The sequence below is a fragment of the Hirundo rustica genome, chromosome 6 (genome assembly GCF_015227805.2).
Source record: "Hirundo rustica isolate bHirRus1 chromosome 6, bHirRus1.pri.v3, whole genome shotgun sequence".
Taxonomy (NCBI): domain Eukaryota; kingdom Metazoa; phylum Chordata; class Aves; order Passeriformes; family Hirundinidae; genus Hirundo; species Hirundo rustica.
The window spans coordinates 2730338-2872908 of record NC_053455.1 but is presented as its reverse complement, the minus strand read 5'-3'; the positions used below and the strand labels follow the sequence as shown (position 1 = coordinate 2872908).

At 48.5% G+C, this 142571-nt stretch overlaps 1 protein-coding gene across 3 annotated transcripts; it reads left to right on the top strand.

The window, feature by feature from the left end:
• Positions 1-74232: 74232 nt before the first annotated feature.
• Positions 74233-142133, top strand: DDHD1 (DDHD domain containing 1). Of its 3 annotated transcripts, XM_040067550.2 has the most exons (13): positions 74233-74944; positions 89706-89879; positions 94464-94565; positions 102024-102152; positions 103844-103991; positions 115447-115553; positions 115865-115971; positions 128042-128304; positions 129635-129710; positions 134670-134819; positions 136602-136854; positions 139223-139402; positions 141575-142133. In XM_040067550.2, the coding sequence occupies exons 1-13, from the start codon at positions 74257-74259 to the stop codon at positions 141754-141756; spliced, it is 2559 nt and encodes an 852-aa protein (XP_039923484.1). In that variant the 5' UTR covers positions 74233-74256; the 3' UTR covers positions 141757-142133. The 3 variants fall into 3 exon arrangements, with proteins under 3 accessions (XP_039923484.1, XP_039923485.1, XP_039923486.1); XM_040067551.2 differs by lacking the exon at positions 94464-94565; XM_040067552.2 differs by lacking the exons at positions 89706-89879; positions 94464-94565.
• Positions 142134-142571: the final 438 nt, after the last annotated feature.

Here is a 142571-nt window from a genome sequence, read left to right as displayed (position 1 = left end):
ACAGAAATTTGCATTTTCCAGCAAATGAGTCTTATTTTGTGATTGTTTGTGTTTGCTTGTTTTTGTTCTAATGCATTTAGTTTTCCGTCTAGCCCATAACCCTATTCCATCTAGTCTAGACTGAATTTCCCACTGCCTTGTGATTTGATTAAGTTGAGCTAATTCTCATCAGATGATTTGAAAACAACCCGATCCAGCTTCTTCAGATACCTTGGCAAGCTGATCTCTACCTACTTGCAACTGCCTGGGATCACTTCTGATAATTCAGATCATCTGTGATGACTTTAGGGACTGATCCAAATTCTGCTAAACCAGCACAGAGGTTTGCCCTGGTCTAATAGGCTTTGGACCAGCCTCCAGCCTCTCCGAAACAGCAGGTCATATATCTGACTGAAGGTAAAACGTCTGGCTAAGTGCCTACAAAATGCATTGTAATACAAGCTGGGGATAATCAGAAGACAAATTTTGTGTATGTGCAAAATATTAGTGCCCTTAATGATAAAACGCTCGTGCTTGACATAATTTTTGGAAGAGGCTTGGAAACGGCAGGCTCGAGCTGCTTTCCACATGGGAATACCTCGCAGGCAGTAAAGAGCAGATGGAAAAGATCAGCATGAAGGGAATGAAGTGCTCTTCATGCTGCAAACCCCAGGATCCATGGATGTGAGCTACTGACACTTTGTTATGAATTGTTTGCCCTAAACAGGCATCCTCCCATCCCTGGAAAAGCTTTCCTGACAGGGACAGGCCATGTTGAACTTGTTTAAGGAATATCTCTGGGCAATCTGCTGGTTCTCCCTCAGGGGATTCTTCATTCCCTTTGCTCTCTGAAAACCAGAGATCCCTGTGGTCCCTTCTCCTGCAGCAGGACACAGCTGATGTCTCTGGGACATCATTCTCTCACCACCTCTGGCAAGATCATGAGCAAGAACCTGAGCACACAGGGAGAGGAATGGTTTTTGTGTCTCCACAGACTGCCCAGCTCTGTCACACCTTGGAAACTCACATCTGGTGATGCTGCAGTGCAGTCTGCACTTTCCTGAGCTGCAGGACTGGAGCCACCAAGTAATTCAATCAAGGGAGCTTTAGGACAGAAGGTAATCATAGTGGAATTCAGAAAAGGTCTGTCCACACCGAGGCACTCAGTTCATGGTTTTGGCAGAGCCCTTTGTATCAGCAGCAATGCCTAATCCCTAAACAGATGGGCTGAAAAATCACTTTGTGATATGGATGGGCTGTGAGGAGAAGCATATTCCTAAAGCAAGGCCCTGGATGTTCATTCAGAGTTTTTCCAGAGGGCTGCCTTGTCTGGGGCCCAGCTGAGCCAGGAAATGGGACTGTCTCCCTGTTCCTGAAGTGCACATCCCTGAAAAGCTGTCACAAAATGCTCCAGCTCTCTCTTGCCCCAGGAGGAGGTAGCAGACAGTAGGTGATTGCCTTACCTGTGGTGTCATCCCATAGACACGGCATGTTTTGGCAGTGGCTGTGCTTCTGCACCAGGGTTTTGCCCATTCTTTGCTCTCCCGAGGTTTGGTTTCCTTTTTTCATGCACCGAACCAGATGTGTTAAAGCGACCTGTTCGATGCAGCAGTTTACACTTGGTGGCACCGCAGGTGTCTGTCCAGTCTAATTTTATGGCACATTCCAGCAGCCCCTTGAATTTTTCTAATTCAACAATTTAAAAAAAAAAAAAAAAAAAAAAAAAAAGTCATTGCCAATAGGAGCTTTTGCTATAATTATTATTGCTTTTGATAGCAATGCCAATTCCAAAATCTTCAGTCCAGTATCTCTAAACACCCAAAGCTGTGGTTGCTAAATTTCCCTTTCTTTCCCTCATGATCTTATTTTAGTCTTTTATTTACTGCGTTCCCAGCTATTTACTGTGCAAAGTGCAGCAAAAAAACCCCCAAACCCTCAAAAATTTAGGGAAGCCAAAAAAGTCTATTTCTGCTCTACCAAGGAAAGACAAGGTTCTGAAGGATGTGGTGCCTCACCTTGAGTTGCTCCAGGGCTTGAGAGCAAAACATCTCTGAAATTCTGCATCCTTCATCGACAAAGTCCTTTCCCTTGGACCAGTCCTGGAGTGAGCTCATCCCTGAGGAATGCAACATCCTTCTTAGAGGCACAGTATGGATAAGTGGCTGGGAACAGATGCTTGGTAAAACAAGGAGACCAGGGAGTTCTCAGCAAAGCTGGAACAGATGTTGTTCCACAGTGACATTGTTGTCCCCTGGAGTCTATTTACTGATGCCTCAAAAAAAAAAGAATTCTGATTTTTGCACAGATTTTTATATTTTCCTGCAGCTTCTTATCCAACTTTGCAACTCTTCCTGATCATCCAGGCATCTCCACACACTCCTCCATATTGGATTGTGCATTTCACCTGCAGTGTCACATCTCTTGCTGGAATTTGCCATCGTGGTGGTCCCACAGAAAATATGACAAAACTCTCAAGGAGTAACTGCTCTGTCCGGCAGGGTTGTGTCATTCCATGTCCTGTTTAATGTTGTGCAGGTGCCTGAATGTCCAAATACTCTTTGAGCTCTGTCCTGAGCTGTGGCCACTTCCCTGTGGAGCCTGCTCTAGTGCCCAACCACCAGCTGGGGAAACAGACTTTGCCAAATATTTCATATTTTCCTAATATCAACTAATATCAGCTAACCCCTCCCCCCCAACACAACTGTAGGCACCCTGGTTCAAATGATTTTGGGTAGTTTTGGGCCAAAATGCTTTTTTTTTTTTTTTTTTTTTTTTTTTGGCAAGGAATCAGGACGCTGAGGCTTTGTGTGTTTTTGTCATGGTCAGATTGCTTCACAACTCTGCCCATCCAGGGAAGGTGAGCTTCACATGCCAGCAAAGAGAAACATCCTGCTGGTAAAAGTCTGGCAAATGTTGGTACATCCCAGCCCTCCCACCTGTCTGGGAGCGCAGGAGATCCGAGTGGAGTCTTCCCCCTGGAGGGAACACAGGCAACAAACACCAAATCACGTCCTCTGCAAGGACACACAGAGCAGGTGCTGTTGCTTCAGGAGGGATCACAAAAGATTGATGAGGTAGATCAGCAAAGCCTGAGCCCAGGGTGACCTTATCAATAACCAAACTCACTGCCTGCAGACTCTGATCACCACCTCCCCTTCTGCTGTGGTGTTTCGCAGGCAAAGCCTGGGAAAGCCTGGTGCTGGAGAGGACACATGGGAATACTCAAACCTTCAAGGTTTGTGTAGGGACAAAATGAGGGACAATGACTTCAAACTGCCAGAGGGCAGGGTTAGATGGGATATTGGGAAGGGATCCTTACCTGTGAGACCCTGGCATAGGGCGCCTAGAGAAGCTGTGGCTGCCCCTGGATCCCTGGAAGTGTTCCAGGCCAGGTTGGACATTGGGGTTGGAGCAGCCTGGGACAGTGGAAGGTGTTCCTGCCATAGCAAGGGGTGGAACAAGGTGGGCTTTAAGATCCCTTCCAACCCAACCCATTCAATTCATCTCCCGTCAGTGGCTCATATTGCAGCTCTCCTCGCTGGCTGAAGATCTTTTGGAGATCCCACCTGGACCCTCAGCTGGCTGGCAGCTTTTCCAGAACTTTCTCTTCCTGGCATCAGGCAAGCGATTTGAATTTTGCCAGATTTCTGATTTCTAGAATAAGAATCCTGCTGTTTTAAGGAGATGTTTTCCAGCAGTTAAGGTGTGTAAGGTACTCCTGTTAGGATTGTGGGTCGGGAGAGTATCTTGGCTCAAGGAAGAGAAACATCCTCAGCTTTTGGAGTGTCACTGGTGTGAATACACACAGTAAAGCAAAAGGGTCAGCAAAACCCACATGAAAAACAACCAGTAAATACTGGAGAGCAGCAGGTACTTGTGCAGAAGCAGAAACCAATCCAGAGGCAAGCAGACAGCTCAAATTCACGAGCCGAGATAAAGGCAACGCAGAGCTTGACCTGCCTTGATCACAGCCCAAGGAAGACTTTTATCAGATGTGTTTAAACAAATCCCTTCAGCGATTCCTGACTTGTGTCAAGGGAAAAATATATTTTGTCCCTGAAAGAAAACTCTCACAGTTCCTTCTAAACTCACCAGTAAATCAAGACAAGCCGGAGATCTCAACTTGGCAGTCGCTGGCCTTCGTTCTCCTTGCTCAGCTGAAAGGGGGTCTCAGCTCTTGGGAAGCCAGTGCTTGTGCGAAGCAGCAGGACCAGCTCTGCACAAGGCCCATGCAGTGCAGGGGCATTTTGGGGAGCAGACTGGCACTGCCCGAGGTCCCAGAGCAGGTGGCATGGCCAGGAGCTTCTCTCCCCACGCTGCCGGAGGTCTCACTGACTCCAGCAGGGAGCACACCAGCCTGGGACTAACCTTGCTCAGCAGCAGATTTCAATGTATTTTAAGATAAAATCAGTCCCCAGACAGACTGTGACTCTCTCAGACACTGGCAGGGAGCCAGACCAGTTCCAGATCAAGCTCTGTGACAGAAGAGAAGTTCTCTCAACTCAAGGAGCCCAAAAGATCAGTCAAGACCCAAAATACAAACTCAGACTCTTACTCCTTGTCTTCCACTGTGGAGACTCATTCAGTGGAGTGCCAAGAATCTGGAAGGAAAGGGAATCATCTTTGCAGATGCAGAATTTCTCCAGGCAGCAGAACTGGTGGCTACAAAGAGATTTTCAGATAAGGTCACAAGATCCGAATGGTCTGACTCACCTCTGGCCTGGATCAGGAACAGTGTGGAAACAGAACCAGGGTAGTGACTGTCCCCCTGCCCTGGGCACTGACGAGGAACCTTGAATAATGGGGTCATTTCTGGGGTCCTCACTGCAAGAAAAAAATTACAGAATCATAAAATGTTTTTTGAGGAGCTGAAGCATGTCCAGGAAAGGGAATGGAGCTGGGGAAGGGTCTGGAGCACCAGGAGGGGCTGAGGGAGCTGGGAAAGGGGATGAGCCTGGAGAAAAGGAGGCTCAGGGGGGAAGAACCCTGTGGCTCTGCACAAGTCCCTGACAGGAGGGGACAGCCGGGGGGATCGGGCTGTGCTCCCAGGGAACAGGGACAGGACAAGGGGAAACAGCCTCAGGTTGTGCCAGGGGAGGGTCAGGATGGACATCAGGAAGAATTTCTTCACTGAGAGGGTCATCAAGCACTGGAATGGGCTGTCAAGAGAGATGTAGGAGTCACCACTCCTGGAGGTCCAAGGAATGACTGGCAGTGGCACTCAGTGCTCTGGGCTGGTGACAAGGTGGAGATTGTCCACAAGTTCTACTCTGTGATCTTGGAGGCTTTTCCCAACCTCAGCAATTCTGTGATTCCAGGAAATAATCCCCCCTGAAACCCAGAAGGGGAAGAGCAGCAGCACAACCCTGCCTTGTGTCAGCACAAAGCCCCCACCACGGTCACAACCCCGCGCCCTGACCTCCCGTGGGGCCACATCCATCCCACCCCTGCCCCTCAGAGGATGTCACCACTGACACTGACACTCTACCCCTCAGGCAGGATTTCACCTTCCCAAGATTATCCCAGACTCCCGTTTGGCCACCCCACAGCTCCCATCCCCTGCTAGGTACGTTCATCCTGTGTGATTTTTCAGAGGTCAGGTGCTGCACTCCGGCAAACTCCCGCAGCCTCTGTCTGGAGTTCACAGCTATAAATAGGGGCTTTCATAAGGCAGTGCCTGCACAAGTCCTGGCACAAACAGCGTGGAGCACTCTGAATGAGCAGGGTTTGATGGGAAGAGCCTGCTGCCCGCCTGGCTTGGCAAACCCCACCGCCCTGTTTGGGATTAAACACTCAGATATCCAGCAGAACGAGCTGTTAGCCTGGCTGAGGCCATTCCAGCTTATTTCATAAGTGACTTAGACAGATGTTTAAAGGATTTATGTAAGGTTGGCTGAAGTCAAACACAGGTGTAAGAGATGAAAGGGGAATGGGAAAAATGCACTGTGATGATCATTTTTCCATTTCGCTATTTTTTTTTCCCCTGGCTGTTGATTCTAGTGCCCTTTCCATGCAATGTCTGTGCTGTGAGTCACTGAGAAAAAAAAAAAAAAAAAAAAAAAGAAAACTATTTTTATTTACTACCAGTAAGGAATGAGGTTTTACACAAAGCTGTGCTGTAGCTGTGCTCTCTTCTCCTGTTTCAGCTCTCCAGTTTATTTTTGCTCTACTTCAGCTGCTTTCTGCTCACAAGATGTGCTGAGCAGACATTGCCACTCTGAGGAAGGGGAGAAAATTAAAGATGTGAAAATTCACTGCAGCCTGCTCATTATTTGCCTTTCCCAGCATGTAACACAAGAGTCTCATGCCTGCCTGTGCCAGCCTGGCCTCTGGATACTTCCAGTGGTTATGGAATAAGCCTTCACATCTTCTTGTGTGGTTCTGGAGCTCGCCAAGGTGGGTCAGCAACAAAGGAGCTGCGCTGTGGTTCTTTAAGACCCTTCACACATCTCTTCCAGACTTCCCCAGAGCACTGCACAAGGATTTTGTCCATGGGGTGAAAGTCCCACCTCGCACCAGGTTTTCTGTCCCAACCCAGCTTGGCACCCACCAAGAGAAGCTCTAGTGCAGAGGGATGGAGAGGGAAGAGTGTCTGTAGCCCTGGGGTGGACTGGAGTGGGTGTCCTGGAGCATCCCTCTCCAAGGAAATCCCTACACCTGACCGAGCAGGGACTGTGGGACAAACAGCCCATCCCACTGCTTTTCCAAACAATGTGGAGTATCTCATGCCATCCTAATGGTCTTTCTGTTGATTCTAAAAGTTGTCTTGGGATCAGGCCTTGAAATAGCACCCACAAATCTCCCACAGGCATCTGTGATCCCATCCAGAAAACAATTCCTCCCTCCCAGCTGTCCAGGTGCAGAGTCAGTGTTCCTTAGCATGGTCTGGACACACCTTAGGCTCAGTTCAGCTCTGGAGCCCTGAAGTGGTGATGGCTATTTCCAGGGGATATTTTGGTGTCTTGATGGTGATTTGATCTATCAAACGGCACCTGGAAAGAAAAGGCAAATCCCTGGGGGCTGAGCCATCATCCTGAGTTAGCTGGGAGCATCCAAAGGATGGATGGCTGAGGGACAGTGTCTGCCTTTTCTAAGCCCCATTTATGTGTCTCCCCTTTGCATTTTGTACTCTCACCTCTACAGAAAAAACCCATTCTGAGGTGGTGCAAAGCTCAAGGAGGTGCAAAGCCCAAGGAGGAAGACGGAGAAGACTTTGGTCCCAGAAATGCTGACAAGAGAAGCGAGGGGCGAAGAGAGCACAGCTCGTGGGGAAATCCACAGGAATCATTCCCCCTCATTAATTACAGAGCCCCAAAGCAACAGGTAAAGGAAGAGCATCCCCATCCTGCCCCTGGCAGGGAGGGCTGGAGGCACCGGCTCAGGCAGCCGGGGAAGGTCATCGGCGGAGGCGGCGGCAGCGCCAGGAGCTGAGCTCACATCTCCCGGCTCCCCAGCCAGTCCCCGACCCACAGGGCCATTTTTTCCTCTCCGTTCTGCCTCATTAGCACCAGTAAGCACTTCTGTCATCAGGGACACGCACACTCTGGTGGGGAGTGTAACAGAAATGCCTATTAATAAATGAAATAATACTTTCCAGTTTTCAAGGCTCTCGGTGGCGGCCGCTCAGCAGCCCTGGCTGAGTCAGGCTCTTTTATTTACACCCTCAGCCCTGCCAAACCTGTTGTTTGCCACGGCCTGGGCTTGTCCAGGGACATACCCGGCTGCTGAAGGATTGCCTGGAGCTAGCCACGCAGGCAGCCCCAGATGGGGATCTGGGAGCCAGCGATGCCGGTGGTGCAGCAGGAATGGATGGAAGAGCAGGCGGCAGGGAAGGGGCCCTGGGCTGGGCTGTTCCAACGGGAGGACAGGGGCAGCTCCATAACAAATGTTTTGTGTTAGCCCTGAGAGCCTCCAGCCCCATGGTGGGGATCCATGTGCCGGCGCGGAGCTGGGGCTGGGGCAGAGTTATTGCTCCATTCTCCTCACAACAATGTCACACCACGGGACGTGTTTTATGGGGACATTAATCCACACAGCAATGGCCTGACTGAGCCTCACCACCCGAGGTGTGTATTAGCTGCCTCTACAACATAGACTCCAGTGGGTTTTATTGCTGTTCCAGCATAAATCCTGGGGTTTAGAGCCTTTTAAAACTCTCCTGTTAAGCTCTACTCTTCCAGGTCCCAATCCAGATAATGGTGGAAAAGCCCCAAACCTCCTCACCCTTATCCTGTCTCTCAGTTGATGCCCAAGTCAGCTCAGGCTTTGCAGACATCAGAGCTGTTCTCCTGTATTTCCTGGAAGAAAACAAGGATAACAAAGGGATTTGGTATGTTCCTCCTTCTCTTCTATTCATGCTATAACTATCGAGACTCAGTGCAATGAGTTTATCGTGTTGGCCAGGACACCCATCACTGCAACCAAGACCTCTCTTCAACCATCACCTTTTGTATCTCTGAGAGTCATCTGGGAGCTGCTCCCCCTGTCTCTCCAGTCCTTGCCGAATCTACTACTACAAGAAGGATTGCCAGGGAAGGGAAGTGCTCTGCTCTTAGGAGGTATTGATATTGTCAAGACAGAAAGAAAAAAAAACAAAAGGAAAAAGCCCAAAGCAAATGTTCTGGCTGGTGAAACAGAGCTGGAAATCATCAGGAGCTGTCACCTGGCCTGTGTGCCATCTGTGGTGCCACCTGTGGCATCACCGTGCCCCAGGGCCACTCTGCTATTACACAGGGGCCGAGCTACAGCTCTGCTTTTTTAGCTGCAACTGCAGAAGTCCTCTTGGGAATGGCCTCCCCAACCTGTTCCATTTCCCTTTTCACCAAGCTCCCTCCATCCACTGCCCTAGGATCAGGTAGACCCCCATGCTTGCCATCAGTGTCCTTGTTCTTTCCCACCCATCTCCTTTGGGAAGGTGGCACACTGTGGCCGTAGGGGGTTGGTTTTCAGCTGCCTCACGCTCTTCCCGTGCTTATCCCACCCAGCTGGATCCATCCTCCCCTTTCTGGAGGAAGAACCCAAAGCATTCCTCACACCAGAGACCTCCTCAAAAAGAATTAATTTCCTTGCCAAGGACCTGATTGCGTTTTCTCATTAAGGCTGCACGTCTTGACCCAGCTGCCACCCTTGAAAAGGCCTCACTTGGCATCCAACAGGAATGTCAGAAATTCAGATGCCTAATGAAAGCAGGGAAAGGTTTGTCACTAACCATGCCAGTGGCTAAGTTCCCTGTCCCTCTACACTCCAGGGAATGCCAGGCCACAGGATGCTGCCCTCTTCCTGCAGTGATGGGGTGAAAATGGCACCAGCCATGGGATAATTTGTAGAAAGGGAGAAGAGACTTGGTGTTAGGAAGGTGATCTCGGAGAATTTGTGTCCAAGGAAAGGTTGGACAGGGCTTGGAGCAATCTAGGATAGTGGAAGATGTCCCTGCCTGTGGCAGGATTTGGAACAAGATGAGCTTCAAGGTAGCTTCCAATCCAACCATTCTGTGATTCTATGATCTGACCGTTCTGCCTTGGACTTCCCAGATGAGCAGGACAGACTTTTGGGATCCTGCCATCGTCCCAAACAGAGACGGTGACAGTTGGCCATTGAGTCATCTCTGACAAACACTGGCATTAATTCTTGGCAATTCTCTGTCACACTGAAGGAAACCTTTAAGGAACAAAATGGTCACCCATTAAACAAATATCCTGGAGATCCTGACAGCAGTGGCTTCTGCCTTGGACCGGAATCACTCTTATCCCAATATTCACCTTTAGGCTGGTGGTTACTCCGCTCAGAGAGGCCAGATCAAATTGCCAGGAAACCACAAATTTTAGGACAGTCTGTTTTTCATGTTTGTGAGAACTCCACAGCCCCATGCTAAATCTCTCCTGGGCAGTGTCCACTGGGACATTATGGTTTTCTTCCCAGGACTTTCCATCCTGGGTGATGGATTCAGTGATCACATGTGGGGTCTGCAGGAGAGTGGATTTTGGGGAGGTGACCAGCCCGTGTGAGGGGTTATGTTTTGTGCCACCAGCCACAATACTGGTCACCTCTGCTAAAGTGGTGGAAAGAGATCCCAAAAAGGGACATTTTGTAGTAGGAACAAGAGGCAAGACAAGCTCACCAGTCCCAGCTTGCGTGGCTGACCAAGAACAGAATTCCCACTGGCATTTTATTTGAGATACATCCTACGTTAATGCAAACACTTTTTCTCCACACAAACACACTGGATTTCTAAAATTCAGTCCATGAGGAGCTCTCCTGAACATGGAAACTGGACTCAACCAAATCACGCCTCTCTGCTGTCCCTGTCAGGTTTAGGAGATGCTGTTTGAGGATCTTGTGGCACAGAGGGAATGTGAAACACATCTGATGCCTGAAAGCTCTGTCAGGATTTCCTCCAGAGGCCAGTAAGCCTGGCTCTGTATTTAACTCTTATTTAACAATACTCCTGTGGAGAGGAGCAGCACAGATCTTTTCCCATCCATTCTTGGAGGAGGTGGAACTGCCAGCGTCATGGAGAGATGTCCCACCAGCTTATGAGCACAGGCTGCAGAGGGAACCTCAGCACAATAGTATTCCAAGAATGAGAACATTTCTCCCACTGCTGCCCCTTGGGATGTGGAGGAGTCACCATACAAAGCGCAATTCTTTTCTGGCTGGGGAAAAAAAAAAAAAAAAATCCTGAGCAACTGCAAGACAATAGCTGGGCCCCATTGTCTCTCCTCGATTTCAGGAGACATGTGTGGGAGATGTGTGAGGCTTCCCTTGCTGCACACTGAACTGGCAGTGTCACAGAGAGCTGGATTCTCCTCTGCTTTGCATCCAGGGATGATGCTGGAAGCTGGAATCTCACTTCAGCCATGAACAATCCGTGACGGTCAGCTTGCTGTAATGCTGGGTGCTTATCTGCTTTGGTTATCAGAGTGACAGAATTTTTCTCCCTCATGGAAAAGTCATTGACAAAGGAGAAAGGAAATGAAGCTGCTCTTGATGGTGAGGCTTTGCCTGCTTAACGGTGGGTTTGGCAGCTCTGGATTTGATGGACTCAATCTCAGAGGTCTTTTCCAACCTTAACAATTTTATAATTCTATCCTTCCCACCTCAGTCTCGGTCACTGGCCTTGCACAATGACCACAAGATGACACTGTCCTGGCATCCAGATAGTCCCAGATGAGCCATTCCAGCTGGTTGCATACTTGCATCCCTCTCCCAAACGGCCACACCATGCACGTTGCCCTTCAGCTTTTTGCCAAGTTTGCTCCATACAAGCCAGAGAAACTGAAGAGAAAAATAGCTCCCAAGGGCTTCATCCTGCTCTGCAAGTGTGTCTTTGGTTTCTAAAGTAAAGAAAACCTCCAAGAAGCAGGATAAAGTGAGGAGAGTTACTTCCAGATTCTGGACAAAAAGAAATTTTAGGCCTTGAGGTACAATAAAAGCTGTTCCAGGATGTTTAACAAGGAGCAGACTTGTAGAAGACCACCAGCACCAGGGATGTGGGACTGAGAGCTGCGTTATCCATGCAGGAATCTCTCCCAGCTGATCTCTTCAGTGTTCAGTGAGGAGGACATCACAGTTCTTTTGGTCTCCTTGGATAAAACCTTCTCCAGGCCTTGGACAAAACCTTCTCCAGGCCTTGGACGGTGGAAGAAACAAGGATGAAGCTGAATTAGGAAGAAACAAGGATGAAGCTGAATTAGGCAGAGTTCTAACGTTCTGCTTTAGGGGAGGAGTCCCACCTTGACCCTCACAGAGCAAAGGGAGTCACACCAGTGACCTCCTGACCCCACCAGAGAGTGGGGAAAGGAAGGTCTCCCAAGAGCTGTTTTTTTGGAGCATGCTCAGCTCTGATAGTGCTGGGCTCTAATGAGACATTCAGTGTAGCAGAACCTAAATCTTTGCCAGAGACAGAAGAAGACTTTCCTAAATCCCAAAGATTTTCCAGCACAGCCCAAACCCAAGGCCATCCCAACACATCATCAAAGATCTTTGGTGCAAGAATTACCAAGAAGGGGTGGAATCACTCTTGCTCTACTATTGACCTCTTCTCAGACCCTGGCTTGGCATCAGGGAGTTGAGTCAGGGGATATTTAGTTTCAGGACTGGTTCTGACTGAAGTTCAAGCTCAAACCACTCTAATCAGAGTCCAGCATCCTTTAAAGCCCAGGTTTGGATGGGCTGTGGTTCCAAATAAAAAGTCCCAGCTTCATGTTGTGCTTGCTGTGGAATGTGGCTGCTCACGCAGCACACAGGATCCATGGGATGTAGAGGCGGATTTGTGGGCCACTTGTCTGTGAAGGAAGGACTGTGCAGTTTTTGTTTAGTCTGGTTATAAATGTCATACGTTATATATCCTTCACCATTTCCTCGTAAGACCACTTCGCTAATGGATATCTGCACCAGGAAACTTCTGTGGCTAGACAGCCAAAATTTTACCTTCTTCACTTTCAGCCCTTCCTTATAACACTGTAATTCCTCAGGATTTATGTCATTCCAATATTTGTTTCATTCTCCCCCAGTTGCTGCTCGCCAAGCCAGTGATATTTCATTTATTTTAATCTTTCTTCCAGAAATTCCATTTTTCCAAGCAGAACCTTGGTGCTGTTTTTTGTTGGTTTTTTTTAATTCCCCTGATGTTCATCTCATTTGCCAAGGGAAGGCTAAGGCACTACTGCATTATATTCCAAGTGAAAATTATTTTATTAGTGCAGTGCAGCAGGCTAAGAGAAGAACTTGTCTTAACCAGAGCTAAACATCACCTCGCCTTTTAACTTCGGTAACTGCGACATAAGAACTGAAACTGCTGGATCTGGTTAGTTTCTAAAAAAAAAAAAGAAAAAGAAAGAAAAAATAATTAAATTGAGAGATTTGGGGTTTTTTTGGCCTTAGAAACTGTTCATATATAAGCACCGGCAGTGTCATGTAACGCAGACAAATCTATTTTTTTGTGGAATAACCAGAAGGTCTTTTTTTCAGGAACACGCAGATCAGTTACATGCATTCTCTACTCCACTACTGCCATTTATACTTTTGTGTATAAGGAACTGAAACTCTGAGTTGTGCTGCCCTGCGTGGAGGGGAACACTTGGCCGAATAAACCTGACAAACTGTTACATCAGACCCGCAACAGGCAATTACTAATTATTGAGGGAAATTGCTTCATACATCAGTCGATACATCATGTTGTAATTATTTTAACATTAAAGGGGGAAAGATCAGTTTGGATAGGTGTGCAGCCGTATTAATAAATTATTTTTGGGTGCTTCCTGCTCCATTTGCATTAGCCTTTCCCCAGGGGATAAGATTCCCCTTTGAATTCTGCTGAAACGTTGTCCAACACACCTATGCTTGCAAAGTATTTGACTGGTGAAAGGGAAGGATGAAGTCAAGAACCGGTTATGCTTTTTAGCAGTTTTCAAAATCACTCATAACATTTTAAAAAATTACTAACAGAATCTGAAGAAACAGTTTCTCTCTTTATGGAGAGTAAATCTCTCCAAAAAACTGTGATTTTCTTTGCATGGTCAATTCTGCTCACTGGAAACTGAGTTTTCTGCAAGATAAAATTCTTTTCTGGAAGCAGCACATTGATCCTGTGACAGAGTTGGGGAAATAACAAAAGAGATAAAACAACATCATGTAGATCTCTTTTAAGACACAAAAATATATATTTTAGCACTTCTTTGAAACAGGTTTTGCTTTTTTTTTTGAGCAACTCTACAATCCACTTTTCTTTTTTTGTCACAAAGAGAGAATAGTCAGGGAAACTCATGTTTTAAGAAGTTGGATCTGAATTCCTGGATGGATTCTCCTCAGAAAAAAACGTACTGACAAGGAAGGACATTAATGACCTTTATACAGCGATAAAATGGACTAAATGACTTTATCCTTTCTTTTGTAAAATAGGATGTGACTTTGGGGCTCACACTTGGGAACAGTGTAACTCCACCAAGATGAATTCCCCTGTTAAGGGGGAAGACCTGAAATTCCACAGCAGGCAAAGGAGATTCCTTGCCAGGGAGGTTCCTGGTTTGTGGCATCTTGGTGCAGCACGACCGGGCTCCAGGTGTGACAAGGGATGTCAGAGTTTCCCCTGGGGGTGGCTCAGGGTGGGCAACGCCTGCACAGCTCCCCAGCTCTGCTTTCCACGTCTGCCCAGAGCCGTGTGTCTGATTTTCCATCTCTTCCACCCTTGGGAATGCAGCCATTTATCCTCCTGCTGCAGGAGGCTCCTCGGCCCTGCCCTCCTGGAGAAGGAGCCCTACACACAGCCCCAGCTCCACACGCTCCCCCTGGCCCCTCATCCCACACCACAATTTCTCCATCATCTTCCTGCCCCTCCCTTCAGCTCCGTTCCCCTTTCATCTCTCGTTTCTCCTCCCTCATGGACTACCTTTGACTTTCAAATGCTCATATTCCAGTCCCTCCTCCTCTGGTGGAAACTTTAACAAATGCACCAACATCTGCTACAGTTAGTCATCACACTTAATGTACAGGATATTCCAGCTGGCTTCACTCTCCTTTTATTATGTATTGGAAAGAGGTTTCATCTGTGCTCCTCTGGCTTGGCCAGACACACACCCAGACTCACCTCCACGTGGTGTGGACACAGCTGGGGTACCATGGGGTGTCCCTTGGCCACCTGCCCACGGTTTCCCCCAGTCCAGCACCCCACCCGCTCCCCTGTTGCCCACAGTGGGACGTGTTTGGGTGGTAAGGTCCTTCTTCGAGGAGATGTGATGAAGGCAGCCTGAGCTGGAGCAGTGGTAGAGAGAGACAGACTGCTCAAGCAGTTCCTGATGGCTGGAGATGGCACCAACCTGCATGGCAAGAGCTCCTGGCTTGGAGGTGGGTATGGAAGCTTGTGGCAACTGCAGGCTTTCTAGGCAAATCACTAAAAGTTCACATTAGCAGGAAATCAGAATTTTTCCAAATCTGAGGGCAGAACAACCACCCTCCATCCCTGACCCAGGGAAGGTGCTCCATGTTTTCACAAAAGAGACCCAAAATGGAAGAAATCCCAGTCCAAAGGCCTCATCCCATGGAAAAAATAAACAAGAATTACCTCAGACACCACCACAGGGACTTTATGCACAGCAGACTGAGAACACAAAAGCTGCACAACTGCATTGTTGGGAGGTGGCGTTGCCTGGAGCATCAGGCAGGTGAGGGCAGCTGGAGAGGAGAACAAATAAATATCATCAACTAAAAAAACAAAACAAAACAAAAAACACCCCAACAAATTATGAAATTTCTGGTGTTTGGGTTAAAAAAAAAAAAAAACAACATATGCTCCCCTTTTTCTTCCAGCAAGTGTTCACCTGTTTTCTTACTGCACCGTGGTTAAGCACTGGCAGCCGTGGAATGCTGCGTGAATTTTATTCAGAAAAATACATTACGAAAGGAAGTTGCCCCCAAGATAAGAGCAGAAAGCAAAAATTAAAACACGAGAAGGCACTGAGGATCTAAAGACCTCAAGGTGCACGTCCTGACGTGGGGGCCTGGCTGGAGAAAGAGCAACTGCAGAGCGTTTGAATGACGTTGGTCCCATCAGGTGTGCGCCGAAGAAAAACACAACAGCAACACACTGAGGCCACGAACACCCCAAAACGGGGCTTGCAGCTGACTTCACACATGATTTCTGTCCTTGGGAGTTTCCAGCTAATTCCCTTTGCGAGACGAGCGGTTTATTTGCTTTCCTAGATAAATATGGACCCACGTCATGCACTTGTTCCCCCGACAACACTTTACAAAAGGAGCATTTTTCTCGAGTGTTTGATCGTCCTCAGAAAAGAAATAGCAGATGGTTAACACAGTTGTCGGCTCTCTCTAATTGTAGGTGAAATCCCCAGGTCAGGAGGATTTCCAGCTGCTAATGGATTTTCCTCATTTTGGTGTGAAATCAGTAAGCATAGAAACTGTGCTGCCAAACTCCGCTCTATGTTTTGGTTTGGGGTCTCTAAATGTTATCCTAGCTTAAGAAATGCTGTGTTTTTCAGTAAATTTGATGGCAAATCTGTATATTCCTGCTAAAAAAACCCACATTTTTTCAGTCATATTTCCTTTCACTGCCCAAGAATTTCTCATCTCCTTCAGAGACCAGCAGGTTATATATTCTTTCCTGTGAGGGCAGTGAGGCCCTGGTACAGGGTGCCCAGCTGTGGCTGCCCCTGGATCCCTGGAAGTGTCCAAGGCCAGGCTGGATGAGGCTTGGAGCCGCCTGGAATAGTGGAAGTTGTCCCTGTCATGGCAGGGTTGGGACTGGATGGGCTTTAAGGTCCTTTCCAACACAAACCACCATGGGATTCCACGATAAAAATCTAGGACAAGGGTGATGTAAAAGCAGCAGTCCTCAGTTACCAGATACAATCCAACCTGCTGAAAACGAGCCAGCAAGAGACAAACTCGTAGAATTGTTAAGGTTGGAAAAGACCTTTATGATAATCAAGTCCAGCCATCAGCGCAGCACCACCCCCATGCTGACAATTAAACCATGTCCTCAAGTGCCACATCCACATGTGTTTTGAACACTTCCAAGGACAGTGACTGCAACACTGCCCGGTATGTTTAAATGTTTTACAACCCTTTCCATGACAATTTTTTTCCTAATAGCCAGTCTAAACTTCCCCTGGCACAACTTAAGGCCATTTTCCCTTGTCGTGTCCCCTGTTCCCTGGGAGCAGAACCTGACCATCCTTGCTGTTCCCTCCAGTCAGGGAGTTGTGCAGAGCCAGAAGAGCCCCCCTGAGCCTCCTTTTCTCTGGGCTAAAACAGGTGGTGGTGTCCCTGTGAGGTCTGGGCTCACATCCTGGACTGTGCTGGGATTTGGGGTGCGATGGAGGGGTACAAAGGAGGAGTTTCTTGGCTGAACTCAGACTGACGTGCAGAACAGAGCTGGAAGAAATCCCATTTCTTTATTCCAGAAGACTGGGACTGTGGGACAACCAAATGATGGAGCTTATCTATGTGATCGATGAGAAAGGAATCCAAGTGGAATCCATTTAAGGTTGAGCTTGGTGCTTCCCATTTGAAATATTGACAATAAGTGGAGGAGTCATTCCATTTAGAGAGAGTGACATCATCACAAATGGAGCTTGGGATGTGCTCCATAAATTTCTCTGCTCGCTCCAGGTGACAGACATTGTCTTCTAGGAAATGGAGGGTGTTCAGGGAAGCCGTAAATAACTCCTGCACTGCTATAACCACAAAGTCTGACATGACAAAATATACTAGAGTCCAGAGAAAAATCGTTGGGAAATGGCTGATTTACCCATGAAGAATTCTAGATACTTCTTCAAAAGAGTAAAAAGTGTTTGAAACACATCATGGCAAAGAAGATCTTCCAACACATTGAAATTCAAAAGTGAGAATAATTTCCATGTGGCTAAAAAGATATGGGAAAATAAAGAGAATTCCACCAGAAGAAAGATTTATCTGTTCCTGAACTCATCTGTACTATGAACATTGTCTGACACTTGAAATTTGGTAAATGTTTGGCAATCACCCAGTTTATTTTGGAAAATTCTGGATATTCTTAATTCAAGTGTGCTGTAGTAGTGCCTCAGGTGTCATGATGTGCTGCTCTTCATTTCCTGCTTTAATTTGGCGCTGGAATATGCAAATAAATGCAAGGAGAGTTTTATTTTTACTTCATAGCACACTTGAAAACAGGTTGCTGACTTAATGCTGTGTAGTCAAAATGCCTCTATTTTTTAAAAATAATCTTCATATGCTTAGTCTATATCACTACCTAAAGTCTGGTACATAGTAGAACAAAACACAAGAACAGAAAGATTTTCAGTTTCTTAAAAAAAATAGGAACGTATGACAAGTGTTGATGTGAATCTGCCACTACGCAGGTTGAATGTAGCCTTGCTCCTCTCCAAAAAGAAACATTAAATCTCACATACAAGGAAACCTTGCTTATTTAAAAGTGAAAAAACCAAAAAACTGCAAAACTTAACACCGTAGAACTAATTTCTTCTTTTAGCTAAAACAACCCAGTGAGGCCTGGGAGAGTGACAAACCCAACGCAGGTTTGGACCAGATGACCTCTGAAAGTGCTTCCCAAGCCAAACCATCCAATTCCGGGTTTGGAGGGGCAGCGGAACGGGCTGGGTCATTTGGTGGTGTAAATCAGCTGCTGATCTGCACCAGCTCCTGCATCCTCCCTGCACTGCCATTGTCTGCACGGACACGCTGTAATTTAAACCAGCATGTAACTGTAATTAAAAAAATACACAAATGACAGAATTTGACTCAAACCCCACCATCCTTCATGGTTTACATTTCCTACAGAGGGAGTTAACTGGTAAGATGTACATGTTTATTGGTTTCCTTCATTGTGCTTTTACAAGTATTTTTCTCTTTGATGATCTAAACCATATGTCGAGGTACTTTGGAGGATTATTTTATCAGTTTCTCTGCAGTATGAGAGAAATACCAGGGCAGAGCCCATAGGTTTGCACACATCCAGGCCACTAAATCATCCCTCGTTCCCGAGCAGCCCAGCTGCCATATTGATAAATAGTCCGTGTCACATTAATTTAATTCTGAATCACTCTGAGGCATCGTTTTGTTACAAATATAAATTTTGTGGTGTAATGGAATGTGTTAAGCCTTTAACAAATGAACATTTAATGGCCGCTCATGAAAAAACATAAATAATCAGGAATAAAATTAGCGGGGTTGGTAATGAGCGGATGGAGCAGCGTGGCCTGGCCCTGGGAGCTGGGATAGATGGGAGCAGCATCTATGTTTGCTCCGTCCCCTTGGAGGCTTTGGCAGGGGTATAAATGCCTGAACTTGACGTACAAGGTTCTTTTAACAAACTAAAATCTGAACTATAATCTGCCGCACCATTTTTGGTAATAACTGAAAATACCTGTCCTTCCCTTGATTCCTCTCAACCTTTTTTATACTGTACATATTAGTCTATATTATATTATTATGCATTATTATAATACTTTCTGATAGACTCTATTATATTATTGCATTATTATTATATTATTATTACTTAGGGATATGGTTTAGTGGTTGTCTTGGCTGTGCTGGGTTAATTGCTGGACTTAAAAACTTTTGAGAGCTCTTCCAACTTAGACGATTCTACAATTCTACAATTCCGTGTTGCCTTTCAATTATTCCTGTCCACTGAACCATGCCAATGTCCCATGGTCAGAAAGAAATTAATATTCTCATTTTATATATATAAATACATATATAGGTATTTGCTCTCTTTTTCACTGAATAACCTATATAATTTGGTTTTTTTATTGAATAATTATTTTTTTTTTATTGAATTCTTGCAGCCAGTACCTATTAGAGGCAGCGGCTTTCCAGCTGCTCCAGCTTTACTGGGCTTATCCACACACCAATTTTTGGGGAAGCCACAACCTCAGCGTGCAGGAATGGGGATCCATTGGTCCCTGGGTCAGCTCGAGGGCAAGATGTTAAGCACAAAGGTGTTGCCTGATTAGTGGCAGTCACTGGAAAGAAGTTTTAGCATCTGTGACTGTAGGCAGTGTGTGGATTTGAGCCAAAAGGTTCTCTTTAAATATCAAAAAAGTATCCCTAAAATTGCAAGCCTTCGGAGACCACGGCGCTGCACGAAGTGCCAAGAAAAACAACACGTAGTGCATAAATCTGGAACAATCACTTACTCCAGCCAGGAAGGGACCCAACGACAAAACACTTACCTAAATGCTTTTTATTTGCATTAACATTTATTCAGGAATGATCCAAAAGTCTTGGTCACTTTGCCTTTTTTATATGTGTGTGTGTGTGTGTGTGTTAAGAGTTCCTGCACTGCTCCTGGATGAGAATTCCCATCTGTGCGAGGGTGGGGTTGGTCAGACTCCTGGGACAGGAAAAAGGGACAAAAAAGGGGACGTTAAACAACCCCTTTGTTTCTCTGCTGCTTCTCTTCCCACCAGGAATGGCAATTTGCATGTGGCTGAATCCATTCCCTGGCCTTAAACCCGAGCACCTGAATGCTGAGGAGACCCCTCCTGGTTTTTAACTCATAATGATTAAAATTCTCGTGTTTGAGTTGGAAATCACCCCACTTCTAATTCCAGCCTCTGTTTGTTTGGTACCATCCTCCTCTGCGCTGACTTGGCCAGAAAGGTCATCCTGGTCCTGGTCCTGGTGAATACCCCCAGCTCCTGCTCTGTGTTTTCCTCACTGGAAGCATGGGCTGGGGATACGTTCTCAAGCTCCACTGTAAATCAGAGAATCTCTCTCCCAGGGATTTGCTCACGATTTGAAAATCTGACTTGAAACAATCCCCTTTCCCCCAGGGCACCATATGCAACTTCGATATATTGGTGGCGAAGGAAAATATGCTGCGCTTGGCGTTTACAATTCCCACTCTAATTTACCAGACAGGTGTTTCTGAGGAACAGCTCATCTGGCAAGGAGAAGGAGGGTCACTGGGTTGGGGATTATTTTTTCCTCCCTCGTATTTTCATTAAGGGGGCAGGCTTGCAAACAGTTGGTAGAAGGAATTGCTCTGGGGAATGGAGACTCAGGAGAAGATGGCAGTGCTTGCTCAGAAAGAGCCCAGACAAAATTCCTGATTTTGTATGAAGCAGTTCCCTCATTACCAGAGGTGACCAGTGAACCAGACTGGCTCCAGGGAGCACCAGGATCCTGCTCTTCCCCAGAGAAGCAGCCATTTCTTGAGAATTCCTCCAGGATGAGCAACAACTTCACTGGTCCTAAAACTTGTGACTTGCATTCCCTGTCAGCCAGCCAGCAATTTCTTCCTTAGTGAGAAAACAACAACAAAAAGAATCAACTAAACTAAATGAATCCTATTCTGAGAGCTAAATATGGTCAGGACATCTGTGACCTCCCCCGACTTCACCCTGGCTGAGCAAGGACAATAGCTGCCATGTGCCACCCTTTGTTGTTGAGCCTGGAAAAGATTCCTAATCCCAGAATAACACACGCATGGACCCACGCACGTAGGCACACACACAAACACACACACACCAGTGCTGCTAAAACTTGGATTTCTCATCCAGCAGGGAAGGGCTGGCAGCGGGGCAGCGCTGGGGGGATGAAAGAGCCCCCCCTTTGTTCCATAAAACCCGTGTGTACACCAGGGGTTTCCTTTCGTCTACAGATGTCCATTCCTAGTGTTACAAGGTGCAAATTCCGAGGTTGGGCAGGCGCTGGGAGCTGTGTTCTCATGTTGAAATGCCGGTATGTGGTCCGCGTGCCTCTGATCTCCAGAGTTTCCTAGCATGACATCTTTCATCATCATCATCAAGCCGGAGGACGCGGATACATGTGGCCACCAGATTCCCTTCCAGCGGGAAGACGGGCCGCGTCCTTCACCTCCCTTCTTTCCCCCATCCTTTAAAGCTGTTCTTTCCCGACTTTGCGGGATACCTGGGCTCGCGGCACCGAGCCAAAAGCTCCTCTGTCAAGGGCTGGAAGGAGGTGCTTGGGGCCAGCACAGCTCTAACCTCTCCCTGCTCCTTTGAAGGGGACGGGTGAGGGTCTCCCCGCCATCCCCTGCTGCTCGGCTCAGCTCATCTTGCCCCATGTCAGGAAACGGTGGCCTTTTCCTTGGTTTTTTTGGAAGGAAGTGGTTAACTCTTCCTTCACCGCCCCACGATGGGATTCATTTGCAAATGCCCTCTTCAATCAAGAGCAAGGCGACCACAGAGATGGTTTGTGTGGGAGGGAACCAGGCTGGCTGGGAAGCCTGTGGAGAGCGGCCGTGACCGCCCGCCGCGATGGCCCCCTACGGCGGGCACTCCCTGTTAAAGCCATCTCTGCCACCCCACTGCTCCTGGTCCCACAGGTGCGGGGTTCCCTGTGTGGGAGATCTCCCTCCAGGGCTATCACTTGCGTTCGGGGGATGTTTCTGATTCACATCAAAGTGAAAGCTGCAGCAAGCGTGCGTCAAGCCAGCTTTGGCAGGACTCGTGGCCCTCCCTTTATTTTATTTTTTTTTTTTTAATCCCCTTCCTTTTTCTTGTTGCTGCTCAGTCCTGCAGAATGTAATTAGAAAATGAGCCATTTATAAAACAAATGTTTCCGGGAGAAACTCCCCTGAACACCCGTGTCATAAAATTATTGAACACAGTGTCTGAGAGCGTTCAGGATCCAAGATTTCCTCGGGGCTCACCCTTATCCATTATTCTGTCACTGCTTCAGCTGGGCGGTGACATTTTACTGGCGGCACCCTCTTCCCCTCCAAAAGAATTTGGTCTTTTGGCTGTTCTGCTCAACCCTTGGTGTCTTCCTCCATCTGCTAAAACCATGGTGGGGATGCAGTGAGCCTTGGGACTGCCTGGTTTATCTCTCACTCCCCTTCCCAGAACATCCAAAGGGACGGAGAGGGATGATGTTCTGCCCCCCACCACCCCACATAATGGTGGCATTTCAAGGGCTGAGCGAAGCAGTGTGACTTTCCCAGCTGGGATGCCCTCTCCTTCTAAAATTGCTCACAGCTTTTGCTCAAGGTAAACACTCTGGGCTGGAACATCCCATATTTCACCCTCCGCTGGGACCGATTTTGCCCAACGCCTCAGTTCCCACTGGAGCACCGCATAACTTGACAGAATTTCCAACACATTCTACAAAGTGCTTTGAGATCCCTGCCAGCTCCCTCTCCGGTCCTCTGGCGCAGTCCAAGAAGCAGATATTAATCTTAACAGCTATATGCTGGCCGGGCCCTGGTTGCCTAAGAGATTCTCCCTGAATTTATTTATTTGGATTTATTCAAAAGAGCATAAAAAGGAACACTCCTCCCAGACTCCAGGCTCACCAGCCATAAATTACAAAAACAACTACAATGAAACCACCCACAGCACCTCCCGCCCCTGACACGACTGTTTTCCTCCAACGCCCGGCTCTGCGGCGGCAGCAGCAGTGTCCAGCTTCCCTGCAAGCCTCAGCATTCCTGCCTGGAGATGTTGACTGCAGGTGGCCCAAGGACGGGTGCTTTGGGAAGCCCCGTCCTCACTCCTTCCTCAGAGGTGCTGGGGTAGCACTTATGTGAGATGTGGAAGAAGCTGTTGATGTGATTTCCAGAGGACAAGATGATACCCCGGCACTTTCAGAAGTCCCCATCGACAAAGCAAGAGAGAATTCATGTGTGACAGTTTTGGCCAGAGAGACTTCAAGAGGTCCAATCCCTGCAGGTCTTCTCATCCAGCAGTCTGTCCAGACACATGGCTAAATAACTTGTCCTTGAGAACCTCCAGTGATGGAGTTTCCACCTCCTCCCACACCAGGAATCCTGGTTCTCGCCCTTGGAAAACGTTTCCCAAAGTCTGACCTTGGTCACCCTTGCTCTTAGCCCAATCACTTTATCTGCTGGCCCCAGCAGACACAGAGGAACTGCTTCCTATCTTCCATCCAGTGGAGAAATCCAAAATACTTGAAGGCTATTATCATATTTTCCCTCCGTTTTCTCCTCTCTAGACTAAACAACCCCAAATTTCTCAGTGCCTCCTCGCAGGTCATGTTTTCTAGAGCTCTGTTCCCCTTTGTTCTTCCCCTCTGGATCCTCTCCAAGGACTCCGCATCTTTTCTCAAGTGTGGTGCCAAAAGCTGGATTCAATATCCGAGCCGAGGTCTTCCTGGAGCTGTGTGGAGCAGATGGATAACTTTGCATGTCCTCCTGCAAGCCTGATGTGTGTTTTGCTCACAAAAGGCAGAGCACTGCTGTCTCCTCTTCAGCCCATGATACCCTACGCCCTCCTCCAGTGCACCCCAGCCCCAGACAGGGGCTGTTCTTATCAGCAGGGTCCTCTCTGACTGAAGGGTTTTTGGCTCTTTTTGCTGCTCCTGCTGAGCTTTGTCACTTTCAGCAATGTGGGAGCAATCCCTGGAGGTCTGAGTGTCCCAGGGACATGCTCCTGCTGAGGGAGGGAAGACAGCCTTTAAGCACTGTGTCATGGATTCCCATCAAACACTCCATGGAGGAACCCGGTTTAGTGGAAGGTGTCCCCGCCCACAGCAGGGGGTTGGAACAAGATAGGCTTAAGGTCCCTTCCAACTCAAACCAGTTTTTTGCTTCAAAACCCAAAAAGATTTGGCCCAAGAGGATAAGAATTTTCCCAGGCTTTGTTTCCTTCCTCAGTGCAGCTGCACCCAAATCCCAGAGAGATGCTATGGATGCTATGCTGGCTCGATTTTTGAGGCCATGCTCATCCAGCCTATGTTTTCCATGCCATGCCAACACATCTTCAGGACTACCTTCAGCCCTGGGATGTGGAGACCCCTTGGATTCGGTCTGTTCTTCCCTTCAGGCCTGTCCCTGCCTTAGACAGCTGTGCCTGAGGAGTGGTGGGATGAACACCATTGGGTGGGAACCCTGACCTCTAGGCCCAGATGCCCAGGGGAGTTCCCAGCTGGGACCAGGACACAAATTTAAGTTCATGTACTTGCTATGCTGGATTCTACCACATTGAGGGACCAAGCTGAAGGTGTCACAGGGCGCATCAGCTGTAGGTGGCCACGTGGTCTGGAAAATTATGGAACCACACAATATTTTAGTTTGGAAGAAACCTGAAGATCTTAAAGCCCAACCCAACATACCTGAAGATCTTAAAGTCCAACCCATTATCTGATGAAAACAAGTCCACTTGGGCTCAAAGGAGCATCAGGAGGTTCCTAATCCGGCCTCTGAGCTCAACCCAGACCTTTATCCAGTCTTTAAAACTTCCAAGGATGGAGACTTCCTTGGGTCACTCGTTCTGATGGCTGACTCTCCTCATCATGAGCAAAGTTCTTCTATGTATCCAAAATTTATATTTGTGGATCACACAGTGTATTCTCTGTGTGATTTACCCAGTCCTCAAACCTAGACACAGACCTAAATGAATCCTCAGACCTCAGTTTTAGCTCTACTGACCCTTGTGCTGTCACTTTTATCCAGAGCAGAGGCACAAAGCGGGATTTAGTGACAGGTGGGGATGTGCATGGTGCAGTGGGATCCAAGTCACCAGGACAGCAGAAGGATGAAGCCAAGAGAGGGCACTGAAGGGATGGTGTGCCTGTTCTTCCTCAGTGGGGTCTGGTCCTGGAGGGGGCATTTGGATTTTGGGGCCCTGAGCAACTTGATCAAGTGGGTGGCACCCTTGACCATGGCAGGGGTATTGTAACAAGACCACCTGTATGGTCCCTTCCAAGCCAAACCCTTCTGTGATTCCATAATTTTGTTGCAATTTTGAAAAATAAGCAGTCTTAAGCAGAGATCCAGGCCGAAGTGGAAGCTGCAGGTGGAGTAACACCATTACAGAGATGTTGGACTCATCCCAAGCCCCAGGAGCTGGGGTCAGAAAAATCAGAATTAAATTGCAATGGGAAAGAAATCCAAACCAGTCCAGGGTGTGTTCATTCAGGATATTCTTTCTTTAGCTCTGCCCTACAGTCAAGAAATAATGACGCAGATATAATTCGAGCATGGTTGTGTTTGTAGCCCTTGATTAGATTCAACTAATTAGATTCAACAGAGATTTTTCTTTCTCTCTTCTGTTTTCCTTTATGCTCTTCTAAGTTACTGTGTCATTTTGGGCAGATGAAGGTTGCCAAACAGTTAATAAAGTGACCAGCAAATTCTCATAAAGATCAGCTTATTGTGCCGTGTGCTGTTCCCAGAGCTCTGGGGAGGTGGAGCAGGGCAGGAACAACCTCCACCTTGCTGACAGTCTAAATCCCCTAGATTTGTGTCTGGGGTTAATGATGGACCCAGGAAGTGAATTGCCTTTTTTTAAATTTTATTTTGCTGCTCTGTGATGTTATGATCCATTTTTGGTACCATAGTCCACGGAGCTTAGGGCTGGAAATCCCAGCCCCACTGCGCCCAAATGAAGAAATCACCTGACCCTGCCTGACCAAGGTCTCACCTTGGTGAAATTAAAAGGCAAAACATGGTCCATAAGATAGAAAGGAAGGGGGTACTGTACTGAGAAAGCCCCTTAAGCAAGCATGGCTTCACTTTTTATTCAAGAGAAAAGCAAAGTTCAGGAGAAAATAAAAAACACCTCAGTGTTTTGCATGGTTGATCAAAGACATCTGGAAGATTTAGAAGAAAACCCAGCAAGCTGCTGCAATTGATAAAAAAAGATTAGTGCAGAAAAATTTTCTTGGAGATAGCCAGGAAACAGCAGAATACCAGAGAGCAGAGAAAGGGATCCACCCTGAGGTGTCCTGTTCATACCCATGACTGACTCCAACAAATCCAAGAATATCCTGAGCTGGAAGGGACTCACAAGGATCATGAGTCTGACTCATGGCCCTGCACAGGACATCCCACCATATGTCTGAGAGCCTTGTCCAAACACTCCTTGAATTCCATCAGCCTTGGGGCTGTGACCATTCCCTGGGGAGTCTGTTCCAGTGTCCAACACCCTCCGGTTCAAATCTGATGAAAACTCCACCAGGACAGAGTCCAAACCCAAACACTAAGGAAAGTCAGGAGAACCCCTTGGGTAGCTTAATATACTGAATGCCACAGCAGACGATCCATGATCCAGAATGGGCAGTCATCAATGCCAGGTAAACTAATCACGGGAGTCAGAAATAAGTTAAAGTGATATAAATTGAAGGTTTTGGTCTCACTAAAAGGTGCAATGTCCACAAGATTTCAACTGAGGATTCACAGGAAGAAATGTTAGATTTCCTAAAAGGCAGTCAAGGTTTTGGAGGAGGGAGCCCACCAAATCCTCTCAGAAGTAGAAGAGGGGCTGAAAGGATGAACTAAGCAGGGGCAGAAATGGGAGAAAAGCCACACTTGTCAAGGAAATTCCAGGAGCAGTGATGGCAACAGCAGCACTCACTCCAGCTTCTTCAGCTACCTCTTTAAGGTGGGAAAGGAAGAAAAGGGTGGGGGGAAGATGTTCTTAGAAGAAGGGAAGGCTTGGCACTGATGGGGCTGTGGACTCCTCACCTGAAACTCCCTGAAACTGTGACACTCGCTCAAAGAGCAGCATTTTTTAAAAGCTAATTTTCTGGAGTTGATAGCAAAATTTTGAGTCTTGAAAGTGATCTCAGGCTCCATACTTTACTTGAGGAAAGTTTTTACACAAACACAGAAAGTGTCAGTCACATGACTCCAAGAACTGAGACATAAGGGCAGGCATTGAGCAGGCATTATGGATGGATCATAATGCATCTTATGATCAGATTAATAAAGGAGGAATAAATTTAGGTCCTGGCTTGAGGTCAAAATTCATTAATATTTATGGATGTGGATGTCGTGCCTGCTCCATCCTTGGAAATGTCCAATGCTAGGCTGGATGAGCTTGGAGCAACCTGGGATAGTGGGAGGTGTCCCTGTCCGTGGCAGGGGGTGGGACTGGATGAGCTTTAAGGTCCCTTCCAACCTGAACCATTCTGGGATTCTGGGATTCCATGAACATGTCTACACCCAGCCTTACTCCAAATGTGTCAAGTAGGGACAGGGCGCTGGCAGTGCTCAAACCACAGTGGGCGGGAAGAGATGAAACTGGCACAGATTAAGTGAGGTGCTTTTCCCAGAAAGAGCAGCGAGGGGGATTCTCAGCCAGGACCAGCCACAGAGGGACACCAGGTCCTCCCTAGATGAGAGGGTGAATGCAAACAAGAGGCGTCACACATTCCTCCTTGCATCCCTCACCTACAGCTGGGCCGGAGGAGGTGGCCAGCTCGCTGCCGAAGGGAAGGGTGTGTTTGTGCAGCATCCCAGCTTCCATTTAGGCCGTCCCAGAGCCAAACTACTGTTTGATTAATCAGCCCTTCGATCCAGCTCCCTGCCTCCCTCCGCGTGCAAGGAGCACGATGCGAACAGCACGCACTGCTGGCCTTCAAGGGCTGGCTGAGGCAGCTCCTGATAGCGCTGTTTATACAGCTTCCCGATGGAAACAATGTGGATTTTATTAAATGATCCCATTAGTGTTTCTCCATGCTGTCATTGCAGACTTCAAACGATGATTTATGTTGGCTCGTAGGTCTTTGTCCTCGCACCGAGAGCGGCATCCAAGGACAAAGTGTTCCGGGACAGGGCGGTGGGAGTCCTGCTGCTCCGGCTGCGCGGCCGTGCCGGGGTCTGAGCCCCCGGTGCCACACGCCAGGCAACAAAGGGGACTGCTGGCCAGCCAAGGACAGCGACACGAGGCACACGGACACCTGGGACCGTCCTTTGTGGTGTCAGTCTCCCACACGGATGGCTTAAAGGGAGAGAGGCACAGCCCACGGAGACCCAACCACAGGCAAGCTTTTTACTCTGTTTGAAGGGGGACAGATCCTTTTATCCCAGAAAAATTGTACCTGTTTGTCACCTGCTGGTTCTTAGCCCTAAGAATTGCATTTACACCGCCAGGCTGATTTCCTCCCTATTTTTGCCATTTTTCCCAGCCCTGATTCCCTGGCTGATTGTATCCCCCAAAGCAATTTTGCCCGTTTTGCATGCATGCCGCCTTTCACCTCAGGAGTGAAGCAAATAATCCACTCAGTGAAGAAAACACAGCTACGGAGTGGAGGACTGTCCCCTTTGGGACATAAAAGCCACAGACATCCACACTTGGACAAAGCAAGCTGTGGCAATGCCAGGAGTGACTGTGCAGACAGTATCGATGGAGCCAGGAGTAAAATCCCCAGGGAATCCTTTACATGAGCTTTGAGAGGTGTCAAAAATGCAAAGCCCGTTCTTTTCAGAGTACTCCCCCGTGTTGCTCTGGTGTGTGCTGAGTTTGTGCTGAGGTTGTGGGAATGAGGAAATCCTGAGGTGTATCTTCCCATACTAAAAAAATCCAAGGTTTTTGCTGGCAGGCACCACTCTTGTGTGTGCTTGTGTGTCCGAGGGCTTTGCTCTCAAAGCTCAGCCTGAAGATCCATCAGATGACCTGGTCACTTGCTCTCTCTGCCATGTGGGCAGAGGGCTCAGCGCCCTCATGCTCATCCACCTCCGGGTGAGGGGGTCACAAAAACACATCCAGCAACTCCATGGCCCCGTGAGCTGCTGAAAAATCAGGCAAGGAGGTCTGAAGCTGCTTTTCATGCACATGGGATGGCTGAGCGAGCCTGCTCCTCACCCTCCTGTTTAAACACAACCTCTGCCCTCAGCTGCAGTGAGAGTATTTCACCCTGTGGGAGTCTCCCAGGGAAGATCTTCCTCTTTGGGAAACTGCAGTTGGAGGGGTTATTGTGAAGAAGTTCAAACCTCCTCTCTCTCACCCATGCAAGGTCACTGTAACCACTGTAAAACAGAGCTTTCAAGTTTTTGGAGCCTAGCCTGTGACTTTCCCACTGTTTTTGTCAGCACCTGCACACACCAAAGGTTTCTGTGCCTAAAACAGCACTACTGAGAGCTGCAGAGTGATGTTGTAGAGAGGATTTGGGGAGAGACTGAGCAGGACAGCAAAAGTGCAGCTCAGTTTCTAGCATATTTTTGGTTTAAAAATCACCACATGCTGAAAGGAAAGTCAGAATTAAAACCAAACAAAAACGCATCTTATCATCCAAAGGTAAGTCTAAGATTCTGCAGCATCAAGAAGCTTTCCTTGCCCAGCTCTGGAAAGATCACATCTCTGGGCTAACCCCCTTCTTGTGCTTCCTGTTTCTTTTATATATATATATATATATATATATATATATATATATATATATATATATATATATATTTATTTTTTTTTTTTTTTTTTTTTTTTTTAATTCTCCTCAGGTCTTCAGTTTATCAAGCCATCATCTAGCCAGGCAGGATTTGACTTCCATAGCACTGCAATGAACCTTGGACCAAACTCCAGGAGGCTGTGGCAATGCCCAGAGCATCTCTCCAGGGACTGGCTCGTGAGGATTGGGGCAGGGCTGTCACTTTGCACACTGTGTCACCTTGCAGAGGACAGGCACCAGCACAGAGCTGCTCCGCCCTGCTTGCCACTCAGCTGGGTGATGTGTTTCTTCTTCTGGCTGCAGAGAATGAGGGTCCAAAATTTGGCGGCAGTAACAAGAAAACGGAACAGTCCTGCCTGTCTTCAGGATGAGGGCTGCTGTGTCTGGATTTCAGCAGCACTTAAGAGACCACCGAACCAGCACATTTCCTGCCACTCCAGTGGGAAAGGGAATGAAAGCCAGCTCCCAGGTGTCCACATGGACATGCCCGAGCGGGGACAAATCACAGAATCCCAGAATGGTTTGGGTGGTAAGAGACCTTAAAGATCATCTCATTCCACCCCCACCATGGGCAGGGACACCTTCCACTGTCCCAGGTGGCTCCAAGCTCCTTTCAGCCTGGCCTTGGACACTTCCAGGGATCCAGGGGCAGCCACAGCTTCTCTGGGCAACCTTCTCCAACAGCTGTATCCAAAGGGGTCACAGAGGTGTCCACATGCACTTTGCAGGTGAATCCCTCACCTGGGCAAGGAGATGAGCTCTTCTCCAGCAGATCTTGCAGAGAAATGTTTCCCCTAAGACAGCATAAAGACTGCCTATGTTGCTACAGGCTAGAGAAACCCCTAAAATAGTGAAATACAGCTGAAGGGAAGAATGTCTTGGGAAGGGAATCATATGGCTGGCTGGGAAACGCAGGGCTTTGAAAGGGGATGGGGCGGGACAGGAAGAACATTCCTTTCTCACTACAAACGCCTCGAGCCGCTTGGGAAGCATCCGCCGAGGCCGCCCGCTCGCAGCCCGTGGCCGGCAGCGCTGCTCCTGTCGCCGGCAGATGCTGCGCTGTGCGGCCGCAGGCTCACCCCGGACCACCACCAGGGATGGAGAGGGATGAGGTGCCCGGAAAGAGGCAGCCTGAGCCCCAGATGCTCCGGCTGGAGATCGCCGCGTGTGTCGGGTGCAGGCGGCCGCAGGCAGCTGGGTCACTTTGCCCTGCTGGGCTTCGCGCATGGAGGAGGGAGAGGGGAGTGTGCTGCCGCAGGGGTGTGTTTGCAGTTCCACAGGGCGCTAATTTCCCTCTTCCCTCGGAAGGTGGGGAGAGCCGCGGTTGCTTCGTGCTTCCAGCTCAAACGGGGCTTTACAGCCCCCTCCCCACCTCAGAGGATTGGCTCCAGCCTCAGAGAAGGGCTCCTTTCCACCACCCTGTTGCTCATCCCCCGTCCCTGCATCTGCTTTGCCGCACTGTTTAATTCATTTGTCTGTTCTTCCCCAAATTTCTGAATTATTGTCAAAGCAGGATACATGGAAGTGACGAATTAAACCCCTCTTCTGCGTCTCAGGCTGACAAAGCCATTGCTGGGGATGTCAAGGCCAACCCAAACGACCAGATGAGAATAGGAACTGCTGAGCCAGCCCCTGGCTCCCCCTTAAGCAGCACAATCCCCTACACTGACTTCTGCAGGCACCCAAAAGAGGGGACCAGCCCTGCTCCCCCATTGCTGCATGTAATGCCACCAAAATTGGCATCAGGATGGACCCCATCCTGCAGTGGGTTGGTTTTTTTCTTATTATTTACAAAGAGCTGGCTCTTCCTTTTGATAATTATCAGCCACCCTTTGAAGTCATTTGTCTCCACAGATGTTTGCTGCCGCCTGGAGACACGTTACTGTCCCGAGTTGCTGAGGACACCCATGAAGAGGCACAGCAGGGGAAGTAAGCCCACTGCCTCCTCCCTGGCACTAAACCACACGGGAAAGGTCTCTGCTCCTTCCTAAACTGGGACAAAACTCCCAAGTGCCAACAGGGTTTGCGTCCTGCAGGAGCAACATTGAGTGAGTTTTTGTTGAGAAAACATTAATGTCCTGAGCCCCAGAAGAGACCCTGAGGGGGAAAAAGAGCCTGATTGCAGCAGGGGTGGGAGCGGGGTTTCACGGATCAACACCACCTGGGGCTGAGCTGGGTCCAGCATCCCCAGAGCTCAGTCTTTCCCACATCTGGAAAAAAAGCACTGCAGAAGGTGCAACAGCCGCCAGTGGGGATGCAGGCAGAGCACATCTCACCCTTGGCAGGCAACAGGTAGGGAGCAGAATTTCTCCTTTTATTTTCTCATCCTGACCAGAAAGGCAGATTTTTGGAGCTGGTGGGAGAGGCGTTTAAATCAACAGTTTGCTGTTAGAACTGCAGAAGCCTGCTCTGCACGTTACCTGGTAAACAAACCATGCTCTGAGAAAGAAAGGCCTGTTTATAAAAGCTCCTCTTGACATCTGCCTCCTCAAACATAGCAAAACATGTGCTGGGAATAGATGCATGAATGATCGAGTCTGTTTTGAGTCTTCTCTCTTCAGCAACCAAGGAAATCCCTATGTACAAACATTTAAACTGGAACATCTGGAGCACAGTAATTTTATCTTGAAGATCCACATCAAACAAACCTGCAGCTCAGCCTGAGAAGATCTACAAATACTTCCCCAAGGAGACTCCAGTCTTACAGCTCGGGTACCAGGAGACCTCAGGTTTGAAAGAAAGATAATTCAGCATCTCTTTATCCACACCTGACAAGTATTCCTTAAGAGGGCATTAGCATGAAATTATCGCTCTTAGTCAAACCCAAAGTGAAAGAGATTTGTCCCAATTATCTGACGCAGGCCTTGAAATACCGGCTTTGAAATTTACAGCCCAGAAAACCCCATGCATCATTTGCAGGCAGAGCTTTACCCGAGAAATCTCACTTTGGTTGCACTTTTTCTGCGCAGCTGAACTGCTAAAATAAGCACCCAGCCATATATAGCACAGTGCGTTGGCACTCACAGCGGTGGGGAATAACTGGATTCAATTTTCCATGGAAGATGACAATTAAAACTGCTTTCTTTGGTATATCCCATCCTTTCTGTTGTTTTTTTCTGTTCCCTCCAAGCGCAGAGTAAATTTAGGACTCCGAGCTCCTTTTCCTTCAAAATCTCACTTCCAGTTTCCATCTTATTAAAGACATGACTGAACTTTAATGTGTGTAACATAAACGGATTCGTAAAGACGAAGAATTAAAACAGCATGGGAACACTGGTGGTTTCAAGAGGGGGGAAACGGCACAGCTTCCTCCCTTTTGGCTTGTTGTTGTTTACCTAGTGGATAAACCTCGGCGTCCTCGCTCCTACCGAGTACTTCGCCTTGCCTCGCAATAACTGGGAATTCCACGTTTTTCGAAGTTGTTACATTATATCCACAAATAATCCATCTTGTCAAGTCCATCTCGTCCGTCGAAGATAAAGTTGGAGCTGAGTCACTGCAGACATCTGGAGAAGGTTCATTACTTGTAATTGCGAGCCCCTCTGTTAATGCACCCCATGAGAAAGGAGCTGACAGGCTGCATATTTCTGCAAACTGTTCCCAGAAAGAACCAATTTCCTGACTTCCATGTGGTGTCAATAATATAGGCATGAGATGGAGCAGTGCTTATGAAATATTAAATCTGCTTACAGGACCCAGCTATAAGCAAATTCAGACCACCTGGGAGGTGGAGGTTTGCACTGGGTATCTGGAGTTTGGCACTCGCCTGGTATATGAGATGGGCTCTAATCTACACATTTTGGCTTAATTGCCACAAAACTTCCTGACAGTAGTGCGGGGGGAAGGGAGAAAAAAGGTAGAGGGTGGAGGGGGTAAAACACATTTCTTCACGTTTAGGACTCAAACCTTTCAAATCACTGACATTATTAAATTTACTATCACATGCAGCCAGAGATCTTATTATTCATCGGCAAAAAAAAAAAAAAAAGGCTGATATTTCATGGCTTTTGAGTTAGATCATTTTGGTTCATGCCAATGAAAACAAAGCATTAGTGTTTTGATGTTTTAATATAATGATTTAATTCTCTCATTGATATTAGAATCCAGAAACACAACAAACACGAAGACCCCTTCAAAATCCTTGAGTCAGAGCAAAGGCTCTTAAATCACTTCAGCACTCTGACCTCCTGTTTCACAGAGCGTGTTTTATGCCAGGGACTTGGAGAAGAAGGGGTCCTTCCCAAACGTGCAGCATGACAGTGCTAACCTGCCCTCGGCGAGCTCGCCTGTGTAAATTGAAAAACATCTGGGCTCTTTTTGCTGGCAAAAGCAGCAGGTCCTTGACCTCAGAGCAGAGCCGTCAACTTGAGCTGCAAACGGAGCCTTTTCAACAATTCACCCCCAATTTTTCCAGCCTCTGGGCACTGCTGCCCAGGAGGAAACCCAGCAACCCTGGGCTGGGAGCAGACATGGAGATGTGGGCGTGGGGACAAAGAAATTTTTATGGCATTCATCCACCACCTATGTTTCACTCCCCAGTGTTCAGGGCTGTGGATGAAAAGTGATCTCCAGCAGGAAATAAAAGACAGTTTTCCTCCAAGGAAGATGAAGGGAAGAAGCAGAGCAGGAACAGACTTTCAGCAGAGCAACAGGAAGATGCCAGCAAGCCTAATGGGGACATTTTGTTCTGTGCTACAACACAAAACAACAAAATCTTAAGATCATAATAACAGAATGATTTGGATGGGAAGGATCATCTTGTTCCAACCTCTTACCATGGGCAGGGACACCTTCCACTATCCCAGGTTGCTCCAAGCCCTGTCCAGCCTGGCCTGAAACACTTCCAGAGATGGAGCAGCCACAGCTTCTCTGGGCAACCTGTGCCAGGGCCTCGCCACTCTCACAGGGAAGAATTTCTTCCTAAAATGTAATCTAACCCTGCCCTCTGTCAGCGTGAAACCAAAAATGTGGGTAAAACATCACATGAGACTTACCAGAAACACCTTCCAGGAGGAAAAGCTCCCTGAGGTGATGGGGCCCAGCCCAGAGGTGATGGAAGATGGGAGATGCACGTGGTGCTGCTGGCCAAGAGCTGGGACATACAGTGGGTAGATGCAGGTTGGAATCTTTGCAGCGGCTGTGCCACATTCACCCCATTCCTGAGAGGCCACAGGGAGCACCCCTTTCCTGATGCTGAGCTCCTCTGCTGGGGCACAGCACAGGACAGAGAGGTTTGGGTGCACGTAGGCCTTCCCATCTATTCATTTCATGTGTGAGGGAAGGGGCTATTTTTGGGTTGCAGCCTCTTTGCTGCAGCCAGGATCTGTCAGCGGGACATGACGTACGGCGCCGTGGGACAGCTCTGCTCCCTGTGCTCCCCTCACACAGCAGGAATGTCTCTTGTTTTCTCTCCTCCAGACCATGTCGGAGCTGAGAGCATCCAGCCGGGACGGCTCAAGGCACAGGGAAATCAGGCAGCTGCCCAAAGCAGCCAGGGCCTCCCTGCCTGTGCTGGAGTGCTGGAACACCGCTGGGCTCCTGCCACTGAGGGAGGGCTGGGAATGAGCATCCATCAATTCCTGCACCAGCAGCCACCAGGGCAGCACACAAAGATCTTCTCCCACTCCCCCTCCTCACCCTGACTCTCCTTCTGAAGACCACCAGGCTCAGATTGAGAAGCTCTGAGCTGGATTTGCCCCTTGCACATTGCTTAGACCTAAAGATCTGGTTGCTGGCTGGTGGATATTTTTGGGTTTTCTGCCGTGTACATGTTCTTCATCCTCCATCCATAGGTTATTTCTGGATGTAAAGCATAGAGTGTGTTTGTGATGATCAAGGCTAAAATCTCTCCCACATCACATAGGCTGAGCCTGTGGCTGGACCCATTCTTGGCCTGGCACAGCTGGGTTAAACAGTGCTGGGCTGAGCTGATGCAGGACCTCGTCCAGCCCCTGCCCCTGGCTGTGCACAGGAGCAGGCACAAGTCAGGCTTTTCTGGGGCACTCTGGTTCCCTGGGCTCGAGGTGATACTGGAGTGAGCACCTGCAGCTTTGTTGTCACTGGGATGCTCTTCTTGTTTGCTTCATCCCTGGGTTTCCACAGAAATTCCACTGACATCATCCAAGCCCTGCAGTGAATGACACTTGTTGGGGTTTATCCGCTGAAGTCTCCACTTTTTCTATATTGACCACCTCAATACAAATGACCAAAGTGTTCCCCAAACCTGGATTTGTTTCCATACTTGCCTTCACCCTCTTGCCACCACATTTTCCCAGGAGGACACAGGTGATTCTCCCAGCTCTGCCTCCATTCCTAGGCTGCCCAGCAGGGCTGTCTCTGCCCAGACCTCAAAACCAAACATTTCTGCTCCAAATTCCATCCAAGGTGGTGATGTCTCCTACAAAGCAGAGTTTTATCTGGTGAGGACTGGCTTTGGTGCCTGAAGTCTGGAATGGGTGCAACATACTCATGGAAAGAGTCTGTTCCAGCCTGTATCAAGCCAAAGGTAGAAAACACGGGAGCAAGGCTTTGCTTCATTTTGTGTTTTTAAAATCAAAACATGTACAAGCAGAGCTGTTTTCACCCAACAGGGAAGCTCTGGCCATGACCTCTGTCACCTTCTGTGTCTGTGCAATGCCTGTCTCCCATCTGCTGGTCACTAAAGGACCTGAGCTTGTGACTACCACATCTCCAAAAGGAGATTCAGCATTTACATCTCATTGCAGGTGCCACACTCTGGTTGTGACTACCACATCTCCAAAAGGAGATTCAGCATTTACATCTCACTGCAGGTGCCACACTCTGGTAACATCTAATGTTTCATGCTTCTCATGCAATGGGTGTCCCCCACTACCCAAAGAAGATGATTTAAAAATGCTTATAAATTGAATGAGAAAGGTCCTTTATGTTCCTCATAATAATAATAATAATATAAAAAAGAAGTTCTTGTTTAATGAAAGGTAGAATTTGTTGCTCCTGAGAGCAAAGATTCATACCTGGAATAAAGAGTGTTCAGCCCAGCTGTTTCTACTATGAGGCTGTACTTCATCCTCCCTGAAGGTCCTTCATGTTTCCACAGGCAACTGTCCTTGCACAGCCCAATAAATTCCATGACCTCAGCTGGCCAAACAACCACCGTAGTCAGGTGGGATCTGACCAGCTTCCAGGGTACCAGACAGCTTCAGAAGCTTAATTTTACCTCCTCTCCTCCCAGTGAATACCCAACACCATCATAACTATGGATCATTGGCCTGGCCAGCATAATTTTTCCATCTGCCTGGCTGTCCATCTCAGCCTCAGCACTGTGACCCCAAATCCCTCCATCCTGGCCCAATCCTTTGGTGCTGAGCATAAAATGTTGTGCAGACAGAAACGGGAAGGGAATCTCACCAGCCATTTATCACCTCAGCAACATGAGCTTGGTAGCAGGCTGTTATCTTTGGCAGAAAGCAGCAGCAGAAAGGAGACACCAGATCACCAGCCCCAGGTCACGCCCCTGGCGGGTGTCCTTACCAGTTATCAACGTCTGCAGCCCTCCAGGAGCTCAGGGAACAGGGATGCTCCTCACCACCTGCAGATCATCTTACCCATCCACCCAAAACCACAGCCAGCTGCGTGCTCCTGCCCACCAGCACATGCCAGGGCAGAGGGTGGGATTCTTGGGGAAGTATCCTCTGCAGGGCCACGAGTTGGACTTGATGAACCTTGTGGGTCCTTTCCAACCCAGGATATTTTGTGATTCTAACGCTTTGGCCGGCCCAGGTTTGAGCCATGCTGATCTGTGCTGATTTACCCCAAAACAGGCCTTCCCTCTGTCCACCCTCCCAGTGCAAGGAACGTGCTGCATCAACCCCAGCCCCCCTGCTTGTGTCTGATGGATCATGGTGACCTTTTTAACATATTTCTTGGAGTATTATAAAACATTATCTGAGGAAAAAAAAAAAAAAAAAAGCCCAAACAAAGCAATTTGGGTTATGATGGCCTTTTGTTCCAGTTTATCCTGCACTAAACTCCATAGATGGCAACTCTGAACATTTCCCAGACCTTCACAGTAGAGCTTGGAACTGTCTCTCTGATTTATCGGTTGTTTCACGACACATGCATTTCTCCTATATAATCCCAGTGTTTTGCTTATAAGCCATATTATAACTGTGAATCAATCTTCTTTATTTGAACATCTAGGACAGATTCACACATCATTTCACCATTAACTAGGATAGACTCAGCCTTGCAGATCTTTCAGGTTTCAAGCCTGGCTGTGTTGTTTCAGTTCTTTGCTGCTGCCTGTGTTTTGTGAAAAAGAAAAAGAAAAAAAGAAAAATCCAGACTTTGGGGCTTTCTGTTGCGGCTTGAAGAAGAACACAGGTTGTTTCATCACTGGTTGTGAGACATGTGTTACCCGGCTCATTAATTCACAACAGTTCTTGTTTTCTCTGCCTTTTTCATGCTGATGTGATACATTTGTGAAGTCCAGGGTTGTACTGCAAGTGATTAATGCTGCAGTAAAGTCTAATAAACTGAGATTCCAAACAAAAAAAGTGTGAAAAAATGTAATCTCTAAGTTCTGAAAGCTCACATATGACAAAACCCATAATCACCCCAGAAGCAGTCATTATGGTGAGTTACTAACTAGATTATACAGCTGCATTTGTCATAATTTCCCATTACGTAGAGAATAAACCTATCAGGCTGATTTATGGCAGAGGGCTCCACAATATGGGGAAACTGGGACCTGTGCTGCTCTGTGCAAAACGATGAGAAATGTTGTGTCTACTCAAGCACTGAATGGAAAAGGAAGGAGGGGAAGATAACTGTCATTTGAAGGCACTGATTCAGGGACAAAGACTTCAGAGAGCAGTCAGGTTTACAATCCATGGGATGGCAGGAAGAGTATCCACCAACCGGTCCCAACACACACCACGCAGCACCAGAATGTGCTCTCCACAGGTGGAGGGAAGAGAGGAGATAGGAGGTCTTTTGAGGGGAACAAAGTCAGTCATGGGGAAATCAGAGAATCCTAGAATGCTTTAGGTTGGAAGGAATCTTAAAAACCATATCGTTCCAGCCCCTGACATGGGCCGGGACAAACCGAACAGCTGAATGCCTGGCTACTCAGGGGATACTCAAGGTTTTGGATTCCATGATTGTGGATCTACCTTGGAGCAGCCGGGTCTGTTGGGAGCAGATGGCGTCCAGCTGACCTCAGACCACAGGCAAAAAAGATGGGCAGATGTGGAACACAGCAAGGCAAGGGACATCCCTGCAGAGCAGCCCTCTAACAAGAGCAGCAGTGGCCTCCTCTCAATGGCCTCCCTGGTGCAGCAGCCGCTGAAGACCATAGCAGCTACACAGAAGCTTTTGGCCTTGCAATCCCTTTGTACTCAAAGGCCATGCTCAGCATTTCACCTGGACTGGCAGGTCTGGCTGGGTAGGGAGCAGGCAAGAGGCACTGCTGTTGTGACCTCCATTTGTTCACTGGGGACACAATGAAGATTCTGTTCACCCCAGACACAACAGGAGTGGCCAGTCCCTGCTAACACAGCTGTGTGACTTGTGCAAAGCAGCTCAAGCTCTCTGACAGAACTGTCCCTCTGAAGCTTCTTCATCTGAAGAAGACTGGAGGCGGTTTGGCTACACTTCCTTATCTCCGATGTCCGCTAATGGGAGGGTTTCACAGAGGTCTTGGAAAGACTGGATCCAGGCATAGTCAACCAGGAAAAACTGAGCAACCCTTACTGAACCCCAATCATAGAAGAACCAGTGCCATTTCAAATGCAACTCTGGTGCTTTCATAGTTGATATTACCTATGATTTTCAATACTACTGATTATAGTCTTTTCTCTCTGACAAGAGCTCAGGGGGATTTATGCCAGCTTTGTGAATTAGCCCCGCCCTGGGGTTCCATTCCCTCCCAGAGAGGCTGCACTTGGTGGGTGTTGTGGATTTCATTGCTGGGCCCACTCGGAGCCCCTGAGCTGGGGTGGGGACAAAGGGCAGGGCTGGGCCGGCTGTGACGCCTCTGGCACGTGTGACATCAGGGGAAGGCGTCACAAAGGGGGCAGCTAGAAACGGCCCCCACAGGTAATGCTGGCCCAGAGCAGCCTGGGCAAGCGGTGAGTGCACACGTGGTGGGGCTGGGCCGGGCCAGGACCGGGGCACAAGCGCCGCACCCGGGGCTGCATTGTCCTCCTGCATCCAGGGCCAGCCCCTCGTGCCAGCGCCTCGGGCAGGGCACAAGGGGCTTCTGCTGGCCCACGGGGACAGGCCTTGCTGCCTTCCAGCTGTCTGGGGCCCTCTGCTTCCTGCCCTCACACCCCTGCGCCTCTGGGCCTCGCTTCAGCCACCACAAGCTCCCTTGGTAGCCCCACTGAAAGCCTTGTCTCTGTCCTCCCACAGACCATGGCGCACAAATCAGTCCTTGCCCTGGTTGCGCTGCTGCTCTTTGGGATCCCACAGCCCATCGAGAACGGTTTGGATGAGGATGCGCAGATGAGCACTGCGGACCTGGAGCAGGCTACCCCGGAGCCACCTGAGCCCAGCTGGAGACCCGTACTCATGGCAGCCTTGCAGCAGGGGCCCTACTGGGCTGCTGCTGATCTGCTGTTTGTGCCTTTGTACCTCTGGTTCAGGCGCACGAGAGCAGCCAAGAGGCAGAGAGCAGCGGCCCGGCAAGCCGAAGCAGAGGCCAGAAGGCGCAGGAGGGAAATCGAGCAGAGAAGGCTTCGGCTTAAGAGGACGGTCCGAGACTTGAAGGAGATGTGGAGGACCATGAACATGATAAGGAAGAAAACGGCCAGGCTGGTTGGAACGAGTAGGAAGATGAGCAGGAGGGTGAAGGTCAGCTCAGCAGGCTTTGGGAGGAGCACAGACAGTGGGCAGTGTGAAGAAAAGCTTCCCGCTGGAGATGCTCTCCGGGCTGGCCAAGGTGAGCCGCACGTCTTTGTGAGCAGCCAGCGCACAGAGCTGCGCCGGGACAGAGGCTCAGGGCTCCTGCCAGACCCTGCCCCTCTGCACTGTATCTTTAAACTGTATCTGGATTAGCTACATCTGTGAATGCTTTCCTCTGCAGAAGCCTTGCACTTGCTCGAGGATGGAGCCATTTGAAGGAGGACTGAGCGGGACAGATGGACATTGATTGAACTTCTTGATTAGTTTAGAAATAATTTAGATATTTTAATTATTTTATCTAAAAATCTGTAAATTATATAGTACAACTATTGTACGATAGAATAGTAATCATAATAGGAACAAATACTAATTCTATTAGAACAAGTCTACATTCTACTCTATAATTGTTAACGTAAAGATGTCTATAATTAAAATTTTTTATTGAAAATGTTTAAAATACATTATATGTTTTTCAAAATGACGCTGACTGCTCTCCCTTCTTGGAAGAGTTTGTACTTTCTGGGAACCTTCAGTCAGTGCAGAGTTCCAATAAAGGCGGTTTTGAGCAAACGCTGTGTCTGTGAGTCTTCACAGTGACCTCCAAGGCCAGCCAGTTCTAGCCCTGTGCCACGGGCTGGGACACCTTTGCTAGGCCCAGGTTGCTCCAAGGCCCATGCCAGCGTGGGCTGGCACACTTGCAGGGACGGGGCAGCCACAGCTTCTCTCAGCAGCCTGTGCCAGGGCCTCACGGCCCTCACAGCCAAGACCTCCTTCCCCACGGCCCAGCTGAGCCTGCCCTGTGGCACTGGGGAGCCACCGGCCCTGGAGCTGTCCCTGCAGGCCCTTGTACACAGCCCCTCTGCAGGTCTCTGCGGGGCCTCGAGCAGGGGCTGAAAGGCGGCAGGAAGGGCCCCGGAGAAGGCCTTGGAGAGCACCGGGGCCAGGAGTGCCGCCGTGAGGGCAGCAAGCGGGGCCTGGCGCGTCCGTCCCTGCGGGAGGGCACAGGGCGGGCGCTGAGGCGCTGCCGGCCGCAGCAGGGAGCTCTGCAGCGCGGCCGGCAGAGAGCCGTGGGCTCCCGCAGCTCTGCACCCCTCAGGGCTGAGGCAGCTGCCCAGGCACAGCCGGCCGGGGACACGCGGCCACCCCGGGGCCACCCGCAGGGGAACCCTGCTCTGGGGCCAGGCCAGGCCGCAGCAGGGAGCGCGCCATGGGGCTGTGCCCGGGCAGGGAATGGCTCTGCCCAGGGCCGGGGCTCTGCGAGCAGGGCAGCAGGGACACAGGACAGGAATCACAGCCCGGCTGCCCTGGGACAGGCCCGACAGGCAGACAGGACACGGGGCAGGCAGGAGTCCCCGTCCTTTCTGCCCCCACCTGAACACAAGGACATAAGGCACAGGGGGAACGGGGACACAGCAGGCACCTCTCCTCTGGGAATATCCCACCTCCCCAGGGGCCCTGACAGAACACAAGGGATGAGGCTCTGCAAGGGGAACCCAAGTGTGAGGAGATGGCTGGTGCTTGACCTCGTGTGAAGGTGTCACCGAGATTACTTCAGGCCAGACTCGGCATGCAAACAGCTCCATGAAGGAGAAAGCCAAAGGGGTCCTTGCCATAGTAGATCCCTTCTGAGGGCCAGGTGTTCTTTATTCCTTCAACAGGTGGCCTCTGCAACATGGAACACAGGAATGCACTTTGACAGGACATTCTTGCACCTTGCTCAAGTGTTCCAGTACAACACGAGTGGCCATTTTGTGCTACTCTTGGGCAAAGCAGCTCAAATTCCACAGCCAGAACCACCCGTGTGCTGCTTCTGGATCTAGAGGAGCCTGCAGGTGGTCTGGCTACATTTCCTTAATCTCTGATGTCCAATAATGGAAAGGTTTAAGTGAGATCTTGGAGGGGCTGGATCTGGGAAGAGTCAAGCAGGAGATGCTGAGCCACCACCTGCACCCACTCCAGTGGTAGAAAAAGCAGAGCCATCACAAAAGCACCTCTGTTGCTTTCATAGTTGATATTATGCATCATATTCAACATTCCTGGTTCTCTTCTTTTCTCCTTGACAAAATGTTGTGGGGAGGGGCGGTTTCTGCCTGCCTTGAGAAGCCCCTCCCAGAGAGGCTGCACTTGGTGGCTGTGGTGGATTTCATTGCTGGGCCCGCTCGGAGCCCCTGAGCTGGGGTGGGGACAAAGGGCAGGGCTGGCCCGGCTGTGACGCCTCTGGCACGTGTGACATCAGGGGAAGGCGTCACAAAGGGGGCAGCTAGAAACGGCCCCCACAGGTAACGCTGGCCCAGAGCAGCCTGGGCAAGCGGTGAGTGCACACGTGGTGGGGCTGGGCCGGGCCAGGACCGGGGCACAAGCGCCGCACCCGGGGCTGCATTGTCCTCCTGCATCCAGGGCCAGCCCCTCGTGCCAGCGCCTCGGGCAGGGCACGAGGGGCTGCTGCTGGCCCACGGGGACAGGCCTTGCTGCCTTCCAGCTGTCTGGGGCCCTCTGCTTCCTGCCCTCACACCCCTGCGCCTCCGGGCCTCGCTTCAGCCACCACAAGCTCCCTTGGTAGCCCCACTGAAAGTGTTGTCTCTGTCCTCCTGCAGACCATGGCGCACAAATCAGTCCTTGCCCTGGTTGCGCTGCTCCTCTTTGGGATCCCACAGCCCATCGAGAACGGTTTGGATGAGGATGCGCAGATGAACACTGAGGACCTGGAGCAGGCTACCCCGGAGCCACCTGAGCCCAGCTGGAGACCCGTACTCATGGCAGCCTTGCAGCAGGGGCCCTACTGGGCTGCTGCTGATCTGCTGTTCGTGCCTTTGTACCTCTGGTTCAGGCGCACGAGAGCAGCCAAGAGGCAGAGAGCAGCGGCCCGGCAAGCCGAAGCAGAGGCCAGAAGGCGCAGGAGGGAAATCGAGCAGAGAAGGCTTCGGCTTAAGAGGACGGTCCGAGACTTGAAGGAGATGTGGAGGACCATGAACACGATAAGGAAGAAAACGGCCAGGCTGGTTGGAACGAGTAGGAAGATGAGCAGGAGGGCGAAGGTCAGCTCAGCAGGCTTTGGGAGGAGCACAGACAGTGGGCGGTGTGAAGAAAAGCTTCCCGCTGGAGATGCTCTCCGGGCTGGCCAAGGTGAGCCGCACGTCTTTGTGAGCAGCCAGCGCACAGAGCTGCGCCGGGACAGAGGCTCAGGGCTCCTGCCAGATCCTGCCCCTCTGCACTGTATCTTTAAACTGTCTCTGGATTAGCTACATCTGTGAATGCTTTCCTCTGCAGAAGCCTTGCACTTGCTTGAGGATGGAGCCATTTGAAGAAGGACTGTGCTGGACAGATGGACATTGATTGAACTTCTTTATTAGTTTAGAAATAATTTAGATATTTTAATTATTTTATCTAAAAATCTGTAAATTATATAGTACAACTATTGTACGATAGAATAGTAATCATAATAGGAACAAATACTAATTCTATTAGAACAAGTATACATTCTACTCTATAATTGTTAACGTAAAGATGTCTATAATTAAAATTTGTTATTGAAAATGTTTAAAATACATTATATGTTTTTCAAAATGACTCTGACTGCCCTCCCTTCTTGGAAGAGTTTGTACTTTCTGGGAACCTTCAGTCAGTGCAGAGTTCCAATAAAGGCGGTTTTGAGCAAACGCTGTGTCTGTGAGTCTTCACAGTGACCTCCAAGGCCAGCCAGTTCTAGCCCTGTGCCACGGGCTGGGACACCTTTGCTAGGCCACGTTGCTCCAAGGCCCATGCAGCGTGGGCTGGCACACTTGCAGGGACGGGGCAGCCACAGCTTCTCTCAGCAGCCTGTGCCAGGGCCTCACGGCCCTCACAGCCAAGACCTCCTTCCCCACGGCCCAGCTGAGCCTGCCCTGTGGCACTGGGGAGCCACCGACCCTGGAGCTGTCCCTGCAGGCCCTTGTACACAGCCCCTCTGCAGGTGTCTGCGGGGCCTCGAGCAGGGGCTGAAAGGCGGCAGGAAGGGCCCCGGAGAAGGCCTTGGTGAGCACCGGGGCCAGGAGTGCCGCCATGAGGGCAGCAAGCGGGGCCTGGCGCGTCCGTCCCTGCGGGAGGGCACAGGGCGGGCGCCGAGGCGCTGCCGGCCGCAGCAGGGAGCTCTGCAGCGCGGCCGGCAGAGAGCCGTGGGCTCCCGCAGCTCTGCACACCTCAGGGCTGAGGCAGCTGCCCAGGCACAGCCGGCCGGGGACACGCGGCCACCCCGGGGCCACCCGCAGGGGAACCCTGCTCTGGGGCCAGGCCAGGCCGCCGCAGGGAGCGCGCCATGGGGCTGTGCCCGGGCAGGGAACGGCTCTGCCCAGGGCCGGGGCTCTGCGAGCAGGGCAGCGGGGACACAGGACAGGAATCACAGCCCGGCTGCCCTGGGACAGGCCCGACAGGCAGACAGGACACGGGGCAGGCAGGAGTCCCCGTCCTTTCTGCCCCCACCTGAACACAAGGACATAAGGCACAGGGGGAACGGGGACACAGCAGGCACCTCTCCTCTGGGAATTTTCCCATCTCCCACCTCCCATATCCCCACAGGGGATGAGGCTTTGGAAGAGGAGCCCACAGATGGGGAGGATGACACTGAGGTTATATCCGGCCAACACTCTGCATGCAAACAGCTCCATGGAAGGAAAACTAGAGTGGCCACAGCAGATCCCTTCTGAGAGAAAGGTGGGGACACTCCTGCACACAGGTGTCTCTTCTGGACTCCTACTGAGGTGCTGCTCCTCCTCTCAGGACTGTGGAGTATCTACACAACAGAAGCAACGAGGCAGGGCGCAAAGCTGAGAGCTGAGGCCAAGAGAGTTGAAGCAGAGAACATGAGAGCTCTGTAAGCAGAGGCTTAAAGGAGGAAGTATGAAACAGAGGCAGGAGGAATTTTGCTAAATAATAACTAGCTAGACAGGGTGAAAATGTGGAGGTTGGGGCCAGAAATTAGGCAGAAGGCAGCAAACTTTAGGCAAATGATCAACAAAAAGACCATAAAGAATAAGAAAACCATCTTTCCTGGTCTTTCAATAACATGCTCTTCCAGAATCTAGATTGTGCAAATTCTTCTTCAACTCAACCAGACCTACCGTGGTGCATTGATTCTGATCCAAAATTAAGCCAATTTGCACCCAGCCCTTCCGCTCCCTGAAGAGTGGATAAACAATTGGGCAAAGTGAGGTGGAAGTGAGACCATGCTGCCACTCATCTGAAAACTAGAAGAAGGTCTTTCAAGAACAATCCCTGAAGTGAGCACACTCTGTTTATGCTCGCTGTAGTGACAGTGAGAGCAGGAACGTGCAAGTGTAACCTGAGCAAAGCACCTTACCTCTGTGACACCTGGAAAGCGACTTGTGAGATGTTATCACTGAGCAATACTTTGATCTACCAGGTGGGAGCAAAATGAAGCGATGCCACTTGTCTTTCAGGTAACTTCTTCACTCCAAGCTCTCCTGGCCCACCCGAGCCCACCTGCGACATCCAGCTCTGTCTCAGATTCCCATTCCAGCCAAGCAGCTGTGGAGCTGAAATCTACCTTGAAAAAACAACTGAAATAAACTCAAGCTGAAGAAGAAACTTTGTTTTGTGCCAGACAGAGAGGTTTAGCCAGACAGCAGAGCCCTCTTCAGTCCAGTGATGGGTAGTGAAGAGCTGGATGAACCAAAGTGACCTGGCAGGCACTGGCAAGCTCCCAGTTGGGCCAAACTGGGGTTTATCTGGTATAAATTGGGTACAACAGGCACCAGTGTCTGCCAGAAAAATGCACACAGTCATTGCGGCTCTCACTGTAGGTAGAAGACAAGGATCAGTCAAAACCAGAGGGTGGGAAATGCATCATATAATTACAGATAGCAATTCTTGGAAGAAGGATTTTTGCATGGAGAAATTTGGGGTGGAGAAGGAAAAAGAGGGAGGAAAGGGAGGGAACTCACACTCTAAAGCTAACAAATAAAAAAAAATTAAGTGTTTTGGCAAAACATGTCGTTGTGTGACAAGGTAGTTTCTCTTGCAAACAGGTGCACTGCAGTTTTAGAAATATTCAGTCTTAAGAGGTTTGCATTGCACAATAGATGGCAGACAGAAAGCATGTTGATGTTTTTTGGCAGTGTTTCAGATGTCATGGAATTTTTTTTTCTTTAAAGCTTCCATCAGCAGGAGGCAAAGCCGTGCCAAGGAAAAGGAATCAAATCTGGATGCAGCAAGTCTCGCATTCAGACAGAGGCTCCCTGCCAGATGCTACGGGGCCAAATCGGAAACAACCACACTGAGTTCATTATGAAAACTGCATAATCAAAAGCCTGCAAAAAGGCAAAAAAAATCTATTTAATACTTAGCTAAATTCTCAACTGTTGAAATAGATTTGAAGAAAAATTCATCATAATCCCCTCTTCCTTTTGAAGAATTCCTCCCTGTTCATGAGATGTCCATGAGATGGCAGGAGTGCACTGTTCTCCAGAGGTCGAAGGACCGTCACAGTGGTGAAACTTCCACACCGAGAATCTCATTCTGGCTGTGGGCACTGCAGAAAAAATACTGATTTATCTTTCTATTTATTGCTCATGGAAAGAGATAAGACAGTGGCATCAATGGGCACATCTTCAGAGAAGAAATTGACTGCTCCAGTTTCCTGAGGGTGGGAACAACTCTGTTTCACAGAAGGATTTGGATATTGGAAGGGACCTTAAAGACTATCTCATTCCAAGTGGAAAGGACATCTTCCACTAACCCAAGTTGCTCCAAGCCCCATCCAGTCTGGCCTTTCATTCCTCTTGCTTTCAGCAGCCTCTTGCTTTGGTTGAAAGAACCCTGCTCACTGCACACCCTGGATCTACAAATTCATCCCATGCCGTGTGCAGAAATTTGCGACCAGGCACCACAAAACTGAAAGAGTGCAAAGAGAAAAGGACCCAGACATCTGCCAGAAAGAAGTCTGGAGGATGGGATTTAGAAATCACAGCCCTCGTACTTATGACTGGGGATGACAGTGGAAACAAACCCTCAGGGGTGTCCCAGTTTTCAGCTCTTTTTATCATCCTGAGTTCTCCACACAACTGGGGCACAGCTGTGAGCCTGCCCCTGGTCAGACAGGAACCATGGCAGCCCAGGTTCTGTGAGCTGGGCCAAGGGATGGGCTGGCGAGTTGTGCAAGTGCTTCCCTGAGCCAGGCTGCAGAAGCAGCATCCCAACAAGAGACGGACGTTCATGTCTGAAGAGATCTCAGCTGCCTCAATAGCTTCAAGAGAGCAGGAGCTACTCTTTGCTTGCTCTTGGTCTTAAGCCAGGACATCTACCAAGTTTTTGTCCACACTAACTGGGCAGGAAAGAATCAGAATGGTTTGGGTCAGAAGAGATGTTAAAGATCACCTAGCTCCAACCCCACTTCCAAGAAGCACTGCATCAGTCTCACACTGGATCTTCTCTGGCAGAGGGTGTAATTGGGATGCTACAGCCCACAGCTCTTCCCACTGATCCTCTCACTGCATCTGCCCTGGGGGAGCAGAACTGGAGCAGTTTTGCTGTGCTGGGAGCTCCCTGTGCATCTGTAAGCTCTCACCTACAGGCGCTGCTGTGACAGAACAGGTTTGCCTCATACTGAGCAGGGGAGGGGGTGCTTAGGAGCTGACGAGGGAGACCCCAAAGCGTCACTTGATCTGTATGTTTTAGCACAGCAAAGGCCCATTCCCCTTCCAGCATCCCATCCCACAGCAAGCCAGGCATTCCCAGTGTCGTCACTGGAGCCTGCAAACAGCTCTGCTGCAGGGAGACACTGCTCTGCAATAACTTTTCTTAATGCATCCTTCCAATTTCTTGTGGATGTGGCACTTGGGAACATGGGTTAGTGGTGGCCTGAGCAGTGCTGGGGGAACTGTGGGACACAATGATCTTAGAGGGTTTTTTACATTTAAATGAATCTATGATGCCTTACTCTCAATTTTTCAAAGCTTGACTGGCTTTTAGATTCTGCAGTTCATGATCCCTGATGCAATCTGTAAGATCACCTTCCTGGTTTTTAATTCCCTCTTTCTCCTGCATGTGACATCAGGTGGTTTCCTGTCGCAGTGCCTTTCTCGGAGCAGCGGCTCCTTCCACCCAGGCTAGCTCTGACACTGCTATCAGTTGGGGAACACTCCTCTGGATTTTGGGAACCAGAGGAGCAGCCAAGGGGGTTTTCCCCTTATCACAGGAGAGACCTCACCAGAGACAGAGGGAGGAGTTTGACACAGTTGGAGGGCAAAGTCCAAAGCGTTTATTCAGTCCCACCTGAGGACACTTGAACCTTTGGGAATCTCTCCAGCTGAGCCACCCCAGGTGGTGCGCTCTGGGATTAAATAGAGGGGAGGGACTAAGGGAGGAGACAAACCAACATCCAATGAGGGACAAGGTGGGAGTGGAACAGGGTTGGAGGGACATGCAAAGAAACCAGTGAGAACATAAAGGGAGAACTTCCTCGGCTCCTGCCCTATCACTCCATGCCCTTACCCAAACTCCCTAGAAGCTGGAGGAACAATCGAATGACAGGCAGGGCCCATAGGAGGGGACAGGGGGAATGTGGGAGGATTGACAGAGAAGAGGGGCAGGGACAATCCTTGGAACATAACATTTCTTAGGAGAACAGGGGAGTGAAGAACAGACCATTACAACGAAATAAATGACATAAAAGACAATATGAAGATAAATAACAAAGAGCACAATGCAACAGTATCCCAGCCCCTGGCTGCAAAACCAGTTTCACATCAAGACACACGGACCCAATGCATTCCATTGCACAGATGAACCATCTCCAGAAGCTGAAGTTTGTCTGTATCCATGGGCAGTTGATGGTTATGGACAATGCTTTGAAAGCAGTGGGACAGGAACACTATGAATCCATCAGTGTGAGACCTGATTAGAAAGAAATTCTTCCCTCTGAGGGTGGGGAGGCCCTGGCACAGGGTGCCCAGAGAAGCTGTGGCTGCCCCATCCCTGGAAATGTTCAATGCCAGGCTGGAGCAACCTGGGATAGTGGGAGTTGTCCCTGCCCATGGCAGAGGGTTGGAATGTGATGAGCTTTAAAATCCCTTCTAAACCATCCCATGGTTCTATGATCTGGGTCCTGAGAGCCCACAGAGCACCAGGGGCAGCAAGGGATGTCATTGGGATATAAAAGCTTGGAAGATGAGGGGAGAATGGAGTGGGAATTGTCCCTTCCTCCTGAGGACTGTACCATTCACAAGGTTTTTCCCATTTCCAAACAACATGCAAATCCATAGGTCTTGGCACTCTTCTTGAGTGCTAATCTTGAACCCTCAGCCTGACATGAATCACCGCTGCTCTCTCCAGTGTTTAAATAAATTATTAGAAAACCTCTCCCAAATGCATAAATCCCATTCTAATGCCCTCTGATGTCAGAGGGAAGGTGCCTGGTAACGTTGCTAGTCCTTGGATCAGGCCTCAGAAAAGCAGCTGCAAAATATAAACCCGCAGGCTTCGAAATTCATCTTTGCTTTAACTTGGTCAAAACCTTTGTAAACGACTCACAGTGGGTCAGGGGAAAGAGAATTGAACAGCTCTGATCTGGCCGTGTTCCCCTGTCCTATAAAATCAGCTTGCGCCTGTCGGAAAAAGGAAAGCTCACTAAAATTCACCCACAGCAGTGGCAGCTCCCATCCCACAAACCAAACTGTTTGAGAAGTGCAGAAATCATTGTGATGTTTCTTCACCTTTTTCCAGGGCCCATAACAATTTCCTCCTTGTACTGCTCAGCATTCCCCCTGCAACTCCTTCCTACCACCTCCCAATTGCCAAGAAATCCCTCCTGCTGCTGTGAGAAACATGAGAGTTCCTAGGAAATATCTCCTTGTGGCATGTGAAAACAAGAGGGGAGAGGAGCAGGGATGTTTTCTTCTAGCAGGAGATATCATGGTGATCTTGGGGGATACCAGGCTTAAGGGGCTGGGTCTGTCCTAGCTTGGGATGTGGGTAAATCATTCCATCTTCCTCCAGCTCCAGTTGTGCCAACCAGCACAATAACAGGAATTATAAACTGGATACCATTTTCCTTTGGTCTTTTAGCTTTTTCTGAAGTGGCAGGTGATATTACCTGGCTCAGCTGAGAAACTGCTCAGCTTTTGTCATGATTATCAACTCCCCAGCTGGGAGAGCAACAGCTCAACGGGGAATTACAGAGCTGGAAGGGAGTAAAGATGGGCAATGATGGCTGAACACCATCTGAAGTTCTCCCACAGGCAGAAATATGGAAATTTTAGCATGTTTTCCATTATGCAAAGGGCAGAATTCCTGTACAGCATTGGCATATGCAGAACAGCTGGGGAAGGTGGGGATGGAGTATACCAAGCTGTCACTTCTGGGGAAAGCAGCCAAGTGCATTGACACTTCTCATGCAGGCTGGCTCCAAACCAAATGGCTTCACAGCAGGATTTCCAAATTACTACCTTGACCACGCCATGTGCTTCTTCCACAGTCTTAAAATCCACCTGTGTAAGTGATCATCCCTTCCTTCTGCCAGGATAATTAATTTCTACCCTAAAGCATCACTTTCCAGTTCACATTTCTCTGGTCCTTGTGAGGACCTAAGCAAGGCTGAGAAACCTCAGGCCTCACACTGCCTTCATCGAGGTGTTGTTCAACTGCTTGTGAAGCCCGTCTCAAATCTTGGTGGGCCACCTCCACCAGAGCTTTGCAAAGCCCGAGCCCAAGCCAATTGCATTGCAGGGATGAAGGGCATCCATGGGCCTGCTTAAAAACTGCTGCTGAAATGTGTTCACACATAATCAGCCATTTAAGTCAGCCAGCTCCAGAAGAAATTGCAGGCAGGAGTGGCGGTGGCACGAGGTGGGCAGAGCATCTGGCTCTGGCTCCCTGTTGAATTAGGTGTCAGAGCAGACTGGATCCTCACAGCGGCGTTACACCAGATGTGCTGCTGTTTTCATATCAGCAGGGATTACGTTGCTTAAACCCCTTTATTTGGTACTGACTAAACGAGGAAGGCTCAGAGGAGCGGGGAAATGAAAGGGGTAATCAGATATTCTGGAGCTCGGAGCACACACGCAAAACATTCAAAGCCAGCGCGGTGCAGGTGCGTATTCCCAAACGCGGACTGCGTTGGCGAGTGACTCGGTTTTCCATAGGAGCTACTGTGTCTGCAAAGGACTTCCCAGGCTCCAGCTGCCATCTCGTGGTCGCGCAAGACATCTGCTTTATTTTTATTTTTTTTTTCCCTCTGATTACCGCCATTCATGGCTCAAGCAGTACTTTTCCAAGATTGGTAACATCAAAAAATTTCTGGGAAATGTTTTCCCCAGGAAAGCCCTGGTCGGAAGCATTATATTCCCAAACTGCGGTGGGGTTTGACCTTTTCACCACGCATTAGAGAGGATACTTTATTTTCCATTGTGTGGAAAGTAGTGATGTTTGGGAAAGGGCGACTTCAAGGGAGGGGGAGTGTTGAGCAGCCCTCGTCATCCTTGAAATCTCCAGGGAATCTCAAGCAGTGTGCAGCAACACTCTCCAGTTTGAAGTTTTTGCTTCTGTCAGGCTTTTGCTGCTGTCTTCCCCTGCTTCCTGGTGGATCCCCTCTTGCCCACCCTCCAGGAAGGGGAGCTCTGGAGGGATGGAGGATCTACAAAGCCAGTGGGCAGCTGCAGCAGCCCCTGTGAGCCGGAGTCACTGTCTGTTGGCTCCTTCCTCTGAGCACTTGCTCCAGCAGCAGATCCCAGAGCCATCTGCAGCCCGAAGGGAAACCAGCGGAGCTTTGAAGAAGATCAGAGGTGCATCTGCATGGAACAGCTTGCAGCATGGAGAGTCCCAGGGTGACATCCTGGCTCTGGGGAAGGTGGTGGGAGTTTGGCTGCGTTTGCAGCAGGACCAAGATTTTTTTTTTTCCCCAGCCTTGTTCAATGTGACTCAGAGCGTCAGCAGGACCTACAGCTGCTCTGGGCATAAAGCAAGGCACGTTCCAAAAGCTGCTCTGGTCCAGAAATTACCTAGTGTGAGTAAACACCACGTGGTACTCTGCTCCCTTGTCATGGAATCGCAGAATGGCTTGGATTGCAAGGAACCTTTAAAACCCATCTCGTTCCACCCCCTGCCAAGGGCAGGGACACCTTCCACTAGCCCAGGTTGCTCCAAGCCCTGTCCAACCTGGCCTGGAACACTTCCAGGGATCCAGGGTCAGCCACAGCTTCTCTGAGCACCCTGTGCCAGGGTCTATCTACCCTCAGAGCCAAGAATTCCTTCTCAAAAGCCAAGCCAGGATCATGTCCTGGCAGGACCCCTGGACCAGCTACTGTTACAAAATATTCATGGCTTGTTGTGCAAGGTCCTCGGAACAGAAAAGGCCACTTTCTTTTTATACAGTGTTCTTGTTTACAGTAGATTTTGGGTCAAACCTTCAAAGCATATGATAACAATAAAATCCCAGCGTTTTCCCTTGTAAAACTGGGATCTGAAAACAATAAAATGAGTGGTACCTACTGGCTGAAATAGGACAGTAAATGTGTAAGGAGGGAAGAGGTCACTTGAACTGACTTCCAAAGCCCCAGAGAGCTGGACTGGGTTACATGTCTTCAGAATTGGGTCAAATTTCTTCACGCAGAGGGTGGTTGGGCACTGAACAGGCTCCCCAGGGAAGTGCTCATGGCCCCAAGGCTGCCAGAGCTCGAGGAGCCTTTGGACAACACCCTCAGGCACACGGTGTGGCACTTGGGGTTCCTGTGCAGGGCCAGGAGTTGGACTCGATGATCCTTGTGTGTCCCTTCCAAGCCAGGACATTCTGTGCTTCTAGGGAATTTCATTGTCCAGCTCGTGGGGGCTGGGGTAGGGCAGATAATGGGGTATTTTTTGTTGATTTTATTTTAGTATTTTGTGTTTAATCAAAACATACACAAAAACACACACAAACACACACACTTGACTTGGTCCCATCGAAATGCACATCAGGTGCACCAGATATAGATATTCTGGGGTGAGCCTTGATCATTGCTTCTCATAGGCTTCATCAGCCACCTTGTTTGTGCAGGAGTGATGCAAAATTCCTGTAATCTCCTTTGCATCTCACAATGGCCAGGTCCTTCTTATCTATTCTTATCCCTCTTATCTTCTTCCTGAGCGGATGAAATCATATTTCATGTGCTTTGCTCAACTCAAGAGATAAGAATCACCAGTAAGAAAGGAGGTCAGGTGCCAGGTAAGCAAGGTTTGCTGCAGGAATGGCTGAAAAATCCCTCATGACAACATCAGTGAATTTGGCTTCAGGAAAATACCTGCAGGGATGAGCTTCAAAACACAAAATATCAGCAAAAAGATTTTGCAGGGCACTTCTGCCCTTTGTTTTTTTTTTGTTCTGCCATTGGTCTTGGCCAAGAGTCCTCATCCTCTCCTGGTGATTTCCAGCCACTACTGCAGCTCCAGCAATTTCTGAGCTACCCTCCTTCAAGGAACCTCTTGGAAGACAGAATCATGGACTCATTCGGGTTGGAAAACCCTCTAACATCATGGAGTCCAAGCATTCCCCCACAGCCAAGGGCACCAATGACTCATGTCCCCAACTGACACATCCACACAGCTTTTAAATCTCTCCAGGGATGGAGACTCCACAACTTTCCTAGGCAGCTGTGCCAGGGCTGGATAACCCTTTCCATGAAGATTTTTTTTCCTAATATTGAATCTGAACTTCCACAGGCACAACTTGTGGCCATTTCTTCTTGTCCTGTCCCTGTTCCCTGGGAGCACAGCCCGATCCCCCCGGCTGTCCCCTCCTGTCAGGGACTTGTGCAGAGCCACAGGGTTCCTTCTGAGCCTCCTTTTCTCCAGGCTCAGCCCCTTTCCCAGCTCCCTCAGCCTCTCCTGGTGCTCCAGACCCTTCCCCAGCTCCATTCCCTTCTCTGGACACGCTCCAGCCCCTCAATGTCCTGTCATGAGGAACCCAAAACTGCCCCCAGGACTGGAGGTGCCTCAGCAGTGCCAGCACAGTGGGAATATGTGGGTGCACATCTCACCAGCACATTCGGCTTTGTGCACCTTGACTTTGGAGCCTAAACAGGTGGCAGAGGGAAAATCTGCCTTTTTCCATTCTCTGCCTGAACTTGGTGTGAAGGTTGAACCAAGTTCAACTCTCTTGCAGGACTCTCCAAGTCCATGCTGAGTTTGGGCACTGGCTCGGCAGTTGCTGGGAACCCCTCCCCATTTCCCAGCAGGGTTGTGCAACGGTACTGGTGTTTTTCAGCACCGGTGGTGGGGAATCTCCTCCTTTCTCCAGGCAAAATAGGCTTCCCTGAGACATCACCCAAGATTTTACTGTAAATCCATGGAAGAGCCAGCCATGTGATCGGGGCGGTGTGAATGAAATTCCAGGCTGTGAATGCTCGGGCTGCACGCTCCCCACGCTGGTTTATGAGCTTCTCTGCGCCGTGATCCCAGTGCCGGCTCGTGCCGGCCAAGGCCACAGCCAGTTTACTGCACCAGGCCCTGGTGTGCAATTCCCTTCCTTTCCAAAGAGGTTCTTATGGCAAGTTTTGTCACGCCAGGTGCCCCACACTCCCAGTTCCCATGAATTTGAGAGGCAGCTCTTGGCAGCCTGCAGGGCTTGGCTCCTGCCGTGTGGAGGAATGTCTCAGCATCTCTGGCACTCAGATTAATGGGCTCTGCGCTGCCAAGCAGAGCCAAAGCCGACTCCTCACACCTTTGATTAGACCAGCCTCAGTCTGATTAGTGTTGCCTAATGGAATAATTTCAATCTGTGGTCATTGACCTTCAAGAGATTCCAATTTTTGTGCTGAAATACGTCTGCATGCCCTTTGCAGAGTGAGGATTCAGGTGCAGTTCCAATTCCTCAGGACTACAATGTATTTCTCATTATTTCACGCTGTACACGATGTCTTTAGGATGGATTGTTTTAGGAATAAAACCGCCACAAAAAGAAGGGTTCTAATTGCTTGTATATTTCTTTTCTTTCATTTAAAGTCAGAGTCCTGCAGAGACAAAAGGCACATCTAAAAAGCGCAGATTTGTATGTGAGGCCCAGAAGAGTGACCATTTTTCATAATTAGCCCTACTACTACAATTTCTATATGGATTTCTAAAGGCTGTAATATTTCCTGTTTCATGGAAGCTGCATGTCATGAAAAAAATCAGCATTTTACCAGCAGTGACACAGAGCTGTCTTTTCATCAGCAGTTCTTTCTGCCAAAGGGCAGATCTGGAAATTAAAAAGTAGAGATTGGATGGGAAAAAAAGCCGTGTCTCGTCATCACAGGATAAGTTTGAAAAGCCTGCTTTTAATGACTCTTGTAAGGAGCCACAGGGGATGATAGGAAGTTTAAATCTCTGATCCCTCCATCACATCCTTTTGGGCAATGTTGGATGTACAGTTGCTGCAGATGGCTTCCAAATGCTTGGGATGGTCTTGCTGCAGGAAAACCGGGAAAGTCCAATACAAAGGAAAAAAAAATATATATATATATATAAAACAGACCCCTATGGCAGTCCTTTAAACAGTTGGCAGCTTTTTATCAATCACTGTTTATCTACCATGGAAGTGCAGCCAGCTCAGCTGTACTGACACATGTCTGAGCTTGCTTTTCGTGGAGTGTGGACACAGTTCCAACCAAAACCAACCAAACCTCCAGCCTGAGCTGGTTGGAAGGTCTGTGCATCCATCTGCTGCCTCCCCAGCATCAGTGTTCTCCTCCTGCCAAGAGGGGAGAGGACAGGGCAGGAGCAGGGCTGCAGGAGGCACGAGCCCTTTCCCTCAGCCTTTTCTTGCAGTGGTGTTTTCACCACGGTGATTTTTCCCTAATCTTTCTCTAAGAGGGGCCCTGAAGACAGATGTGAGAGAGGGAACAGCTGTTATTTGGCCTGGGGATACCTTCTGATCTGGATTTACATCCAGACTCTGCCAGAGCCCCATGTGCCCTCCCACAGACCATTTGATCATTCAGCGTCTCGCTTCACTCTCTGCCAATATGTTTAAATACTTCCTTTTTCTTGATTTTTTTCAGTTTCTCCTGGGAGTTTGCACATTTTGGGGAGCAAACATGGTTGCACTTCTCTGTTTGGCACCACACCCCAGCCAGTGATTCTCTGTCTTGGTTAAGGCCTTTCAATCATCCATAATCATATTTATTAAGAGCTATTAAAGCCTCCTGAACATTCTAGATATGTTATCATTTGAGCAGGTATATCTGGATCACCAGCTGTGTTGTTGCCAAAAAAGGGGGGGAAAGAATGATCAGAAATAAATAATCATCACCTGTACACATCAAATTTGACACGAAAGCTATTTCAGATCTTAGAGGAGAGTTAATCCAGGCTGAAATCAAGCCAGAAGGAAGCTGAATTTCAAAAATTTACTGCCTTGACACATCTTTGTAGTTGTGGTGAGTTTGCTGTGGGGTTAAGGAGGAGGAGGTTGTGTGGAGGTGGTTTGGATGATCTGTGCTGCTCTGCAGCATCAAGGGGTTTGTTTTCAGGGTGGCTGTGTTTGCTCTTTGCACTTCCCAATCCTTCTGGTCCCTGGCTTTTAGACCCAGCTTGGTTCTTGCCAGCTCCCAGGGGAGCCCTCCTTCCTCCAGGAGCGGAGGAGGGGAGAGGGCTGGGTGCTTGTGGGGCAATCCTTCCTCCACCAGTTTCGTGCCTCCAGGGCACTGGATGGGGGATGGCTGCAAAAGGCCAGCTCTGATTTTTGCAGTGGGTGTGGAGGGAAACCCACAGCAAGCTTGGATGAAGGGAAAAGGAAAAAAAAAATCCCCATGTCATTTTCCCATCCTTGGAAGTGTCCAAGGCCAGGTTGGATGGTGTTTCTGCCCATCCCAGAGACGCCAGTTGTCGGTGGCTCCTTTTCAGGAGCTTAAATTCCCCGGTATTCAGGTGGTTTTAGAGTTCTGGCCCTCTGCAAAGCTCTGTGCTAAACACAGGAAAAGATGGAGTCTTCAAAGTTACATGCTTCGTTTATTAGTTCTTATCTTACAATTTTCTCAGTGTCCAAAAGATGTTTGCCGTGGCTCGAACATCTGGTGACTCCTCCTGTCTCTGGGCTGTCCTTATCTTTTATACTAATTGCTACGTATTCTTTATTTACTATTTATTACCAAAGTCTATCACTATTACTAAAAAGGTCATCTCTACTCCGACCCAATCCTCACTAACTACTTTGTGCCAACATCACTGCAGAAATGGAGTGAGGGAACAAGAAAGAAGAAGAAAGAGACAATGCCCTAAATTCTCCATCTTGCCCTATTCACTTCAATGCCAAAAATCCCAAACCCACTGTTTTTTCACCCTGTGATATACTAAACTACTATTTTTACACTCTTGTAGCCTGGATTGCTTCCTGCAGTGCAAGAAGCTTCTCCCATGGACTGCAATCAAATCCAGTGTCTCTCTGAGCTCTGGGCTCTGGGCTGGGATCCCAGACCCCCCTGCCCAGGTCCCTGACCCTCCAAAGCAACCAAAGGAATGCCCTGGACTCCAACATCATGGGGCTTGGAGCAACCTGAGATAGTGAAAAATGTCCCTGCCCATGGAAAGGGGTTGGAGTGAGATGGGTTTTTGGGTCCCTTCAAACCCAAACCTTTCTGTGGTTCTATGATTCTGTAATTTTAGCATTCTGTGATTCTCTCTTCAGGGTGCCAGAGGTGCTTCAGGTACCAACAGCTGAGTAAAATAAAATGAAGCAAGAGCACATGAAGCTCCTGGAGAAGCTTCCTTGACTGAACCAAACCCTCAGAGAAGCTCACTAATGGATCCAGCTCAAGCCAAAGCATCTTTCCACTCGAGCGCTATCGACTGATTCAGAACAGGCACCTGGTGGTACCAAGGAGCTTCTCCTGGCTGCTGTGAGAAAAATGTTCTCAAACTGAGCTGATGGAGGGACCCCAGAGGAGGTGAGCTTATTCTCAGAGGATGAGGCCACCCCCAAAACCAGGAGCGGCAGAGCTGTGGGAAGAGCGTTTTGTGGGTGACAAGGAGACACGGAGATGGTTTTTGTTCCCCAGTACATCCATGACCTGAAGCATCCACAGGCCACATAGAGAGGAGAAGCTGGATGTGAGGGAAAGAGATGCAGCATGGCCCTTGGAGAAAGTCACAAGGCAGAGGGATGTTTTCCCTAAATGTTGCGTTTAGCTTGGTTAAAATAAATGAGCTTGAGCAGACCAAGAAAATGAGGAAAAATTAATTGTCAAAGGCCTTTTGCACCAGTGTTTGCCCTGAAGTGACCAGTGGAGGAGGAGGGATAACGTGTTTGCAGTTTCCTTGTGTAACTGACAGAGGATCCATGGAAAAAAGCCCAGCTCCCTGCCCTACCCCAGACAGTATTCGCAATAGGCTCTTCCTTTCTTTCTACAAAAAGATCTGGTGAAAGCGAGGCAAAGTAAAGAGAAAAGATGAATAAAAATAGAAATCACTGCTTGATTTCCACTGTCATTTATGATTTGGCTGCCAGGGAAGCAGATCCTTTCCCCATCTTATCAGCAGCGCTGAAACCTGACACATTTTTGCTAGCTTTGGCCTCTTTCCTGGGGTATTGCTTTTCCTGCATCCAAAACAGTTACTAAAGTTACAACAGTTGCAAAATGTGGATTGCTGGCTGGCTTTGCCTAGACCTTGAGAAAGGAAAGCATATGGAATTGATGGAGAGTTTTAAAAATTCATAATACCGGTAGCAATCCTAGAATTTGAGAGTGGTGGGGCTTCGAAGACACCTTAAATCCCATCTCATTCCACCCCCTGCCATGGGCACAGCACGTTCCACTGTCCCAGACTGCTCCAAGTCCCAGCCATCATGGCCTTGGACACTTCCAGGGATCCAGCGGCAGCCACAGCTTCTCTGGGCACCCTGTTCCAGAGTCTCCCCACCCTCACAGGGAACAATTCCTTCCCAATACCCCATCTAACCCTTCCCTCTGGCAGTGGGAACCATTCCCCCTTGTCCTGTCATCTCAGGCTCTTGTCCCCAGTCCCTCTCCAGCTCTCCTGGAGCACCTTTAAGCACTGGAAGAGTCTCTAAGATCTCCCTGGAGCCTTCTCTTCTCCAGGCCAAACAATCCCAATTCTCTCAGCCTTTCCTTGTGGGAGCGGTGCTCCATCGCTTTGGTCCTTCTTGGTGGACTTGCTCCAAGATCTTCACGTCCTTCCTGTGCTGTGGACCCCAGAGCTGGACACAGGAGGGGAAGGGCTCTCCTCGAGCAAGAGAAGTTGTGCCTCTCATTTTGAGCCACGTTCAGGTCATGGAGAAGGCAGCAGAAAGGGCAGAACCTTCTGCTGGGTGACTCTTACTGGGGTCTGGCTCAGGTATGAGGCAGCGGAAGGTCCGATCTTCTCTCCGTTTTCTTAAGGAGCTGAAAAGAAAGCGATGGACAGATGGACCCTCTGCTCAGGGTGTTCTCTGCCCACAGAGCTCCATATCCACCTTGTCTGACTGTGCTTTACCTCCCCAGGCCACAGCCTGTGCTCCTGGCTGCCCACTCAGGCCAGGGAGGGTCGGAATACACAATGTAATTTTGGTTTTATTCTCCCCCCATCTGGAACTGCTGCGGTAGAATCAGTGTGAGAAGAGAGTGCGGCACAGGACACCACGGCCTGGATAAGGATGTTCACTTCACTAAACCCGTCGCTGCTCGTGCTGCTCATCAGGCTGATGGCAGAGCTGACACCGGCTCTGGATGTGGCACCGTGACACCAGAGCCTCCCTGGTGAAACACAAATCCCAGGTAACAACCCGGTGATAAAGCACAAACAAACCCTCAGATCAGGGCGTGAGATCAGGTGCAGCGAGAGTGACACCGAGCGCGTGCTCCTCCCTCACCCACCCGAAATTCCACACCTCTCCTGAACCAATCTGAGAGGGCAGGTGCCTGTTTTCCAGAGCAAGCACCTCTTTGGGGGGCAGGGAAATTGTCATTAAAGACAACAGCGGTTTGCAGATCCACCCTGCTGTACAAACATGATGTACATGACCGAAAGCTGCTAACTCGTGTACTGCCCTGGAGGGAGAGGGCTACTGTGACCTGGGATTTAAATAAACAACCAGCCTTTCCTTGGAAGCTTTCGGGATAGTTTGGGGTATGATTTAACCCACTAAAGAAGGGAAAATAATCTGAAAGGTTTTGGTTACTGCATTTGAGCCAGCCCAGGGACAGATCCACGGGCCGGAAGCAGGAGGAGCTCAGTCCCCTGAGTGGCCACACACGTCCCCATCCCTGGCACTCAGACAGGAGGTGTTGGAAATACTCTTGTGTGTCGCTATTAATTATATAAATGAGAAATTCTGGGACTGTACATGAATGGAGGTGAATGCAAGTCGATGGGAGGCAAAAGGTTTGTTTCATGCTGAGATGATTGTCTGCCTCCGCAAAGAAACAGGGAGCAAATCTCCTCAAGTGGCCTTTTCCATAATCCGAGTCCTTGGAAGCTTTCCACCACAGTCAGTTTTCCTACCGAGTCAGATTTTCTACCACAGGAGGATTTCCCACGTCAGATGCTTGTTCTTTCTCTCTCATTTTTATTTTTCTTTTTTTTTTCCCCTTTTTGATCCCTCTGTACCATATGAGCACAGACTGCCCCAATTCAGCCCACAGGATCTTTGAAAATTTGAAAGTTAATAAATTTAACTGGAAGGAGCTCGCCTCTCCTGACTTTCCCTGCCAGGCTCTTCACTACTTTCTAAAATAGAACTTCCACTATAAATAGAAAGGAGATCTCCTGCCTGCCCTACTGGCCTGGCTGAAGGAACAGTTGGCCTTCAGTCCCTCTCAAAACTACAGCTCAATCCATCTTCCAGCTGTGGCACAAAAGAGGGGACCTTTTAACAGTGGAAGGGAAGTGAATAAATTGCCACTGGAGGCAGAACAAAGCAGCTGGAATATTCATCAAAGAGCAAAACTGGAGTGTCCTGTAGGAGCTGGAGGCTTTTGACAGGAGCGCTTCCACGTAACGAGTGAAATATTTATAGCTGGAACGTGGTCCCAGGCACCACCTGACTGTCCAGCAGCTCAGGGCAGATGACAGCAGGGTGGCTTTGGCTGCACAAGCCTCCTGCACGGTGACACTCTGCAGCCACAGGCAGCAAAGGTCCCGCACTACCTCCCAAAGGCACGAGGCCATTCCCTTGGAGCAGCGTGACAGCGTCAGATGATCCAGGGTCACTCACCTGCTATCAGGTGACACCTCACCGAGACTGCAGCGTCTTCATCTCTGCAGATTCATGCAGACTTAAAGGTCTTCTCAATCAGGGGCTATTTCTGTCACACCTGGCTTTATGTGAGTGTTTCCAGGGCTGGTTTCATGCTGGGAGATATTTCCCTCTGTGCTTCCATCGAGGGTGGGATGATGAGCATTGCTACCATGTTCTCCTAGAACAGAGTGTACCACGAGGGCTGGGTAATACATTTAATATCTCTTATGATTCATTGTGCATAACAGTCATGGCAGGTTTGAGCCAGAAATACATCCAGTGCGTTGGGATCAATTGACAAATAAGCGTTTGGGAAGGGAAAGGAAGAACCCCAGAGAGCAGGTGAATTTTTAACCCTGCTGAAATCAATGGAAATTCTCACAGCAGGAGCAGCAAAGCCAGGATTTCACACATGATCACACTGACAGTGACCTCAAAGTCAGTTTTAGTGCTAAGCGTTCCCAGGGTCCTTCAACCCCAGCACTGCTTTTGGGTATTACTCTGAGACAAACTATTCCTGTATAACCTTCCAGGCCTTGTGACTCTGGCCCTGAGGGCATTAAAATGTCATTTTTCCTCATCTGACCCTGCCCTCAAGATCCTCAGCCATGGACTCTGGCACAGCCCCACACCCCTACAAAACCCTCCTCACCCTGGCCCTGTGTATTCCAACCCTGTTCCAAGGGAATGAGAGAGTCATTTTCTTTTGTTCCCTTTTTTAATCTCGGTGCGCAGGAGCTTTTCACAACTTGTAAGCGTGTCTTGTTCTTGGCTTCTCAGCCACTCATCAGACAGAGGGTTTTGTGCAGAATAAAAGGGGTTTTATTTTTCCTTGTGGCGCTTCCAGCTCTTGCTGTGCGTGTTGAGTCCTTCCAGACGCCCAACAAGCACCGTCTGCAGGAGAGACAGTGACCTCTTACTCTTTTCTTCAGCATCTACAGAAAAGAGCCTTCCCATTTTCCCAAAGTTCTGGGATGGTTTCCTCTGGGGGATCTCAGTGCTTTGTCTCCTGGCTTAGTGGTTGGCACTGTGAAAATACAGAGCCTTTGTTTCCAGCCTTGATCCCTTTGAGTCCAGAGGCAACGCCGACTGGAACGTTACACAACGCCACTCCCTCTGTCCCTAAAAAGTATCTGTGTCACCTTCATTTATTGTTCTTGGACCTACAAAACTAATTATTTGCCCCCTTTGTGCCCAAGCTCTCAGTATCTCCTCTGGAAATAAAAATAACAAAAAATGCAAAGAGATAAGTTTACTGTCAGATTATATTTCAAGGGCTTTGGCTAAATGAAAGACCTGAAGAAAAAGAAGCTTTGAGGAATTTCTGCATCCTGTTTCCACTGGTTGAAAACACAAGAACCACCTTTTCTTTATTATTTTAATCCACCTATTCTCCGTCTCTAGCAAGGAAAATAAATCAGTGGTAGCAACCCCTCTAACACAGGCATCTGCCCCAATCCCACGGGCAAGAGACACGTGACAAAGCTCTCCTGGAAGAGCAGTTTGGAGAGAAGGGACATATCTTAGGAGCTAGATGGCATCACTTAACCCTGTTCCCTGCTCCTCTGTGAGGAGAAGTGGAGAGGTACCTGGGTTTGAAGGGCTTTGAGTATCTGAAGGAGGGGATCAGAGATGGACCAGACTCTCCTCGGTGGTGCTGAGCAACAGGACAAGAGGCGACGGGCAGAGAATGGAGCACATAAAATTAAAATTCCATCGGAAGAATTTTACTGTGCAGTGACCGAGCACTGAACAGATTGCCCAGAAAGGGTCTGGAGTCTCCCTCACTGGAGATATCCAAGAGCCACCTGGACACAATCCTGATTAAGAGGCTCTGGGGGGCCCTGCTTGAGCAGGGGGCTTGGACCAGGTGATTTCCAGTGGTCCCTTCCAGCCTGAACCAGTCTGGGATTCTGTGACCCCGTGGTGCATCTGGATTGCAATCCCACTTGTAGAAGGGATATTTTAACCACCTCTGTGAGCCTACCTTGCAACCAGCTTCTCCATAGCAATCCTCAGAAAAATGCTCCGGGGGTCTTGGCTAGGAGATTGAGTGCAGCCCCAGATTTGAAGCTTTTATACTTTCCACATCTTTGTCCCCTTCTTTCCTGTGGGACAGTGCAGGACCAGGTTTTTTTTAGAAGAAGAGGGAGCAATAATTCACATCCCATGTTTCTCTGACAACATTATTTTCCAGGCTCATGGTTAGACGCTCTTCCTTTGTCATGTTGGCCAGGTTACCTTTACTCCAAGGACAAAATCCACAACCCTGGAGATCCAGGATGAGGTAAAGAGGAGCCCAGAGGGGTGGCTGAGCCCACCCCAGCAGCACATCTCCAGTTCAGCCCTCCCTTTGCCAGGAATCTCTCTGTGCCCATCTTTCCATGAACCTCACCTGCACAAAGGTGAACTCTCAACACCAGGATCTCGCCAGATCAAAGCCTGAAAGGGTAAATATTTGTGTCAGGGATCATTGCTTTCTTCCTTCGTTTGCCCTGGAACAGGAGTAAAGGAATGTGGATCTGTGGCTTTGGAAGAACATTTTAGATCCAGCAAAAGGCACTTTGACCTTGGTCTAAGTGCCAACAGTGCTGGTGTTCAAGGAAAAGAAAAACGTAAACAGACAAACAAGCCTCATGTGTCTGGCAGCAGAGAAAACACTCACAGAGGGGATTTTTACACCAGTTGACCAACATCCCTTCTAAACAGCCCTACAGTCAATGTTCCCTCTGCAGAAATTGTCACATTGTAGGCAAAGATTTTTTTGGAACTCTGCCTTATTTGATGAACAATATTTTAGCAGAGTCCAGTCACCAATACTCCCTGTGTATCCAAATATATTTGAAGCAAAACAAAACAAACAAAGCAAACAAACAAACAAAAAGCAGAAGCGTTCCATAAATATTTCCTGCCTGTATTTGGGACAAAGTTGAGTGCCATTTCCACGTTACATAACGACGATGAAATGCTTCCTACCCAAACAACTTAAAAAAGAACATCAAAAGCACAACCAGCGCTTTAAAGCCAGCGAGTCTAGAGGACATGAGTGTCATCATTCGCAGAGCTGGCTCTTCAGGCGGCTGTTCTCACACCAGGTGGGAATGTGAGAGCTTATGAACAGCCCAGGAGACCACTTCCAAAAAAGAAAAACAGCACTGAGTCAATATTTGAAGAGCGTGACTCAGGTAAGTCCACAAAGTTTGGCTCGTCCGGCATCACTCCTGACACTGGTGTGATGAAGTGGTTTGTAGCAGCTAAGGAGGAGATGCAGAGTGGGGATGTAATGGAACAGCAACCAGCAGTTTTCCTGGTGAATGGTTCCTGTCACAGAACAAACTTCAACTTGTCCTATAATAAAATCACAGGCGCAGTTGTTATCTGGAGCGGTGTTGACTCAGAGCTGTGCAATACCCTGATTTGAGGAAGGAAAAAAAAAAAAAAACAAATAGACAAAATCAATGTGAGTGCATAACAGTTGGTTTAAAAATAGCTAATGGAAAGATCTTAAAGTGGCCTGGAAATATAGGATTCATCAATGAATAAAGGCTGTTTCTAATGGACTCTTGCAAGCACTTTCACTTGTGCTATTCATTGTGCTTTGTGCAGGAACTGCAGGAAAATAAAAGTCGAGCACATCACAACACTGAGAGAGCTTCCAAACTGTAAACAGTTTCACTACTTAAAATTGCACTGATCAGAGTGGGTCATTTCTGAACAAAGTGCTGCAATGAAGAAAATTAGAAGAATGGGGTAAAATGAGTTCAGAGTCATGGAATCATAAAGTTGGGAAAAGCCCTTTGGGATCACAGAGTCCAGCCATTCCCCCAGCACTGGCAAGGCCACCGCCTGTGTCCCCAAGTGCCACATCCACAAGGATTTTATATCCCTCTCTTTTTAAAATAACATTAAAAATCAGTGGATATTCAGAGATGATTTGCAGAGCATCATTCTTTCAGTTACTTTTCCTCTTGGACAAAGGGAGATCCTTTGGAGCTTCTCATGGACTTCCTCACCTCTTTCCCAGGAAAATTTTTAATGTATTGAGCATGCAGAGAGAAAACATGGAAATAAATATAAATATAAATATAAATATAAATATAAATATAAATATTAATATTAATATTAATATTAATATTAATATTAATATTAATATTAATATTAATATTAATATTAATATTAATACTAATATGGGAATCTTCTGTGAAGGTCTCATTATAGAAGGATCCCAGTATCCACCATCCTTAATCATAGGATAGAATATCCTGAGTTGGAAGGGACCTGTATAGAAATTCACAGCGCTCTGTAAATGACTTTTCAAAATAAAGGCAACTTGATTTTAAGACTTCCACATTTATTCCACTCAAAGGAGAATTTCCTCCTCTGATGGTAAACGAAATTTATACTTTTGTTCTTATTTTTCGTTTCATGTAACTCAGTGCTGATGGAACCTGAGTCCCATGGCATGCCAGAAAGCTTCAAGCTCCTCCACATCTGGGAGCTCAGAGCTGCCAGAAGTAAAAATGGGGAAATATTCCATTTTTGAGCTCAAATGAGAGAAATCTGGGCTTCCAACATCCTTCATACCAGCCCACCCCAGCCAAGACCTCCCAAAATCAAAGTGAAATCCACCAGAAATCCTTCAGGAGGGTCTCCAGGCTCTGGAGTTCCCTTAATTTTGCCTTTAATAAACTGGTTTTGAGGCCGTGTGTCCCCATAGGTCTCCAAGGAAGAACAGTCACACCACAACCCTCCATGCTGTGGTTCAGCTGGATGATGATGATGATGAACATCTGGTACTCAGTTAAGTCTAAGGTTCTTCATCCTGGAGAGGAGAAGGACCCAGGAGCTCCTTGCAGGGCCTAAAGGGGCTCCAGGAGAGCTGGAGAGGGGCTGGGGACAAGGGATGGAGGGACAGGACACAGGGAATGGCTCCCACTGCCAGAGGCAGGGATGGATGGGAGACTGGGAATTGGGAATTCCTGACTGTGAGGGTGGGGAGGCCCTGGCACAGGGTGCCCAGAGGACCTCTGGAAGTGTCCAAAGCCAGGTTGGACATTGAGATTTGGAGCAGTCTGGGACAGTGGAAGGTGTTCCTGCCCGTGGCAGGGGATGGAACTGGATGAGCTTTAAGGTTCTTTCCAACCCAAACCATTCCATGATCTGAAAGAATGCATAAGACGGGTAAAGAACATTTGGAGTGCCCCTCATTCATTTGGAAAATCTTCCAAAATCTCTTTGATCTCAGACAAGGAGAAAAAGGACGACGTGAAGGGTGAAACACTTGTCAGAGCAGAAAAGATGTTGAAATCACACTGGCATTGATGGAAACGGGGATAAAAAGTGAGAATCCTACAATCTGTGTCTAAAAATCGATGTACAACATAACAAACATTCCCTTCTTCTTCCCTGCTGTGGAGAAAAATCTGGGACAAGGCTCCAGGGTGAGGTTACCTCGTGCAGCTCATTAGAAATGCAAGAGATAAGTTAAACAAACAGATCGTGATCCCGTTGCTAAAACAATGGAGCCAAACAACCTGCCCCAGCCTCCTCCCCTGGCTTCTTGCTTGCTCCTTGTTTGTCTCCTCTCTTTTCCCTCTTTCTCCATCTGAAAGGGTAGGAGAAGCACGCTCACAGCTCCTTCAGTTGAATTCACAGCGTTCTTGGAGCTTTTAGGACTGGAAAGCGCTGCTGATGCGCCCAAGGATCCGTGCGCAGCGTTTCAGCAGGATTTTAATGACTCAGGGAAACACCACGCCAGCAGCGAACACTTTTAAAAGCTTCACCTCCCCTTCCAGCCTGAACTCAATCTGGCCTCTCTCTGGGTTTTAACACACTCCATTAACAGGATTCCCCGGCTGAAAGCGAACGTAGGAGGTGGAGCACAAGCCTATTTTTGGACACGGTGCAATGCACAGAAGTCCCCTTGTCGCTGCAGACTGGAGGATGGAGACAAGCAGGATGTGTGGGAGAAGGGGAATTAGGGAACACATGCTCTGTACTCTGTTTTGGGTTTTTTTTTTTTCCCCCCACAACTGACAGTGGGGCAGTGAGAGGGGTTTCGCTGAAAATTCAGAAGGAAAATCAAACACAGAGGCTTTTAAGAGTGGGGGCACAAAAATGTACACAACACTCACACACACATTAGCTGTCTTTTTGGGGGGGTAAAGCCCTCCATCCACCACAGGCCAGCACAGGCCAATTCACGGGCAGAGGTGACATCCAGTCACCCGCTTTGCCCTGTTCTTACCCTAGAAAAGGTGAGCAGGAGTGTGAAGGTGGGGCTGGGGCTACAATCAGTGCACAGCTACAGCCCCTGCCAGGCTGTTGGTCACAACAACCCCATGGAGTGCTCCAGGCTGGAAAACTGCCCCGTGGAAAAGGATCTGGAGGTGCTGGCTGAACATGAGCCAGAGTGTGCCCAGGTGGGCAAGAAGGCCAAAGGCACCTGGCTTGTACCAGCCACAGAGTGGCCACAGGAGCAGCAGTGACTGTCCCCTGTGCTGGGTGTGATGAGGCACTTCCAGTCCTGAGGGCAGTTTTGGGTCTCTTGGAATAAGACATTGAAGGGCTGGAGCTGGTCCAGAGAAGGGAATGGAGCTGGGGAAGGGGCTGGAGCACCAGGAGAGGCTGAGGGAGCTGGGGAAGGGCTGAGCCTGGAGAAAAGGAGGCTCAGGGGAACCTTGTGGCTCTGCACAAGTCCCTGACAGGAGGGGACAGCCGGGGGGATCGGGCTGTGCTCCCAGGGAACAGGGACAGGAGGAGAGGGAACAGCCTCAGGTTGTGCCAGAGAGGGTTTAGGCTGGATATTAGGAAGAATTTCTTCACAAAAAGGCTTGTCAGGCATTGGGATGGTCTGTCCAGGGACATCCCCTGGAGTCCCCATCCCTGGAGATGTCCAAGGAAGGACTGGACGTGGCACTCAGTGCTCTGGGCTGGGTGACAAGGTGGGGACTCGATGGTCCTGGAGGCCTTTTCCAACCTCAACGATTCCACGATTCTGTAGGGTGTATCACAGAGCAGCTCCCTGGCCCAGCTGTGATGTGTGTGTATGTGTGGGGACATTGCACACCCAGGGGTGACATTGCACACCCAGGGGTGACATTGCACACACAGAGGTGACATTGCACACCCAGGGGTGTCATTGCATACCCAGGGGTGACATTGCACACACAGAGGTGACATTGCACACCCAGGGGTGATATTGCACACCCAGGGGTGTCATTGCATACCCAGGGGTGACATTGCACTCACAGAGGTGATATTGCACACCCAGGGGTGTCATTGCACACCCAGGGGTGATATTGCACACACAGAGGTAACATTGCATACCCAGGGGTGACATTGCACACCCAGGGGTAACATTGCACACACAGAGGTGACATTGCACACCCAGGGGTGACATTGCACACCCAGGGGTGACAGAGGTGCCAGTACCAGCTCCCTGCCCATCCAGGTGTCCCCGAGACAGCAGTATCTCTCTACCCTCCTCCCTCCTGGGCATGTTGCAAAAAGGGGGGGGGGGGGGGGGGGTGTCTCACAAACAGGTGACCCCACCCCAGTAAGCCAGGGTGTGTTTCTGGGAGCCTCTCCTTCCCACACCAACCCTCAGCCCATGGGAAAGGGTGCTGGGGGGGGCGGATCTGGCACCCCGGAGGTGATCCATGGCTGCCCCTCGTCAGCTGTGGGGTGCGTGTTGGGATGGGAATTGTCCCCCACAGCTGGAAATCCTGGGAACCCTCCCTCACCCTTTCGGGGCTGCCAGGTGTTTTATCACACAGGCAAACATTTCATCACACCCCTCCTGCTGATTACCAGGTGTGGATTGGGGGTGGAAGCAACTTTCTCTCTCTCACACACACACACACAAACAAGCAGAGGTTGTTGGGTTTTTTTCAGTTTTGGGGGGCATAGCGAGAATTTGGAGGAGTGGGGTTTCTCTCCCACGAGGGTGACTGCAGGGGGTTCAGCGTGTGTTCCCGTGCAGAGTGACAGCAGGAGGAGTGCTGGGGTGTCAGGAACCCCCCTTGGCATCAGGATGAGTGCTGGGGGTGTTTGGTGTCCCCCACAAGGCAGCAGGACGAGTTTCAGGGGTATCAGGTTCCCCCACGAGGCATCAGGATGAGTTTGGGGGTGTCTCACCCCACTCCTCAATCGCCCATGGGGCTGTCGGATGTGGTCCCTCACACGCTCACACACAAGGGCACAAAATGTGCTTTAAGAGCATCTGTCACCCTCATGGGGACACCCCAGTGCCTTGGGGTGGTTGGCCACCTCAGAGGGTTGTGTCAGGAGCCATGAACACAGGGTGTGAGGGTGTCACACACACAGAGGGACACAGGCTGTGTGTGAGAGTGTCACACACACACACAGGGACACAGGCTGTGTCTGGGTGTCACACACACACACAGGGACACAGGCTGTGTCTGAGGGTGTCACACACACACACACACAGAGGGACACAGGCTGTGTCTGAGGGTGTCACACACACACACAGGGACACAGGCTGTGTGTGAGAGTGTCACACACACACACACAGAGGGACACAGGCTGTGTGTGAGAGTGTCACACACACAGAGGGACACAGGCTGTGTGTGAGTGTCACACACACAGAGGGACACAGGCTGTGTGTGAGAGTGTCACACACACACGGAGGGACACAGGCTGTGTCTGAGAGTGTCACACACACACACAGGGACACAGGCTGTGTGTGAGGGTGTCACACACATACACAGGGACACAGGCTGTGTCTGGGTGTCACACACACACACAGGGACACAGGCTGTGTCTGGGGGTGTCACACACACACACAGAGGGACACAGGCTGTGTCTGAGGGTGTCACACACACAGAGGGACACAGGCTGTGTCTGAGAGTGTCACACACACACACAGGGACACAGGCTGTGTGTGAGGGTGTCACACACATACACAGGGACACAGGCTGTGTCTGGGTGTCACACACACACACAGGGACACAGGCTGTGTGTGAGGGTGTCACACACACACACAGGGACACAGGCTGTGTGTGAGAGTGTCACACACACAGAGGGACACAGGCCATGTGTGAGGGTGTCACACACACACACAGGGACACAGGCTGTGTGTGAGAGTGTCACACACACACACACAGGGATACAGGCTGTGTGTGAGAGTGTCACACACACACAGAGGGGCACAGGCTGTGTGTGAGAGTGTCACACACACACACACAGGGACACAGGCTGTGTCTGAGGGTGTCACACACACAGGGACACAGGCTGTGTGTGAGAGTGTCACACACACAGAGGGACACAGGCTGTGTGTGAGAGTGTCACACACACACACACAGGGACACAGGCTGTGTGTGAGAGTGTCACACACACACAGGGGGACACAGGCTGTGTGTGAGAGTGTCACACACACACACAGAGGGACACAGGCTGTGTGTGAGAGTGTCACACACACACACACACAGAGGGACACAGGCTGTGTCTGAGGGTGTCACACACACACACAGGGACACAGGCTGTGTCTGAGGGTGTCACACACACACACAGAGGGACACAGGCTGTGTCTGAGGGTGTCACACACACACAGAGGGACACAGGCTGTGTGTGAGGGTGTCACACACACACACACACAGGGACACAGGCTGTGTCTGAGGGTGTCACACACACACACAGAGGGACACAGGCTGTGTGTGAGGGTGTCACACACACACACAGAGGGACACAGGCTGTGTGTGAGGGTGTCACACACACACACAGGGACACAGGCTGTGTGTGAGAGTGTCACACACACAGAGGGACACAGGCTGTGTGTGAGAGTGTCACACACACACAGAGGGACACAGGCTGTGTGTGAGAGTGTCACACACACACACAGGGACACAGGCTGTGTGTGAGGGTGTCACACACACACACACAGAGGGACACAGGCTGTGTGTGAGGGTGTCACACACACACACAGAGGGACACAGGCTGTGTCTGAGGGTGTCACACACACACACACACAGGGACACAGGCTGTGTCTGAGGGTGTCACACACACACACACACAGGGACACAGGCTGTGTGTGAGGGTGTCACACACACACACAGGGACACAGGCTGTGTCTGAGGGTGTCACACACACACACAGGGACACAGGCTGTGTCTGTGTCACACACACACAGGGACACAGGCTGTGTCTGGGGGTGTCACACACACACACAGAGGGACACAGGCTGTGTCTGGGGGTGTCACACAGATTTACACCCTGTGTCTGAGTGGGTCAGTTTTACACTGAGCACGTTATGCTGTGTTTGAGCATGCCACACTCAGTGTCACACGCTGTGTCACACGCTGGCTGTGACGTTCTGTGCCTGCAGATGTACACTCAGTGTTACACACTGTGTTTGTGGATGTCACACACAGTGTTACACTCTGTCACACAGTGTCACACGTCACACACTGTGTCACGTGTGTCTCTGTCACACACAATGTCCCATGCTATCTCACACAGTCAATGTCACACTGTTACACACTACATCGCAGTGTCACTGTCACACACTCAGCGTCACATGCTGTGTCTGAGCGTGTCACACAGTGTCACACTCACTATATACGAGTGTGTCACACTCTCACTGTCACCTGCTATCTGTGACACACTCTTGGTGTCACCCGGTCTCTGTCCTAGTGTCACACGCTGTGTCACACGCTCAGTGTCACACACCGTCTCTGTCACATACAGTGTCACGTGTTATGTCACATGCTCAGTGTCACACACTCTCGGTGTCACACACACTTGGTGTCACATGCTGTCTCTCTCACATACAGTGTCACACTCTGTCACACCCTTGCAGGGTTACACTCTGTCACACACAGCATCAGACCCTGTGTCACAGACTCTCAGCGTCACATGCTGTCTCTGTCCCACACTCCATGTCACACTCAGTGTCCCACACATCCCACACGTGTCACATACTGCAGTGTCACATGCTATGTCAGTGTCACACTATGTCACACACTCAGTGTTACACTCAGTGTCACAGTGTCAGTGTCATATGCTATCCATGTCACACACAGTGTCACACTGTGTCACACTCACAGTCCCACACTCAGTCCCACCTGCTGTCCGTGTCACACACATTGTCACAGACTGTGCCACACACTCAGTGCCACATGCGCAATGGCACGCTCAGTGTCACACACTCTGTCCCACACTCTCAGTCCCACCTGCTGTCCGTGTCACACACTCATTGTCACCGACTGTCACACACTCTCAGTGCCATATGCGTGTCACACTCACTGTCACACATTATGTCCCATACCCTCAGTGTCACCTGTTGTCCATATCACACACTCAGTGTCACACTGTCCCACACTCTCAGTGTACCTGCTGACCGTGTCACACACGCTGTCACACACTGTGTCCCACACTCTCAGTCCCACCTGCTGTCCGTGTCACACACTCATTGTCACTGACTGTCACACACTCTCAGTGCCATATGCGCAACGTCACACTCAGTGTCACACATTATGTCCCATACCCTCAGTGTCACCTGTTGTCCATGTCCCACACTCTCAGTGCCACCCGCTGTCCATATCACACACTCAGTGTCACACTCTGTCACACGCTCTCAGTGCCACCCGCTGTCCGTGTCACACACTCAGTGTCACACTCTGTCACACATTCTCAGTGCCACCCGCTGTCCGTGTCACACACTCAGTGTCACAAACTGTGTCCCATACTCTCAGTGTTACCCGCTGTCCGTGTCACACACTGTGTCACAAACTGTCCCATACTCTGTCACACACTCTGTCCCATACTCTCAGTGTCACCCGCTGTCCATGTCACACACTGTGTCACACACTGTCCCACACTCTGTCCTACACTCTCAGAGCCACCCGCTGTTCGTGTCACACAGACAGTGTCGCACTCTGTGTCCCACACTGTGTCCCACACCCTCAGTGTCACTCCGTGTCACTCCGTGTCCCCCCGTGCCGTGCCGTGTCCCCCGTGTCACTCTGTGTCCCCCCGTGCCGTGCCGTGTTCCCCCGGGCCGTGTCCCCCGTGCCGTGCCCCCCCGTGCCGTGCCGTGTCCAACGTGCCGTGTCCCCCCGTGCCGTGCCGTGTCCCCCGTGCCGTGTCCCCCCGTGCCGTGCCGTGCCCCCCCGTGCCGTGCCGTGCCCCCCGTGCCGTGCCGTGCCGTGTCCCCCGTGTCCCATGCCGTGTCCCCCGTGTCCCCCCCGTGTCCCGTGTCCCCCCGTGCCGTGCCGTGCCCCCCGGTGCCGTGCCGTGTCCCCCGTGCCGTGCCGTGTCCCCCGTGCCGTGCCCCCCCGTGCTGTGTCCTCCGTGCCGTGTCCCCCGTGCCGTGCCGTGCCCCCCCGTGCCGTGCCGTGCCGTGCCCCCCGGTGCCGTGCCGTGTCCCCCGTGCCGTGCCCCCCCGTGCCGTGCCCCCCCGCCCCGTGCCCGCCCCGCCGCCGCTCCGCCCCCGCCCGCGTCGCGCCGCGCGTGACGAAGCGGCGCCGCCCCCGCCCGCTCGGAGCCGGCGGCGGCTGCGGCAGCGCGGCCGGGCCGGGGCAGCGGAGCGGGGCGGGCGCGGGGCGGGGCGAGGCCGGGCGGCCCCGCCGGGCAGGGAGCGCTGCGGCATGGATTACCCCGAGCCCGTCTCGCCGCAGGGCTCTCGGCACCTGCCCGGCCAAGCCGGCGGTTTCGGCGGCGGCTACGAGCGACCGAACCGCGGCGAGGAGGAGGAAGCGGCGGAGCAGGAGGAGGAGGAGGAGGAGGAAGAGGCGGCTGCCCGCTCCCGCCCGCCCCGCCGCCCGCAGCCGCTCCGCGCCGCGCTCTCCACCTCCTCCTCCGAGGGCGACCCCGAGCCGGCGGCGCCGCCGCGGGAGCGCAGCCTCAGCGACGAGGCCGCCGCCGGCGACTTCGACTCGGCCGAATCCGGCGCGTCGCTGCGGTACTCGACGGGCACCGGCGGCGAGGGCAGCGAGGGCAGCGAGGGCGCGGGGCTGGGCAGCAGCGACAGCGGCGGCAGCGGCTTCTCGCTGGCGGCCACCGCGCTGCCCGAGCGGCGGCGGCCGGGCGGCGGCCGGCCCCGCTATGAGGTGGTGCGGGAGCTGGGCGCCGAGGAGGTGCGCTGGTTCTACCGCGAGGACCGCAAGACCTGGAAGCCCTTCATCGGCTACGACTCGCTGCGCATCGAGCTGGCGTTCCGAGCCCTGGGCGGCGGCGGCGCGGGGGAACCGGCGGCCGTGGAGCCGGTGTGCGTGCGGAGCGGGCTCTACGAGGTGGATGTGGCCAGCGCCGAGAGCTACCCCGTCTATTGGAACCGTGAGTTGCCGCCGTGCCCGCCGGCCGGGGGGGTGGCCGGGGTGCTCCGCGGTGCCGGAGAGGGATGCTGGGCATCCCCCGTGCGCACGGAGCCTGCGCTGGGTGACCCCGCCGTGGGGACAGCGGCTGCGACACCGGGTGACCCTCGCTGCCCCGGCACACGGATCCGGCCGCGCTCGCTGCCGGTGTGTTCCTTTATCAGGGATACAGGACAAATTATCCAGCGAGAGAGGTCCCGCGGTGCCCGTCCCCTGCCCGTGTCTGTGCGAGGGGGGACTGGGAATTCCCATTCCAAGGCTCAGGGACGCGGCGCTGGGCACCGCACCCCGCCAGGGACACCTGTAAGGGAAAAGACTTGGGCATCCCTGAGAGAGGGGACACGGGGGCATCCTCCTCCCGAGGATGAGAGGTACCCCCGCAGACACTGAGCATATCAGCTGCTTCCAGCCAAAGGGAGCTGAGCATCTTCCCCCTTCTCAGCTCCCCGTGCACACAGACCTGAAGGAAATGATCTGGGGCATGCACACCTGGCACCAGAGACTTAGAAAAGGGAGGTCTGGGCATCTGCTTGTTTCTTGGCATGTGTGGAAGAAAGTGGGAGGGAAGGTGTCTGAGAACCTTCTTATGCTCTGCTTTTCCTGAGCTGAGGCTTGAGTGAGGATGGATATTTGCCTTCAGCACTGTCTCAGTTCCCTCCCTGCACACCTTTCCTTCAGAAGGAGCAGAGTAGAAACATCAGCTGTTCGTCCACTCCCTCCTCCCCACAGACGCATCTTTGATGCCTCATCTTCAGTGAGGAATGATGGAAGAGAGCTTTGTCCCTGGCTCTACCTTTGTGACTCTTGTCCTCTCCACTAGGAAAGTGATGATCTTGTTCTTTATTTTTTTTTTTTCATCACCTGCCCCCTGGGAAGAGGCACAAAGTGTGATTTCTCCTCCTTTCTCTTGGAGGAATTGCAACAGGCATTTCGTACGTACATAATCCTTAGTTGCTACCTTCCATTAGAGGGAAATTTGTTTCACTCCCTCAACTTCAGCATCAAGTGGGAATACACCCCCTTCTCCCCCTTCTCCTTGCATTTGTGTTTCCTTTGCTGGAGGACAGGAGACCTTGCGGAGCAGAAGTGAAAGAGGGGCAAAGGCCCCAGCTCCCTGCGCTTCTCCTCTGGTGGGAAGAGCTCCCAGGGTCTTGTTGGACAGGTGAGCCCCTGCTTTGCTGAGGCTGACAAGCTGCTGCTGCTCACCTGCTGTTCCTGACTTGCATTCCAGCTGCATTCCCTCAAGGACAAGGGAGATGTTGTGGAGTAGAGTGAGCTGCAGGGGAGCTGAGCATGTCCTGGCATGGGCTTGGCAGAGGGGCAGGCAGGCGTCTCTCACCTTGAGACTCAGGTGGGAGTCTCAGGGGAGCAGCAGAGCTGTTTCAGAGGTGAAAACCCCAGGGCTTTCTGTTGTTTTCCCTCTTTATTTATCAGCCTCTTTACAGGAGGGAGGTCTATAAATGGCAATACTGTGTGGTACAGTTCACTTGTGTGACAGTTCGTCTTTCAAATCATCACCCCAGCGGACAGGCGCTGAGCTCCAGGAGCGAGCAGAGGTCTCAGTCCACACACTGAGCTAGAGGAGCCCGGGCACAGCTTCTTGAGCAGAAACTGGAGCTGCTTCTCGCCGTCACCACCCTGAAGCCCCTTGCTGTTGGCACTCTGCCACGCAGTTCCTGGGAAGAGAAGATGCAGGACGTGCAGGGGAGGAGGGAACTGCTGCCGTGCCTGTGACTGTGCCGTAGGGAGAGAGGGGAAGGAGCCAGCAGAGCTGTCAGGTGAGGCAGGATTGCTCCTGCTAATGGGAGCAAGGAGGCCGCGCTCGTCAGCAGCTTAAAGGTTTAATTTCTTGACACTGTGCCTTGTCCATTTTGGAAGCTGATTTCAGTCTCCTTAAGCTGGAGGAGCAGATGTTTCAGATGACAGCATAGGCTGTGCAGAGACGATTTCTGGTGCTGGGGAGGAGACATTCCCAGAGGTTAGCACCAGAGGCAGGGGAGAAATAAACTCCTGGGCCTGAGCAGACTAACGACAGGGATGATTTCTAGCCCTCAGAAAGCTGATTAAGGGCAGTGCTCAAGTCTTTTCTTATTAGCAGGTCCAGTCCTTTGCAAGGCTGAGATCAACTTTTGGTCTCTCAAAGGTCTTCTGGTGCCTTCTGGTTTAACTCCCTTACTGCACATTTCCTGGCCTCTATTCCCTGTGAGTGCCTTTCTCCCGTTCTTCCTGACTGCTGCATCCAGATCTGAGAAGACAGCAAGGTCAGATCCCAGGATTCAGTCTTACCTGTGCCTTTGAAGGCCTTGGTGGAGCCATAATTCCCATATCATTGTGTAATTCTGTATCCAAAGGGTGGCTGCTGCCCTGACGTGAAAGTGTCAAACCAGGAGAAGGCAGGAGAATCCTCCTCTCTGACCACACAAGCGTGAGATACGATGAGTACAACTGACTTCCAATGTGCTGAGGTGCCTGTTGAAGGGTACAGAAGCTGCTGGCTGGTTTTGCTGACTCACGGTTCAGCTCAGAGCAAAGGTCAAAAGCTTTTCTCTTCATTATTTTGCCCTTTTTCCTGTATGTGCTGGACTCCAGGGCAGGCTGCTATCACACAGCCACCACGCTGAGCAGTTGGTTCCTCAGCTGACAATTCCTGGGGCATCACAATGCCGGGGAAATGGTGGTTAAAGCTTGGCTTTAATTTTTTTTTTTTAATATCTGCATTTTAAGCTCGCTACAGGATTCCGTCGGTAACATCAGGAATATCAGCCTGAGTTACAATTTGAGCAGATTAATTACTGAGAATTTTATCCTTACCTTGTGACCTCTGGGATTTATTTAATTAGTGCTGTAGAACCAGGAAAAAATGGTGCAAGAGGATGAAAATTATTAGCGTAGGCTTTCAGATAAGTCAGTAATTTGGAGCAGGGCTGCTTCTTGTTTTCCGTGGAGGTGACAAGTGTGATATTTTATACCAGTGTCTTGTGTTTAAATCTTAAATTTTCCAGCCCTTTTCAGCCCTCCCAGTTGAAGAGGGCTGCTTCACAACCACTTTGCTAAGGAGTTTGTTTGTTAGTGGAGTTTTCCAAGTCCAGTGGAGTCTGTTAAATCTGTGGCCTGTGAACTTTTGGGTGACTCTCTCCTGTTTTCTGGCTTGTGGGTTTGTCCCCATTGCAACCATTGTCCTGTCAGGTGTTTGCCTTTTCCAGGCTTTTTTTCATGGATACGTAGTCAAGTTGCCTGTATTTATTTAAATTACTCCACTCCCAGAAACAGGTTGGGTAGAGTTGGGGGTGGTTTTTTTGTTGTTTTTAATGTATATTATTTTTCTACCCAACAGTTGTTAAAGTCTATTAAGTAAAGAGCCTGGTTTTGTATTAAAAAAAAAAAAAAAATGTTGACTAGAGCCATCCCTGGGTGAGGATGTACTGATATCACAGATATTTTACTGACTTTAATCTGGAAAGACCTGTGAATACAGAGTGGACCACTGGGTCTTAAAATTAAGATCTCTCTGCTCAGGCTGGAATTGGGCTCCTTTAGAGATACATTTTAGCTGCCTTCTTGATCCAGATGAAAGTTAAGGGCCTGGAATCAAGAGTTTATCACTGTTTGTGACTTTCATTTGGTTTAGTCTGGTTTTAGCAGTGCTTTTAGTCATTTTCACCCCACTTAGAGCATTGGTTTTGGTGTGTTGGACAGTCTTTGAAGTTGGTTGATAACAATTTCCTTTTATATAAAGGACCTTTTAATTGAAGGCTGAAGTCCTGAATACTATTTTATGGCTTTTTTTATCTCCAGGTGTGTAATCCTTTTGCAACTAAAACGCTGACAGCTTACTTTGTAAAGGTGAAAGGCTGCTTTCACTACTCAGGATATTTCTGGGTTCTCCTTTTTTACATCTGTTTTCACTGTACCTTCCTTTCAAAAACATCTTGTGGCTTAGTTTTTTGGCCAGTCCCTTCCTGACCAAAAGACCTGGAAGTGTTCCAGGCCAGGCTGGGCAGGGCTTGGAGCAACGTGGGATAACGGAGGGTGTCCCTGCCCACGGAATGAAATGGGCTTTAAGGTTCTTTCCAACCCAAACCACTCTGGGATTCTGGGACCTAACACACCTAGATGAAATGACTCTCAGATTTGCAGTGTTACGTGTAATAAATCACATTTGTGTGAATGTTCAGGGGGTTTTGGGGTTTTTTTTTTGTGGCCTCTCAGCAGGGAGAGCTTGGGGCTTTGGGGATGTTTTCACTAGACCAGGGTTGAGGTGGCAGCGCTTGGGATGTGTCTCTGAGGGTATGTTTCTTCCCTGCCCTCAGCTTTTATGTTTTATTTATATTTATATTTTATTTAATCAAAACTAATCTGTTGTCTTTCTCTTTTAAATGGGACCAAAATAATTCTGCAGTGGATGGGTTCAGCTACAGCAGAGTAGCTCAGGATGGACATGGCTTAGAAAGTTGATCCCTTTGGTGTGGTCCTGCACTTTTCCTGCTGGATTTAGTCCACAAGGACAAAGGCAGAGATGTAGGGAATATTTGGATTACAAATTGTGGGCTGTTTTCTGCTGTAACTGTGGCAGCAGGAAATGTTTGTGGGATGAGGAGTCCTGCTCTGACTTCGTTCAGGCTTGAACATGGGGTGGACGGCGGTGAGATCAAAGGAATAGGGTAGGATTTCATTTGGAGGTGACAGAGTTGCATTAAGGACTGATGACAGGTGAATTTTTGGGAAAAACAACACTGGAAGCAGAGATGTTGTCCAGGGCTCTTGGAGGAGCGCGAGGATTTATAAGAGCTGACACCGTGCCAGTTAGTGAGCAGAAGCCTAGATGGAAAAAAAAACCAAAAAAAGCTGCAAAAGAGCAAGAAATTGAAATAAAAAGCGTGAGCAGTCGCCTCAGAGATATCTGCAAGGTTGAAAGCAGTGAGGGTGAAGGAGCGGTTTGAGTGTTGGCCGGAGGAAATGTCCCTGGTGTGATGTGATCTGTTGTGGGTGGGCGGCGAGCGGCTGCGGCTGGGGAGGAGCTGGAGAGGAGAAACTCCACAGATAATAAATGTTGGGAAAAGCAGGGTTAGTGGGCGCTGGGGTGAACGGAGCAGAGGTGCCAGTGGGATCCCAGGCAGTGAAATTTACCGTGAAAAAAACCACAAACTTTTGCCCAGAGAAGCTGTGGATGCCTCTGGATCCCTGGCAGTGTCCGAGGCCGGGTTGGACATTGGGGCTTGGAGCAGCCTGGGACAGTGGAAGGTGTCTCTGCCATGGCTGGGGTGGAGCTGGATGGTCTTCAAGATCCCCCCCAAACTAAACCATTCTGGGTTTCTGTGAAAATCATAACGGGTTTTCTGCTAGGAGAAAGCCTACAGGGTTAGAACAAATGGAAGGAAAATTCCAACATGGGGATGAAGGGGTAGGGAATCCTGGAGCTGGCATGGAGTAGACGGAAGAAGGAAGTGAGTTCAGGAGGGCGGCGCAGAAAAATCATCCCTGTGGTGGAAAAGGGAGGAGCTGAAGCCACCCAAGGGCATAATAACCTTTGCTGTCATCTCGTTCACGAGTGGCAGGTCTGAGGTGTGCGCTGAGACAATTTTGCTGCTCTTTATTTTGGAAGATATTCCAGGAGCCCGTTGTTGCAGCCGTCGCTCTGTGCTGGCGGAGCTGGGGAGCACACGGGGGTCTGAGGGTGGGATTGTGCAGGAGCCCCATGGCTGGGGATGGGCTGGGAGCACACACTCGTTTGTTGGGAGGCGCTCACGTGTTGGTCATGGGGCACAGGAGTTGTTCTTTTGTGGTTTTAAAAAAAAATGAAAGCCTCCCTGAGGGGGGCGGAAAAAGAGCTGATAAGGGGCAAAAAACTCAGCGGTTCCAGCAGCAAATGTCGGCGGTGGAAGCACTTCAGAGCACTAGGATTGAAGTTGAGTGAAGTGTTTGAATGCATAAGAATTCGGTAAAAATACAATTCTGAGTTTAAAACTGCAGCCCATTTCATGTTTCGACAGTCTGAGGGGTTTTTTTTGACGAGTGCTTCCTGCTTGTAAAGTGAGCTTTAGGATTTTGGCTTGGACCATCAGGATCAGGTCCGTGGAAAGAGCAGTTGTGGAGATGGTAATGAAACAGTTACCTTAAACCAGGAAAATCCTTCCTGAAAAACTTGGAGCCAGGCTGGAAAAGCTGAGGGTGTTCACCTGGAGAGGAGAAGGCTCCAGGGAGAGCTCAGAGTCCCTAAAGGGGCTCCAGGAGAGCTGGAGAGGGACTGGGGACAAGGGATGGAGGGACAGGACACAGGGAATGGCTCCCACTGCCAGAGGGCAGGGATGGATGGCAGATTGGGAATTGGGAATTTTTCCCTGTGAGGGTGGTGAGGCCCTGGCACAGGGTGCCCAGAGGAGCTGTGGCTGCCCCTGGACCCCTGGCAGTGCCCAAGGCCAGGTTGGACAGGGCTTGGAGCAACCTGGGACAGTGGAAGGTGTCCCTGCCATGGCAGGGGTGGAATGAGATGATCTTGACTTTCCCTCCCAACCCAAACCATTTTGGGATTGTGTGTTTTGGGGTAATTTACAGCATTGATGACTTGGAGCACAGTCATCACTTTTTTGGGGGTGTTCCTTCTGTGTTTGACTGGAACCAGCCCCGAAGAGCAGCAGCCTTTTATTCCTGATTGCTCAATTTGTAGTGTAAATGGATTAAAAACACTTCAGGGAAAAAACAGTTTTAGGCTGTTGCTGGAATACTTGAGGCAGTCTTGGTAAATCAGAGGCAATTCCATGTTTACAGCGGAGCAAAACATCCATTCCTGCCTCTGGGATCCAGCCCTGGAGCAAACCTTGAGGCTCCCAAGTTTAGCTGCTCTGGAAAGAAAATCCCACCCGTGCCCATCGGATTGCTGTGAAAGTGCTTAGTTCTCCATGAAACTCAAATGCAACTTGCACCTGGAATTTACAATTTGCTTCAATGAGACAACTGAGAATTACCGGGGGAGCCGGCAAAATGATGATTTTTACTGCTCAGTGAATGAAATCTCTTTTCAGCTCAGTCACAGGCTCCAAGTTTGTGATGTTTGCTGGGGCTTCACCCTCGTGTTCCTCTGCAGGAGTTGTTCCTTTTGGAAGAGCAGGACAGGTCACATGTGTTTGTGGTTGAACAAAGGGAGGTCACCAGGCTGGGATCAAACAAGTGGTTCTGTTTATTTAAAATTCAGTCACCTGCTGTGCTCTGAAACAGCACGAGGGAGAGCTAGAAAGGTGTGCAGTGTCAAGCTTTAAAAAAAAAAAAAAATCAACAAGTTTAAGTGTGTTATGTTAGGTAGCAAACATGAAATAATGCAGTTTTAGTTTGGGGCTATTTTATTGCAACACCACCACTCTCACAGACAAGAATTTCTTCCATATATCTAAACTAAATTCCAATTCTTTCAGTTCGAACTCGTATCTCCTTGTCCTATCACTAAAGTTCCTGATGAAATATACCCAGAACATGATTTTAGGCTTGATATAATGGGAATGGCTAACAAACTTTTAAAAAATTCTCTAACAGCACCCTTGATGTTATTCTGGAATATATTTTTATATATTTATTTCTTCATGTTTATATAGATAGGCAGTGCCACAGGTTGTCCAGAGAAGTGTGTGTACCCCATCCCTGGAAGTGCTTCAGGCCAGCTCCTTGGTAAATGTGTGAGCACCTCATTATTTAACTAACTTTCAGCTTTAGATGTCACATTTGTAGCCTCAAAGTTGCCTTCAGCTTTTGCAGGTATTATTCTCACGTGCTGCAAATTGTTTGCCACTGTAGTAAGAAGGAAATCAAATTTAAGGAAGCGTTACAACACCAAAAAACGTGAATCTGGAATTACTACACTGAAAAGCATCTCGACCTGGTAACGTTTTATAAGCTTGTGTTTCTCGCCTAACTTCTTGGCTTTGGGTTCGGAGAGCGGGGAATTGTCAATTTGAGCAAAAACACCAGCTTTAATTTAAGTTTCTGAGCCTCTGAATATTCTATTAACCTCTTAGATCTCATTTGTGGGTAAATCATCATAAGTGTCTTGGGACTGATGGCTGCAGAGTGCTGGGAGTGCCTGGACTTGCCCAGCAGTTGAGTTCTTACCTCTGTATTATTTTAGTTTTGTCACATTTTAATGGTGCTGAGTCAAGGCAGGTGGAAAGGGGTTGTTTGAGCTGTGCAAAATTGGAATTTAAAGCTATGTCCCGCAATGTGATGTGAGGAAATGAGTGATGGAATTGATGTGTTAGAAGGGCAATTAAGGCAAATTCTGCTCAGTTGTGACTTTGTTGTGATGGATTAGCCAGCTTTTTGCTCCAGTTTTTATTAGATGAGGTCACACAGTTTTAAAGATCTTCGTGAAGAAGGAGTAGCTGGGTTATGCACGTACACTACACAGGCAGGCAGGAGTTTTTATTTTAACATTAAAAAACCCAGAGGATTTTGGCGATTATCATAATGCGAATCACTCACGTTCTTATCACACCATTAATTACAGCACTTGTATTCTTTTAGTCTTTGGGTTTTCAGGAGGGGAAAAAAGACTCGTTTGTGCAAAAATAAATAAATGCTTTGTTGCAGAGTAAATCTCTTAAACTGATTTCCCCTAAAAGGGGTAAAATATGTGCGACTAATTAAAATTAAGTGGTTTTCATCTACTTTAATCTCCACCATTCGGATTTATTTAGAAATTCTTTTATAAATAAACCATGAAAATGTATAACCAGTGAAATATGTTGATATCTCTCAGTCTGAAGCACTGCCAGCTGCAGATTATATGGTGTAAGACTTAAGGCAGTAAGGAAATCGAGGCAAATCCTTTCCTAGGGATTGAGATTGCAGGGATAAGGATAAATAACACTTCATTTATGGATTTGGAATTCTGTATTGACAAGAAATAAATGAAATTACAACGTGGCGTAATGCCAGTGTCTTTAACTCTTCCATAAAACAAAAGCAGCTGAAAGAATGTAGTTTAAGCTTCCTGAAATATTTGAGTATGTAAGGCATGAATGAATTTATTGAAGGTGGATAAGTGAGCGCTAAAAATTTGGTGAAATTGGGTGCTGAAATGGCAATTTGGGTTCATCACTTGTTAATGCTCTTTACGGTCATAAATTTGCATCAAATCTTCTGGGTTAAAGGTGGGAGTTTTTCCGTGACAGCCCCCCGTGCAGGATTAAACAGAGGAACTGTGGATAGGAACCTCCCTCCCACAGTCACAGATTTTCCTGAGAAATCTCTTGTGTGAAATTGTTTCCCCACCCCATCCAGATTATTCCACGGAATCGCCACTGATGCGCTTCCCTGTCCTCATGAGCTGAAGCGTCACTTGCTTTTGGAGCTGGTCGCCTTTAGGATTTCGTTGTCATAGACCTGGAGGCTGTCAGAGAGTCACGGGATGGTTTGGGTTGGAGGGACCTTAAAGCTCATCCAGTTCCACCTCATTCCACGTGCAGGGACACCTTCCACTGCCCCAGGGTGCTCCAAGCATTGTGCAGCCTGGCCTTGGACATTTCCAGGGATCCAGGGATCTACAGCTTCTCTGGGCAGTGAGGTGTGAGCACTGAATGCAGTGTGAACATTCACAGCACATCTCAGAGGAGTTACTCTGCAGTCAAGGGACAGCTTTGGTCCTGCTGAAGGTCGCTGCCGCTTTCATGCGGTGTTTTGTTAACAGCAGACCGAATTTTTAAGGGTCTCTTTTGAAAGAGTTACTAAATATGCAGAGGAATAGTGCTGAACATTCCCTAGAATCCCAGAATGGTTTGGGTTGGGAGGGACCTTAAAGCTCATCCAGTTCCACCCCATTCCATGTGCAGGGACACCTCCCACCATCCCAGGTTGCTCCAAGCCCTGTCCAGCCTGGCCTTGGACACTTCCAGGGATCCAGGGGCAGCCACAGCTTCTCTGGGCACCCTGTGCCAGGGCCTCAGCACCCTCACAGATGAGAATTTTTCCCTCCTAATCTCCCTTTTTCCAGTAAAAAGCCATTCCCTGTGTCCTGTCCCTCCATCCCTTGTCCCCAGTCCCTCTCCAGCTCTCCTGGAGCCCCTTTAGTCCCTGCCAGGGGCTCTGAGCTCTCCCTGGATCCTTCTCCTCTCCAGGTGAACATTCCCAGCTCTCCCAGCCTGGCTCCCCAGGAAATATTTTTTTGTGTGTGTGCTGTGATCACAGATTTGATTATCTGGGTTCTGCAGGGCCGTGTTCAGCTCTCGGAGAGCCCAAACCGTGCTGCTGATGGCAGGAAATGTCATTTTCTGCCTTCCTCTTCCTTCCTGGCGGTTTTCTCTTGAGGTTTCCCTGTAGCTCAGTGTTCAAACCTCTCCTCCCCGAGCTTGTGATGGGAAATAAAAGCAAGTTTGTGGTTCAGGCTGGTTTGGCTGCTCTGAGAGTGTGCAACTGCTTAAAGGAGGGAATGAGGGGGAGGGGAGAAAAAAGGCAATTTTTTGGTTCCCCCAAAATCCCACAGAGCTGCAAAACAGGATTGGCTCACTCAAGTTTTTCAAACCTCCATAATTGTCTTTGGATCTGAAAAATAATTTATATTTACGTATGAACATCCTTTCCAGAGCTAGATCTATTAATTTATTCCCCAACTCAACTGTTCTGCAGATATTTTCTGTTAATTTTTTTCTTATTTTCCAGGTGTTTTTCCTGGCTGAGCCTTTCTGGGAAGGGCTCAAGTTGTGTTTGAGAGCTGCTGTTTGAGTGCCCTTGTAAGGAACCGCTCTGGGAAAGTTTCTCTCAGGCAAAAAGAGCCTGAAAATGTTTATTTTAATACTTGATGGTTAGAGTTTTAGAAACCTGTAGGTGGAAATCCCCACGTGGAAAAACTTGAAGCCCTTCAAAACTGAAAGAGAGGCGTCTTGTGTTCGGTTCGTTCGGAGTACAAAATAGCATTCATATGATTATTATTTAAAAAAAAAAAACCCCAAATCTCTGGCTGTGGATTCAGTGAATGGAGCCTCCTCCAGGCTGCTTGGTCATTAATTAAGGAACTGCTCACAGATTTTCCCAGTGAGGATTAACATCTGACGTGGCCCTGCCGTTGCTGCAGCCACAATGGGAGCCTTTATCTCCCCTCCCATTCCATCTCTTCCTGCAGACAGAGCTTTGTTTGGGAGGGCAGCCTGACTGGATCCGCGTGCATCGGATGCGCTGGAAAAACGTGGATTTCTGGCAGGTGTAAAAGGTCTGGGAATGCAGCAGAGGTTAAGGAAAGAGGCTGCTGTGTGTGGTGTCACCGCTGGGGTTAACTCTGAGTTCATGAAAACAGAATCCTCGCCTTTCACCCTCCGCTGATGGGATGTAGACTCCAAAGTTAGTCTAAATTTTCATGAAATGTTTGAATTTCCTGTGTAACTTGCAGGCGCCGTTGGCTTCTGCATTTTGCAGCCAGTCAGAACGTTGGGTTTTCTGATGTATCCGAGGATTCATTTCCACTACACAGCCACACCCTGTTGGGTTCATTCCCCGGCATTCAGGTGGTTTTGGAGTCTTTTTTGCCCTCTGCAAAACTCTGAGCCAAACGGATGAAAGAGATGGAGTCTTCCGGTTCTGATTTTTCAAGGTTGCATGTTTCGTTTATTTTTCTTATCTTACAATTTTCTCAGTGTCCAAAAAGATGTTTGCAGCTGCTCGGGCATCTGACGACTCCCGCCCGCCCAGAGCTGTCCTTATCTTTTATACTAATTGCTACGTATTCTTTATTTACTATTAATTGCCAATGCCTATCACTATTACTAAAAAGGTCATCTTTACTCTGACCCAGTCCTCACAAACCACTTTGTGCCCACCTCACTGCCAAAGTAGAGTGAGGGAAGAAGAAAGAAGGAGACAACGCCCCAAATTCTCCATCTTGTCCCCATTCACTTCAATGCTAGGAATCTAAAATCACTGTTTTCTCACCCTGTGATATACTAAACTGTCGGGGGCTTACCCCAACATTGAGGTGGTTTCGGGGTCTTTGCCCCCCTGCACAGCTTTGAGCTAAGCTGAAGGAAGAGACGGAGTTCTCAGGTTTAGATTTTTCAGTGTTGCATATTTCGTTTATTGTTTCTTATCTTACAATTTTCTCGGAGTCCGACAAGATGTTCGCAGCTGCATGGACTCCTCACGTCTCCCCCCGAGCTGGGCTGTCCTTATCTTTTATACTAATTACTACGTATTTCTTATTTACTATTTCTTACCAATGTCTATCACTATTACTAAAAAGGTCATCTTTACTTTGACCCAATCCTCACTAACTACTTTGTGCCACGTCAATGCAGCAATGGAGTGAGGGAAGGAGAAGGAGAAGGAGACAACGCCCCAGATTCTCCATCTTGTCCCCATTCACTTCAATGCTAGGAATCTAAAACTACTATTTTCTCATCTTGTGATAAGCTAAACTACTATTTCTCACATTCTTGTGGCCTGTAAACCTTCTCTCAGTGTAGGAAGTTTTTCCCATGGACTGAAACCAAAGCCAGTGTCTCTCTGAGCTCTGGGCTGGGGTCCCAGACCCCCCTGCCCAGGTCCCTGACCCTCCAGGGCAGCCAAAGGAATGCCCTGGACTTCAACACTAAACTACTATATTTTTCACACTCTTGTGGCCTTCAAACCCTCTCTCAGTGTAGGAAGTCTTTCCCATGGACTGAGATCAAAGCCAGTGTCTCTCTGAGCTCTGGGCTGGGGTCCCAGACCCCCCTGCCCAGGTCTCTGACCCTCCAGGACAACCAAAGGAATGCCCTGGGCTCCAACCACACCCTTGGCACGCTCCAGCCTCTTCATTCGAGCTGGTGGACCACGAACAAACGCCCACAGCATCAGGGATTGAGCACACAGCCATTGGCTCCCGCCTGGAGCAGCTGTTTCAGGAGGGCAAACAGCAGCTGAACGGCAGCACTGGCTCTTGCACCACTTCTGCGTTTTGGTCAGACTGTGTTCCACCTGGGCAGAGCTGAGGGTGCAGGGGGATGGGAGAGCTTCAGTGAGGGACTGGGAAGGGCAGAACCAGCGCTTCCAGTGCCTGGGGAGGAAACTGGGATCTCTGGGAAGCTGGGACGGGGGAGCTGGCGATGCTCTGAGAGGTTCTTTCGGGAAGTTGTCGTGCCAGGGGCTGTTCTGAAAGGATTCCCAGCTCAGGGAGGGCCGAGTGAGGGAAGTTCAGTGGGAATCTGATTATCTGCTTTATTCCCCGCCGTGAGTTTTCCTGCTGTTCTTCTTTCCTTGCCGGTTGTGGCAGCACCGATGTCAAGGTGCCACCCCCCACCTGCGTGTGCCCTCCTTTGTGCCACCAAGGTGGGAGCTGATTGTCACTGCTAGGGCTGTGGAAACAGTGTTTTCCCCTAAATGTGTTACAGCCAAGGTTTCAGAGCTGGCTCTGGAACCTTTGGGGTGTTACTTGCCCCGTGGGGAGATTATTTCGAGGTGATTTTCCTTTTATTTCCATGGCTTGTACGTTCACTGGTCTGAGGGATGGAAAATCCAGAGTGGTTTAGAGGTTCCAAGTAAATTGTGGAGGTGTCTGGGGTTCTCTGTCACGCTCTCACCTGCCAGCAGCTGGTGTGGAAATGACTTTTGGGCACAGCAAGCACTTGTGGTGTGTCTGTAGTGGAGGGCAGCACAGAGCCAGGAGTTTTTGTGAGCTGAGCCACTGCTGGTGCTCACAGAGCTTTGGGACCAGGCTAAAAACCACTGCCCATGGCTGGGTCACCTCACCCAGCTCTGGTGACAGATCAAAGAGATCCCTTCTGGGCTCAGTAACACTGAAATCTACTGTTTCATGTTTAATTTTCACCTGAATTTTATTTACTACGCGTTTGCATCTATTGTTTCTTTTCCAGTTTGTCCCTACCAGCTTTATTCCCTCTTCCGGGTCAGAGCAGATCTTGGCACAGTGAAGCCTATTTTTTTTTTTTTTTTTCCTTATCTCCCGGGTTTTTTTTAAGCCTTTTCTTGTGGTTGAGTTCTTATTTGCTTTGTAGAGCTAAACCTTTGTGGTCAGTACAACACACACGGGATATTTGCTTTTGGCTGAGTCAGTCTATACATACATACCCACAATAATATATATATTATACACTCCCAGTGTGCACCGGGGGTCACTGTTCCCGCTGCTCTGTGCTCTCTCAGCAGACCCAAATATCTGTTAATCCCATGAAAACTTGGATTTGGGATCTTTGAGCCTCGTGGGGCACAGGCACACACCGCTTCTCTCCTTGATTTTCCAGATGGAGGAGGAGAAATTCAAAGCTGAGTTACAATGGATGTCACTGTCCCAGCTTTCAGGGATGGGTATAAGAGGGGAATTTTTGCTCCCTCTAATTAGTGTGGGCAACAATTAAGCACGGTTTGATGCAGAATAAGGAACAAGCGACAGGGTTTTTTGAGAGATTTCTCTTTTCCCCCACTTTCCTCGTTTGGAGAACTGAAAGTGAAACGAGAACAGCAGGAACCAAAACCAGCCCTCAGCAAAACATTGATTTTAATTATTAAAAAAAAAAAAAAAAAAGGGGAGACTTGCATTTGTAAATATCACCGTTTATGCTAATTGCTGTGCAATTTGGGTTGCTTAAAGTGCCCTGGAAATGTCCAAGGCTGGGCTGGGCTTGGAGCAACCTGGGCTAGTGGAAGGTGTCCACCTTCAGGTTTGCAGATTACATTTCCTGCTCTCTGTGACTTGTTGTGTAAAAAAACCTTTTTTTTTTTTTTTTTTTTGTGGTTTTTTTTTTTTTTTTTTTTAGAAACGGAAAAGATCCCTGTAATGCGTGGACAGTGGTTTATTGATGGCACTTGGCAACCTCTGGAAGAGGAGGAGAGTAACTTAATAGAACAGGAGCACCTCAACCGCTTCAAAGGCCAGCAGCTGCAGGAGAGCTTTGATATGGAAATATCCAAACCTGTTGATGGGAAGGAGGGTAAGATCACTATAATACGTTTTTTTGGACACTTGGGGTCTGCTTTTCCTGGGTAAGGATGCGATCTGTGTTGGTTTTTCATCCCATTAAGCGGGGAACATCAGTTTGTTCTCTCGTTTGCCGGTGTAGGATTTCCTGCCGCGGCACGTTTGGGGAGTGCTGTAAAAATTGTGGTCCTGGAGAAACATCTTGTTCCCATTGTTGTTTCATATCTTTTAATTGTGTTAGAAATGTCACTTCAAACTGAAATCTCTTGATGATGGGACAAGAGGAGTCAGTGTCCAAAGGCAAACTGGCTGATAGCTCTCTGGCCAGCATCCCTAATTCTGCCCTAAAGAGGGAAGCGGGATCATTTTCACAAATCACATTCCCTTTTCCATTTTTATTGGGGCTGGATTTATTAGTTTTCAGCTGCAGTAAATCTTGGGCGTTCGTCCTTTTGGGGAAGTCCTGACATTTCAGTGAGCAGGCTGAGGACGTTCAGGTGGTGTTGCTGGGAGCCTTGGTCTGCTGCATGGAACATTTTTCAGGTTTCTGAAATCACTGGTCTATTATTTAATGCGCACAGCTGAACTGATTGCTCAGAGCAGGCATTGCACAGCAAAAATTCACTGGTTTTTGCCCTTCACGCTTTTGGGAGTCACTTCCTCGAACAATCTACAAACCACAAGCTGCAAGTAACAGAGGGCCCTCAGGATATTTTAGCAGGGATTTGGCTGTGTCATTCTTCACAAAGAAACTTTATTTTTAAAGTGCAGCTGTGTGCAAAGCAGTTCCACGGAGTGGGAACGGCTGCGTTTCGAGTTCTTGTGTGTGAACTGCACGGCCACACAAGCAAAACCTTGTTGATAAATTGGAAGCACAGCAATACTCTGGGTAATTCTGTAATTACTGTAAGGAAAACCAAAAGTGTCATTGGTTGATTTAGGGAGGTTTTTTTCAGCATTACAGAGAGTTTCTAACTCCCCTTTAAAACTAGTGAGGACTTCATGAATTTTTTTTTTTTTTCCCCCTGTTCTTGCTACTTTAAAAGATCTTTTCACCTGGCTGCAGAACAATCTTCTGCTTCGACAGCTCTGTCAAAAAGGTGCTTGAAGTGGTGTGAGACCACTGTGCCTGTACAAACATCCTTCTGCAAGGCACTTTTACCTGTATTTCTGATTTATTTTCCCAGAGGCACAAAGCTCAGGGTTGTTAGCGGCAGGGATTTATGGGTTTTTTTAACATGGAAAGCAAATCTTTGTGGTTCCTGAGTGCTCCCAGCCTTTGGTAGTTTAATTTTTGAAGGAGGGAAGGGTGGCTTCAGTGGTACTTGGATTCTCCTTATATAGTAAATAAGAGATCAGGGTTGGGGATTTTTTCAGATAAAGTCTGGACTGTGGAAGAGAAATTTTCAGATTTGATGTTGGATGGATTGGGGAGAGCGATAAGAAAGATATGACCACTGATAGTTATAAAAACATAAAAGCTCAGGAAAAGAAACTCCAAATTCAGGCACCAGTGCCTTTTCTGAAACCAAAAAGAAAAAAAAGGCCAAACAAACAAACAAAAAACAGGGGGAAAAAGAACAAACAAACAAAAACCCACAACCAACCCCAGCTATATATGGCATCACTTTAATGGAATATCTGTCAAGTCACCAGTAGGTTTTTTTGGTAGTAATAGGAGACTGGCAGGACAATCACAGCTGTGAAAAGTGGTTTTGTCATTCTGATTTGCCTCTCAGTACCTCTTGCATCCTCTGGCATCCACAATTGCCATCTGCAGTGGCACTGGGAGAAGCTCTGCAGCTTGCTTTATTGCTGGTGAAGTGAACACAATTGGCTGAGTTCAGTTTATAAATTTCTCGAATACTCCAATTTGTTGTAATTGCGTCCTGTATGAAACAGATTTCGGTGCCATCAAGGTTTACAGGTACCTGTTATTTATGACTAGTGGAAGTTGAAATAAACCTGTAAATATCCATCGGGAAGCAAAGTGATTGTTCTCAGTGCTATGATAAATCATTGTGAGGGATGAAAAAAAAACTGGCCACGGCCTCTGATTCCTCAGCAAAATTAACACAAGCTGCTGTAATGGTCCCTTTGTACTGAGAATTACTCCAGTGATTAAATTTATTAATTCTGCTCCTGGATTGCAGCATGTTAACAAGGAAATAACCAAGCTTCACCCAGGGCTTTTGGTGGTGATAGGAGGGATAAATGGCCCCTTATTAAACTCTTAATCCAAGCAAACCTTCCTCTGAAAGCGCAGAATTATTCAGGAAAAAATGCCTGCAGCCTACAAATAACAGCATGCCCGTGCTGGTGTGTTGTGGGTTTGGGGAGCACAAGGAGCTTTAAATGCAGAAGGGAACAGAGAGCACAGATGGCAGTGAGTGATTTCCCCAAGCTCTGTTTTCCGTGGGCCAGCCCGGAGATCATTCCTTGGCCGAGCAAAGTGGAGCTGCATTTTGCTTTTTTTCATCCTTACAAAGTATTGGATTTCCTGCCTTGCAAAAAAGGAGCTTGGTTTGTGATGCCAGTGGCTCCTCTCGGTGCCTGATCCCCTTCAGTGCACCGGATAAATCGTTATTATGATGGCAGGATGCAGAAATGGGGCGCTTGAGCATCAAGAGGAGCTTGGTCTGCAGGTCAGGGGAGGGGATTCTCTCCCTGTGCTCTGGTGAGACCCCTCTGGAATTCTGTGTCCAGCTCTGGAGCCGGGCTGGGAGAGCTGGGAATGTTCACCTGGAGAGGAGAAGGCTCCAGGGAGAGCTCAGAGCCTCTTCCAAGGCCTGAAGGGGCTCCAGGAGATCTGGAGAGGGATGCCCATGAGGCACTGAATGAGCTTAAAATGTACAGAAGGACAGGAAATTTAGAAACTGCCTTTTTTTTTTCCTTCATAGTTAGGCAGGCAGTGAGTTCAGGACCTAGCTGAAGTAGCCCATCCAAGGAGCAGCGTTATCCAGAGATTTCTGACATATCCAGGCTGTTGTAAGGTAAAACATTTCTGACACATCCAGGCTGTTGCAAGATAAAACAAGACCAGTTCAGTTCCTATCATCCATGGCTCCGTGGCCTTTTTTCAGGTATATTCGTTTAGTGAGGATGGAGCGAAGCTGAAAGCTTTGTTTATGTGCTAGGAAGGTAGGAGCAGATCCAGTGCTTTGTGTTTGCACAGAGAGGTGCTCCAAATTCAGCTGGAAATCCCCCAAAGCAACCTGATTCAAACCCGAAATTGGATCTGACTTCGAAGTTGATCCTGATCCGTGGAGAGGGTTGGAACAGAGGAGCCCCAGCAGCTCCTCTGCCAGAAGATATTCTGTGATCAAGTCTGTGATTCCGTGACAGAAATACAGGAAAAAAAAAAATCCTAATATAAATAATAAATAGAATAAATAGAGTTATGTAAATAAACAGAATTAATGTTCCAATGCACTGATTTTGAGACAGCAGAACTCTATTGGGTTTTTTCTCTTACAGAATTTCAGCGTGTGGTCAAGGCCACAAAACCTCTAAAAATTGTATTTGGAAGAGCTGATTTTTTTTTTTTTTTTTTTTTTTGTGTCTTGGCTTTCAAATAGTATTTTCTCACTGGATAAAAAGTTTCTATGGATTTTTGGCACAGCCAGCCTTTAGATGGGAAAGTCCTGTTCAGGGAACAGAGTTGTGCAGGCCAGGAGGGATCTCTGGGGATGCTCAGATCCAACCTCCCTGCTCAGATCTGACGAGAGCAGGTGGCTCAGGATGTTTCCTGGGGGATTTTCAGTACCTCCAACACCAGACTCCACAGCCTCTCTGGGCAGCCAGTTCAGTATTTTACCACCTTCACCACGAAAAGCCAATTTTCCTCTGCTTCCCTTGAGTTTGCCGTGTTCATTCTTCCTGAGGGCTGCATTCCCACAGCCAGCAGAATATTGTAAATTTAATTATGCCGTGGAATCCCAAGTGCTGTAGCTCCGTGCCCGATTTTTCCTCCTCCTCCCCTCCAAGAGAAGTGACGTGCCACAAAAAAATACATTTAATTTGCACCTGTACCGAGGCACCTGCGGGCAGAGCTGTTGGGGTGGCTGTGGCAGGTGACACGAGTGTGGAATGTCACTTTACTGCATCCGGGACCTGGCAGAACGGGGCAACAGGAGGAGATCTTGTCAAATCTAACATTTACGTAATATTTACGCTCTTTGGGAGGGGAAAAAAAACCCCAGAGCTGGGCTTAAAATGGAAGGTTTTAGTGGACATTTAGGAAGGGTGGGTGTGTTGTGCCCTGTACCAAGGAGGGGGAGATGCTCTAGGTTGGGTGACTCCGGTGACACCGGGTCCCAGACGCCTTCAGCTCTGTTGTGATGTCATGACTGGTGGTGAACAGTGAAAAAAATTAAGTTTGGGGTCTGACACTTCTGCTACGAAATCTGGGTGTTTTTTTTTGTTTTATTTATTTATTCATTTATTTATGCATTTTAGCTCTTTCTAGAAAATGTGACTTCTTTCTTTCTTTTTTTTTTTTTTTTCCTGAAAATGATGATACTTAACGAGAAAAAAAAAAAGAAAATGACACCCCTTTTAAAAATTTTACTTTGAAGCTCAGTGTTTTTACTTTTAGTTCTCTACTACCTCCCTCCCTTCTCCCTCCCTTCTTTGTTCAAATGGAGAGGATATAAGGAGAAATCAGATGCTGCATGTCTTAAGCGAAAGCATTCCCAAGGTACAGTAATTGGAGATTTATTCCTTTTTCTTTCTTTTTTTCCTTTTTTTGTTTTTTTGGTAGTCCTCCTGGCTTAGGAAACTTTAAATTCTAGTTTGCTTGTCCCAGTTAAATGTTAGATTTACATGCTTCCCTTTTTTTTTTTGAGCTGTATCCATGCCATTTCCTTCCAAGGGGAAGGAAAAAGCATCCTAAAGCTTAGAGGAAAAATAGAAGTGTTGTGAGTCCTAGAGGGAAGTAGATGCTCATAGTGTCATGCAGTAATTCTTATTGGAATTGTTTGTGACTGATGAAAACTGTAAATGTTTGTTCCTTGCACTCTTTGTGTGTGGTTTGGCTTTTTCAGTGAAATAAAAGCGACTTTTTTTTTAGGATTGCAGCAGTCCTGGTACGAGATTAATTCTGTCAGAGAAGGAATGGAAGCTTTCTGCCAGATAATGTTTTGTTTGCTGCTTTCTTTTGGATAATAATCTTTAATTTTACGTTGTAATTCATTTTTGCTGCAGCTTTGGAGTGAAATGAGTCCCTGGACACGGGCTGTAGGAGGGGGAAGCTGTGTGGAATATAGCTTCTGCAGAAAACCACCCTGACCTTTGCAGCAGCTGAGGTGGTGCAAATTTATTTCAGAAAGTGGGGGCAGATCTTAGAGGAGCCATTAATGATGCCAGAAGGCTCCAAAGTTCTTGTCACTGGGCTCTCTCTGCCACCGTTAAAGCCAGGAGTGATTAAACTTTTCACTGACTGCAGTTGTTGTGGAGCTAGATTTCTGAAACCTTTAATTTAAAATGTAAATTAAAATTAAAATGTGATGTAAATGCACCTGGTAGGTTTGGAGTTGTTCTTGTCATACCTTGTATTCCTGTAGCTCTTGAGGATGTTGTGAACTCTGAGAATTTGTTTTGACATGCTTAAATGTTTGCCTTTTGACTTCCTTTAATTGTGTTTTTTTTTTTAATATGATTGGGTCCAAATGGAAAATGCCTGAAATCAAAATGCTTTTCTAGTAAACTTTTTCCTGTCTCTTCTCACGCAAGGAGCCCAAGTCTGCTGAAGGTGAATCAGTGTTGCTCGAGCGTTAAGAAAGGATTTCTGCCTTTTCTTTTGTCAGCTGAAGTTTCGAAATGAATGTTGTGCATTTTTTTTTTCCCCCCCTCAAATCATGTTCCGTAGCGATAGCGAATGTGCTCGAATCGAAAAACGGAATTGGAATTAGGTGGTTGTGTGACAGATAGTGACTCTGGTGAACTGAGAGGCGGTGGAGTGCAAGGTAAAAATGACAGCAACGTGAGACATTCTTAATTAAGAGCAGTGGCCTTTTTAATGGCTCTTTTTAAAAAAAAAAAAAAAAAAAAGAAAAAAAACCTAAGAAAAGGTTATTAAATCTACAGGTTTATGTAGCAGAACCTGAGAGTCGTTTCAGAAGGAACAACAGCAGCCAAGTTATTCTCTCAGCTCCCTGCGTCAGGCTTTTGTGTGGCACCTGCTGCTTGCAAGAGAGATTAATTTCAAAATCCTTGGGGAATAAAAGAGAAGGCAGGAGAGGCTTTGAGGCAGTCTGTATCCATCCTCTGGTCTTTACTCTGACTGGGATGAGAGTGCCCTTGTCCTTGGAGGCAGGGTCAGCCCTGGGCACTTCAGAGATGCTTTTCCCTGCATCGATTTGCACTTGAGCACCGTCAAAGTCTGGGGAGAAAAGATCCACCCCGTGCTTTGGTCTTGGCAGGTGGATGAAAGCATCAAGTAGAGAAGCAGGTATTTAGCTGAAAAAGGTGTCTAATTGTGATAGGTTGGCCCCAGGAGGTGTTCAGCTCCTCGAGCTGGGAGGATGTTTCCATGTCCTTCTCCACGGGTTCCTGGCCACGAGCATAAACAACGTGCAGGGTTTCTGCTCCTCGGTTATTCTCCGTTCCTTTGACTCAAGATGAGTCAAAACCCCAATTTAGTGCTTTAGGAATATCTGTGCTGTGTTTTATGGTTCTTTTTTCATATTTCAGCTTTTTAGGGGGATTTTTTTTTTTCCCTCAGCGTTCATCTATGTTGGTCAAACTGGAGGTTTGTGTGATAATAACCATTGATTTCTTCAGCTGAAAGAAATCCTTTCTTGATCCCATCTTCCATCTCCAGAGGGGTTACTAAGCTTTTCCTGTGCCCACGCTGTGGGTGTCTGTCTTGGTTGGTATTCCTGAAAAATGTTTCATTTGGAAGTTCTGGCTACAAAAGAGCCCAACATTTGGCCTCATCTCCGAGGACTTGGCCTTCAATCCCAGACTGAAATCCTCGAAGGGCTTGGGCTGGGAGGGACCTTAAATGCCATCTCATTCCACCCCTTGCCATGGCAAGGACACCTTCCACTATCCCATCCAGCCTGGCCTTGGACACTTCCAGGGATCCAGGGGCAGCCACAGCTGCTCTGGGCACCCTGTGCCAGGGCCTCACCACCCTCACAGGGAAGGATTTCTTGGCAATATCTCATCTAAACCACTCTCTGCAGCTGTTTCTGAGATGAAGATATGAGAAATACATGGGAAGCTGCAGATCCAGCCTTAGAAAAAGGTTTAAAATATTCTGATTCTTGTAGCTCTGTGCAGGCTCTGGGCTTGTGTTGGGATGAGTTCAGGGTGCTTCACTTTGCAGGGCCGTCAGTTCTCCTGCGGAATCGAGCAGAATCCACGCTTTCTGTAGAAAAGAATGGACCTTAAATCCCATCCCATTCCACCCCCTGCCATGGCAGGGACACCTTCCACTATCCCAGGTTGCTCCAAGCCCCGTCCAAGCTGGCCTTGGACACTTCCAGGGATCCAGGGGCAGCCACAGCTGCTCTGGGCACCCTCAGAACATCGCCACTCTGAGCAAGGATTTTCTTCCTTACATCTAATCTAAATCTCTCTTCCTTTAGTTTAAAACCCTTCCCTCTTATCCTCTCTCTCCCTGTCTAAAAAGTTGTTCCCAGTCTTTTAAAAGCCCCTTCCAAGTTCTCTGAGGCTGCTGTGAGGTCTCCCCAGAGCCTCCTCCTCTCCAGGAAAGTGTGCAGGTTTTTTCTGCATCTGGAGGAGGTGCCCCTACAGAGAGATGTCTCTGGGAATGCTGCCAGTGTCAGGGAAGTGCCACGTGGAAACAAATCCACGAGAGGTCTGGTCCAGGGGGAGATTTCTGTCGCCATGGATTTATGGGAGAGATGTTCTGGACAGTCAGATCTCAGTGGAGCTCAGCACCATCCCAGCCTGGTGCCCCAGAGAGACTCCTCAGGTGTGGAATTTGTGCTCCTGGAGGACTCAGCAGGCAGAGGGATGGGCAAGGAGAGATTCCCCTGTGCCTGTCCCGCTGTGTCTTGGTTTGGGAAGACAGGTGTCTGCCAGGGAAAGCCGGAGTCTCCCTTGGAATGGAGAATGCAAACCCCCTCCCTCCAAATTATTATCATTTTGAAATTAAGAGGCTTTCAGGCAAAGCTATGGGAATAGGAATAACAGTTCTTGACTAGGAATATTAAAAAATACAAACATAGTAGTACAAAAAACAAGCAAACAAACAAAAAAAAATCCTAGAAACCCATGGATGGTCGGAGCGCAGGCCGACACGCTGCTGCTCAGGGTGTTGGGCACAGCCCAGCCCAGCCTCCTGCAGTGACAGATGTGGTTCTGGCAGCAGGGATCCTGCAGCAGGGTGCAGTTTTCCTCTGCAGCTCCCGTGGTGCTGGGATGGCTCCGGGGCTCCTCTGGCAATCCCGTGCACACGGGCTGTGCTGCTGTTCCCAGGGCCAGGTGTGATCCAGCCGGGAATGCCGGGCTCCTCCCCTGGCTGCAGCATCTCCCGAGGGAGGATGGAATTGTCTCAGCCCTGCGGTGAGCCTGGATGGGCCAGGAACAGCAGAGATCCCTGCAGGGAGGGTGGGTCCTGGAAGGGATAAAGAAAACACCTCCCCAAGCGGTTCCAACAGACGGGAATAGAATACACAGTTTTGGTTACACATTTCGACCCAAGACGCGCCGCCTGATCTGAGCTCTGTGCCTGGGCTCCCTCGGCCAGGCTGTGCCACGCCTGGTGGCTCCCTGACCCGCCGTGACACCTCCTGGTGTGCACAGCCCCCGAGCTGTCAGCCTGAGCCCCTCCGGAGCTTCCCTGGACACTCACTGCTCCTTCTGCACAGGGAACGTGAGTCCTGGTCTCTCCCCATCCTCAGGAAACATCATTTTCCCTTCCTCAGGTTCAGTTCTGGATATCTCATGCCTACAAAGCACAGTTTGAATTTCTTTTTTTTTTTTTTAGGATGTTTCTTTTCAGACTGCTGTCAAATCCTCTCCAAAGACACGTTTTTGCGTTCCCCGTCTCGCTGTTAACACCCCCTGGGGCTGTCAGCAGCAGAAGCTGCTTTTGGTTGAACTCTGAAGGGTTTTAAAAATCTCTTCACTGTCAAATAATCACAGAATTGAATCCCAGAAATGTTTAGGTTGGAAGGGCTCTTACAGCCCATCTCATTCCAGCCTCCTGCCATGGGCAGGGACACCTCCCACCAGGTTGCTCCAAGCCCCATCCAGCCTGAGGAAAAAGGTTTGTGGACATCACATCCAGGGTTTGAGGATGAACAGACGTCACGGTGTTTATAAAAATTAAAAAGTGAAGGCTAGAATCTTACCAAAGATTTTTGGTTTAAAAAAAAAAAAAAAAAAGAAAAGGCAAAGCAGGGAATGTGTTGGTAAGCAAAATTTACTGAGAGAATTAAAATGAAATGTAAATATGTCAATTAAAATTGCAGAATTTATTACCTTTTGGGCTAATTGGTAGATTCTCTGGAGAGCATTGTCCACATGCCTCTTCTGGATCCTGCCACTTACCTAAGAAACTCCTGATATTTTGTGGCTAAATGAAAACTGAGAAGCAAGGGATGGCACATGAATTTTTTTGTTTGTTTTGTTCTGTTTCTGTGTAGGAGGGAAGAGTTTATAGTCCAAGTAAGGAATTTATCTCAGCCTGAATGCAGTGTGAACATTCACAGCACATCTCAGAGGAGTTACTCTGCAGTCAAGGGACAGCTTTGGTCCTGCTGAAGGTCGCTGCCGCTTTCATGCGGTGTTTTGTTAACAGCAGACCAAATTTTTAAGGATCTCTTTTGAAAACGTTACTAAATATGCAGAGGAATAGTGCTGAACATTCCCTAGAATCCCAGAATGGTTTGGGTTGGAAGGGACCTTAAAGCTCATCCAGTCCCACCCCATGCCATGGGCAGGGACACCTCCCACCATCCCAGGCTGCTCCAAGCCCTGTCCAGCCTGGCCTTGGACACTTCCAGGGATCCAGGGGCAGCCACAGCTGCTCTGGTCACCCTGTGCCAGGGCCTCAGCACCCTCACAGATGAGAATTTCTTGCCAATATCCCACCCAAATCTCCCCTTTTCCAGTAAAAATCCATTCCCTGTGTGCTGTCCCTCCATCCCTTGTCCCCAGCCCCTCTCCAGCTCTCCTGGAGCCCCTTGAGTCCCTGCCAGGTGCTCTGAGCTCTCCCTGGATCCTTTTCTTCTGCAGACTGAGCACCCCCAGCTCTCTGCTGCTGACATTTCTTTGGATGCAGCCTGGGACACGTCCGGGCTGCAGACACACGTGGCTGGGTCGCGTTGATCTCCTCATCCACCAGCACCCCCAAATCCTTCTCCTTGGGGCTGCTCTCAATCCCTTCTCCCTCCAGCCTGGATTTGTGCTTGGGATTGCCCTGAGCCAGGTGCAGGACCTCGCACTTGGCCCTGCTGAGCTTCATTTGAAGTGCTTTGGTGCTTCTACAACATCTTGGAGCTGATGTAGATACTCCTTCAATGTCCACGTTCAGGAGGAGCAGCCTAAAATGAGGAATTTCTTCTTCCCAAGTGGGAGTAATTAATGCAGGGAAAAGCTACTTGTTCCTTTATGTTCCTTCCACTAGAGAGGCTGGACTCGATTCCAGAAGGAATTTGAGGATCACTCCTCCACAAACTGCTTTTTTTTCCAGTGGTAATAAGATTCAGCCACATCTCTTCCTTTCTTTTTTTTTTTTTGGACATTGAACACAACACCCTCCAAAGGCATCCAACCTCCATCCCTCCTCTGCCAGCTTCCCCAGGATCATTGCTCTGAGAGGGATTTTGCAGAATGCAGATGGAACAATTCCTGAAGACCTCCTGGACAGACCATTTCTGCCCTTCAAAGTCAGGCTTGTTTCTTTCCTCTTCTTGCTCTGTCAGTGTGAAACAACGATGTAATTCCAGTTATTTCGGTGAATCGCCTGTTTTCCACAACACAAGGGCTAATGCTGTCTCGATCCCCGTGTTCCTTACAGATTTCGTTTAGTTTTTCATCAGTCTATGTCAAGTCTGTCTGCTTTGGCCAAGAAACAGAGAATATTGCAGGAGAGAGGTCACAACAACTGGCTGAGCGTGGCTGGTTTGTGCCACAGCAGAGCAAAAATCGGAAATTTTGATGGCTCGGGCTTTCTCAGAATATTTTTAGAAGAGTATAAAAAAATCCATTTGGGTGGTTCAAGGAGGAGACAGGTTAGAGCTCTGCTTGCTATGGAAAAAACAACCCCAAAACAGCACTTCTGGGTGTTTTCCATGCCTTTGGACTTTCCAGCAAGAGCAGTGACGGATAAATCACCATTTCCTTGGTCGCAGGGCTATTGCTGTTGTCAGCTCTCCAAACGCCGCGCACCCCGCGTCCGGCGAGACCGCAGCAGCGGGTTTTGGTGAAATCCAGATTACTGTGACTCAGCCGTGGCACTGCTTGGCTCCTGCGAGCTCCAGGCATCACAACGTGCCTGTTGTTTAATCCTGACAGTCAGGCTGTGTGTCAGGAGGTCGGGCCGGAGCTCGATCGGTTCCAAATCTGGAAAAACACAATCAACGCACGGGGAGAAAAAAAAAGCAAAAAAAAAAAAACCAACAAAAAAACCCCCAACCGCCGGAGCTCTTAGTGGCTTTTGAAAGAGCTGAATTCTGTTCTGTGCCAGAAATTGCTCATTCAGAGCCTCGTTTCCAGCTCTGAGATATTTCTGAAGGGGAAGAGATGCAACGGAGCCTTGTAGCGAGGGAGCCTTGAGAGGCTCTGTGTTAGAGCAGGGCAGCTCTCATGGGAGAGAGGGCTGAAATTCCACTTTTTTTTAGGGGTGAAAATACCTGGGGCAGCCACCTGCTCATCACGCCCACCTCTAGTATTTCAGGATCCACTACCCTGCCCCCTTTAAGGGAAGATTTTGGGTACTTCAAAAGGAGGGTGGGAGGGGAATGAGGTGAAGGCTCCTCAGAGGCGCTCTTCAAACTCCTGCTCAGATCAAACCCAGCTGTAAAATTCCCTCAAGGTAAGAAATAACACGAATTTAGGCATAGTGGGGCTCTAGATTTTAACCTGTGTGTAAATCACCCTTCTCTCTCTGTGTCTCTTTTTTTTTTCTCCCCTCCTCTTCCCCACCTAAATTCGCCGTTGTTCCTTTTTGCTGCAGCTATCCATAGCCTGAAGCTGAGCCGCAACCATGTGGACTGGCACAGCGTGGATGAGGTGTATCTGTACAGCGACGCCACCACTTCCAAAATTGCAAGGACTGTCACACAGAAGTTGGGCTTTTCCAAAGGTAAATATCTCCCAGGCTTTGTGAGGAATGTTGTAAATGCCAGCATTTGATGTTTTGTTGCTTGAACTCCAAAAGGATGTTCCAAGTTTTGATGTGAGTAGCCGGCTTTGGCCATTGCATTTTTTTTGCTTTGTATGGGTATTCGGAGTCCTTAGCTTGTGTAAATAATTGTGACTAGATGTGACTATTTTAAAAATGTTGCTCTGTTTGCATTGCGTATTTGATTTATTATATTTTAATTTTGTCCCGTGTTTTGATGGGTTTGGATGCAGCAGTTAGCACTACATAACAAATACATGAAAATACTACAGTGGCAGAGTCCAAAAGCTACTGTAAAATTGGAATTGTTCCTGTAATAATAAAAGTATTACAGTTCCTTTTGCAACCTTAATTTTACTGCTGGGCACTTACATGTTGTGATGCATTCCTAAAACACATGACCCTACCTTCCCACCTCCATCCAGCCTTTTCTTTCTGTTCATGAAACAGAGGGATGAACCGACAGGAAAGGGCATTCTGACAGAAATTATTTCCAGTAGGAATTCAGGCTCGTTTAAGCTCAGACCTCCCAGTCAGACAGGCAGCAAAGCTGAGGTGGTTGGAAGAGAGGGTGGTGTCCCTCGAGGAAAAAGCAGATTATTGCCAGCTTAGAAAATAGGAATTTGTCCTGCGCAGGACAAGAACCTACACATCTGCCCTGTAATTAATGCCCTCTTACCCCCCAGGACTCCTGGGTGAACACTTAATTAATGTTTCCTAAAAAAAAACCAACCCCAATATCATTCAGCGCTTCAGTTGCAGAAGAAATGAAGTAATTTATCCAGAATGCCATTGGGATAATGTGTAATAAATAAGATCTGTCCCAAACGATTTGTGGGGGGGAAAAAATATCAAAGAGGAGCTCAACTTGGTGAACAAAACCTGGCTGGGGTAAAAAATGCCCTTAGTGGGTTTGGGGTGTTTTCCTCCTCTTTAAAACCAAAATAAGTTGTTAATTCCAGTTTTTGAGGGCAGAGCTGGTGCCTGGTGTGGTCCCCTGCGTGTCACTAGAGGGGGATGGAGGCACGTTGTGCCCATGGGTTTGGCAGCACAGCAGGGAGAAAATGCCCACATTTACCCTGGGAAACTGATTTTGAGTTTGGCCACCGAGCTGGAGGACGAGGAGGGGAAATTTCAGGTTGGACCAGCTCAAAATAAAGCAAGTTTTCCCTATCAAAATGGTAAATTTTAAAGTTTTTCAACCAGCTCTCTTAACGGGGGTGGATGAAGTGACGACATTTAATCACTGATGTGGCCAGGTCATTTCCATGATCCTTCCATGCTGTGGGAGTAAGGTGGAGACAGAAGGAATTTCATTGATTGAGACACCCAGGAGAAAGGGTCTGTGTTATAAAAATGGGCGCACACTTACACAGCTGTTTCCTGAAGAGTTATTGTTCTTCAAAACAGACCTGGAATGAATTCCCTTTGCAGTGGAAATGCCTATTGGTATCACCTGGCTGCTCAAATCTTACAGGGGTTTAAAAGTGCCTGTATTTAAAAATAGATGCTAATCCTTTCATTTCATGGTTCCGTATTATATAATCTGATTTTCAACGTGCTGGCCCGGGAAAAGCCAAGCTTCTGTCAGCAGATGGGAGCCCTGCACTTGGCAGAACCTCACTGATGGTGGGATAATGTTCTTTCTGCAGCTTCAAGTAGTGGCACAAGGCTACATAGAGGCTATGTAGAAGAAGCCACCTTAGAAGACAAGCCACCCCAGACTAGTCACATTGTGTTTGTTGTGCATGGGATTGGGCAGAAAATGGACCAAGGAAGGATCATCAAAAACACAGCCATGTGAGTGCCTTGGAATGTTTGAAGCGGCCTTAATGCGAGGCTGTTGTTGTGAGCGACAGCAGAGCCTTTGGTTTGGGACGAGTCTTTCCCTGTTTTCCTTCTCCTCCTCTTCTGCTGACTCATTAACCTTTTGTGTTGTGGGTGCAGTATTTTTTATGTTAATTGGGATGTAGGCACTTAGGGAGAGCAGCTGTGAGCCAGGAGAGCAAAGATTTGTCCTGATTTGTGACTTTTGGGGAGCTGCTCAAGAGCACCAGGGGAGCTTCAGCTTGGACATCGGGAGGAATTTCTCCATGGAAAGGGTTGTTAAGCATTGGAAGGGGCTGCCCAGGGAGGTTTGGAGTCCCCACCTTTGGAGGTGTCCGAGGAATTCCTGGATGTGGCACTGAGTGCCCTGGGCTGGGGATAAGGTGGGGATCGGCCACAGCTTGGTCTCATTGACCTTGGAGGTCTTTTCCAGCCTGAAGTGCACATCATGTTTTGATTTAGAATGCCAAACAAAGTACAAAAGCCATTGACTTTTTAGTTGCAGTAGGTGACAAAGAAGAAAACAGCCCCTGTCTTCCTGCTCTTAGGGAAGAACGTAGAAGAGAGCTTTTGAAAGAATCAAAAGAGATTCGAATTTGCAGAGCTGAATGCGAACAAAACAATTCAGTGCCATATATTCGGCTGGTTCTGGAACAGGTCTGGGGAGAAACAAAAAAGGAATGTTGTGCTAAAAGATTTCACTTTGGAAGTTAAGGGTGAAAAAGAAAGCACCTCAAATCAAAAAATAACCAGAGAAAAAGCATGAAGTTAAATCAGGCATCACCTTCACATCTTGTTTTGTTTGCCTTCAGCAATGCAGTCATACCTGTCAATCAGCCAAAGACCAAAGTTTGGGTTTTGCTAAAGCCTAGAGAGCAGAAGCCTAAAGGATTCTGTGTGAAATTCTGGGTCCTGTGGCTTTGCTGAGCAGGGAGAGGTTTCTCATTTGGTCGGAATCGAGGGGAATGTTGTTCCTGAGTGGTGCCTGGGTGAATTAAGTGCCTCACAACTGGGAAGTAACTGAGCAGGACATTTTTTGAGTAAGTGGTATGGGGAAGTTAATTTTGGAGTGGAATCTCTCGGTGCTGGTTGGTGGGGTAAGTGGGCAAGCAAACTGCATCCTGTAAAAGCGGGGGAATGGGGAATGCTGTCATTCCTAACAGGGCAGAAGCCCCTCAGGGATGAAGCAGAATGTGTGCAGAAAAGCAGAATGTGACCAGAAGGCTGTGAAATCTCTTCACTGAACGTCTTTTGTGAAGAGGGGTTTGTGAACAGCTCTTGGGAATGATGTTTTCCCAGAGCTGCTCCATTCCTGGCAGTGCTCAAGGCCAGGTTGGAGTCCTGCCCATGAGTGGCATCCTGGCTCATGCCAGGGCTTGGAGCTTCATGGTCTTTAGATCCTTTCCAACCCAGAGCAACCTGTGATTTTATGCACCCGAAAAGATGTTTTTTCTTAGGAAAACTATAAAGTCCTAATGACAGCTGTGTTGGTGACGAGGTGGCATTGAGGAACCCCTCATTAGCTGAAAGAGGAGGCTGAAAAGGTGTTAATTAGAGACCTGGATGGTTCAGGAGGTGTGTCCCAAATAGCTCCAGGTTCCGTCAGCGCTGACAGGAGCACTACAAACCCAGCGGCTCCTGTGAGAAGAGCTGGGATTTTGTGCTGGGAGCTTTGTCACCCTCCCTTTGCCTCCAAAGTTGTCGGGGCTTTCCCCGTTTTCCAGGTGGTTTCAGAGTCTTTTTCCCCCCTGCACAGCTCTGAGCCAAACCGAAGGAAGAGACGGAGTCTTCAGGTTTAGATTTTTCAATGTTGCATACTTTGTTTATTGTTTCTTATCTTACAATTTTCTCAGTTCAACAAGATCTTTGCAGCTGCATGGACTCCTCACGTCTCCCCCTGAGCTGGGCTGTCCTTTTCTTTTATACTAATTACTACGTATTTCTTATTTACTATTTCTCACCAATGTCTATCACTATTATAAAAAGGTCATCTCTACTCTGACCCAGTCCTCACTAACTACTTTGTGCCAAGGTCACTGCAGAAATGGAGTGAGGGAAGGAGAATGAAGAAGAAGGAGACAACGCCCCAAATTCTCCATCTTGTCCCATTCACTTCAATGCTAGGAATCTAAAATCACTGGTTTTTCACCCTGTGATAAGCTAAACTACTATTTTTTCACACTCCTGTGGCCTGTAAACCCTCTCTCAGTGTAGGAAGTTTTTCCCATGGGCTGAGATCAAAGCCAGTGTCTCTCTGGGCTCTGGGCTGGGGTCCCAGACCCCCCTGCCCAGGTCCCTGACCCTCCAGGGCAGCCAAAGGAATGCCCTGGACTCCAGCACAGAGTGACGCTCTAGGTCAGTGCCTGTGCGCTCTGTGCCATCGTGTCATCAGCCTCTTGTGTCCCCACAGCTCTTTGTGCCAGGGTAAACCTTCTGATGTCACTTGTGTGTCATTTGTCACCTCAGAGCGCCAACCTGCGGCTCCCCAGCCCCTTCCCTGCCGCTTCACCGCTGTTATTCACGTTGTTGTTGAAGAGCCAGCAGTCCAAAGCAGAGAGAAAAACCATCCACAGCCCTTGGTTCAATGTTAGTCAGCAAAATAAACGTAAAAAATTCTATTTTTGTGGGGTGGAACGACACTGGGAATGCTGATAGCCTCGGTATAAGCTGCTGTTTTTAACAGTGAGCAGAAATAAAACTTCAGCCATGGAATGATTAAATGTTTTTGCTTTATCTTTTTCCCTCCTCCGTTTTCCATAGATAGGGGGGTTCCATGGGTGGATTAACTTCAGCTCAGGTCACAGTGCAGAGGTGTTCATTCCATAAGTCCTGCTCTAATTGGCAGCCCAACACATGAAATATTTCCTCCAAAAAAGGGACACAAGACTTTATGAGCTTCAGTAAATCTCACTCATATCCTCAAGAACTGCCAGACAGCATTGCACAGCCTTTTAAAATGCTAATTATTGGCATAAATGTGTGCATTCTGTGCGAAATTTGCAAATTAAAGCATCATTTTAGATTGAAGGATTTTTTTTTTTCTTTTTCTTTCCCCCCTTTTTTTTTCCTTTTTTCTTTTTGGTTTTTTTTTTTTTTTTTTTTAAACAAATAACGACTTAAAACCTATCAGTGAGGAACATCCCATATGTTCCAGGGAGAGATTTCAGAAGGAATGTCTGCCAAGCTCTCACAGGCCGTACTGGCGCTTTCTGTCAGCACCTTCAGCCATGATATTTGTGTGGTGTTTGGTGTTTGGGGGTGGTTTTTTTAACACTCTTTTCCAGTAGCGACACGGTGGTGCTTTTTGATAAAGAACATAAACAAGGAAAAGTGGTTTTTTTTTCACCGTTCACACTTTGAAATCGCAGCTGAGAAGATGTCAGTGGGTTTTGTTGGGTTTTTTTTTTTTTTGCCTTTTAAATGGACATTTTTTAGCAGGAAACCTGTAGCTGGAGGCCAGCAGAGCTCATCTGCCACGCTTGTGCCCTCAGGTTGCCACCTTGAGGAGAAGCTGGTGGAGCTGGCACGATGCTGCTGCATCCCTGGGCAGATCCTGCTGCTTACAGAGGTGAAAACAGAGCCCTCGTCCAGCGAAATTCCGAATGATCCCCGCTAATTTCGCTAAGGACCGGAGCTCAGCCTCCTCGTTCGGGTGGCTGGGGGCTGTGGTTGCAGGGTGCCCTGTGAGTGGGTGAATGGCAAAGATGCATCTTCCTGGATGCTCGGATGAGCGGGCCTGTGGTGGATGTGGCATCATTTTGTTTCTTCCCTGTGTAGTTAAACACATTTATTATCTAAATGCAGCACGGCAGCTGGTGCAACAAGCTGCTCCTGTCAGCTCTGATACTCACTGGGAGCTCGTCTGGGAAGAGGCAGTCCCTCCTCCAGGCTGGAACATGAGCAGGATAACGTGCTCTGAGCTGTGCTGGTACCACAGGGATGGTTCTTTAAGGGACAAGGCTTTGGAGTCTGTATTTCTGCCCAATTTAAACCGAGGTATTAAGGCAGGATGTGCTTAATTGGAGGGGGTTTTATTTGCCATCAGGTGCAGAATCCTGGAATTCCTGGGTTTGTGAGAAGGCAGAGTGCTAGCTTTAAAATAAATCTCTTTGGGGTGTCTTTTTTACTGTCCTCACTCACATATTGTTATTTGGGATGTATTTCTCTCATGGAAGTTCCTCTCTGGCTTTGTTGACTGTGAGGGTGAATGGGAAGGAGAGATGTTGTTACACGTACAGAGTACAGTTTAGAATCACAGGATGGTTTGGGTTGGAAGGGAGCTTAAAACTCATCTCATTCCTTGGGCAGGAACAACTTCCACTGTCCCAGGGTGCTCCAAGCCCTGTCCAGCCTGGCCTTGGACGCTGCCAGGGGTCCAGGGGCAGCCACAGCTTCTCTGGGCACCCTGTGCCAGGGCCTGCCCACCCTCCCAGGGAGCAATTCCTGATTCCCAATCTCCCATCCATCCCTGCCCTCTGGCAGTGGGAGCCATTCCCTGTGTGCTGTCCCTCCATCCCTTGTCCCCAGTCCCTCTCCAGCTCTCCTGAAGATTCCCTTTATGACATTTATGTCACCCCAGAGCCTTCCCTTCTCCAGGCTGAGCAATCCCAGCTCTCCCAGCCTTTCCTCAGAGGAGAGGTTCTCCTTCCTTTGGTCATCTTGGTGGCCTCCTCTGGACATCTAGGAATGTTACTCTCCACGTTCCCAGCCTCCTTTTCCAAGCTCCTGTTGTTTCACCTGGCCCAGGTGAAGGTCAGACCTTTCACCCGCCTTAGGCAGGGTTCAGACCTTTAGGCTGGACTAAATTTCGTCAGCTCCTGAGCTTGGGGGATGAGTGAAGGGACTCTCCGGTGCTTTCCCATGACAGCTGCAGTGTTGTGTCACTTCTGGGCTGCTCTCAGCCTGAAGCTGGGCTCTGCCTCTGGCTGAATCTCCTGTTTGGATTCCAAAATCACGTTTGTCTGTGCTGCTGTTCATAGCACAGCAATTGCTGCCTGCACCAGCATCTTGTCCTAATCACCAATTACATTTTTATTGCAAGTCCCATTAGAAAGCATTTTAATTGTGGATTATCATTAGGATAATTACTTTGGGATAGCTATTTTGGTACATTTCCATTGATGTGCAAGCCCGGGCAGAGCCTCTCAGAAGCCTTTCACTGCATTAATGTGTGCTGCTGGAAATCTCAAATGAAGATTTTTCCTGTAAAACCTTTCCTATAAATTTAGCTCTTCAGGTATTTGGTAGCTTTACGTTCCATTTAAATGCTTGGAAATGCCTTAAATACATTTTAGATGCTTGTTTTTCGTCCTTTGGTGCAGGTATTAATCCCGAATTAAGCACCCAGATGGTTAATATTGGCTTACAGGTTTCGACTTGAGCTTGTCTTGCAAGAGGAGTTCAGGCCAAGAGGTAAAAGGTGATGGTTAGGGCACGAAATGCTTTTGGACCAGCTTGTTTTGTGAGTATTTATTACCTAACACATGGCAGCGTGTTGCACTGGAGCTGTAGCAGCCTGTTCAGGGTTTGGGTGTATCCCCAGGGCCGTTCCCGTTCCCTCCATCCCTTGTTTCTGCCCTTTCCCTGCCTTCGCCATCTCAGCTGTGAGCTGGGTCACTCCAGCTGGTCTGAAAATGTGGGATTCCAGCAGGAAGATGGGAGTGAGCGGTGTGGATTTGGGAGAGGGAGTGCCTGCAGTGCTCTGTGCCAGCCCTTTGGGAAGAGAGCCTGGAGCACCTGGATGTCCCAGGATTGTCCCAGGATCCTGTGATGGACCAACAAAACGGCCTCAGCCCCTCTGATGGTGCAAAATCCCGTTATTCTTCAAAAGGATCGAGTGTGGATCCCAGTCATGCTTCCTTTGTTTGCATCCCAGGGTTTCCATCTCCCCTCTGAAGCAGGGTGTGTGTGTGAGTGTGTCTCACGGAGCAGCAATTTTCACAGCAGTTTTCACAGCAGTTTTCTGAGAGCAGCAGAGGCAGCGCGCGACCCGCGTCTTGCGGTTGCTCTCCGGAATCCGCCCGTGGCGAGGCTGGAGTTGGCATTTCCGCAGCTCAAGCTTTGGGAAGCTGCCACCCTGCCCATTTCCTCATCTCTCAGCACATCTCCCTCGTTCTTACTCGTGGCCGCTGCCCTCACTTCAGCTCAGCAAACTGAGCCCAAGCCAGCCCTAAATTTCCTCAATCAAGTGCTGTTATTTCCTCCGACTGAGGGAACTCCAGGGGAGTGAGTGAGAGCGGTTGGAGAGTGATTTAGGACATCATTCACCATCTCCGTGACCAAAATCCAGGAATGGATCCACAGGGCTTTGCAGGGAGTGGCGAGAGTTGAGGTTTTATTCAGGGAACATCCCATTGCCCTGTCTCTCAGAATCAGGGTGATGGGACGAGGGGTTATGACTTCGAGCTGGCACAAAGGGCAGGTTTAGGTGAAATAGTAGGAATGAATTCCTCAGTGTGGGGATGGTGAGGCCCTGGAGCTGAAGAGGAGGTTGTCCAAGTGGCTGCCCCATCCCTGGAGTGTCCAAAACCAGGGTTTGAAGCAACCTGGGAATGTCCCTGTCCATGGCAGGGTGTGGAACTGGATGAGTTTAAAGGTCCCTTCCAACCCAAACCATCCTGCGAGTCAGTGATTTTATGAAATCAAGAGTTCACATTAAGTAGTTGGCTCCTTTAAGGCTTTAATTCAAGACCTTTCCCTATTTCTCTCTCATGGATCATCTGACAGAAGAGAGTCTGCAAAGATAACTTGGAATTAAAATGAGTGGTTGCTTCCAGCTTTCAGGCATTTTGCTCTGTTAACATCAGCACCGTTCTGCAAAATTTGGGAAGCAGCTGAAGCTAATCCATCTTTTTGATCTGAGTTTGCAACTGCCCCTTTTTTAATGGAGTACTTGTAAATCCTACACAAAACCAGCAGCGTGAGATTAAAAAAAAAAAAAAAAAAAAACCAACCCACAGTAATAATTCTAAATGTGTTAACATATCTCTGGAATCGGCTCACTTAAGGAAGGATGTATATCTGTGAGAATATGGGTTTGTTATTTATTCTTTTAATCAGGGAAAGGCAGCCAGGCACATTTTGTTCATGGTGAAATGAATAAAATTCAGGCCGTTACTTCTTGCATGGAAAACAGCAATATGTCAGAATTCTTTCTAAGGTGTGCATGAGTGGGGGTTGGTTTTTTTTCCCTTAGAAAAACCATAAATTAGAGTTGTTTCTTTGTGTTTCAATGCATGGCTTCAAGTAATTGTTGCTCTGGGGTCAGTATTTCAGCGTGCATTTCTATCAGGTGAATTCTCTGCCTGTTTAGATGAGGATTTATGGCTTCAGTTGGTGTTAATTTAACAAGTGAACAGAGGGATTTGCCACCTAATAAAACTTAAAGAAGAAATCTATTTTTAAGAGCCAGAAGAGGGGGAAAAAACCAATAATAACCCCATCTTCGCAGCAGAACAGATAAGCAGGTGTGTGAGCTGGGGGTTTGCATGTGGCTGTAGCTGCACTGCCTGGAAATTGCACCCAATTTTCTGCAGGGTTTGTGCTGATCAGAATCCGTGGGGGATGTGGATGGGGCTGGGTTGCACTGGGAATTTCGATGATTCCCGTGAGCAGGAGATGGATGTGCCGTTGCTGCTGGGAGAGGATGAGAGGATGAGTGCAGCTCTGACACCCGTGAGGTGGCAGGGGACAAAAATGGGTTAGAGCTGAGCTTTGGTGCACTTGTGCCAGGATGAGTTTTAAAGTCCCTAAGGAAGAAACGTGCAGAGCTGGGGTTTGGCTTTCTCTCGGATCTGAGTGATTCTGTTTGTTCTGGATCATTCCAGCAGCAGAGAAAAGGCTCCAGGAAGAGCTCAGAGTCCCTAAAGGGGCTCCAGGAGAGCTGGAGAGGGACTGGGGACAAGGGATGGAGGGACAGCACACAGGGAATGGCTTCCAGAGGGCAGGGATGGATGGGAGATTGGGAATTGAGAATTCCTGGCTGGGCTGGAATTCCCAGAGCAGCTGTGGCTGCCCCTGGATCCCTGGAAGTGTCCCAGGCCGGGCAGGACATTGGAGCGCCCTGGGATGGTGGAAGGTGTCGCTGCCCATGGCAGGGGGTTGGAACTGGGTGATTTTTTAAAAGTCCCTTCCAAATCCAACCCTTTTGTGATGTCACACGTTCAGGACCATTGTGCTGGAGGCAGGACCACGGCTGGACAACCTCAGTTTCCCTGGGGTGAAGCCACATCTGAGTAAAATCCAGCTTTACATTTCCAAAGTTCTGGATGAGGACACGAAGCCAGCACAGTTTTTAGGAGGGGAGAGCTGAAGCTTTTCCACAGAATTGCAAGGCCACGTTATTTTCTCCAAACTCCTGTCTCTTGCTCTGACTTTTATTTAAAAAAAACTTCCCTGAGACAGTTTTTGAACAGCTTTAATAAGAACCTTTCAAGCAGCAGAAAGCTCTGCAGTTGTTGTGTTTAAAGATGGAAAGGTTTAGGGATGTGTAATAGCTGTTCCTCCACAATATTTCCAGCTGCTTCTGGTGTATAAATGATGTGGGTGTTTTTTCCTGCTCTAATAGGACCAGGTTATTTCCCATTTCCTTCACTTCTCGTAGTTGTTGCTGTGTAAAATTCTGTGCTTTGTTCATGCAGCATTTCTGGGCTTTTTTTTCTAAGCTGAGCAGCTTTAATCTGCTGCCTGGCTAATTTCCTCCTAAAATTTAACTGTTTCTCAAGTTCGTCTTTGCTGGTGTCAAGCTTTTAACCCCAGCCTGCAGCTGCAGTGGGATGGGGAGGAGAGCTGGGAAAAGGGGTTGAGATGAGAACCATTTAATAAATTAAAAAAATATATAGTAATGATGATGATGATGGAAAAATCCAAAAATAAGTCTGAGTCCCCTCTCCTGGCCGTGTTCCCCCCCCCGGCTCCTTGTGCAGCTCCTCGTTGGCAGAGCATGGGACACTGAGAAAGTCCCTGATTCAGGGTCAGCACAACCGAAACGACCAAAATATCCAAATTATTCTCATCCTAAATCCGAACCGTGCCGTGCCAGCTCCCTGGGAAGGAAATGAACTTCACCCCAGGCAAAACCACCTCCTTCGTGCAGGGAAAGTGAAGCTGACTTGGCAGTGCCAAGGAGTTGTGGGCGCTTCCAAAGACCTCCTTTGTTTCGCTCACTCGGGAGTGTTCATTTATTCGTTGGAATTTCATCTCCTTTAGAATCCAGAGTTTTCCCTGCTGATCTTGGAGTCTCCCACGTCCTGTTGTGTGTGGGGGGGTGGCAGGGAGGGTTTTGTGCTTGGGCAAGGATGGGTCAGCTCAGGCCTTAAATCAGCCCTGATTTCAGCACATCCTCTTGCTGATTTATTCTTTTTCCCCCCTTGGCATGGGAAGGATATTTTGCTTTATTGAAAAGTTTGCCATCTCCTTGGGCAAGAATCCAGGAGATTAGGAGTGCAATCACACCGGGCTTTAAAAATAGAGATGCTGAGCAGTTGCATTTCTTGGCTGTTTGCACAGGCCTGCAGTATCTGCTTTGGAAAAAAAGGATGTAAAGGATGCTACTTCCCTTTCCCTATTTTTTTTTCTCCCTTTTCCCCCTTTTTCCTTTTCCTGCTTTTTTTCCTTTTCCCCTTTTCTCCTTTCCCTGCTTTTTTCCCCTTCCCCCTTTTTTCCTTCTCCCCTTTTCTTGCCCCTTTTTTCCTCACCTTTCCCTTTTTCCCTTCTCCTTTCCTCCCCTTTTATATCCTTTCCTTGCTTTTTTCCTTTTCCCCTTTTTTCCTTTCCCTGCTTTTTTTTCCCTTCCCCCATTTTTCCCTTTCCCTTTTTTCTCCCCCCTTTTTTTTACTTTCTCTTTTTTCCTTTCACCCCCTTTTTTCCTTTTCTCTCCTTTTTCCCTTCCCCTTTTTATTCCTTTCTCCTTTTTTTTTTTCCCCCCTTTCCCCAACTTTTCTTTCCCCCATTTCATTTCCCTTCCCCCTTTTTTTTTCCTCCCCATTCCTCCTTTTTTTCCTTTTCTTTCAGCAGAAAATAAGTGTCAGTGATGGAAAAGCATTTTCACTGCCTCTCTCAAAAACGTGGTACGTGAATAATCTGCTTTTTTAGTAGCATAATGAACTTTTTCCTGGAGGGAGGAAGAAAAAAAAAAAAAAAATGAAACATGAGAGAGAGGAAGAGATAATTGTAGAAAATGTTTTAGGTTTTTTTGGTTTTTTTTTTCCTAAATACCTCTTCCTACCCCATCCTTAAGTGATTTATCCTGAGCTGTCTCATTTCTCCTGAAGAGCAGAGGAGCATTAATACATCCAAGGAAAGTGCCTCAGCTCAGGGATTAAACTCACTAAAAAGCATTTGTGCAGGTGGAAGATTAATGTCGTCGTGCCTTGGGTTGTAGAATTAACTCAAAGGGGGTTGCTTTGAAAATAGGGGGGGAAAAAACGCATTGAAAGACTGAAATAAATAAAAAAAACTTGATGCTTGGAACTGGGAACCAAGTGCTGGAAACCCAGCACTGGGGTTGGGCTTGGTTTTTTGTGCTCATCTTCAAAAATGGGAATGCAGTTGGGGCCAGGATTCAGGTGAAGGAAAGAAAGGAAAATAAAACACTTCCTCGCTTTGGGTGCTGAGTGCCATTGGTAGAATGCCTGGATATTTAATATTTTGTCTGATTTCACGCTGGTTTTTCTTTTTTTAGTGATGGGCTTTCCACACAACACAAATAAAGTCCCGTTTTTAAAAGAATGTGACGTATCATTATTCCCATTTTCCCCCAAGTCTCAGAGAGGGTCAGAGATGCTTTGGGGTTGAGGCATTTCAACTTTTTCTCATCCCTTGAGAGAGGTGCAGCAGTGTTCATGTTCAGATATGCTGTTAAAATGAAAAGTCTTTTAAAAGCCTCTCCATCTGCTCCTGCAAGTTAAAACACTCGTAAACTGATCCTGTTTCTCACTCTTGGAGCTCTCAAGCCTTCCAATTCAGTATGTGAAATTAAAATAAAATTCTGCTCTTTCAAAAGCCATATTTTTAAGGGTTTTCTTTGTGCTTAAAGGCACTGATTTGTGTTCCTTCTATGCTGATCAAGTGGTTGATTCCAGTGGATTCTGGATTTCAAAGCAGAGGTGAAATTCTTAATTTTCCCGTTTCTGATTTTCTAATTGTTTTCTCATTTTCTAATCCTTACCTTTGACATTCAGCCCCCAAGCCACCAGAATTAACAGATGCCTTTGAATTGAGTTTAGGTGGATTATGTTAAGCCCGTACTGTGATACATTCAGACTCCTTTGAGCATTCCACGCACAGAATTCGTTCATTATTTGAGGGTTTCAGTGTTTCATAATAAAAGCTTGAAATTGAGGGAATTACATGTTTTAGTAGGGATGGAAAAGCAGTAATTCAGGAAACGTGTAGTCTTTACAGGAAAACGTTGATTTCTCTTTTGTAGGATGCGAGACACCGTGAGGAAAGTGGAAGAGAAGTATTTTTCCAACCTTGCGACACACGTGGAATTCCTTCCGGTGGAGTGGAGATCAAAGCTGACCCTCGATGGAGGTACAGGACTCGGTTCTTTGGCTGCTCCAGCAGCTGCAGGCTGCAGAATTCTCCCCAGAACTTCCATCTGCGCACTCTGCTTGTGCCAGGCTCGGATTTTTGTTTGTACAACTTGGAACATTTCCATCCCTGGCAGTGTCCAAGGTTGGATGAAGCTCGGAGCAGCCTGGGATGGTGGAAGGGCAGAGGGGTGGAACTGAATGATCTTTAGGTTCCCTTCCAACCCAAACCGTTCCATGATTCTATTTTACCATTCTCCTGGGTGTAATTTAAGTCTCCTTTTGGTTTTTTGGTTTTTTTTTTTTCCCCAGACACTGTGGACTCCATAACCCCGGATAAAGTGCGGGGTTTACGGGATATGCTCAACAGCAGCGCCATGGACATCATGTACTACACCAGCCCCCTTTACAGGGACGAGGTCAGTGTGGAAAACGTGCTTTTATGTTCATTTCACTAGAGCAGGGCACAGAGAAGGAAAAAAAAATCTGGATTTGGGAATGCCAGGGAAGTTCCCTTCTAAGGAAAACCTGAGTAAAGGGTATTAACGCTTTGTAGGTCACGATGACCCACAGCAGTCAGAGTTTTAAGAGTGAGAGGAGAGGAAAGACAGCAAAAAGTACAACCCATGTCATTTATTTGGAGCAGATATATCTAAAATGGTTCTGCATCAACAGCTGGGAAACAGGAAGGGGTTTAATGTGGCTCTTCTTGATTTCTGCATATTTAGGGCAATGGGAGGCCGTAGAGCTGAGGTTGTTTTTTACCTCTGACAAGGTCCATGGATATTTGTCACTTCATTTTTGCCGTTCCTGAAGACAGATGGGATGGCAGCACGAGCAAACGTGCCCGAGCCGGTGTGAATGCATTTGTGTGCACTTGCCTTGCAGGAAATCAAAATGATCCCCAGTTCCTCGGTTTATTAGGGGCCTGTTTATATCCTGGATGCTCCCATCCTACCCTGACCCATCTGTGTAGCTGAGTGACCCCATTCATCAGAGGAGAAAAAAGCCAGGGACACGATCCTAAATTACAGTGGCCCATAAATGATGATAATATCCATCATTTAATGAATAAATGATTGTAACCTGAATAAAAACGTGGACAGTGCTTCACCCCAGTAGCATCCCTTGTGTATCACACTGGGGCTGGTTTAGGATTAATTTCTGTAGGAATTGGAGCTTTTCTCTGTGTTGGCTGTGTCCTGTATGGAGTAGTGTTAACCCTTTTGCAGCCATGGTTAGACTGGGGCACGGTGAGGCTTTTGAGTCTTACCCTGGGTGTTTGATGCCAGCTTTCGGTCGAGTTAGACTGGCAACACCATTTTCAGACTGAAATCTGTGCCTCTCTTCCTGCTCAGTAAGGCAGAATTCATCAATCAGGGCTCTCCACTGTCTCTCAGGTTTTCCCTGTCTGTTGTGCACCTGAAGCCATCCAATGAACTCCCGTGGCAAGCGATGGAAATTTCTCTGGCAGCTTGCAAACAGATATTTTTAAACCGCTTCAGAGGCTTGGCATGCCTGTGGAACATCTTACGGGAAATGGGTTAGCGAGTAAAGTTCAGGTGTGCTGGCCAGCAGCGCGTGAAAATTTAATTCATTGCTCGCTAGAAGTGCAGTTTTACAGGTTTCTCACCGTGCCCTGGGTGTGAGGACTGGCACAGAAGGAGCGTGCTTAGATCTGATCACCAAATACTACATTGGTTTCTTTCATCAGATCGAATTAATTCCCTTGAAATGTTTGCAGCAATGCACACAAGTCTTCCTTATCCCGTTTTATTTCCTTGTGACCTAACTTTGCAGAGTTTTAATTTCAGGTGGAGCATTCTTTCTGGGTGGTTTTCCCACCTTCGGTGTGTTTTTCTCCTTGCAGCTCAGGAATGAGCCTTGTCTTTGAGGATTCACATGGCCACACATTGCTCAGAATTAATGCCCCTGCTCAGTTCTTTGTGTACTCCGGGCATTTCCACCCAGAAATCCTCAAAGGATCTCAAAAGGAGCTTATTAAACTCCCCTTTTCCCCTGGGAAATAAATTGAGGGATGTGGTGAGCTCAGCCTGGAGAGGGCTGAAGCTGGCATTCAGCTGATGGCTCTCAGCTGCCACAGAATCCCAGAATGGTTTGGGTGGGAAGGGATCTCAAAATCCGTCCAATTCCACCCCTGCCATGGCAGGGACACCTTCCACCATCCCAGGCTGCTCCAAGCCCGGTCCAAGCTGGCCTTGGACACTTCCAGGGATCCAGAGACAGCCACAGCTTCTCTGGGAATTCCATCCCAGCCAGGAATTCCCAATTCCCAATCTCCCATCCATCGCTGCCCTCTGGCACTGGAAGCCATTCCCTGTGTCCTGTCCTTCCATCCCTTGTCCCCAGTCCCTCTCCAGCTCTCCTGGAGCCCCTTTAGGGACTCTGAGCTCTCCCTGGAGCCTTCTCCTCTCCAGGGGAACATTCCCAGCTCTCCCAGCCTGGCTCCAGAGGAGCTCCAGCCCTTGGAGCAGCTCCATATCCTCCTCTGGACTCTCTCCAGCAGCTTCTTCTGCTGCTGGGGACCCCAGGGCTGGCAGAGCATTCCAGCTGGGCTCTGCTGTGCCCAGGGCAGAGAATCCTTCCCCTCCCTGCAGTGCCAGGGCTTTTTGGGCTGCGAGCACCCAGGGCACAATGCTTGGATGGGAATTTGCCTTCCCCTTTCAAGGGTTTTCCCCACACAGAAATATCACAGCTGCTTCTTTCAAGCTCCTGGCCACTCTTCAGGGAGCTCCTTAAGGGGTTTGCAGGTGGCAGCTCCTCTCTCCAGCCTGGTCCTGTCGGTGTCGCAGGAGAGCCCAGAGCTGTCCCAGGGGCACTGGATTGCTCACCTGAGCCCTCCCAGAGCGTGGGGGGTGACCCCCTCTCTGATTTCAGCTCTTGTTTCTTCTCCAGTGTGGCAGGAGAATATCCAAAAGGTGCCTCTGACTTGTGGCATGTGATGTGACACCAGGCAGGCATTAATAATTCAGCACAGTCTGGTCTCAGACTGCAGCCAGCAGCTTCAGCTGGGGTGTTTTTGTGGGAGAGGACAGTGCTGCATCCTCCTCGGTACCAAATCCCTCTTTAAACATTACCCAGATGTAAAGAAAAAGCAATAAATTGGTACTCTGATGCACCCAGGCCTCTTTCTAAATGAACATTTCACATTCTGCCCCTGACCTTGCTGGTCCATCTGTGGTAACGTAATCTCGGGGTTTAGTGTCCTTTGTGTCACATCTGTGTCACTGTAGCTTCATATTTCTATAATAATAAATGCTTGCAACACGGATATGAAAGGCTAATTGTTGCATGGTAAATCCAGAGTTGTCACCTTCCTCAGACTGTCAAGTGCCTTTTTTTTTTTTTTTTCTTTTTTTTTCACTCATCTTCCCTGTACTTACTTGCAGGCTAATTGTAATGCTGTAAACTATTGATACATGTCTTGGCAGAAAACGCCTTTAGTGCGGGATAAATATCATTTACATCCGTCATCCCAGGATTTCTGAGGGTTTAGTGCAAATATTGCGCTATAAAAGTGGAGAAACTTCAGTGTCCGCCTTAGGATCATGGAATAGTTTATGTTGGAAGGGCCACTGAGGATAATCTCATTCCAATCCCTGCCATGGGCAGGGACATCTTCCACTAGAACACGTTGCTCAGTGTCCTGACCTTGGAATGGCTTCGTGGGTTTGCTCTTGTACACATATTTAAAAGGAGAATTAATGACTAACCTCTTGAAATTTGGGGCAAGTATTAACTTTTCCCAGAGCTTTCATCCCTCTTGGGTTGTTTTGCAACGGAAATCCCATTCTCTTGTGCTCTCCTTTCAGCTGCTCCAGGTGTGTTTGAAAACAAGATGGGAAGCAGGATATTTTAAGCTGAGCCTATTTCAGGGCTGGTTTTGCATATCCTGTTGCACCTAATAGTGAAGGAGCTGCCTGGCAGCGCTTCCGTGGCCGGTTTAATTAGTTTGATTGCCCTTGAACGTGTTCTCAGCTTTATAAAGCGATTGCTTACTGGCTGTGCCTGAACCTGAACTTCACCTGGAGCACAGAAATGGGTCAGAGCTTTTCAACAGCAAGAGGGGTCCTGGGAGAGAGACTCAGGCAGATCCCCGGATCCTTTTTCTGTCTCATCCCTAAGAGACAGAGCCCTCCCCGCCCGTTCCCGCAGCCAGGGCTCCTTCTGGCCTCTCATCTGTTGTTGTGACACCCCTCTGGCACCCATCGGCGATTCCATCAGGGAACGGGACAACTGTCGTCTCCTTGGGGGTCAGCAGCCTCACCAGCTCTGCTGGCACCTCCTCCTGGGCCACGTGGAGCGAAAACTCCTCATCCTCACTCTCCCAATCCCTCCCAATCCACCTGTCCTGGTTTGGGACAGATTTGGGAGAAAACCCCTGAATGGGATCCCTCTAAGGAAGCAAACCCAAGTGGCCCCTCCCTCCAACTGGTCCGGTAAAAAAAACCTCTTTGGAGAAAAGTGGAAAAAACTATTTTACTAAACAAATGAAGTGCATACAAGTATAAAGAATGAATGATATGAAACAATAAAACCTCTCGTTCTGGGGTGAGATGGCAAACTGAGAAAGTCCTTGCCGTGGGTGTAGCTCGGCTCTCTCTCAGTGCCTCTCCTCAGTCCCAGTCCCTCCGGCGCTGCTGGAAAATGCCGAGGTCCAGGCCCCGGTGGGCCGCAGGTGCAGCCCCCAGTGCTCCCCTGGGTTTTTTCAGTCCAGAGCAGGTTTAAACAGTCCCAAGAAAAAGGAAAAAAAAACAGTCCAGGGAACTTCTCTGCCCTAGCTAGCTGAAACTATCTAAAAGCAAAAAGATCTCTGTCCTGCAGTCTCCCCAAGCCCCGTCCAGAGAGGAATATTTCGGAGTCAGGCAGTTTTCTCAAAACAAACTCCACGCTTCTCCTTGCTCTTAGAACCAGTCCTAAAGGCACAGGACTCAATATACAGCACAAACAGAACAGAGGATTGGGGATACAGGCATCATAAAGTTACCCCAGGACACCAGCCTTGAGCTGCAGCTGCCCCCGTGGCTCCCAAGGACCCCCTTCCCCCTCCGCCTGGCTCGCTCTCCCTGCTGGCTGAATTTCAAAGGAGGTTGCTGCGCTTCCTCCCGAAGTTCTCTTGGCCTTTGGAAAGAGCTGCTTGAGGAACTCGGTGTCCCTCACATCTCCTTCTCCTTCCCTCCTTTCCCACAAAGCCTGCAGAAACACTCCTGCTCCTCAGGCTGGAGAGGGTGCAGAGGTCCTGTGTGCTGCGCTCCCTTTCCATAGGTACCCATCTGTTGTTTTATTTTTCATGTGGGATGATTGTCCAGCGGGAGAGGATCCTGTGGAGGCAGCACAGAGGAAGGAGCAGCACTCCCTAACTGTGTTGTTGCTGTGCTCGGGTGCCAGCAGGGGTTTACTGCTCCCTGTTCTCTTGGGAAAAAAAAACAAAACAAACTCATTTCCTGGATATTGAGAGGAAAATGTCATTTTTCTGCGCTGGTAATTTTGGTGTGCACTGAAAAGCCCCTTCAACCCCAGCAATCTGCCCATAAAATGGACCAGGGGGATGGAGTTCTGGATCTCCTTGGTGTGGGTCCAGGGGGTGTTTGGCCACACACACATCCCAGTTTCCTTCTGCTTTGCCAGGAACACGCTATCCATGCTTATTTATGCTGGTGTCTTCAAGGCTTCTGTTCCTCAGAGGAAGAGAAGATTGGGATGCTGGTGCTGGAATTTAGAGGTTGAACATCTGTTTGGGATGCTGGTGCTGGAATTTAGAGGTTGAACCTTTGTTTGGGATGCTGGTGCTGGAATTTAGAGATTGAACAGATGTTTGGGATGCTGGTGTTGGAATTTAGAGGTTGAACCTTTGTTTGGGGTGCTGGTGCAGGAATTTAGAGGTTGAACAGCTGCTTGGGGTGCTGGTGCAGGAATTTAGAGATTGAACCTTTGTTTGGGATGCTGGTGCAGGAATTTAGAGGTTGAACAGCTGTTTGGGGTGCTGGTGCTGGAATTTAGAGGTTGAACATCTGTTTGGGATGCTGGTGCTGGAATTTAGAGGTTGAACAGCTGTTTGGGATGCTGGTGCTGGAATTTAGAGGTTGAACAGCTGTTTGGGATGCTGGTGTTGGAATTTAGAGGTTGAACAGCTGTTTGGGATGCTGGTGCTGGAATTTAGAGGTTGAACCTTTGTTTGGGGTGCTGGTGCAGGAATTTAGAGGTTGAACAGCTGTTTGGGGTGCTGGTGCGGGAATTTAGAGGTTGAACAGCTGTTTGGGGTGCTGGTGCAGGAATTTAGAGGTTGAACAGCTGCTTGGGGTGCTGGTGCAGGAATTTAGAGGTTGAACAGCTGCTTGGGGTGCTGGTGTTGGAACTTAGAGGTTGAACAGCTGTTTGGGATGCTGGTGCAGGAATTTAGAGGTTGAACAGCTGTTTGGGATGCTGGTGGTGGGATTTAGAGGTTGAACAGCTGCTTGGGGTGCTGGTGTTGGAATTTAGAGGTTGAACAGCTGTTTGGGGTGCTGGTGCAGGAATTTAGAGAGTGAACAGATGTTTGGGTTGTTTGTGTTGGAATTTAGAGGTTGAACCCTTGTTTGGGATGCTGGTGTTGGAATTTAGAGGTTGAACAGCTATTTGGGGTGCTGGTGCTGGAATTTAGAGGTTGAACCCTTGTTTGGGATGCTGGTGTTGGAATTTAGAGGTTGATCAGCTGTTTGGGATGCTGGTGTTGGAATTTAGAGGTTGAACCCTTGTTCGGGTTGCTGGTGCTGGAATTTAGAGATTGAACAGATGTTTGGGTTGTTTGTGTTGGAATTTAGAGGTTGAACCTTTGTTTGGGGTGCTGGTGCTGGAATTTAGAGGTTGAACAGCTGTTTGGGATGCTGGTGGTGGGATTTAGAGGTTGAACAGCTGTTTGGGATGCTGGTGTTGGAATTTAGAGATTGAACCCTTGTTCGGGTTGCTGGTGCAGGAATTTAGAGATTGAACAGATGTTTGGGTTGTTGGTGTTGGAATTTAGAGGTTGAACAGCTGTTTGGGATGCTGGTGGTGGAATTTAGAGGTTGAACAGCTGTTTGGGATGCTGGTGGTGGAATTTAGAGGTTGAACAGCTGTTTGGGATGCTGGTGGTGGAATTTAGAGGTTGAACAGCTGTTTGGGATGCTGGTGCAGGAATTTAGAGGTTGAACCCTTGTTTGGGATGTTTGTGTTGGAATTTAGAGGTTGAACAGCTGTTTGGGATGCTGGTGGTGGGATTTAGAGGTTGAACAGCTGTTTGGGGTGCTGGTGCTGGAATTTAGAGGTTGAACCCTTGTTTGGGATGTTTGTGTTGGAATTTAGAGGTTGAACAGCTGTTTGGGATGCTGGTGTTGGAATTTAGAGGTTGAACAGCTGTTTGGGATGCTGGTGCTGGAATTTAGAGGTTGAACCCTTGTTTGGGATGTTTGTGTTGGAATTTAGAGGTTGAACAGCTGTTTGGGATGCTGGTGGTGGAATTTAGAGGTTGAACAGCTGTTTGGGATGCTGGTGCAGGAATTTAGAGGTTGAACCCTTGTTTGGGATGTTTGTGTTGGAATTTAGAGGTTGAACAGCTGTTTGGGATGCTGGTGGTGGGATTTAGAGGTTGAACAGCTGTTTGGGGTGCTGGTGCTGGAATTTAGAGGTTGAACCCTTGTTTGGGATGTTTGTGTTGGAATTTAGAGGTTGAACAGCTGTTTGGGATGCTGGTGTTGGAATTTAGAGGTTGAACAGCTGTTTGGGATGCTGGTGCTGGAATTTAGAGGTTGAACCCTTGTTTGGGATGTTTGTGTTGGAATTTAGAGGTTGAACAGCTGTTTGGGATGCTGGTGTTGGAATTTAGAGGTTGAACAGCTGTTTGGGTTGTTGGTGTTGGATTTTAGAGGTTGAACAGCTGTTTGGGTTGTTTGTGTTGGAATTTAGAGGTTGAACAGCTGTTTGGGTTGTTGGTGTTGGAATTTAGAGGTTGAACAGCTGTTTGGGTTGTTGGTGTTGGAATTTAGAGGTTGAACAGCTGTTTGGGTTGGTGGTGGTGGGATTTAGAGGTTGAACAGCTGTTTGGGGTGCTGGAATTTGGAGGTCTGGATTTTTCCTGCCCGGCACAGGATGCTGCTAATGCTCTGCACAAAAGGGCAGCAGCTCTGGATGTCTCACTCCCCCCACAATTTCTTGTTGCCATCATGATCCATCAGCTCAGCTCAGGCTTGCCCGGTACTCAGGAGGTCCTAAAAGCTGATTCTGCTGCCTTTTTTATCAGTGTTCTTCAGCCTGAGGTGGCAGGGCTGCGTCACCTGACTCGGGCTCCCCGTTTTATCTTTACAAACCCCAGGCCTGTGCCTGGGGATTCCTGAGTGGATGGGGTCGGCTGTTATTTTTGGATTTCTTGGAAGCCACGTGCCAGGCAGGCACATAACTGGGAGAGCAAAGGGCATTTTTGGCCTCATCAAGCCCAGCCTCCTGCTCCATGGTCAGCACCCTGGTTTTTGGCTTCCCCCAGGGATTTCATGGCCCTCAAGCCAGCTCCCCATGAACGTGCAGGAAGACCATGCCTGGCTCTGCCTTTAATTTAATTTGGTTTCTGGAGGGCAGGGAGCTTTTAACCTCAGTTAGTCTGAATATCAGCTGCTGCCTTCTGAGGCAACGTGATCCTGCAGGCTCGAGTTTCCTGCAGGGAGGATTTACTGGCAAAACCTCAGCTGATAAAGAGAGAAAATCTCAGAATGGTTTGTGTTGGAAGGGATCTTAAATCCCATCTCGTTCCAAACCCCTGCCATGGCCAGGGACAACCTTCCACTGGCCCAAGCTGGCCTTGGACACTGCCACGGATCCAGGGGCAGCCACAGCTGCTCTGGGAATTCCATCCCAGCCCCTTCCCACCCTCCCAGCCAGGAATTCCTTCCCAATCTCCCATCTCTATTCCCCTCTATCAGCGGGAATCCTTTCACCCTTGTCCTGTCCCTCCAGGCCTTTTCTTGGAAATATTTCAGTGTCCTCAGGCCGATGCCAAACGAGCACCAAGGTAGGAGGGTCAGCTGGGAGGATGGGATTTGATGGAGCTTTTCTGGAAGGAACAGGAATTGTTCCCTCTGTTTGATCTGCTCAGAAGCAGGCAGGTGAAGGTGCTGCCTTCTCCTGCTCCCTCTGGAAGAGCTGAGGGTGATGGAGCAGAGCAGCTGACAGGGAAAAACATCAACTCCATCCACTGCTGCCTCATTTATTCTTCTGGGAGGTATTTGAGCTTGTTTAGGAGGTGGGAGAAGCCTTAGGAGGTGGTAAAATAAAAAGAGCTCCCATTGTCCCCAAAATGTGCTGGGAACTGGGAGGGAGGATGGAAGAAGGGAGCTGGAAAGAGAGAGAGGAGTTGCTGGTCATGCTGCATTCCACTATTCCCACCATTCCTGGGATTTTTTTTTTGAGGGGGTGATTCCTGCTCTCCTGTTTTCAGGCAGAACCAGCAGCTGCTGGGGTTTGAGGCTGGCAGGAGCAGCAGGGGAAGCAGTGGGAAAAGGGCTGATTTCAGCAGGGATTCCTTGGATGGAGGTGCAGGGAGAGCAGGAGAAGCTGTCAGGATGAGGCTCCCATTTCCTACAACCTGCAGACATGGAGCAGCCTCTTGGGTTTTGGGAGGCTGAGGAGGGAGTTTTTTATTTTGTCATTTGGGGTTTTGGTTTTATTTAATAGTAAGCCTTTAATTAAGACCCTTTAGAGGCAGTAGAAAGACAAGCTGTGCATCAAAAGGTCAACTCTTAAAAAATTTATTGTAGCGATGCCATTTAGGAGAGAAAATATGATAGGCAGTCGTATTTTCCACGTTTAAATCCAACAGCAAAAAAATTCACTGTTTTTAGGCAATATAAAGCCACTTAGTGTCCTTAGAAGATATTTTTTACGTGGATTTTTAGGACATATCAAGCTGTAACTACACAAGATTTGGAAGCAATTCCCTGGACTAAAACCCTGTTCAGACCAAACTTTTCTTTCACGAGCTGGAATATTCTATGCTTTTTAAGACTAAGAAAGCAAATCAGGATTAAATCATAGCTTGGCTTGGATTGGAAGGGAACTTAAACATCATCTAGTTCCATCCCCCAATAAACATTACCTTAACTTCATACACTGCTTAAACCGAGCAGGTTTTAAGCTGGGACTTTAAATGAATATTGTTTTCTTTTCGGTTCCTTTTGGTTTTCTCTCTCTCTTTTTTTTTTTTTATTTTTTCCTTTTCTCTGCACCACAAAGGTTCAGTTTCTAATCTTAGGCCTGGCACAGGGCTGTTGGCAGGACACCAACATGCAGAAGTGCTCGCTGCAGGTGGAGGGCTCCCGGTTCTTCTGGCAGAGCAGCAAACCAGACCATTCACGTGTGCCTGGAATTCTGGAGCCTGTCCCACAGCAGAACTTCCACTCCACGGTCACCTCAGGGATTTGGAGCTTAGGGATGATCTCCAGCAGAGGATTTGGTTGAATTCAGTGCTTGGGCTCTGCTCTGCAAAGTTGCAGATGTTCCCCTGGAAATCCATGAGCTGGTTCTCAGTAATGTCCACGTTTGTGCCTGACTTCCCAGTAGCAGCAAGCTTTTAAGGAGGAGGATTGAAAACAGGGCTGGACTCAGTGTCCAACCAGGATTTTCCAAGAATATTCTGTTTTCTGCCCTCCGATTGCAAGGTCAGATCTTCATAATGGAAATGCCACGGTGCCAGAAGATTATTTACCAGTTCCTGGCAGGAATCCCCAGACAGTTTGATTTCAGCTGATCTTTGCTATTTTGTTCTGGCTTTTAATCAAAACCTTTTTAAATGGAGAAAGTACCAGCCAGCCACAGCTCATCCTGATTGACGTTTTCAGCTCCAGCCCTCGCTGAAGCCCCTGCCTGTTCGCTCATGTGTGAAAGTTTGTGCCCACAGTCTGTGCAGGAGAAGAGGCAGCACCACAGTTAAAAAAACCCTTGAAAATTGGGTGTTCTGATGCTCCTGTCTCCAAGCTGCTGCAGGGCTCCCATCATCATTTCACGGTGCTCCAGGCAGCGGGTTTGTTGTGTGGGTTCTCCCTCAGTAAAATGTGTATCAAACACTGGCGCTTCTGCTGCCATTCATATTTATATTCAGTAACGACTCAGGCTCTTGAAAAACCGTGTTGAAATTATATGTTCCATAGCTTTAATTTCCCGTTGCTAACGAGGGAATGATTTGCGCTCCCTTGTTTGTCCTCCTCCCTGCCACAGCCTGGAAGCATTGCTCGGTTTCCATGCTGAGTTTGACAGGCAAAGCTGCTGGGTTTTCCTTTTTTTCTTTTTCTTTTCCTTTTCCTTTTTTTTTTTGTTTTTATTTTTTTGTATTGGCCAGCTCCCAAATCTCCTGGTTTCCAGTGCTTCTCTCTAAAGTACTTTCTGGGAAGCTGTACATTTTTATCCTCCAGTGTAGGGTTTGGAGCAGTAAAGCTTCTCAGAGACTCCATAAACATAGGGCAAACATTTATTTATTTATTGCTGTAGTACTACAGGATTAGTCTGTGATGTTTGAGAAGCATGTTGCACTCCTGCTTTTCCCCAAAACTTGGGTTTTTAAGCATTGTTTATATCAAATGTTCAGATTCTGGCTCCGTTTGCTTCTTTTTTGCCTTTTTTTTTCCTCCCGTGTCATGCTCTTACCTGAGATGAGACTTTTTTCATTTTTTAGCAGCATCATTTCATTCTGATTCCTTGGGAATAATTTCCAGCAGGGGCAGGTGTAGGAAGGGAAGGAGGACGGGAAGCTGCCTCTCCTTTCATCCAGGCAGTGGGGAGGAGAATGAAAGGCTCGATGAGTTCAAGCCTGCTTTTACTGAGACCCAAAAGCAATTCGGGGATGTTTTCCCAGAGCCCATCCAGGCTCTCCCTGCGGTGTGTGAGCCCATCCATTTTAGTGGATTTCTCTCTCCCCAGACCCCTGTTGCTCGCAGTGACAAGGGGAGAAGGGGCTGTGGTGTGGGGTGATGCCGAGGTTATGGCAGGGATGGGAGTTGATTCCAGGTCACGCCTGGCTCGGGCTCCTTCCACCCTCCTAAAATTAACAAAGGAGCTGAAGCCCTTCATACCAGAGCAGTGCTCAGTGCAGTGCTGCAGGAGATGGAAGAGAATCCAGCAAGAAGGGGAATACGAGAGCGTTGTGCCAGTGAAAACCAGGTGCCGCTCGCCTCAGAGGGTGCCGCTCAGTTGCCCTTTGTTGGAGGGTTTGTTTCAATCTGACGCCTTGGCATCAGTGCAGCTGTTTTGGGGTCACCACGGGTCCTGTGTGGTGGCAGCTGGTGGCTCTGGAGGGGAGGGATGAAGCTCTGGAGCCAGTGACCAGCCAGCTGCTGCTGGCCATGGGATTGAGCTCATCTTCCCAGCCTGATTTAACGGGAATGGGTCAGCGTGGGACGGGGACATTCCTGAGCATCAGCTGGAGCAATGAGATGTCGATGCTAAACCCTGTTTCCTCTCCCTGCTGCCCAGCTGGTGAAGGGGCTGCAGCAGGAGCTGAACCGGCTGTACTCCCTCTTCTGCTCCCGGAACCCGGAGTTCGAGGAGAAGGGAGGGAAGGTCTCCATCGTGTCCCACTCTCTGGGCTGCGTCATCACCTACGACATCATGACTGGCTGGAATCCAGTCAGGCTCTACGAGCAGCTGCTGCAGAAGGAGGAGGAGGAGCTGGAAGAGCGTTGGATGAGCTACGAGGAGCAGCGTCTGCTGGAGGAGCTCTACGTAACCAAACAGCGGTAATGCCCCCGCTCCCAGGGATCCCAGGAGATGACACAGCCCTCTGGGTGTTTCCTGAACCCTCCAGGGCCGAGATCTTGGGTGGCTGGTGGTGTTCTGGTGGTAAATGCTGAACGCAGCACCGGGCAGGCACAGGGAGCTCTGATTCCACACGGACTCATGGAACGGTTTGGGTGGGAAGGGATCTTCAGAATCATCCAGTTCCAGCCCCCAGCTGTGGGCAGGGACACCTTCCACCGTCCCAGGGTTGCTCCCAAGTCTCATCCAGCCTGGCCTTGGAGGCTTCCAGGGTTGGGGACATTGAGGTGCTGTGAGAGACCCGTTAGAGAATCTAAAATGAGCAGCTTCGGTCCGTGAGTGGGGCACGACAAATCGTGAATCACAGGCTCTTGGTTCCTTCCTGAATCCAGTCTGAGTGCTGGGGGAGCTTGGGAAGCTGTGGTGGGGAATCAGGGTGTGCCTCACTAGGGATGGGTGCAGGATGTCTCCTTCAGCTGCAGGGCTGGACTAAGTGCAGGATTTCTGAGCAGAGGGAAGCTTAGAAACCTGATGAAGTGTTGCGGTGCTGAGATGACCCTTCAGGCACGTCACAAACGTATAATCAGGGAGAAATGGCCCTTCTCACACTCCTTAGGCATCCCCTGAAGTGCTTCCACACAAATCCCAAGTATCATTTGACACTGGCGCTTCTGCAGAGAGAGAGTGGCTCTCCCTTCAGCGAGCAATTCAGTGGGAAAGGATGGAAAATAGACTGCTGACATGCTGTAACCTCTGGAGTTTACTGGGACTGGGAACAGTTTTACCCATCCATATCTGTGCTTTACATTGTAGCTGCTTTTTTAATCCAGGCCAAGTAGAAAAGCAGGTGAACAACCTTTTTTTAATGGTAGTTGGGAGGGTGGGACACCATTCTCCAGAAATTCCGCCTCCATACAGAACTCCATAATGCCCAGACTGTTTCCTGTGGCTTGGTTGTTATTTGGGGGGGGTTTAAAACAAAAATAAAGCAGGTGATCTGGCTCCAAAAACCACCAAAGGAAACAGGAGGTGAGCCAGCTGCTCCTGAGGAAGGAGGGTGGGCAGATGCTTGGGGTGGTGAACAGGGGAATTGTCATACCTTGACGGGTTCCTGCTGTGGCCAGAGAAGCAGGGTTTGACAGGCATTGATTCTTAACCAGCTGAGCTGCTCCAGGGAAATACTGACACCATCACTCTCTCTTCCCAGCAGACAAAAAAAACCCTCTTGGACCCCACAGGAATGCCTGTTTGGATCAGAGAGGTTAAAGCTGCATTTTTTAAATGGATCTCAGAAAGATCTCTATTTTCTAGGTTGAGAGAGATAGAAGAGAGGTTGCATGAGTTAAAGGCATCCATCATATCAAAACCACCTGTCTTAAAATTTAAGGTATGTATGTTTAAGAGGTTTCTACTGCATTTTTCTGCTTGCTGTAAAAAGGCACCTGTGGTATGAGTCGTTCTGCTTACTTTTATTTTTTCCCATGCTCCTAGACACGATTTTGGCAGAGTAATTTGGATGTTGGAAGTGTGTGTACGTACATGTAAAAACGTTGTGTTTGTATTGCAGTTTGTATTTTTGATTTGTATTGTTGCCATTTATTTATGATCCTTGTTGTTATTTGTAATTCTGTATTTGTAATACATTTTGGGCAACATGGTCTAGTGGGAGGTGTCCCAGCCCTTGGCGGGGGGTTGGAGTGAGCCGAGCTTTAATTTCCAGCCCAAACCATTCTGGGATTCTGTTATCTGTGTTTATATGAAATTATATGTAAACATGTATGTAAAAATGATAAAATATTATAAATTTATTCAATACAGAAGCCTAGTTACTATATTATATACACACACAGAGACAGAATTCTGTGGGAAGGTAAAAACCATTTGGCAGATTACATCAATCACGTATTTTAAACAGTTTCACTTCTACTCCACTGAATAATCCATCTTCCTTGGGGACTCCTTCTAACGTGTCACATCTCTGAGCAAATCCAATTGAATTTCCTCCAGGAGTGGATTTTCCTTCCAAACCATTCTGCTCTGACAGTTAGCACGCTTTCAATCTCATGAGGCAGACTGCTTGCTAATCAGCTGGACAAATTGCTGGAACTCCTTATCTTTGGGAAAAAGGCATTTTCCAGCTCCTGGGTGGGATGTGCAACACTTTCTAGTTGCTCAACTCCATGCTGAAGTATTGAACCATAAAAATGGGACATGATAGATGGGAGTAAAATGGATTATTGTTTCTTAACTTGCCATTTTTCTTTCCTTGTGAGTTCAGAAGGGCTCCTGGAAGCCAAGGTCAATGTTGAGCCGTAAAAAAAAGAGGAAACCAACCATAATTCATGTTGCCACAGCCTTCTCCTTTTCATCACTGCTTGAAAGCGTGTGTCAGGCTATTATCTCTCCCATCCAGGAAGCTGGAGTCAGGCTGGTCCTCCCCCAGCTCCGGGAAGGATTATTCTTCACTCAGTTTCATTTAAACTGAAGGATTTTCAGACAGTTGCTTTCTAGATGGAGAGGAGAAAAGAAAAGGGGGAAGAAACTTTAGATAAAGAGGACTTTATCTACCTAAATCGATGGGATAGATGTGTAATCTTCAGGTGACATTTCCAGTGCAGCTCATCCTTCTTGCCCTCACTGACAGGGAGATGTTTTGTCTCTGTGGAGCTTCACGCTGGTGACTCCCGTGTGTCACGATCCGCTCGTACACGCGGGGGTCGTGATGGTTCGTTTACTGATCTCAGAGTGCAAAACACAACACAGAGGGGATTCCAGCATTAAAACAAGTGAACCTTTTATTGACTGACCATTGCAAATGCGATAGAGGGATTAAGAGTGAGAGAAAAAGAGAGAGGTAGAGGAAAGGGGGGATATAGCTACCAAACGTGAAGACAAAGTCCTCGTGGTCCGGTCGATGGGTCCGCCTGTCACGTCAGGGAGAGTCTCTCCAAATCTCTGGTTAACTCAGGGGGTTTTATCATAGTCCTCAATCACGGGGGGGAACAGGTAAATCTACAGAAGCCACCAAGGGGGAACAGGTAGTCCGTGTCCTTAGCAGTAAGCGAGAGCCATTGTCTTCTTGGGCCAACGATCACGCCTCCAGGCAAACATCTCGCTGCAGTTAAGTCAGCCCCCATCCCCTGAATTAGGGTTGTCGGGGTCTCATGTCTCAGTCCTTGAGAGGGGCTTCATATAGGGGTCTCAATCTCAGTCCTTGGAAGGGGGCTTTGATCTCCATCTGTCACGATGGTTGTGAAGCAGATGAGGGATTTTCCGTGGAGGACCACCAAAGTTACCCCAGAAAGTTCCCTTGGCCAAGAGGTGGGGAAATTCACAGGCTATTGTTGTGAAGCAGGGACCGTGAAGCAGGTGTAATCTTCAGGTACAGAACTGCCATTACACTGCTCAAAGCCAGTGTACCGTGGCATGGTGACACAGGAAAATGCACCTGCGGATGATTGGCAAGCATCCACCTCGAGCAGGTCAGAACTGCAGTGGGGTCCTCGGGGTCCTTATGACGATCGTGAGGCAAAGGAGGGGAACTTCAGAGCGACTCTTACACCATGGCTTGAGACAGAGCTCCAGAGGGAGAAGCTTTCCACGGAAAGGATGGCAAGGCAGGGTTTCAGCAGGGTGACTGAAATAGGATTGCTCATCAGCAGACCAGTCCAGCTCACTGAGGGTGACTGCTTTGTTGAAAGAGAGCAGCCCTTGTTCAACCACCCATCCCTGGGCTCTTCGTGTCAGCTCTTTGATGGACTGGAAGAAAACTCAGGGTTCCCAGGATGGGGCAGAGTCACTGGTGCCACATGAAGGAGAGTTGAGCAAGCACAGAAGTTGCTTTTGGCAAGACAAAGGCAAGAAGAAATAACAGCAGCTTGCTTGGTTCGTGCTTAGTATTAGAGGAAATGAAATTATTGACTCCATGGGGAGGGAAAACCCCACAAAACGTGAAGATATATGGGGTGTGTTGTGCTCTAATGAAATATTGGACAAGCCACCAGAGTGGGAACGTGAGGGGGAGGGATCTTTGTCTCTCTTCCTCTGCTTGTCCTCAGATGGGATCATGGAATAACATCAGGAGCTGTGGGGGTTAAAGCAGAGCCAACACCATGTTGTAAATTTAAAGTTTAGAATCACAGCCTTGTCAGAAGAGTTGGAATTAAAGGCTGAGGGGCTGAAGAACATGGGGAATGGTGTGACACCGACCCCTTCATGCCTTTCATGTGTGAAAATAGGAAAGTTTTCATTTTAGGGTGGTTTTCAGTCGTGGCAGGGGAGAGGAGAGCAGGATGGACCTCGGTTGCTCCTTAGGACTGACATGGAAATCCATTTAGGTCTGGCCTTGCAATGTCCTGGCCCAAAAGACTTCAGGGTTCTTCAGCACTTCTCACTCAGCCAAGGCTGCAGAAACTCCTCTGGTCCAGCCTGTACCTCACGTTCCTTTGTGCCCAGGACAGAAGGGCTCTGCTGCCTCACTTCTGTTGACTCATTCAGCCTTTTTTTTTTTTTTTTTTTAATTAATTATGAAAATACTGCAGTGCTGAGTTGAATGGATGACTACTTGGCTCAGCTTCTGCTTCAAATACAAATAAATTCATTAAGTCTTCTGTTTATGAATCATAACCAGGAGAGGAGTGCTGCTCTCAAAGGTCATTTTGTAAACATGTCTCCTGTGTTGTTGAAGGTTTACAGGAAAATGCCCCACTCCTGATTCCAGGAGAAGCACCAAAATCCATAAATATTTTCCAAAAAGATTTTGATCTTCTATTCCCAGTGGGTTTTTCAATACGGCAGCCTGATCTTCAGCCACCTTGCAACAGCACTGACAGTCTAATGGCTGCAGCTCAAAGGATTTGGGGTTTAGGATCGTAGAACTGAGGTTGGAAAAGACCTGTCCACCACTAAACCACGTCCACAAGTGCCACATCCACATTAAATCCCTGCTGGGATGGGGACTCCAGCGCTGTTTATCAATAGAGATGATGGGACAGCAGTGGGACAGAAGCCACACACCGTGTAACCACTGAAGCCAATTACCTCTTGAGGGTTTTCTCAGTCTCTTTTGAGTGTCCTCTGCTGAGGGCAAGCTGGCAGGCGCTCTCTGATTCCTCCCTCAAGCAGAAAAACCATAACTGTGCCTTTCAGATGCTTGACACAGGAACGTCAGCTGGACGGGGTTGGAGGTTACTTATTCAGTCTAAAGGATTGCACTGGGAACGTTTCTTTCTGTCCTGTTTGAAGATGAAAAAGCTTTTTGTCCCAGCTGCCAAAACACAAGGTCTGTGTAAAACCTGGGAGGAGGAAAGGGAAGGAGCTTTGCACCAAGTGACAATTTTAATGACGGAGCGGTGCTGTGCTCCACGTGACATGGAATAACCATGCTGAAGGTCCAGTATTTTCCTTTCTCCATCAAATTGGGACTTCTTTTGAAAAGAAAAAGGGGTGGCACCAGTGCCAAGACGGAGGAGGAGGAATGTTTTGTGCAGCACTGGAATCCAGGAGATGAAAAGGACCATTATTCCTATGCCCTCATTCCATGTGCTGACATACAGGGAAGGCACATGGCATTCCAAGGGTCCTCCACGTGCCTTTAGCAAGAACTGAGCAATTTCTCTTGCTGGCTGAGCATCTGATGGTGGCAAAATTAATTTTTCAAGTACGAAAATAAAGGTTGCAAGGTAATTTTCACCTAGGGAAATGTTTTTTCCAGTGAGTTTTCCATTTGATGGTTTTAGGAGGCAGTGTCTGAGGGATCAGCATTGCATTCTGACCTTGGGTTGGTTGTAAAGACCCCAAAATGCAGGTTCAGTGACTTCTCAGACGTGGCAGCTCAGATTTACACAGCTGGCGTTGGAGGCAGGACTTGAGAGCGAGGTCACAGCAGCTTTGGGTGACATCAGAGTGTCTCTGTGTGCTGGGACATGGTGGCACTGGTGACACCTTTCTGTTCACCTAACCCCAGCTGTGTGTAGCAAGAAAATCACGGAGAACTTGGTTAGGATAAGAATGAGGAGGTCTGGCAGGTTTGGGAAGCTCCAGGAGAAATCAGACTCATTTCTTTAGCGTCTCCCAAACTCTTCTTGCTCCATCCTTTCCAGCCCTGCTGGACCTTCTCTGAGTCCAAATACCCAACCTGATTTTTGGTTTTAGCACCCCAACATGCAGCCAAGGGCAATTTCACCCTCGTTTATTGACGCTGTGATGCTCTTCCCTGTTTGGACCGACCCAAGGCTTTGAGTCCCTCCGTTAAAACCAAGAAATCGGGCGGTGAGAGAAACCAAATCCAGCCGCGTTAGGAAGCAGCATTTCCATCCTCACTGACACGGGTGAAATCTCTCCCCAGGTTGAGAATTTCTTCTGCATGGGATCCCCCCTGGCAGTGTTCCTGGCCTTGCGTGGGATCCGCCCCGGAACCAGCGGCAGCCAGGACCACATCCTGCCCAGAACCATTTGTAACCGGTTATTAAACATTTTTCACCCAACAGATCCAGTGGTGAGTCTTTAATTGCAGGCTCAAGTCTTTCACCGTGCCTGTTTTTTAAGCTCTGGGATAATGTGGGGTCTTCAAAGCTCGGGAGTCAACACGAGTGTGTTCCAGCAGAGGATTATTTGTTAATGGTTGTTGTACAATGGCTTGGGAACTGTGGAATAGCATTTCCCTACAAATAATTGCCATAAATAACTAATTTTTTTTGCTTCTCTTTTCTTAGTAATAAGCATAATTATTCTGAATTTTTTTTTTTTTTTTTTTTCAAAGACATAATCTTTTCAGACAAGGATTTTATGTTTAACTTCCAGGCTTCCATTAAAACAGCATCTGTCCAAAGACATTTGTGCTGTTAAAAAAGGCTTCACAAGCAGTTCACAAGATAACATGAAAAAGCAAAGACTGGGATTTTTTTTCCCCAAAGGATCCTAAAAGTAAAAGTTTGTTGATAATATTTGGGAGAGGATTATTGGTGATTATTTGCCTTTTCCTTATTCCACAGCAGCCAGTGTTGGCTGTTACCAAATTAGTCACTGGACCTTTGATCTGCATCCCCTTGGTAACTTTTTTGATGCAAATCTGATTTGGAATTTTACGTACAATAGCAGTTTGGGGATACTTTCCTATTTAAAGTAACTGAATTTAAGTATATTCAGACTTCAATCCAAATGTGGTCACGTTCAGCTCCAGCTACTCCAGAATTTTCCTAGATTGTCAGGGACAATTGGTTCCACTCTGCAAACAGTAACTTAGCTTACTTTTAAAATAAAGAAACGCAGGATGCTTTTCTACACCTCAGAGGACAAAGAGAAATAAATAATCAATAGGAAAATATTTTTTTTTTAAATAAACATAACTCAACGGTTTGCACGGGGATCAACAAAGAGCCATCAGGCAAAATGTTTACACAGCCAGTTCCTCCTGATTGCGTTAGAATCAGCTTAACTTTACGCGTTGTTCTCTCAGCAAAACCATCTGTGAGTAGCCTGTGTGTTGGCGACGACGTGTAGTACAAGTGTTGTAGCACAGGTGTTGCAGAGACGTGCAAAAGTGAGCTCACAAGCAGCTGGTAAAGCTTCCAGGATGTGAAACTGAAAGCGAATCCGACCCTAACGCTGATGAATTTCTGCGTGTGGCCAGCGTGTTGTCAGCCCCACGATGGTGCATCACACTCTGAGGGTTGCCAGCAGCCTCTCAGAAACGGCTTCAAAATTTAAATTAAAATTTAAAGCGGGCGAGACGGCTTGAGCGGGGGTGTTTGGAAAAAAGCAAAGAGGTTTTAATTAAAGAAGAAAATAACAAACTGGACAGAACAGAAGAATAAAAGATGTGCAAGGTGCAGGGAGGTTCCTTACGCCTGCTCAGACACCCCCAAAATGCACTGAGAGGCTCTGTGCTCTCTCAAGTGTTCAAGGATCTAGGATGGGGTTTTGGCTGCTGCCCAATAGAAAACTGATACATTTCTTGAGGAAAAGATCCAGCAGGTGCTTTTATCCTGGCACTGGGCCAATTATGGTAAGAAGAACATGGAAGTTTCTGGTTCATCTTCCTTATAAGTTCAGGGGTGAAACCGAAACTCTTTCCTAATATAAAAACATCTGTTAAAGCGTGGGGATGCACTGCAACACCACACCACCGCTGTGTCACCGTCCAGGCTTTGCTTAGGACAGGTATTCCGGATTTGAGGACGGGGAGAGCTCTGGATTTAAAGGGAAAACGATTTTTTTTTTTTTTTTACCCCACTCTGGACTCCCAGGATTGATCATTGCCCCGAATTCCCCTTTTCAGGCCTACAGGTTGGAACCCTTAATCCTGAAGCACTACAGCAACATCTCGCCCGTGCAGATCCACTGGTACAACACGGCCAACCCCCTCCCTTACGAGCACATGAAGCCAAGTTTCCTGAACCCCAGCAAAGAACCTACCTCAGCCCCGGACACGGAGAGCGCGTCGGCGGCGCCCAGCCCCACCACGTCCCCGGTCATGGTGCGGCGCCACTACGGGGAGTCCATCACCAACATCGGCAAAGCCAGCATTTTGGGTAACGTCCCCTCTGTCCCTGGGCTGGGATGGGACACCCTGTGGGGTTTTATCTTCTTCTTCGTGTTATAGACGGGGTTACTACACGGGTGTTGTGGTTTCGTGTTCGGGCGCGGTGTTTGTTAATCCTCATCGGTATCACGGCCTCACGGGTTGTGAGCTCTGACTAGCAAATAGGAAAAACAGAGGTAGAATGGAGATGGAGCACTTCTTTATCTCTACAAGGTCTTTTCAAGGACAGTTCGTCCAATTATGAAATGCCACCTGAATTATTTTTACTTTAAACCCAATAACAACTTGAAGTCGGCAATGCGGACTTGATTACAGAAAACCACCCAAACCCATGAGGAAGAAGAAGAAGGACCCAGACAATGCCCTAAACCCTCCATCTTGCTCCATATATACTAAAGTCTTAAATCTAGGTTTTTCACCCTGTGAGATCACACAATACTATTCCAACTACGCGCCCACAACCCCAGTGCCATCGCTCAGGTCAAATGTGGTGCTCTCTTGAGGGTCAGTGTCTTCTGCAACAGAAAGCATGAAATCCTCAGCCTCCAGACTTCCAATAACGTCCAGCATTTTGGGTAATGTCCCCTCTTTCCCTGGGCTGGGATGGGACATCCAGTATTTTGGGTAACGTCCCCTCTGTCACTGGGCTGGGATGGGACATCCTTGGGGAGCTTTGCTGCTCCCTGGGGTTGGGGACAGCCCTAAGGGAACTCGGCTCTGGAGATGGGATGGGAGAGCTGGGGGTGCTCACCTGGAGAAGAGAAGGATCCAGGCTGACCTTGGAGCTTCTTCCAGTACCTTGAGAGGCTCCAGGAGAGCTGGAGAAGGGACTGGGGACAAGGGATGGAGGGACAGGACACAGGGAATGGCTTCCAGTGCCAGAGGGCAGGGATGGATGGGATAGTGAGAAGGAATTCTTCCCTGTGAGGGTGGTGAGGCCCTGAGGTTTTCCAGAGAAGCTGTGGCTGCCCCTGGATCCCTGGAAGTGACTAAAGCCAGGTTGGGTGGGGCTTGGAACAACCTGGGATAGTGAAAGGTGTCCTTGCCTTGGCAGGGAATTGAAACTGGATGAGCTTTAAGGTCCCTTCCAACCCAAACCATTCCATGATTCCATTCCTGTCCCTTGCACTGAATCAGGGAGTGGCTGAGGTTGGAAGTGACCCCAGCCCCCAAAATCCCTGCTGGCTGAGGATGGTTTCAGTGAGTTCTGTAGGTGTCTGGCTTGGTTTAATCCCAGCTGACATTCACTTTGAAATAAAAACCAGTTTATGTGCATTGGAGTCAAAGCTCGGGGGAGATGATGCATTTCAGGCAGTTGCTGCCTTATTTTTGTCTGTCTTATTGAAGTAACATCCCGGTGATTTGACAGTTTCCACTCTGCTTCATGAAAAAAAAAATAAATTAAATCTTGTCTTCTGATTCCGCTTTCTGGTATTGGCAAATAGCAGAAAAATCACACCATGTAACCCATTACAGTTTCCTTTAACTCACGACCCTACAATAGGAAATTCAGGCTGGTTTAATATAAAGTCTGTTCCTTTCTGGCTTTCTGAGTCAAAATAAGCCCTGGTTTAAGTGAGCTTAAATTCCCTTCACTGGAGCTTATACTTGATCAGGCACTTGCAGTTTTTGTTGACTCAAGGCTTTTCTTTAGCTCTCTGTGTGGGATTTGGGGGAAGCCTAGTGCCAGGAGTCTTCCCAATCAAATAAGAATATAAAAGCAGTTTTTCCTCAAGTAGAAATACGTGCTATTTCAGAGCAGAGCGGGTTTTTTGGGGTGTTTCTATAGTAAATGTAATGTCCATGAGGTGGCAGCAGAGTCGGGATAAAACATGACAAAACTACTCTTAACTTTTATATCCCTCTTCCTGGGCAGCCAAAATAATCCTTTTAAAGGATGATAGAACATTTTTAAAGGTCTCTTAGGGCAATGGACCCTCAATAAGAGAAATGTCTTGAAGGTGCTAATGGGATTTTTAAGTGAAGAAGGCACCAACTTTGTTAGAAAACATTTTTTCTCTTAGTCTTAGAATTCATGAAAGAGGAATCACAACATATCCTTCAAAGTACCAGATTTCCTCTCTGCAGATGTGCTTCATGCATTTCCCCCCCCCGCCCCAAACACAGCTTGCAAATTACAGCTTTTGCTTGTACACCAGATGAGTTTGGGGATAAGCAGAGCCCACTCCAGCCAGATGTTCCCACCCCAGGGAAGCACCAGGAGTGTTTTCTTTCACTCAGCTCCAGTGGATGGGTGCTGCAGTGCCTTTAATTTGCAGTGCCTTTAATTTGCAGTGATTTTAATTTGACTGATGCGTCTCGGGTTGGTTTTTTTTTCCCCTCTGTGCTGGATGCAGGAGCTGCGAGCATCGGGAAGGGCCTCGGTGGGATGCTCTTCTCCAGGTTTGGCCGGTCCAGTGCCACCCCCCAGACCATGGAGACGGGAAAAGATGGACCTGAGGGGGATGAGAAGAAAGCCACCACTGTCGGGACCCCACCTTTGTCGCACAGCAGCTCGGGATTCCTCGAACCCACAGGTGAGTGGTGCCCATGCTGTGGATCCAGGATGAGTGGGGCAGGGGGCTGGAAATGCCCTAAGTGCACCTGACAGGATTTGCTGTCCTGGGTTTGCCACAAAGCAACAAATGTTGGATGTCAAAGCCAGCTTGGACAGGGCTTGGAGCAACTTGGGGTAGTGGAAGGTGTCCCTGGCCGTGGCAGGGGTGGAGTGAGATGATTTTTAAAGTCCCTTCCAACCCAAACCTTTCTGGGCTTCTGTGAATCTGTTCTTGGATTGGAAAGGATTTGATTGGATTGGATTGGATTGAATTGGATTGGCCTTAAATCCCATCCCACTCCACCCCTGCCATGGCAGGGACACCTTCCACCATCCCACTTTGCTCCAAGCCCTGTCCAGCCTGGCCTTGGACACTTCCAGGGATCCAGGGGCAGCCACAGCTTCTCTGGTCACCCTGTGACAGGGCCTCCCCACCCTCACAGGCAGGAATTTCTTCCCAGTATCCCATCTAACCCTGCCCTCTGACAGTTTAAGTGCTTTTTTCCACCAAAACTCCCAATTCCCCCGTACATCTCCCGTTCTGAAGCGCTCTGGATTTTAGGACACGTCTGACTGGAAACAGAAGCTGCCCTTGTCCTGATCTGAACTGCTCAGAACAGAAAGTGCAGTTGTAGCAGCTGGGTTTTTCGAAAAGCACCGGTACTTCCTCGCAGGAAATTCATCCTTGGATTTATTTCTCAGCTCCCCCTTGGCACTGCCGCAGGACACGGGGGGGTTTTTTTTTTTTGGTTGTTTTTTTTTTTTTTGCAATCGCAGGAGTCACAAGCGTCCTGTGACAGCGCTCACATGATGGATTGCAGTCTGTTCATCCTAATTTCGACAGATAAACCTGTCTGAGTCAGCGTCTGAGGGCAGGAAACTTCAGGTTAGACGCGAGGGAAGCAGAGAAGCGGCGCAGGGAACATCACGGAGCTGCCGAGGGGTGGGGTTGGCACAGATCCCTTCCTGCACGGATCCCACATCCCTCCGTGCTGGAAACCCATCCCTGCTCCATAGAAGGAGAACGTGGAGCAGAGGCCAGCGGGGCTGGGAGCTGAATGATGCAATCCCCACCGAGGGCTGCGGTGGGCTTTGGCTCCCGCCCAAGCTCCCGGCTCGGCCTCTCGGAGCGGCCTTCCTGCGCTGTCACCGGGGGTTTTTTTGGGGATAAACTCTCCTTGGAAACGACTCTGGTTGTCTGCTGGTGTTGCAGGGCTCGCTGTCCTCGCTGCAGAGCGGGGCGATGCTCCTGGGGAAACGGGGAGATCTGTGCCGCGTCTGCCGGCGATGCTCCCTTTCCATCCTCCTCGAGCCAAGAATTAACATTCCTTCAAACTGCCTTGGATAAATGGCTGCATTTTCGACTCAGTCTAGGGCTTTGGCTTTTGTAGCCCAGCAGGCTTTTAGGGGTTTTTTTGGTCCTTTTTATTTTATTGCTCCTGGTGGAGATTTTCTGACCGCCGAAGGGCCTCAGCAATAGGTTAACGTTGGCCCGGTTAAAACGCAGCGGTAATTGCTTTGAATGTGGCATCAATCAAAGCAGCCATTGAAACAGAAGGGGTAACTGCTGAAATAGGCTTGGAATAATCAGGATATTAAAAGGGCAGAGCTGTGGAGGGACAGCTTTACAGGAACTGCTTGTAGCATTGGGTGTAGTCTCCTTGTACAGACAACTAAAGATGCAAGAAACCCAATTATTTCAGAAAGTTTCCTAGTGGGGCCTCAGCATTTGCTGGATATTTCTCTGTAGTTATCATAGCAAGTATAAATAAATATATTTATAGAGTTACTATAAGGAAAACAGCTGCTTGGAAAAAAAAAACCCTGTCTTTTCCCGAGTTGAGAATCAGCGAATCATTCAGGTTGGAAAAGACCTCTAAAAAAGCATGTTTCGTTTCCTTTTTTTTTTTTTTTTTTTTTAGCTGAACCCAGCACCGCTCTTAGGTTTGTGCTCGACGCACGAGGTGCATTAAATATTTCTGTAATATTAAATCTTGATTCGGCTGAGTGCCCTGTGAAATGCAAACACAGAGAGACCGCCTGCGTTGTTGGTGCAACCACAGAGCCAGAACCCGAAACGCTCCGGTGTTTTTGCAGCTCTAACATCCCTCTTGTTCCCTTTTTGTTGTTTTTGTTGTTGTTCATTTCCCAGTGGAGCTGGAGCACAGGATCGACTTTGAGCTCAGGGAAGGTCTCGTGGAGAGCAGGTACTGGTCTGCAGTCACCTCCCACACCGCTTACTGGTCATCTCTGGATATTGCCCTCTTCCTCCTCACCTTCATGTACAAGCAAGACCAAGAAGAGACCGACAAATCCAATTTAGACACTATTTGAATTTTTTGACCGGGGCCAGGAGAGGAGACTTTCAAAAACCAGTGGCACAAAAGCGGATGTTTGACTGCAGAGCTGCAGGAGCTGTGGCACGGAGGTTTCAGGTTTAAGTGCATGTGTTGGGGGGGGTGGTTTTCCTATTTCTAAAGAGGAGAGGTTATTTGTATTTCAAAGCACTTTATAGTTTTCAACGTTTTGCAGTGCTGAATTAGGCCTGAAAGGGTTCCAAATTCCTGTCAGCGTGGACTGTACAAAGAGCCGAGACAGCGTCGTAGCATCCCGTGAGCAGTTGTGCTTGGGTGACATCCTTGTTAATGACCATAATTGCTGTTTAGTTCATTAAACTATTTAAAAAAAAAAAAAAACCAATTGTATTAAAAAAAAAAAAAAAAAAAAAAAAAAAAAAACCACCAAACAACACAACAACAACAACAAACCAAACCTAAACTGATTTCCATTAACAAAAAAAAAAAAAAAAAAACATGTTCAGTACAAACCTAAACCTGCCATGTTGCTGGTGTTTTCTGTACCCGTGGATAACAAGCGGTGGTGTCATTTTTCCAGGACTTTATTCAGCTCCACATCCAATTATCCCTGCATTGGAAGCCAGTTCCGAGTGCTGGCTTCTGAGGGCCTATCCTACGTGACACATTTAGGAACTAATGCTGAAGAGGAGGGGAAAAAAAAAAAAAAAGAAAAAAAAAAAGCATGAGGCAAATATTTGAAATACTGTAATTATAATTTATTATTCTCTCTAATCGTTTCATTTTATTCCAGTGTATAAACCATTACTTTTTTACTGATTTCTTTTGACATAA

What these genes read in the sequence shown, in the direction of transcription:
- DDHD1 (XM_040067550.2), top strand. Translation starts at nt 74,257, where the DNA reads ATGGATTACCCCGAGCCCGTCTCGCCGCAGGGCTCTCGGCACCTGCCC. An exon ending in TAAGCGAAAGCATTCCCAAG is followed by an intron (nt 94,566 to 102,023) that starts GTACAGTAATTG and finishes TTTTTGCTGCAG; the next exon opens with CTATCCATAGCCTGAAGCTG. An exon ending in CTCTACGTAACCAAACAGCG is followed by an intron (nt 128,305 to 129,634) that starts GTAATGCCCCCG and finishes TCTATTTTCTAG; the next exon opens with GTTGAGAGAGATAGAAGAGA.